The sequence below is a fragment of the Lemur catta genome, chromosome 14 (genome assembly GCF_020740605.2).
Source record: "Lemur catta isolate mLemCat1 chromosome 14, mLemCat1.pri, whole genome shotgun sequence".
Taxonomy (NCBI): domain Eukaryota; kingdom Metazoa; phylum Chordata; class Mammalia; order Primates; family Lemuridae; genus Lemur; species Lemur catta.
This window is the reverse complement of record NC_059141.1, coordinates 23,847,295-23,969,190: the sequence shown is the minus strand read 5'-3', so window position 1 is coordinate 23,969,190 and position 121,896 is coordinate 23,847,295. Positions and strand designations below refer to the sequence as shown.

Sequence of the window (121,896 nt, the reverse complement as noted above, 5' to 3'; positions counted from 1 at the left end):
GACATCTCAGGGGAGAGCACTATATTAAAGAAGTTGCCCAATACTGACTTTATAGTAAGTCCTGTTAAATTCCTGAGAAAAGTACAGGGAGAGCCTATTATGTTATTCTGTGCTCCAGTTCCACTTCGTGGAACCATCATATTTTCCCAAGCCATATTCAATTGTTCTATTATCTGATTTTTAGAATGAATAGGGATTCAAAAGTTAATTTAAAAATCATTTAATACACAAAGTGAAAAACTATCTAGAATATAAAAGCATTTCACATTTTGTAAAACAAGTAATACCTTCTAAATTACAAATGATAGAAATCCACAGTCCTTTATCTGAAACCCTCGGTGCCAGATGTTTCAGACTTACAAAATTTTCAGATTTTAGAAAGGTAATTCAGTGCATATACCATACTACATTAACCCTCAGCAGACTCTGTGGCAGCATCCCTCCCCCCAATCATCAAACATCAATATTTCTGCAACAAAATAAATGAATATTCACACCAAATGGGATAAACAGATTTCAATGTCAGTTCAGATTAGATTTGCAAGCAAATGAGTTTTGTCACTAAGCTTATGAAAACCTTGTTTTCAGAGCTTTTTGGATTTTGGAATTACAATTACAGATAAGGGAGTGCACACCTTTATAAATTTGTATGACAAGACATGAAAGAATAAACAGTTGACCCATTTTTACAAATGAAGAAACATACACACTTTCAAATACATTATAAATTAACAGGCATCTTCTCTTTGATATTATTAAATGTACATCTTAAATACATATACACATAGCACACCTAACGTGGTTTATGAATGTGCAGTAAAATTAAAAATGAGATTAAGCCAACTCCTTATGATGCCAGGAAGAGAACTTTTTGAGTGCAACACAAGGAGGTAGGGTTTATTCTTCAAGAAATACAACTTTACTTGTGAGCAGTCTCTTCCACAGAAACACAAGTAGACAACTTTCAGTTAAAATACATATTAATTGAGGTTTTCTTCTCAACAATACCATAATTGGCCTTATGCCACAAAGTTAAAACTTTAGAAGGTATTTTTTGTTCTAAATAAGTGATGTTTTCCCAAGTTCGAAAACAAATGAGTAACAATGATGATGCTCCAAAGTAGTTGTGGTATTAAAACAAAAATTTAAACAAGTCCATTGACTTTTTATAAAATCCTGTCTGTTCAGAGGCTAAAATTACTCAAAATCAAAGTATTATGCTTGTAAAATCACGTTTTTATGATCATAGTAGAAATGTAGTTTCTGATCACAGCCACTTCTTCCACTGACCGATGTCTGAAGAATGGTTTTGGGGGAAAAAACGAATTCCAACATGTGCAGCAACAACTTCCATCAATTTGGGGACAGCAAACAAGTGGCAAGTCATTCTATTCTGTTAACCAACTCCAATCAAGACTCTAAAACCAGGCATGAAAAAGTTACAATTAGATGTTGACTTTAAGTGATACGTATACAGGTGTTCATTTTTGCAAGTTTCCTGCATGTATGGACATTTTATAATCAAAAGTTGAAAAATCAAAAATGTAACCATTACAATTAGAGAGTTCAGTTCACCTTATTTTCTGGTAATTTCAAAAAAATATTTCAAAGAGTTTTCATAAATATTTGAAGCAAATTCTTCTTCTTCTTTTTTTAAGAGACAGAGGTCTTGCTATGTTGCCCAGGCTAGCGTGTGGTGACTATTCACACTTAAAATTGAGCCTTAAAATCCTGGGCTCAAGCAATCCTACTGCCTCAGCCTCCCAAGTAGCTGGGATTACAGGTGTGCGCAACAGTGCCCAGCTACTATTATTCTTATTGAAAGAGGAAATATATAGAATTGACATTGAGACTAAATGCAGTAAAAGTTAATTCACTAAACATTTTATTGATTTCTCCAAGTTTTAACAAATCAATAGTTTATGGTAACCAAATCTTAATATAAGCACTTTATTATTATAACTATATTAATAATTTGTTTTATACGCAGCAGGTACTATATAAGAATTAAAGTATTAAAAGTCCCTTCTTATTGGAGAAAATTGATTGCTGAAGCAAAAAGGTACAGACCATTCAATTTCAGTGGTCATATTGTGAAGAAAGCTTCTACTTATTTAATTTGACAAAAAATGTTGTTATTGAAGATTACTGATGACATAATCCTAGTATACCCCTGAGTAACAGAAGATAGGGATTTGAGGTTGAGAATATTCCTCAAATGCTCTTTCCTCTGAATTCTATTCCCTATCTGTATCCCAGATGCCAGATAAGGCTAGCATGGAAAGTTAAATCCTTTGCACCCAACATATCTAAAACACATACCCATATCCACACAAAACTCACCATCATACTACTGCCCTGGTCCTCATTTGCTTCACGAATAATAGTGCTTAAATGGCCAAGACAGTTCAAATTTTCTTCTATCATTTGTGCTAAAGTCTCCCTGTGAGATGAAAGAACAAAGCCTTCTCAAATTCAGCAAAGAGGCATATGAATTTCCTTTACTTCTGTTCTTCTAGGTCAGGATGATCACTGCCCTTCCTGCAACCCAGCACACCAATGCAGCTAATTCCTATAGTCTTCAGTTTCCTCATTCCTCCCCCCAGAGGCAGAGTCCTATTTAGTCCACACTGCTGCCTCTGCCTAACTCTAATGATAAGTCCACTGTAACTCCAATCTGATTTTCCTCTGAAATATAAGTGGCACTTAGGCACAACTTTTTCCCCTCTGAAAGTGCTAACTGGGGGAAAAAATATCCTTGTGGCATAGACAGGATGAAAGACCTATTTTTGTTTCTGGAAAATTTCCCTTTCCTTACAAGTAGTAAAAACACCAGCATGCTTACTTCACAGACACAAATGCAAGGGAAGAAGATAGAAAAGTAATCTGTTTTGCAGAGATCAGGGAAGGTGAAAAAAAAACTCACTGGAAACTACAGGTGATAGCAATGAAAAGGAAAACAAGCAAGCTGATTCCTGAGGGCAACAGAAGAAAACAGTGTGATGAGGGAGCTGCCCAGAACCAAGAAGTATCCCTGGAAGTTTATATTTGAAGGAGATCCTGATTCTAGTTTCTACCTTCATCCTTTCCTCTTCCACCTGGCCTCTATCTTCACCCTTGACCAACCCCCTGTCTCCTACTAGAGCCAGTTCTAGGCCATGGATGTTAGCCAATATTAGCTTAGAACTAAATTCTGCTTCAGCTCATATCCAACAAATGGAAAAATTGAGGCCAACAGCCCCCAATCCTTTTAGTTAAGTACCACAGGTACACTGTAATTAAAATCAATTTTCCTTTATAATGTATTCCTATTAGAGAAGATATTTAAAATACCTGTCAGACATACTTTTGCAAACAACTACAACCTCAAATTGGAAACTACTTGTATAGAGGTGACATTTGCAACCATTAGCATCTCCTAACAAGACTAAATGCTTTTAATAAGAATAAAAAGGTAAGTAATGTGTTAAATTTTATTTCCTTCAACTCTCATTAATGGAATGTTTCCTAAAGTCTATATAATTAATTATAGCTTGTGCTATAGTTGCAGATGTATTGCATTGGGCCACATCTATAATGACCCCCAGATATACCTTGGAACTTGCTTTCTTTAAAAAAATAAAATACCTGATATCAGCTTGCCTTCCTGCCATGTGCTTTTTTCTCTCATAAAAGTAGAGTACAGAATGTGCAACTGCATGATCTCCTGAGCAGTGATGTGACATGGCTGCACTTCTGCAAAACTAATTATGGGCAGAGCTTCCAGGAAATGCTGGTGCTGTAGAGGTCTCCATGAGTTGTGAGAAAAGTGACAATACACAAGCTAGCAAAGAGCCACTGGCTCTGGAGATGGCACATCTTATGCTGAGAAAATAACAGAAATGGATAGTCATTCAGCTTTTAGCAGAAGAGTAGGAATTAATAAAAGATAATATAGGGCTTCAAACTTGAGTTTTTTATTTGCAAAACTGATTTAAGGCATTGAAAAAAGTCTGATTTTAGAAATACTAAGTTATAAAATAGAATAGATCTCAACAATTTATTTGAAGGGTAATCAAGGATCCCAAAGTGATAAATGCAAAAAGATAGCATAATTTCTCACAGAGATAAAACAAGTGATAAGCCAATAACAGAAAAAGGACTTAGAACTTGGATTGAGCCAATAATAATAGCAACATTTGCTGAACATTTACTTCCCAAGTACTTTGCATGCATTGTCTAATCAAATTTTCACAGCAGTTCTATTAGACATTCTCATTTTATAGGTAAGGAAATATGTAGATTAAAAAAGTCAAGTAAGTTGCCCAAGATTATTACAAAGGGACAGTCAAGACTCAACCCTTCTTTGAAGGCACTGAAGACTGCCTTAACCACTATTGCCTCACTCCCATCACTGCTCTGAAAACACAACTATCTATTGTTACAAAGTGAACCCACCCATCTTGAGGAGTTACCACGCATGACAGAGAATGTTCACGTTCTGCTGAAGCTGGGGGCAGCCATGCTGATGCTTGGGGGTTTACTGCACCTTCTAGACTGGATCCTACAAGGGACCGGGCAGAACTCTGTGTCTGAAGGAAAAAAAAAATTAAATGATTATAAGCAAGTACCTCTGGTGATTCATACAATTTCTTACCATATTCCTAAGACTTACGTTTCCATCACAGAGTATTTCTGTACAAAATTATTCCCACCGTTCACACCACTAGTAACTATCCTGTCGTAGCCCCTTTCATCATTGACTAAAACCAAATGTATCTACCTTTGTAATACCACTTTAGTTAGAGGGAAAAAAAAAACTCAGTTGAACATCAGGAACTGGAAAGGAGAGATCATCAAAGTCCTGCATCTCAATTGCTAGTCTGACTTCAAGGTAGGCACATGGGCATCAACCCAACATGAAATACATGTCTTCAAAAGGGCCCAGCTCATGCTGATAAATATCCCTTTCACAGGGAATAATAGCAACATAATGTTAAATAATTCAGTAATAATTACTTACACAAGCAATTTTAAGGAGATGCCATATTTCTTTCTGCCTCTTTCCCTGCATAAACATGACAGTATTGTCAGCTTCTTTGATGTTACTGAGGGCCACTTCCACCTTGGGGAGTAGATCAATAATCTTCTGCTTACAGCCCAACAACTTGCTGGAGAGATTAAATCAGTGTCAGATACTTACACATCCCCCAAGACTACACCATACTCCCAAACCCAGCTGGAGAAATGAACTACGATCAGCATCAGATGTAATGACGAATCTCCAAAGCACTGCCTACAAACAGGTCATATAAATGCATACAGCTGTGGCCAAACTACCCAAGGGACTGCCAGAACTCTTCCTGGGTCTAGTATATATACCAAAGAGGGGTATTATACTTTGAAAGGAACGTGATAAAAGTATGCTGGGTTTTTGGTAGGAAATAAAGCAATTTTTCTACCTCAGATGACCAAACAGCTCCTTGAGAACACGATCCTGACTCTGTACAGTATGCACAATGATCTTCACCATCTCTGTGCTGTCACTGTAGGAGTGATCTATAAAAGACAGTAATCAGTGGGTATAACCTCTTCTGTGTGAACATATCTGCCTCCAAACAAAAAATTCCTCAAAATCTGAAACTAGTTTTAATTAGTAAACATCTCCATCTAAATTAAAAATTGGACTAAGACATTTAAAGATCACTCATCAACAAATTCCAATAACATATCAAAAAACAAAATTATGTGTACCTGTGTGTGTATAACATTAATACAGATTTATCACTGTGTCTTCAGAGACCTTAGTTTCTGTGCTTGAGAAGGGTAGTCTTGGCTATCTTTAACCCACACTAACCCAAGCCCCAGACAAATATGCAGTCTCTGGCCAAGAGACCAATTTTTCTTGGATGGTTAACTACTTATTTAGAAAGAGTGGGACAATTCATCTAACTTTCACTGCCCAAAGGAGGCCCTTGCTATATAACTAGGTTGCTTAGAATTTCATGTTTATAGCCTACAAAAATTTTGAAAAAAGCTGACTTAAATCAAATCTGATACACTAATAAAGGGAACTTAGACACCCTGAAAATTCAGTTTGAGGGTAGTATGACATCTGAAAGCCAACTGACAGATGACAGATGTCCTCAAATAGGATGGTTGTTGGTCAGTGAGTGAGTTTTACAGTTCAATTGATGAGATGCTACCTTAATTAAAACAAAAATTACTGTCATTTTATATTTCAGAAAATGGAAAACTTATATTTCAGAAAACTTCAGAAAGTTGCTCATTGCATCATGTTGGTGTTTTCTCTGGACAATAATTAAGTCTGAATGCAATAATAATATTAGTAGTATTTGCTACTACCTGGTTATAGTTTTTTCATTTGACCCTCACAGCAGTTCTTTGAGATAGCTACTTTTGTTACCCCATTTTACCAAAAAGGAAACTATGAGAGGAGTGTCAAAGGAGGTTTAAAAAGTGTGTCCTCTGTTATCACTCCAAAGACCTCCTCCATAGCCCAACTTTATTCCCCCACACATTTGTCTCTCCCTCACCAACAACTAGACATGAGACTCCAAAAAGGCTCCTTTCCAAATAGCATTCCTTCCCACTGACCAAGCCAACCATCATACTTCATTATATAGCAGAAACACTTTATGAGTACTTCCCACTTCATCACACAAAATATATATTTTTAGAGACAAGGTCTTACTCTGTCACTGGGGATGGAGTGTAGTAGTGCCACAGTAGCTCACTGTAGCCTTGAATTTCTAGGCTTAAGGGATTCTCCTGCCTCAGCCTCCTGAATAGCTATGGCTACAGGCACGCGACACCACACTACGCTAATTTTTTTGAAACTTTTTTTAGAGACAGGGTCCCCCTGTGTTTCCCAGGCTGGTCTCAAACCCCTGGGCTCAAGCAATCCTGCCTCAGCCTCCCCAAAGTGTTGGAATTACAGGCATGAGCACCAGCCAATCACACACAATATTAAAAAGACATGTACTCAAGGGTTGAGATTTAAATAAAATTATATTTTTACTGCTTTATCAAGGACATTCTTAAATGAAACTGGCATTTTTAAAAAACTGAATGTATGGTGGTAATGACTACAAGCATAGTTTGGTGCTAGTGCCTTGATTCATACTAAGGTGCAGGCCATTTTACCCACCAGTGCTTTTGCACCATCAGTACAAATGTCAACATGGTAAAAAAAAAAAAGCAAATGACATCTTAGTATTATGAAAATGGCTTTGACCTCATAGACTCTCTGAAAAAGTTTCCATTATACTAACGGTTCCATGAGCCACACTTTGAGAGCTGTTGGTCTGGACTTCTCTATTTCCTCCTGTCCCATTCCCTTCTCACCCCATTACAATCTGGTTTCTGTTCCCAAAAGGCCATTATATTTTACAAAGTCATCAATGATATCCAAACTAAGTCCAATGAATATTTACATTGTTTACCATCTTCATTATCTACACCTCTGCAGCATTTCACCTTACAGATCACTTTTGCCTTGAAACTCATAATTTAAAAAAAATTTTTTTTAGAGATGGGGTCTTGGTATATTGCCCAGGCTAAACTCCTGGTCTCAAGCAATCCTTCCACCTTGGCTTCCCAAAGCGATAGGATTACTGGCATGAGTCACTGTGCCTCGCCTGTTTGCAAATTTTAAGGTGTAAAATGTATCTCTCTCTCTCTTTTTTTTTTTTTTATAATTTAACTATATTGCATATTAGGGCACAGACTTTACTTTTTATGTCTTCTGTAACCCTCAAAACAAATTTTTAATTAAATGATAATATCTTGCAGGTAAATAATACTTCATAGTTTTCAAAGTATTTTCACAAACATCCTCTTAACATTGCCACAACATATTCACTGAGTAGAAAAGCTAGGTTTCAACTCCATTTTGCAGAAGAGAGAAATAAGAAACAAGGCTATTTGCCTGAGGTAACTTGGTCAGTAAAGTACTCACAGGCCTTCCCGCTAACCACTCCATATCTGAAACCCATTGCACCAAATTCTTTCCAACCTGTCTAATATGAAGCAGCACTCTCCCTCTTCCTCTTCTCTGAATTCCTTTTTCTTTCTTCCATTCCTTCTTTCCATTTCCCTTTAAAAATTTTTTCTACCTCACTTTCCCTGTCACTTTCCTCTTCTAATCCCTTAAATTCCAACAAACTTAAAGCTACCGTACAATAAATGTCTCAATGGCAATATGAAAACTGTAATTTATTCTGCAGCTTTTTAAAAATTTTAAATTTAAAATCCCTTAAATTTGTTACACTAGTGATAGTTTCCTAAAATGCCTTCCAGTACTGTGATAGAAGTGTCTTACCTGAAGGTCTGTGCTTTAACTGTTTATATAGATCAATGGCACGCTGTTCCCTACAAAAGAGAAAACATGCTTCTATATCTGAAGGTAATTTAATGACTTCAGTAATCTATAACTTGAAATGAATGATACAGATTATTTGAATAATGATCCCATTTTAAAGCAAGTAAATATTGCCAATGAATATTTTACAGAGCATTTTATTAATAAGCAAGAACTATACAGGTTCTTAAAATGCAAAGTTTACTGCACTTCCTATCTGCTCTGAACTACCACAAGTACAACACCCTTGCACCAGGAAACACTTAAACAGGTAAAAATTATGGCCTGTGATTAGAGAAAAAACTGAAGTTTCTAATCCAAACACTTAGGAAGTTAACCTCATTTAGGGTACTTAAGAGCCAATACCTTGGACCAGAAGTATGGTAAGTAGGGAAATAGTTGTAACCTAGATATACATGGAAAATTCTTCTTAACATACATGTGAAAAAGATACCTTTATTAAAAACCAAAAAAGATCAACACAAAGAGTTATTTCCAACATTTCCTGTGACTAAGAAAAAGCTTCCATTTTAAATATAATGCCAATATATCTGGGGAAAGGAAAACGATAGAAAGAACCACACAGAGCTTTAATCTGCCAGATATAAGCGGAAGAATAATCTGCTACAAAACACTAGAGACATGAAGATCGACAACACAAGTACAGCCTTACAGAGATTCCATCAGATCTCCCTGACGTCTTCCATAGGGGCTCTTCTGTAGCTCCATGATTTCGGTGTGCAAGGACATAATCTGATCCTCCAAGTATCCAATGACACCAACCTAAAATATGATGACAACCAAAGGAGACAATAGGCTTGCCACAATACAATAGGAAACAAAACTCAGATCTTAAGGATAAAGAATGACTTGCTGCTGCAGTAGGAGAACTAAATAATATGAAACACTGATTTTGTTAAAGCCTTTTTACTCTTCAGATTCTGACACAGTTTTTCACCTAAGAACATACCTATTCCTATGCTTTTCTCTTTTCTGTCCTAACAACAGTAAACTACTAGCACTTGCTTTTTTCTCTGGAAAAGTAAAAAAGGTACCAATGTCATTAACAAGACAGAAAAAATGGCCACCAAAACCATTGGTATTACTTGCACCTCAGCTCTATGATTTTCATTGCCTTATTCTGGACTGCCTTGAATAAGTACACCAAAAGATAATCTGCCACCTAGAGAATGAGCTATACCTAGGAAGACCATACAATTTATTGTCCAAACCAGCATAATTTTGAGAGGAAATGGAGTACTATTGATAATTATGGTAAGATATCAGATATAAACTGGGACTATCCCAAGTAAACCAGGATGTGTAGTCATCTTATCTAAACTAATCATAAAAATAATAGCAATAACTGCCATTTATTATTGATTCCCATTTAATTTTCATAACCCTACTAAAAAAGGTACTGTCCCCATAATATGATATGGAAACTGAAACTCAGTGAGGCTAAGTAATTTGTCCAAAGCCCTTGTTTTTTATCACTATGATACCTCCCTCTACTTATACAAAACATCTACTAGAATTTTGTCTGAAATTCAGGAATGACATGAAAAATACTCTTTACATACCAAAATCAAAGATACTTTCTAAGGAAGACATCAAGAATTAATAAGCATACAGAATGAGGCCAGTGATTTTACCTCAGTATAGTGGATAGCCTTTTCTTCCATTTCTTTCCATGCTTTTAGCATTTTTTCTGAAGCTAAAAAAAAAGTCTAAATTGGTTATCTCAGAAATACCCATAGCTTTAATGACTGACTCATGTATCTCCTTGCTATATCAACATCAAAGATGTGTTATAGGTTGAATTGTGTCCTCCATAAAAATATGTTGAAGTCCAGACCCCCAATACATCAAAATATGACCTTATTTGGAAATAGGATCATTATAATCAGCTAAATTAATACTTATACCAGAGTAGGGTGAGCCCTTAATCCACTATAACTAGTATGATTAGTGTCCTTAGAAAAAGAGAAGAGACATAGGATACAGACACACAAGGGGAGCAAGCTATGTGACAATGGAGACAGATTAAAGTGCTACAGCTATAAGCCAAGGAACACCAAGGATTGCTGGCAAACCACAAGAAGCTAGGAAGCAGCAAGGACAGATTCTTCCTCACAGGTGTCAGAGGGAACGTGGCCCTGCAACACCCTAATTTTGGACTTTCAGCCTCCAGAACTGTGACTCAATAAATTTCTGCTGTTTTAAGCCACCTAGTTTATGGTATTTTGTTATGGAAGCCCTAAGAAACTACTATAGATGGTTTTCTCTTTAAAAAAAATTTAAGTGATACATAGGTATGGTTTTTTTTAAAAAATCAAACATTATAAAAGGATATAAAAAGAAAAGACTTCTCTTCCTTCTCTCTACCCTTCATCTCAAGGAATCTTACTAAGATTATCTGTTACATGGATACATACCTTACTCCTTCACAAGTGAGACCATTTATATACTCTTCTTTATTTTTTTCCACAACTTAAAACATTGCTGCCACTTATAGACCCAGGTGATCTTTTAACATCAGCACATATACATTTACCTCATTCTTTTTCAACAGTTGTATAGTATGCCTTTGACAAATGAAAGATTTTTTTCTCAACTGGACACTACTGATCATTTATTCTGATATACACATACCTTGCTCAGAACAAATGTACAAACAGTATTTGTTTCCTATAAAGGATTTGTTTCATAAAAGAAAAAAGAAATGCTGGTGGTGACCTCTTTAGTTTATTCAAAAAAAAAATTTTTTTTTTTGAGAGAGAGTCCCACTCCATTGCCTGGGCTAGAGTGCATTGGGATCAGCCTAACTCACAGCAACCTCAAACTCCTAGGCTCAAGTCATCCTCCTGCCTCAGCCTCCTGAGTAGCTGGGACTACAGGCATGCACCACCATGCCTGGCTAATTTTTTCTATTTTTAGTTGTCTGGCTAATTTCTTTCTATTTTAGTAGAGATGGGGTCTTTGCTCTTGCTCAGGCTGGTCTCGAACTCCTGAGCTCAAATGATCCTCCCGCCTCACCCTCCCAAAGTGCTAGGATTACAAGTTTATTCAAATTTTAATTCTACTTTTTTACATTTCCTTAGTACCTCTGAAGGAGATAAGCTTGGAGTCAAATATTGAAAATATGGAGACTGTGTACAATAAAAAAATAATAGGACTTCCCAGTAGGTGGTTTGGCAAAAATCATAACCTTGTAATTATCTGCATTATTATTTATAGGAAGATAAGCAGTTGAAGACTCATTTGGGCTGCTATAACAAAATACCATAGACTGGGTGGTATATAAACAACAGAAATTTATTTCTTGAACTTCTGGCCTCAAGTGATCCTCCAGCCTTGGCCTCCCAACGTGCCAGGATTGCTGGTACAAGCCACCATGCCCAAGAAATTTATTTCTTAGAGTTCTGGACGCTGGGAAGTCCAAAATCAAGGTTCCGGTAGATTCAATGTCTGGTGAGGACCTTTTCTGGTTCATAGATGGCTGTCTTCTCACTGTGTCCTCACATGCAGAAGGGTTGAGGGCTCTCACTCAGGCCTCTTTTATAAGGGCACTAATCTCAAACATGGAGGCTCCCCCCTCATGACTTAATCACCTCCCAAAGGCCCCCATCTCTTAATATCATCACCTTGGGGGTCAGGATTTCAACGTATGAATTTTGGGGGCACAGAAACATTCAGTCCATAGCACTGGCTAAGAAGTCACCCCAGTACAGATTTTGTAAAGAATGAGGTTTGAAATTCACAGATTCTTAAGTCACTTCTGTATTTTTCTGGAGCTGAATAATTTTAGTCCAACTGTGAAACTAAGTTGCTCAACTAAGGGATTAAAAAACACAGTGAACATTGAAAACAAACATGGTTTCTGATAATTTAGGTTGTCTCTTGTTCTAATGTGAAGGTAAGTGAAACAATTCACTATGAGTTGAGAAGGCAAAATAGCAGATGGCTTCAAGAGACTAGACACTTTTTAAAGATACATTACCCAGACACTTACATATACCATAAGTCATCTGCTCACTATATCTCTCCAAGTCAAGCTGAATGCTTTTCTGAAAAAACTGCAGTTTAGCTTTCAGTTGCTGTGATGCTGAGATCAAAGTGTTCTTCATTTTTGTCAAGTTAGCATTATATCTAAGAAGACTTAACCTAAACCATAGCAAAAAATAAAGATATTATCAGCATTTAGAAACACCAGAAAGTAATTTAAAAATATAAATTGCCATAAGCCCAAAGCTTCTTATACTAGTATTCAAGAACTACTACATCTTAAGCCATTACAATTGGATGGTTTCAGATCATTAGTAAGAATTCTACAAGTCTAATCAGAATGTTACATTTCAAATTAGCCCAATATGTTAGCATTGCACGAAACATTGATTAGTGAAAACTGGCAAGAGTAATTCTTGAGCATATCATGCACATTACATTGTGCTTATAAACAACGGAATCTGCTTACATTGCTGCTCTTTGTCCCTGAAAGAGCCTGCTATAGTCTTCTTTTAGCCCAGACACATAGTGCACTGCTTCAGCCCATACTTTACGTAGCTGTATAATTGGAAGCTGTATTTTGCTGTCCTGTACTATATGCAAGAACATGAGAAAAAGGGGAGGGTAGTTACTTTTGAGGATTTTAGAGTATATTTATCATTCCCTGTGATTTCCTGTCCACACAAATAGTATTCCCATAGATGCTAGAAACTATGCCTGAAAGAACCACTTGTTACCATTTAATTCAGTTCAATATATATTCAGTGAGCACCTGCAATACATAAACCCTGCTCTAGATACAAAGGGAAAAAAAATGAATGACATAATCACTACCCTCACAGAAGTTGAGACTGTTCCTATATCTGTCTTTTTTACTTGTTTCTCTCCAACCTGGAATAAGTTTTCGTTCTGCTAATCCAAATTCTTTATTTCTTTCAAGTTCTAAATCAAGTCCCATCTCCTCCACAATTCACCATGGTCTTTCCTGCCTCTGAATAATAAACTTCATCTCCTGAACCATTGACCCAGCTTCAAAAAAACATACAGGGTAAATGGCAGTTTAATGTAAGATATGCTTTCTTCAATGACAGACTTTAAAAAATTATCTATTTATGATTATCTCTTACCTGTTCTTTGGTAAAAGGAATTCTGCTTTTCTAAAACTAAGGCAGGTATGTGTTAAGTTCAATGAAATGCCATTTTAACATAGGAAATTCTCCAACATTGAAAGAACTTCATCTTGTACTTTAAGGTGGCAAGTATATTCTTTGCTATTCTTTTCTCATGAAAAGCTTCAGAGAAAGGTTAGGCAAAATTTGCTGCACTAGTAGCAAATTGAGAAAACGCATTATCTGAAGCAGACTTTTTGAAAAATAAAGTTATATATCTAGAAAAATCTTTGCCTTCCTTAATAATTATTAGTAGCCCCAATTAACCTTTCTTTTATTCTTTTTTTTTTAAGAGTTGGGGTCTTGCAATGTTGCTCAGGCTGGACTTCAACTCCTGGGCTCAAGTGACCCTCCTGCCTCAGCCTCCCAAGTAGCTAGGACTACAAGGGTGTGCCAACTTTTCTTCTATTCTTATATACCCACACTTTCTCCTGGCTTTCTACAATGACCAAAAACAAAACTAAAAAAAAAAAAAAAGTATCAAACTTTTTTTTTTTTGAGTCTGAGGGAGGGGAACCTGGCTGCTTTCCCTCATCCCCCAAAATCATATACTTTAAAAAGTAAAGTCTGAAAGGGCCTAAAAGAAATGATACCTCAATAGCAACAAGCACACCTAGTGCTCAGATCTTGATTTCTAATACTATTTTCCAATAGAAGGAACCATGGTTCCTTGGAGAAATGGCTGATTCTAGGACTCAGGCAGGAAATACACAAGATGAAGCTAGAGCATATCTTGTAGTGCCAGAATGTAAGGAAGTGCTAAAAAACAAAACAAAACAAAACAAAATAAAACAACTCATTGATGGGGGCATGTAAAACGGGTATAGGAGCCAACTAAAGAGCTGCTAATGGCCAAAGCTGGAACAATTTGCATAACAAAATAAACTAGTATTGGATTATAATACAAAGTATAAAATAAATCTCATGAGTTCATACTGACATAAACAAACAAATTAATAAATGAGAAGAGACAAATCTCCATGCAGAGGAATTACAAATAAATTATGTGGATACTCTATCCTAAAGGAGGGGAACATAACTGCCCACTCCTTAAGTATGGGTTATGCATGATGACTTCTTTCCAAAGAGTACAGTATGGAACAGGTAGAAAAGAGTAAACTTAACAGTTGAGAAACCTAACAAACACTACTTCAGCCAGGTGATCAAGGTTTAACACCAACCATCATAATTCATAATGTATCCTTTATATGTGATGAAAATATCACTTTACTGCTGTGATCTTTCCCCCAAAACCCATAATCTCAATTGCGAAAAAAAAAAAAGACAAATTTCAACAGAGGGGCATCCTACAAAATTCTTGACCAGTACTCCTGAAAACTGTCAGAGTCATCAAAAACAAGGAAAGTCTGATAAACTGTCACAGCAGAGCTAAATGTAATGTGGTATCCTGGATGGGATCTTATAACAGAAAAAAGACATTAGGTAAAATCAGAGGAAATATGAATGAAGTATGGACGTCAGTTAATAATAATAATATATTGGTTCATTAATCATAACAAATGTACCATACTAATGTAAGATGTTAACAACAGAGATAACTATATATATGAGGGACAAGGGATTATATGAGAACTCTGTACTATCTGCTCAATTTTTCTGTAAATCTAAAACTATTCTAAAAAAAGTAAAAAAATTAGTAAAAAAAATTTAATAAAGGTCTGAGGATAGGAAGATTGACTGGCAAGAGACATGATGGAGCTTTCTGAGGTGAAGGAAATGTTCTATATTGTGATTATGGTATGGACTGCACAAGTATATACATTTGTCAAAAATCAAACTATATGATCTGTGCATTTCACTATATGTAAACTATGACTCAATTCAAAGAAAAATTCAAGAGAAAACTAATAAAAAGGTAAGAGAGGACAGATTACATATATTTTAGTCCTTATACTCAATTTTATTCTTGATTTTACAATTTTGTGCTTTATTTTAGTTTGGGTAGAAATAAATTGATCAAACACTTCTTCAAAAGAAAATAATTTTCACAGGAAAAATTAAACATAAAGCAGTATTCATAGGATTTATAGGATAAAATGAAATAAATATTTGAACATGTTTAAATAATAAAGGGACAATTAAGAAGGAGGTTTAATTAACAGTGAAGTTTCATTGTCCTCTGAGAGGCCTATCCTCAGAAAAGTAAATCCTGTCTTAGATGAGGGGCCTGGTGATGATTTAAAATCTACCTTTTCACCTTCCAAACTACATAAATCCATTTTTCACCACATAGAAACTTCAAGTATGAAAGATACAGAACAGAAACACCAAAAGACCATTTCTACTAATCATATTGAGAGTCAAAATTATATTATTTTAGGCTTAACACATTGACTGTCACACTAGAAAAAAAACTTTTTTCCTTGAGGCCACGGTGTTTTATTACAAAAATAGAATAAAAACTTCTAAAACACAATGATCCTTTCTAATTTAATGAAAAATTTGTTATTTTTTATGGTTTTCTGTGAGTTATATGCAACTTGAAAAACAGTTCACACAGCTCCCAAGGTAAGGAGATATATCAGTTAAATATGCTTCACGAGGCCCTGGGCTCAAAACTTGCATGAATTAAATACAACTCATATGGCAGTTAATATGTTAAAACTTAGCCCCTAAATGGACTGTACTTACCAATATAATTTACACAATCAGATAAACTTCTGGAAGCAAATGGCCCTTCATATACAGTCTTACTTTTATCAAACAAATAAACCATATAGCTATCACAGCCTCTCTGAAAAAGAAACAAATAATTACAATTCTGCTCAAAGATACTTGAAAATCCTAGGCTCTCTACTTGTGCACCAGATTTCCTACTTTGAAATGCAAATGAACAAAGTCACTGTATATTAGCACACATCCTACAGATACAGAATCTATACTTTCGTTAAAGAAAAAAATCCAAACTTTAATAAGGGTGAAAGTGAAAAACAATCACTAAAACCAAAAAGGCATATATATGTATATATACATACACACACACATGTATATATATACACACACAGTGAAAATACTATTTAGTAATCAAAAGGAATTATTTATACATGCTACAACATGGATGAACCTCAAAAATATAATGTCTAAATGAAAGAGGTCAGACACAAGACACTAGACATTGTATAATTCCATTTATATGAAATGTTCAGAAAAGGCAGATCTATGGAGATAGAAAATAGATTCATGGTTGCCTTGGGTGGGCAGAATGGAGATTAACAGTTAATGAACATAAGGGATCTTACTGAGATGGAAATGTTTTTCAACCGATTTAGGGTGATAGCTGCACAATTTGGTAAGTTTACTTAAAAAAAATTACTGAATTATACACTTGAAATGGGTGAATTACATGATATTTTAAAAATATGCCTTAAAAAAGCCATAAAAAGAAAAATCTGGAAAAAAGTCATGACCACAATCATATTTTACCACCCATTTATGGGACCTGTGAGACTGGGGGTCTAATTTCAAAGTACTAGGCTTCAAATACAAGAAGGAATAGAAAGTGGGAGCAGAGAACTGGCACCAAAGAAACAGTCTTACAAAGTTCACAACAATAAGTGTTTCACTTCTATCTTGTTCACCTAGCAAGCAATGGTAAAAATCAGGAGTAGGACAAAACTAAAAAATTATTATAAGATGTGCACAATTCCTCCACAGAAACAGATTTCTTATACTCTAGGTATATTAGAATTCTCTTACAACTCCATCTAGAACACACTGAGAAGCTGGTTTCCGAGGATCCAGAGAAATTCCTGTTTCTGAAAGCAGCTCTTGAGAAACAGTACTTATCCCAGTTTCACGCTCAATACGAGACTGCAGTGAATGAAGACTTTCATCAGGTGGTAACAAAAAAGAAATTATCTTTGCAGAAGTCATATTTAGGATATGTACTATCTGTATAAATAAGAAAAAAGATAAATTTATTAATCACTTACTATATAAAAGATTCAGCACAAGATACTAAAAGAGGATTATTAGCAAAAGGCATTATTTCTACACTAAATAAGGTTCACTCATTCTCCAAAGTGAGACCTCCTGATATAATTATAAAATGACATTCTGAAAATGGAAGAACAGTTTTACTTTTCTACCACAAGAGATGTTAGTTCCAACAAAATTTCAAAGTTCTAGAGATGCACAAAATCGAGAAATAAAAATCCCAATTTAAAAAAATAACACTTTCTATTTTGCAAAACATTAACATACACCTACAAGGAAACATTCCCATTTATGAAGTGCCTAATAGATGCCAACCACAGAGTTAAGTGTTTTCACATAGCATCCTCATTAATTAGATCTTCTAATGTCCATTTTAACAGAGGGAGAAACCAGAGTTCTGTTTGTGTTTGAGACAGTCTTGCTCTGTCACCTGGGCTAGAGTGCCGTGGCGTCAGCCTACCTCAAAGCAACCTCTAACTCCTGGGCTCAAGTGATCCTCCTGCCTCACCGTCTCGAGCAGCTGGGACTACAGGCGCACACCACCACAACCGGCTAATATTTTTCTATTTTTAGTAGAGATGGGGTCTCGCTCTTGCTCAGGCTGGTCTCAAACTCCTGATCTCAGGTGATCCTCCCACCTTGGCCTCCCAGAGTGCTGGGATGACAGGTGTGAGCCACCGCTCCTGGCTCAGAGCTCTAAGTTAAATAATGTGTTAGGGATCACACAGCTGGTAACTGGTAGAGGTTGGATCTGAACTCCTCTCTACTTCATGTTGCCTCAAGAAATAATCATCTGATAGAGAGCTATGTCTCTCTTTAAACAGGAAAGAGCATTGTTGTTCCCATTAAAGCCACCAAATCCCAGAGCAGTGACCTGCCTAAGGGGCCCAAAGTTAGATAAGAACAGTCTTTTTACTCTCACCTAAAGTCTCAGTAAAAGTAGCCTTATATAGACCACGTGAATGTGAGGCTGTGTCAGGTGGAGCTCTACCCAGGTTAACCAAAGAGAGAGCCACAGTCACAAAGTTGGAGGTCAATCTTTTGAACATAATGTGATTTTAAATTCTCTTCCTTCCACTGTCCTTAGATATGCCATACAAATTAATGCCTACATTTCTCCATGCCTTACATTAGCTAGTATATGCAAATGATTAAAATTATCTCTGGTCTAAATCCTTACTACGAAGGTAAAGCATTAATCCAGGCCATTATTATTTCTTTTCCCCCCCCTTAAAATATAAATTTTAACAAAAACTATAGATGACAGTATAAACTTCCCTCCTAACCCTGTGGCCTTGCCTAGTTTCAACCTTTATTTACATACAGCCAATCTTGTTTCATCTATAGCCCCCCTCATATCCCCTCCCCTGAAGTATTTCTTTTTGGTCTTTTAAACATTTTATTTTGTGACAATTTAATTTTTTTTACATACAAAAATTGTGTATATTTAAGGTATACAACTTGATGTTTTGATATACATTATGAAATAATCACATTTCAGCTAATTACTACATCTATCACCTCTTCATAGTTATCATTTTGTGTACCTCTTGACCAACATCACTATATTCTCGACCCTTCTTCCCCAGCCCCTGGCAACCACTATCCTATTGTCTGCTTCTATAAGTTTGACTATTTTAGATTCCACATATAAATAAGATCATGCAGTATTTCTCTGTCTTGCTTATTTCATTTAGCATAATGTCCTGCCAGGATAAACTTCCAGGTTTATCCTGGCAGGACATTATGCTGGCAAGATTTCCTTCTTTTCTTTTTAAGGCAGAATAATATCTCATTGTATATATATATACCACACTTCCCCAACCATTCATCTGTCAAAGGACATTTAGGTTGTTTCCATATCTTGGCTATTATGATTAACACTGCAGTGAACATGGGACTACAGATACCTCTTGGCAATCCTATTTTCAATTCTTTTGGATATATACCCATAAGTGGGATTGTTAGATCATACGACAGCCCTATTTTTAATTTTTTGAGAAACCTCCATACTGTTTCCCATAATGGCTGTACTAATTTACATTCCCACTAAAAGTGTACAAGGGATCCCTTTTCTCCACATCCTCACCAACATTTATCTTTTATCTTTTTATGACAGCTGTCCTAACAGGTATAAGGTGATATCTCACTGTGGTTTTGATTTTCATTTCCCTGACGATTAGAGTTGTTGAGCACATTTTTATGTCTGTCGACCATCCAAATTTCTTCTTTTGAGAAGTGTCTATTTAGATCCATTTTTAATTGAATTATTTATGTTTTTGGTATTGAGTTGTATGAGTTCCTTATAAATTTTGGATATTAACCTCTTACTGAACATACGGTTTAGAATATGTTTTCCCATTCCATAGGTTGCATTTTCATTTTGTTTACTTCCTTTGCTGTGCAGAAGCTTTTTCGTTTGAAGGGCCACTATTATTTCTACTTAAAAATCCTGACATAGTTGCTCAAATAAGTGGTGTTACAGAAATACCAAACTGCTTTTATAACCCAAAACTGATCTTTTTAATGTAAATTCCAAGTGTTTTAAAAAGATTACCAATATTTCTCTTAGCATACTATTAACAGACTATCCTTTAATATATAATAATCTTTTATATTTAAAAGGGAGTGGGAGGGAAATCTTCAAAATTGACATGGATTTACAAGTATTCTACCTGAGATTTTCCATGCCTTCCTAGTCTAGGCAGATTTCACACTGTGACAGCTGCCACTAATAGCAATAGCAGAAACTTAGGATGTAAATCCTACACTGGACATTTACTTTTACACCAGGTGTATGTCAAGGTAGAAGTCATCATGGAATCCCACTACCAAAGCTCCAAACCAGAAGGGAGCAAAAGAAAGGAGGAGGGCCGGGTACAGTGGTTCATGCTTATAATCCCAGCACTTTGGGAGGCTGAGGTGGGAGGATTGCTTGAGCCCAGAAGTTTGAGACCAGCCTGGGCAATATGACAAGACTCCATCACTACAAAAAATAAGAAATATTAGCCAGGTGTGGTGGTGCAAGCCTATAGTCCTAGCTAATCGGGAGGCTGAGGCGGGAGGATTGCTTGAGCCCAGGACTTCAAGGCTGCAGTGAGCTATGATTGCTCCCCTGTACTCCAGCTTGAATGACAAAGCAAGACTCTGTCTCTAGAAAGAAGAAGAAAGGAGGAAAGGAAATACAACCTAAATTTATCTTTTTGTTTACTCAAATAGAGTACCTACTATGGTACACGCTAGCGTGTTGTGGTGGTGGTAGTGGGTAAGCAAACTGAGTAACTTATGATCCTTGCCCTCCATATGATTATAGTCAAATAAAAGGTATTAAGATACAGTAAGAGAACTAAAATACAAGGCAGAATGTGATAGGTATTATAATCATCATAAAGGACTGCAGATGAGAGTTGTTTTTGGGTGTACAGCATCATAGAACTATCTATACCTCTCATTCATATCAATGACTAATTTACTGAGAACCTGACACATGCCGTGCTCTGTACAGAATGCTGGGGTAGGGATGGGGTGGGATGGGTGATTGTTAATAAAAGTAGTAAAACAATCCCAGCCTTGGCGAAGATGACAATCTATGTGGAGAGGCATGAGTAGAAGATGATAAATAATTAGAAAACAAAGTATTAGTAAATATGATTAAGTGACAAAACTATATGGCAGATACCATTTTTAAAAAAGCTTTTAAAGATATGCCAGTGTAGATGAGGAGATGCAGAGATGGAGAACATACTGGGCAGAAAGATAGCATCTGTCAAAGCACAGAAATGGATAATGGGGTTGAGGCATAACGAACAGTGACAAGCATAACAAGTGAGGTAAAGGTTAAAAGCAGCAGGTACAAAGCAACACTTGGTTGGGGAAAGCCCAAAAAAGCCAAGTATATCAGTTTACACTTGATTTGGTAGGCAAAAAGGAACTATGTTAGTTTCTTGGACAGAATCAAAAAGCATTTTCAGAAGATGAGAAAGGCAGTTCATGTTGCATGGACAATAGTGTGGGGGTAAGTATAAAGGCATGAAAGCCAAGTAGGAACTTTCCTCACCAAACCAAATCCAGTATGATTAGACATAAATGAATGAGGTGACAATGGCAACAACATGGGAAGAGAAAAATAAAAAAGATGCTTCAAAGGAGTACTAAAGACCACATAGAAGCAAACTGAGAAAGCTTGCTAAAGAAATAAAAAAGCATCAGCTCTAAGAATATCATTTTCTTTTTTAAATAAACATCAAGAAATGATTATTAAAATATATTTATACTCATTTTCCAAATAAACTTGTTAACTTCAATGCAGGTCTTATGAAGCAAACCCCATTAAAACTAACCTTCAAATTCAGAATGTGATCCATTAATATAAAACATCTTGGCTGCTTCGAAGTAAGATCAACAGGTCCTCCTCTCTGCTGAGGGTCCCAATTCAGCATCAATTGTAGCCAGTTTTCCATGGGTTCTACTATTAAACTAGAAAATGTACAAGAATAGGGTGAAAATCATTATGTCCCAATTTTCCTTTAGTATTGTTAAAAAGATTTTTTTATAGGTTGTCCATTTCCTTTTCCATCACTTGTCTGTACCCTTTTATATCTTTCAAATAATTCATGAAATGACAAGGGACAAACTTTTTTCCATAAAAACAACATAAACCCCACCTATATAAGTTAGTAACTCCAACAGATTGAGTCCAATTCCATTCTCCAAGGAACGCATTTACTTCATTATCCCAGGAGTCTTCTTAGCACCTAAGCCAATTAGTCAAGTGGCCGTACTTCTCGTTTTCATTAGACCTGTGCTATCCAATATGGTAGTCACTATATCGGATAGCCACAAGTAGCTATTTACATTTACCATTTATTTAAAATTCACTTCCTCAGTCATGCTTGCCACTTTTCAAGTGCTCAATAGACTCACGTGGCCAACAGAGATACAGAACATTTCCATCATCACAGAAAGTTCTGGATAATGCTACTTGAAACAGACAACTACCCTACTACCTAACTACCTACCCTACCCAACTACCCAAGTACCCTGAAGAAACTGAGGCAAACTTCCTCAACTAAAATACACTTACCTACAAAGGCTATTTGGCTGAGGTAAATGGCTACTAAACCGAACTTCTCCTGTCATCTCTTCACATGCAAATATACACTTTGGATCCTTCTTCTTAATCTTCTCATGGCTATAAAAATAAAAACTACCATAGTTGACAACCTGATTCTCACAAATACTCTAAGATTTCTTGCCATTTGGTTTTACTCAATTGTGGCTTAAAAGACAGTTAGACCACTACAGAAAGAAAAAGGCAGACAACTGAAAAAATTTCCATTCCTTATTAAGTTCCCATTCATTTCTTACCAGGTAAATGGCTGCAGATGATGCAAGAAAGGCCTGTATCCCACAATACATTCAAACACCATGGTCCCAAAGCTCCAATAATCAACAGTGGCTGTGTAAGGCTTATTCTCAAAGAGCTCTGGGGCCTTAAAAAGAGAAAATGCTTTAAACGTCAATACTATATCGGAAAGGCTACTTTATTTCTGAACTAGTACATGCATGACCTTCAGAAATAAGAATGAGAATCTTGTACACTTAAACTCAAGGAAAAAATACAGGTCTCACCAGATACTGCAGTGTCCCCACAAAAGATGTACACAGGCTTCCTTGATCAACATCTTTGGCATATCCCAAATCAATTATTTTATGTGTTATCTACAAAATAATAATAATAAGAGTAAGTATTAAATGGTCAAGAAATTCGAAATGGAAAGGCAACAATGTCCTTATAAAGCTGTAGAGAGGTTGGTGGTGAAAAGCTTGGGCTCTGAAACAACACAAACATGTTTCAAGCCTAACCTCCACCACTTAACTAGGCATGTGCTCTTAAGTTACTTAATAGAATTACTAACAGTCCCTACTTCACAGAATTTTTATTAAGATTCAATGAAGCAGTGAAAGTAAAGAACTTAACACAGTGCTTGATACCTGGTAAAATTTAAATACAGATTGGCTATTAATTTTTATTTTAGTATATTCAGAATAAGCTTGATTCATTAAACTGGAAAGCAAAGGTAAGGTTGACTTCCAAACTTAAAGCATCATACCACCTTAGAGTGGATTAAATGTGAGTAAATCCCTATCTAACTTCAAGAATGTCCCAAAGTTTTTGGATACCAAAAAAAAAAAAAAGTAGAAATAATTGGTACTAAGCATACACGAAAGGCTCCTAAGAGAAGAAGCATCACCAAGGTTCCATCCAACTGATGAACCACCATCTTTACTAACTAAAGAGAACACAATCAATGCAAGTTTCAGACTCTTGGCTTTAAGTCTTTATTGGAATGGAACTTGGAAGCTAGAAACAAAAAAATTCCTCAAATTACTGATGAAAATGAACATTTTAAGAGTCAATTCACAATTTCTGGTTCTTCTCAAGATGACTCATTTAGGAATTAGAGAAACCAAGGTTTTAAATTTTAACTAAACGTAGAACTTAGAATTTTGGAGAAGGAGAATGAGTTTTAAAAAATACATACTTTTTTTTTTTCTTAAAGTAGACCCAGGATCCATGTGTATATATTTTGGATGTGCTTCATAAAATAGTAAAGGTTAACAAATTATTTACTCACTGTCTGTATCTCTGATACTGTGTTGAAAAAACAGACATGAACAAGATAGGTACAGTTTCTCTACAAGGGAGCCACTGTTTAGCAGAGGAGACAAAAAAACTAAACATAAAACTACAGTTCAGTGTGGTGAGGATTAAAACAGAACAAGCCTAAAGTGTTATGGGTACACAGCAAAGACACCAAAGCTCCATGACTAATTGTATCAGGGAGACTATATTCAATAGGCATGAAATATTTCTCTAGGTTTCACTTACCTTTCCACTAACATCCTGAAGAACTATATTTTCAGGTTTTAGATCTCGATGTATAATTTTGTTTTCATGCAAGTATCGAATCCCAGACCCTAAATAAAGTTTAAAGTGTATTTTGAAGTAACAGAAAACACTGACTTAAAAAACAAATTCACCTCACATTTCATACAGATCTGCTCTGACACTTAAATTTATATGGATAATCATAACTACATAACTAATATTACAGTAGTTCAGATTTGCTTCACAGAAAATGTAATAATATTAAACAAATACTACAGAATTATAATATATACTCAACTTATTAAAATAAACATTAAAAAGAAATGGAACAAATCATTGAAAAGATCCCCATAACTTTTATAGCCTTTTTCTCCCACCTAAATCACCCTCTTCAATTGGACTTTGGCCCCCATGACCTAAGGAAAGAAACAAAACCAAAATATATAAGGAAACAAATTCTTGGGTTTTGCGCTTCTTCCAAAGGCTTAGATATTTGTTATTTTAGGAATTTTTCATGAGTAATTCTGATTAAACAGAGATTTTTCACCCTAAGAATTGACTTGATGACCTATCCCCCAAAGAGATGCAATTCCACTGCAAACAAAATTACTACATCAATTGGAGGGGTGACAGTGAAATTGAGTAAGGTCATTTCACACCATCTTTTGGTCAGTAATTGGGGTATCTATTAGACAGAGAAGGACTCCTCGTCAAAAATAAAAAATAAATAAAATATCCTAGTTTTAATTTAGCATCAACAGTAATAGTTAGATTTTTAAGAGAATTTCTTATAGATATTAAAAATCTATATGCTTTGTATAGTATATCAACAATTCCCAAGAAATATACAAAATCTTTTATGGACCAAAGGGGCATTAAATTACAATGGTATATTAATATTCATTACATACCTATATCACTTAGTAAAGAAAGTATCTGGCTTTCTTTAAGTCCACAACAATTTTCTGGTTTGTTGAGTAGCTAAAGAAAAAAAAAAGAAATCTAAAAATGTGTACTGCAAATTGCTGGGCTGCAACTGTGACACATATCAGCCACTATACTCTGAGAGAATATTCAAAAGAGAAAATAAGTCATGATAAAGAAAGTGTAAGGGAAAAAATTACCAAATTCATACTAAGGGCATGTAAATTTCATGATAAGGCTCATAAAAGTAACCATGGCAAAAGTATTTGAAATGGGAAAAGGTTGACAAATCTCAGACATATATTAATATAAAAACAGCCATATGAACACATTTAAAATGAGATAGGAAAAAAAGATAGCAATAGAGAAAACAACTTGTCATAAGCACCTTAAACTCCCTCCCCTCCCAGTAGCTGGGACTACAGGCACACACCAGCACACCCATCTAATTTTTTCTATTTTTAGTAGAAACGAGGTCTCACTCTTGCTCAGCCTGGTTTTGAACTCCTGAGCTCAAGTGATCCTCCTGCCTCGGCCTCCCAGATGCTAGGATTACAGGTGTGAGCTACTGGGCCCAGCGTAGCACCTTAAACTTTGATACCTGGATCTAATACCATCAATATAGTCCCATCCTGCAAACAATAACAACAAAACTGCATCTTCTAAATCAGGGGCCAACAAACATTTTCTGTAAAGGACTAGATAATAAATATAATACTTTAGGCTTTGTAAGCCATATGGGCTCTGTCAAAACTACTCAATTCTGTAACTGTAAGAAAGCAGCCACAGACAATGTGTAAAGAAAAGAGCATGGCTATGTTCCAATAAAACTTTATTTACAAAACAGGCAGCAGGCCATAGTTTTCTGATCCTTATTCTAGATTATCACATTCAATGTGATTCAAACACTGCTAAAGTTTGTGATTTACTATCTCTCATCTCAAAACATCCGCACTACCTTCCGGAGATCTCCTCCAGAACAATATTCCATTGCTAGAAGAGGCACATCATTAATCAAAAAATTCAATTCCTCAGGAACATCACAGGCCTTCACAACATTTGCATGGTTCAACCTAACAAGAAGGGGAAAACATAATCAAAAAATTTTTTCCAATGAAAAGGGACTGGATTTGAAATGTTAATTGGGGGGAGGGAATAAAGATTGGCATTATTTATAATATTCTAATTTCTGATTTATATAATTAAAAATTAGTATTTTTAAAAAGAAAATATACATAAAAATACCATCACTATTACTACTATTTTTATGTGCCAAGCAGTAAACACTTTACATATATCAACTCAATTACTTGTCATAATAATCCTGTTATAGGTAGATTTATTAATACTTTCATCACACAAGAGAAAATTGAAGCACAAATTGGTTAGGTGACATAAGATCACACAGAGATCCTGGCTGAGCCTGACAGGACAAAAATTTTTAAAAATTTAAAAAAAAACAAAGATCACACAGCAAGCAGGTAGTCAAGGAGGGATTGAAATCTCACAGTCTGGCTCCAAAGCCTATATCATACTGTCTCTTCCATTATTACTTACAGTGTCACCCAGAGATGAACATTATTAAAATCTGGGCATATTTCCTTCTAGTTTTTAATCTGTGCACAAATAAATTTTCTAGTACATACTGAATCACACTATATATTGCTTTCTAACAGTTTTTTTAAAACTTAATAATATATCATATCCCAGTCATCATCATGATGGCTGTGGCTCCCAAAACTGGAATAGATTCTCATGTCTTAGGGACCTAAAGAAACAGAATCTCCATGTGTAGGGCCTGTGAATTTATAGTGTTAAGCTTTTCTGGTGATTCTGCCATAGAGCCAGGTTTGAGAATCATTAAAGTGAATTGAGCACAGACATTGGAGTCAAAAAGTGCTCATTTCAATCCAGACTCTAACTACCAGATGTGTGATTCTATGAGCTTCAACTTCCTCATCTACAAAATACAGATGATACCTAAGTATAAGATTGTTGTAATAACTAGAAGAATGATCTATAAAGCACTTAGCACACTACCTATGGAAGTTTTGAAATATGTCTATTTCTCTCCTCAGGGGCCTAATTCTCCTCCCCTTGAATGCAGGCTGTGACTCATTTGTGACAAATATAATGTGGTAGAAGGATGGTGTGTGATGTCTGAGCAAAGATCATAAAAGCTTTGTGAGCCTTCATCTTGCGCACGCGTGCTCGCACGCTTGCTCTCTCTCTCTCTCTCAGATCACTCACTCTGGGGTAAGTTAGCTGCCATGTCATGAAGACATGCAAGCTTCCTATGGAGAGGCCCACATGGTGAGGAACATAAGCCTCTGGCCAATGGCCATTAAGTGACCTGGAAGTGGGTACTCCAGCCCCAGTCAAGCCTTTGGATTACAGCAGCTCCAGTGAACATAAACATCTTGAGATGTCTCAGGGGAGACCCTGAGCTAGAACCACCCAGCTAAGCCACTCCCAAATTCCTAAGCCATAGAAACTATGAGATACTAAATTTTTGTTGTTTTAGGGGCTAAATTTTGGGGTAAATTTTTACAAAGCAATAGATACGCTAACAAAAGTAAGGGCCAAAGACACAAGAATAGTCATTGTTATTTAACTAGAAAGAATAATAGATGAACACTGCCCGAGATCCAGAAGACACAGATTCTGTCTTCAGAGAGTCAAGTCTGATAATACCTAGCTGACCTTTTTTTTTAACTGAAATGAAATACTTTTTACATTTGGATTGTGGTAAAATGCACGTAACAAAATTTACCATCTTAATCATTTTTAAGTGTACAGTGCAGTGACATCAAATAATTTTACATTGTTTTGCTACCATCACTTGCACTCATGCACAAAACTTTAATTTTACAAAACTGAAACTCTGTAATTATTAAAAATAACTTTCTATTCCTCTTTCCCCTCACCCCTGGCAAACACCATTCTACTTTCTTTTGCTATGAATTTGACTACTCTAAGTACCATATATAGATGGAATAATGCAGTATTTGTCTTTTTGTGACTGGCTTATTTCATTTAGCACAACGTCCACAAGGTTCATCTATGTTGTGGCATGTGTCAGAATTTCCTTCCTTTTTAAGGCTGCGTAATAGTCCATTGTATGTATATACTACATTTTGTTTAAACATTTCTCTGTCGGTGAATACTGGGTTGCTTCCACCTTTTGGCTATTGAGAATAATGCTGTTATGAACATGGTGAATCGCTTCAGAAAAAAAATCTCTTCAAGTCCCTGCTTTCAATTAGTTTGGGTATATACCCAGAAGTGGAATTGTTGGATCATATGCTAATTCTATTTTTAAATTTTTTTAGAAAGTACCATACTGTTTTCCATAACTGGTGTGCAATTTTAGATTCCCGCCAACAATGCACAAGCAACTTAGCTGACTTTATTTTAAAAAAACATCCCTGGGGGTAAATTTTTTTTTTGGTGGGACAAAGTCTTGCTCTGTTTCCAAGGCATGCAGTGGCATCATCATAGCTCAGTGCAGCCTTGAACTCCAGGGCTCCAGCAATTCTCCTGTCTCAGCCTCCCATGAGCTGGGACTATAGATGTGTGCCACCATGCCCAGCTAATGTTTCTTATTTTTAGTAGAGGTGGGGTCTTGCTGGTCTTGAACTCTGGGCCTCAAGCAATCCTCCCGACTCAGCCTTCCAAATTACTGGGATTACAGGCGTGAGTTACCATGCCCAGCCTGACTTTTTAAACTAAACTTTCTTAATCATAATATGATGTTATTACCTGAAATAGGAGATATATATATAAAATGAGAAAGAGAGAAATAAGTTCCCAAAAAGATCTTGAGAAGAGTGGATTCCTAATCTCTCTCCCTGTGATGACATCTGGTGGGGGCTACAGAACTGGGGAAATTTAAGTCATCAAGTACACTTACTTCTTCATGATCTGGATTTCATGGCACCACCGTTCTCTGTTTTTGGTATTTAGCTCTACACGACAAGACTTAATTGCTATTTTGAGATCAAGTTCCTGCCAAAATAGAGAATCAACAGAAAAAAAAATAAATTAGGTTCTTGTGTAGATTTATTTGCAATCAAAGAAATGTCAACCTAGGAAAACAAAACTCTTTTTAGTTTTACTAATTAAACATATTTATCTCCAACTCCCTTGAGCTAACACTTTTGTTAGATAAATCATGAGAGTATTACACCAATATTTTAAAACTGACCTTCAAACACACAACAGCACACACGGGAACAGTGACTCAGACTGATCTTGTAGCAGGTCTTTTCAGAAAACTGGCTCATATATAACAATAGGAAAAAAAAAAAAAAAGATCCTGTCTCCCCAACAAACCCCTTTCAGAGCTTACTTGAGACAACTAACATGGACTCCAGCTTCTAGCATAACTAGAATGAAGAGGATAATCCTGATTCCCTGGCCTCAAAACAGCAAGAAGTAGTTTTAATATGACTAAGCCTAAAGCTAAAACTCCAAAATTAGATCCTAAGCTTTGCATTTTTAAAAAAAAATCTTTTTAAAATTATCTCTTACTTCATAGTAAACTCTGTTTATCACAGAAAAGAGCTCTGGCTCATCATCTTTATATTTCAAATAACATGAAAAAAAAAATCCTAACAGTGATTGTACTTGTTTCCATATCTATAAAATGAACCTAACAGCTCTTGCCTATGACTAGTAATTTTGCCAATTCTGACTAAAATTAAACCCCTCCTGATGCACATTACAGGAAACAGCCAGAACCCATCATATTCTGGCAACACTAATAATGCAGCCCAGGAAAAGTAGTCAGGGCCAAATAGGCTACACTATGTTTCTGATATCATGAGGAAAGTTCAAAAGAACTTCCAAAATACATAATCTCTGACACAAACCAGAGGTGTGGTAAAGGGTGTGTATGAATAAAGAGAGTCTTGCCCAGAAGCTGGGAAGGAAAAAAAATTATAGGTGAGGAAGCAAGACATAGCTTGGGTGAGATAGTGTGAACTGGGGAGTAGGAGGGAGAAAGAGGCTAGAGATAACATAGCACATGCACAGAGAGAGAATAAAGAAACTAGGACTACAAGCTAGCCTAACCACAGTTCTCACTCCCTTCAACCATTCTTTTGTTATGAGCAGGTACCTAGTTGTAGCTATGTCCCATGTAAGCTTTTACTGCCATGGAGATAATCTGGCACAACCATGAACAATATTAAACCCCAAATTCTCATAGGAATGAGGCAGGAAGTTATCTATTTCAAAGATCCCAGCCTGTAAGATCCTTCAACTCCTCAGTATATATTTCATCTACTCCATGAAATACTACCTTTTCACAAAGAACATTCTGTGAGAAGTTTATAGATGTCTAGCAGAAATAAAGTTCATTGTTAAAAAAACTGGAATATTCTAGAGATGGATAGTGGTGATGGTTGTACAACAATGTGACTGTACTTAATGTCACAGAACTTAAAAATGGTTAAAATGGTAAATTCTATGTTATGTATAATTTTACCACAATAAAAAAATTAGAAAATACTAAGTTTCTTTACTTTTCAGAGCTTTTAATATGCTAATTTGGATTATGAATCTCCTAATAAAGAACCCAATGTGAGATTAGTTTTTCCAAACACACTTTGAGAAGTGCTACTCTATCCCCTGGGAAAAGTTCTTTGGTTGTTCTACCATGCTTCCAAATCACTTTGGAAATAGCTTCATTATATAGGTTACTACATTATACTTTGTTTCTATGTCTCTCTCTCTCTCTCTCTCTCTCTCTCTCTCTCTCACTAGACTTGAAATCTCCTTCAGGGCAGAGAATACCCTTGTCAATTGTTGCTCTTGTTGATTTTGGCATCATCAGCACCCAGAGCACAGTAATTAGCTAAATAAACCATCTCATATCCTCTCCTCTTCTTCATTGTGTTTTGAGAGATGTAGATGAAATATTGAGACATAGCTTCCACCAAAACATGAGGATCTTTTTTTTTTTTTGAGACAGAGTCTCACTCTGTTGCCCAGGCTAGAGTGCCGTGGCATCAGCCTAGCTCACAGCAACCTCAAACTCCTAGGCTCAAGCCATCCTCCTGCCTCAGCCTCCCAAGTAGCTGGGACTACAGGCATGCGCCACCATGCTGGCTAATTTTTCTATGTATATTTTTAGCTGTCCATATAGTTTCTTTCTATTTTTAGTAGAGACAGGGTATCTCTCTTGCTCAGGCTGGTCTCGAACTCCTGAGCTCAAACAATCCGCCCGCCTCAGCCTCCCAGAGTGCTAGGATTACAGACGTGAGCCACCATGCCCGGCCAGAAAACATGAGGATCTTGAAAGCTGTAAATGCAAACCCAAAGTCAGGCTTGGAAAAGGAATGATGCTGTTTCCAAGTCTTATTATAGAGCAGGGGTCCCCAACCTATGGTGAGTTGTACAATTATTTCATTATACATTACAATGTAATAATAATGAAAATAAAGGGCACAATAAATGTAATGCATTTGAATCATCTGGAAACCATCCCCCTGTCCCAGGCCGTGGAAAAACTGTCTTCCATGAAAATGGCCCCTGGTGCCAAAAAGGTTGGGAATTGCTATTACATAGTATTCCTTCTCTCCTCACTACAGGCCCAGTTGTCAAATGTCCCAGTTTTGGGGAAGGGCACTCTGATCAACTGGAAAGTTCCTGAAAGATTTCTAAGATGGTAGAGGGGCCCAAATCTCTTCTATTTAAAAAGTAATTAATTCCATAGAGACAGAAAGTAGAATGGTGCTGCCAGGAGCTGGGGGAGGAGGAAATGGGGAGTGACTGTTTAGTGAGTACAGAGTTTCAGTTTGGGAAGATGAAGAAGTTCTGGAGATGATGGTGGCGATGGTTGCACATTAGTGTAAATGTACTTAATGCTACTGAACTGTACACTTAGAAAATGGTTAAAACTGTAAATTTTATGTTATGTATACTTTATCACAATAAAACAAAAAGTGATGAATTCATCCATCCTCAGCCAGGGACCAAGAGAAGTCACAAAAGCAAGCCAGCATGCATTGTTTTTTCCTTATGACCAGGCCAATGTGCAGGCTTACATAACACAGGCAATATTCTGCTGCAAGGACTTGGCTCTCTCATTTTTTTTTTCTTTGCATGTACTATGTCCCCTCTTATGGTGAGAATTATTAAATTTACTACTTGTCTGGCTATCAGCTTCACCTTCCATTCTCTCCCTCTCTCCAAGATTTTCTCCTATGCTCTATTTAGAAACCTGCTTCACAAAATGTCCTCAGTTCTATCAGTTTCATTTGTCATTCTAATTGCCCCACAAACATGCCTATTCTCCAAGGTTTACTCCTGTCTCCCCTCTCTTCCACCACAAATTATGGGCTGTCTCCCCACACCATGGTCCTTAAGATAGGAAATTATGATTTTTCCTCTTGAATTCCACTTGTCTATTCACCAGCCAAGTACAGGCATTTTAGTAATGTCTTAACTGCTCATATTGTCCATGTTTTCCCAAATTTATCCTTTACAAATTTATCCTTACTTAGCTTTACATACATCATCTTATTTAACTTTCAAACAGATCCATGATGTATGTATATTATTATACCTATTTTATGGGTAACAACACAAAGGCTATGGGATTATTAGTCCAGGATCTATTCACCTAACATGTCCTTCAGGAAAGCACTGTCCCCAAATGGCCATGCATAAGGTTGTGTGGATGTGCATCTTTCTGGGGAAAGGAAGGGTTCATAGCTGTTACTGGCATCTCAAAAGACACATGACCCAAACATGATCATTAACTGCTGCTATAATGGTTAAACAATTTCAGTTAAATCAAAGTAAAATTCCTGAGTGATGTTGGCTGACTTCCACCCACTAGAGCCCCCCACCTCACTTTTTCCCCTCTTTGAAGCCATGATCTGTACCAGCCTACCCTCATTCTGTTCTCTACCTGGAATGCATCCCCAACTCCGAAGCCTTCCTATGCTTCCCAAGGCATAATTCTAGACCCACCATGAAACCTTCCTTGTCTACTCCAGTCCCCCCTGATATCACACAGTCTCCAAGCACACACACATTCCAAAGACAGCCCCCCGCTTCAGTCCTATTTTCTCGCCCATTCGTGCTCACACAGACACACTGACGTGCATCAGCCTCACACACTCTGACACTCTACATTCACAAAGAGATACAGACGCACTGTCACACTCACTACACACCTGGGCACATCTTGACATTCATACCAGAGTTCCCCCAAATAGCTGTATCTCCCCACACTGCCCCAGGACCTCAGATACAATCTCGGACTCAGTCACCAGGCTCACAGGCACAGTATCTCAGTCTTTCTCTCTCTCTCTCTCACACACACACACACGCACACACAAGCTCACTGTCCCACACAAATACTGCTCAAAGCCTCAGCGACAGTCTCTCACACACTGACAGCCCTGTGTCCACAGACGCCCTGACAAACCCACCGCCGCTCCCTCTCGCACCCCGCCTCACCCGATGCTGGTACAGACAGACGTTCCCGAAGCCGCCGGTACCCAGCCGCTCCCGCATCTCCCAGGGCCCGCCCGCGCCCGGCCGCAGCCCCGGGGGCCGCTCCATGGGGCGGGAGGGCAAGCGGCCTCAAGCCCCGCCGTTGTTCCAAGGCCGGTTCCGGGCCGCCGAGGCTCTCACGCCTCCCTTCTCGCGAGATGTGTGCGTCACTTCCGGTAGCTGCTGCAAGAGAAGCCCCGCCTCAAGTGCCCTCAGGGTGCAGCAGGGCCCAACCGGCGAAAGGGTGGGGAGTCTCATTCAGGCATTCGGGCCCGTTCTCTAAGTCCCCCAGGCACTTTCCTGGCTGAGATGACCCACGTATTTTCCTAGTCTTGAAAAGATCTCTCCAAACCCCGCATTCCCATCAAATCACTCTCCATACCAGTCTCTCCCGTCTTCTTTTCTAAACTTCACGTTGTCTACACTTAACCTTCAGATCCCTCCAGTCTATCCAATTTCTCTATCTGCTGAGCCCACATTTCCAAAGACCACCAATGATTTAATACTGCGGAATCTCGAAAGAATCCTGTGCTAACAGGCCCGCTGATGAATTAGCCTTCATAATTCACTATATCTTCCTATACATCCGTTCTAGGATCTCCTCTGTAATGCCAAACGACTCAAGGATGTGATGCTATTCCGGATTAAAGAATGTTCCTCGGGTCTTAGGGAGCTTTTCCCTAAATGCCTCACGGAGCTTGCTATCAGGCAGTCCTCCAGTTAGGAGTTTGCCAGCGCTGTAGTTCTTCATTGTGGCAATTATTTCTTATGCGTGCTGTAGGGCCGCAAAGGCAAGCTTTGGGAATGCTGTTGGTGCAACAAGTGCTTCTGGAGTTGCCTTAAGCATAGGGGAACGAGCTCCCAGTTTTCCATTAGAGTGGGTCATACGCTTCGCAGAACCTGGGAATCTCAATTTCTCCAGGCGTAGGAGTAAGTGTGGAATCAAATCCTTGAAGAAGTATGTCAGTGCAACCAGAATGAATGTTGAGTGCTGCATGATACAGACCAAGTTGTAGGTCATCAGTAACAGGTGGTCTGGGAGGTTCTGGTTTCCCTGTGTGTGATTTCCATGGAGCTGGAGTATCTTGAGACTTGGAGATGATGGCAAATAGTGCTTTTAAGGACACATTGCCAAGAACTGGGCAGACTGCACAGAAGATTGTGGTGCAGATTATCATAACAGTAAGAAGACCCCTCATTTGCTGTGTGTACAGCATAGCTAGTGCTAATGTGTGTCCAATCTCCACAGGTGAGGCTGCAATCTTGCAATTCCCACTCAAAAGAACTAGGGAGGGATGCTGAGGACCCAAGGATACTGATGATTGGGCTGACCCTGAAGTGGCCATTTTTGTGGAAACCAGGTTGGTTTTCTTAGTTCACTCTTTAAATATCCTCATTCTCTGGATGATGCATAGTTTTGTTTAAATCCTAGGCCAATTTGCCCCAGCCCCACAATCTTCGATTTTGCTAGTCTGTTTTTTCCTGTGTAAAATGGAGGTAATAATACCTATAGATTTTGTGAAGATTAAGTAAAACAGTGTCTGGGCCATAAGTGCCCAACATAAAAGGAGCAATTATTTTTCTTTTGGTTTCCAAGATACAACATTCCCCTGTGATCTCTCTCTCTGCTCCTTCTCCATGTACTTGTTGGATCACTATTTCCACACACTCCTTAAATATTGATATTTCTCAGTTGGTCATCTTCAACGCAGGACTATACACTCCTATTTTCATCCATTCTTATAATTTCACCTATGGGCCATGATGATCCCCAAAGCCCTATCACCAACCCAGATCTCCATGAGTTCAGAATTATCCAACAGAAAACTAGATACAAATTGGTTATCTCAAGCATCTAAAACAACATATCCAAAGCAGAACTTACCTTCTGTTCTTAAATCTAGCCCTTCTCTTCCCAATTATACTGTATACTTCCCGGTTATACTCTGGGACAAGAGGGACCACATTAGGACATGGCTATACTCCTAGAGCCTAGAAAAATGCCTGGCACATAGGAGTTAAATATCTGAAGGACTGAATGGGCTCTTATTTATGAATAAAATGAGGAATATAAGAGGAAAACAGCAAAGGCCTGGATCCACCTGGCATTGCCCAGAGAGAAAACTACCCTGTGTGATTCTGGGATAACAGCTGAGCCTAAAGCTCTAGCCCCTCCTACTACACAAACTACCTCATTTCAGTTTCACAGGCAACATGAACACAAGACATTTCTCAACCATGGAAAAGCATTTAGATTTTATTTGATAGTTTAGAGATTTTTGAAAATGATGATAAAAATACAAGCTGTGCTTGAGCTGGATGACAGACATGCTTTTAACATAGGATTTTCATCCTAGAATGACACTTCCCCCCAAAAAATTCAATCCTAGGCCTCTTGTTGCAGGCAGGTTCCATGGGAATGCTCGAAAAAGAGGCAGGGAAACAGTCCCCATAGGAGACTGTAGGTTCTTTAAAAATAGACTTCCAGTGCTTCCTGTGAAATTCAAAAAGTGTCCATCCCTTTGCTTAGTCATCCAGAGTGAAGTCAAAGGGCTCAAAGTCTTTTCGGAAGCGGCGAGCCAGGGTCTCCTCATCTTCCTTACTCATCTGACATTGCCTCCAGTCAGACCTGTCAGGAATATTAAGGATGGCTTCACTGGCCAGGACCTCCCTGCAGAAAGAGCACAAAAGTCGTCAAAAAACGACAGTAACAGGCCCAAACTCCCTCCTCCCTATAGTCCTCTACAGCCAGAGAGCTCTCCTCCGCATCACCCAAAGAAGGTATGCAAATGTCTCTAGCTTTGCTCTCCTGCCCTGAGTGTCATCTCTGCCCTCCTATCTTTCAAAATTGTACCCATTTTAAATGACCAGCTCAGGTCCTACCTCTTCCCTGACCCTTCAAACCCCATTTACTTCTCCCTCTCTTGAACAACTTGGAACTACATTATTTGTACTTAGAGAAGCAACCTGGCATAGTAGAAAGAGGGCAGGCCCTGGTGTGAGAAAGATCAGAGGCTGGATTCCATTCCCAGCTTTGCCACTTGCTGTCTATGACCTGGACTGATTACTTCATCTCTGAGTCTTGATTTCCTCAGCCATGAAATGGAAATAATAGCACCCACCTTACAGGGCTTTTGTAAGGCACAGAGATAATACAATCAAAGCACCATACTGGCTGTGATTACATCCTGCCTTACTATAGTTTTGTCATCCCAACAAGACCAGGAGTTTGCTGAGGGGGCATGCATGGTACAGAGTCAGGCCCCCAGTGTCATACCCACTCTGATTTAAAATTCCTCTGCCTCTCCTTCTCAGGGAGTAAGATCTTCATAGGCACAGCAGCACAAGCTCAATGTCAACAAAACAACTTATCTTGGCTCTCATGACTAAAGGATAGCAACATACAGACACACACACAAGCTGCCTTCTAATTGCCACTGCTTTATATTTTTACTTATTTTGATATATTAGACATAATTTCATTGCACATTTATATGGTTCATTTTCCACTTCAAAGCTAGAGTAAATAGAAAAGTTAGAAACAAATCACATGAGTTCTCTAAAAGTCAAAGAACCTAAATTCAGGTTCTAGCTCCCCGGGCAAACTTTGAGCCTCCTTCTTCATATGTAAAATGAAGATATACCCACTTTTCTTGTACAGCTGGTACTTTATTAACTATAAAATGCTATCAATATTATCACTATAAATTAGTATTTTGAAAAATAGTATTGAAAATACAACTATCACGAGCATAAAACCATTCAGAAAACTCCCTTTTGTGTGCTTTATATGCCTGTGTGTACCTGCAGTTATGTGCCTGTGTCATCAGTGTCCATCTCTGTATCTGTTGCTGAGGCAACAACAAAAAGATCACATCAGATGTCTGAAGCTCATAACACACTTGTTCCCATTTAAAAATTATCTTTTTGAAAACGTAGACAACTACTTTTACTGGACTTATCCAATGGAGCAACCTCTTGGAGGCTTTCCAAATTAGTCCACAAAGGGGTCAAGGCTCACTCAAAGCCCAGTTCTAACTAGGGGGGAAAAAAACCCAGCAGCAAATCACAGACACCAGCATCAGACACTGTTCCACACATTTTCTACTCCCCTCCATACTGTCTCTTCCTGTCAGCAACTCCTATCGTGAATCTTTGCCCAACTTATACTATTCCCTGTATAGTTTTGCAGTCATGTTCTGCCCGATATGAGAAGCAGAAATGAAGCCTCCTCCAGACCTTTAGAAGACTGCAGAATAATGAAGTTTGGGGTTCAACAGGCCTGGGCTTGAACCTACCACTGTGTGACCATGGACAAGTTACCTAACTCCTCTAGAGCCCACTATCCAATATAGTAGCCACTAGCCAGGTGTGGCTATTTAATTTTAAATTAAATAAAATTAAGCAAAATTAAAAATTCAGTTCCTCAGTCACATTAGCCACATTTCAAGTGCTCAATAGCTGCATGTGGCTAGTGATTACTGTATTGGACAGTACAGATTACTGAGCATTTCCACTGCTGTGAAAAGTTCTACCAGGCAGCATGCTAGAGCCTCATTCTCCACATTGGTAAATTGAGAAGACGGAACCTATCTTGCAGAGTTGTGAAGATTAAATAAGGCAATATATGTAAAGTTCTTGACAACGTGCCTGGCACAGAGCATATGCTCAATTAATGGCAGCACTTTACTTCCTCTAGCTGGAATGCCCTCACCCCAATCTCTGCTCTCTAAATCTGTCTCTCAGGTTTAACTTTAAGGTCATGGGTCCCTTGGGGCAAGGACTGTTTACTATTTGGGTTTTTATCAATTGTCTATGCAGCCTACCACTTTGTTCATAGTAGGTCTAGTGAAAGTACATTGAAAAGAAGAAAAACATACAAACCTTCCAAACTGCAAAGGAAAATTCTTTTTAATTCTGTGGAAGAGCTTCTCTCCTGTTTCAAGTTCAACATAAAAATATGCTGCTCCTGGCTGTGCAATCTAAAGTAAACAGAGTTGTATGAGGACATACAATAATGCTTTATAAATCTAAAATCCTAGCTCATCTCCTGGCAAAGAATTTAGTCTAGATGCACAAGAAAAAGGATGTGTGAGTAACTATAGATCCCAACCCACTTAGTGGAACTAGAGTTTAAACAGCCAAACTAAAAGATATTACCAGTATCTTCCTAGTGGCATCCATCCTTCTAAATTTCTAATTTCTTGCTCTTCCCAAGAAAATACTAAGACTTTACAGTAATGCCATCTTCATCTCCAGTCTAATCAATACCCAGTGCTCTAGTTCCAAATTGTCCACTGCCTATTTAACATTTTGGGAATGCCTTGATAGTTCCTCAGATTCAACATGTCAAAAACCAGATTTTTACTCCTCCCTGAACATCACCATCCCCTCTGATTTTACCTGTTTGATGTCAGAGTGCTCTGGGATTTCTAACAGCTCTATCTGTTGCTCCTGTGCCTGGGTAATGAAGGCATCTTTAATGTCATCGGTAGCACAGCAGCTGAGTGGCACAGGAATGACCTAGGGGGAGTGGGGGGAAAAGGAGAAGTACTTTGTGCAGCTCCCAGAGAGGCTGTATCTGCACAATCTCTGAGAAGCAGCAAATCCATCACAGGGGTGGAGAGACACCCCTCAGCACAGACTCTCCTCAGGCCAGACAAGCCTGTGTCAGCCTGTCTGTAAGGACTTAAACTTATGAGATAGCCTGCCACATGTGGGAGCCAATCTCTGAGGCAGAAAAGACTTAAGAGAGATCTCTTTGTCATCAAGCCTTTGCCAGCTCCGATATAATATATGTGGCAGAGTTAGGCCCATTTGAAAACTTAACAAATGTGCCAGAAAGAAAACCACCACAATTACCAATTATTTATAAACAATCTTAATTTTTTCAGCCATTAGCCCCATGCAGGCTATTTCCTACCTCTAAGCCTTTACTCATGTTGGGCCTTTATAAACAAAATACTCCCTTCCAAACTCCTATCCCCCAGGCCCACATCTTCCTTAGAACCCACTCATTTTCTAAACAAGGCACTTACTGTCTGTGCTATTCACTTGTACTGACCACACACTTCCCTGTGAAATCTCTGGGATTATCACCAGACACTCTTTAACCTTTTAAATAAACATTATTTAAATATTAATATGAAAACCCATATTAAATATTTTAAATATTAAAATTAAATATTAAAGTTAAACATAATTTAAATATTTATTTTTCAACATTAAAATCCCATAGTACCCTTCCAAGTTCCTGCTCACAGACTACCTACCTGTAGCTGGAGGTGATGGCTCTTATAATTTCTCTCAAATAGGACACACCGTTTCCCTCGACTCTTAAAGAACCGTCTCAGTGTAGCCTTATACTTTTCCACCTCTTCCACCACCTCTGCTGAAAGCTCCACCACTGACTGGTAGTGTCCAATGGGCAGGATGAGGATGTGGTCGTCACATAAGCCTCCTTTGGCCAGAGCAAGGTAGCACTGAAGAAGCAGCACAGAGAATCGAGACATTAGTACCACATCTATGATTCTCCAGGGCGAAAAGCCTAGACAAGGAGTAAGCCTGAGAATGTAGGAAAAGGTACTCAAGAGGCTATCTCTGACTTTTAAAAATCTGATTTTTGAGGTTCTCAGTATCTGCTGAAGAATAAGATTAGGTGTCACATATTTCCATGCAAGGAGCAAATAAATTGGGAGAGGCACACAGCAGGCTTTTGGTTTCAAACATGCCAAAGGTGAAGAAGATCAGAACAACAGACAGTTGGGTTTTCCCTCCTAGGCTCCAAACTTGAAAAGTTTTTCAGTTATTATTGCCTTCAACCACAGAAAGATACCGCTTCTGATTTCAAAGTGACCACTTTCTGCTTCCCCAATAATATCCACTCCCACCCCCGACCCCAAATACACTCCTTGGGCTAACAAAAAAGACAGAGATGACATGATTAGCACCTAATGTTTCTACAGCCTTAAGCTGCTGACTAAACTCTATAAAATGAAAGCAAACATACAACCTAATGAGATAGAAGAAAAGAGAAATCTCAAACTCAGATACATCCAAAGAGGCAGAAAACTACTGTTTCCAACAATGGATGTCGGCCTTTAATAAGCAACTAAAAATATTTCTGTAAAAATCAAAACATGCAGGACTGTTCTACCATGCAGATACTCTTTGAAGGGAAGATACTGTGAGTGAGCACAGAAGGGCCCAATGAGTATCAATGTAAGCAAATATAGCTGCTTTAGAAAAATACAATCCAGGCTGGGCACGGTGGCTCATGCCTGTAATCCTAGCACTCTGGGAGGCCGAGGCAGGTGGATCGTTTGAGCTCAGGAGTTTGAGACCAGCCTGAGCAAGAGTGAGACCCCATTTCTACTAAAAAAAGGGAAAAAAACAATGCAAAATATACTCTTAGTGTGGTAGGATCAAGGTTAAGGCTGAAGGAAGGAGTCATTCATTTTTCATCTACAATGGGAAAGTCCAATAGAATGGCAGGATAAGCATTAGAGACAAACTAAAGTATGATCATCCTTGATTTATTTGGCAGAGAGGCTTGAGCACATCGACAAAGTTAATTTTCCAGATGACTAACATTCATCAAAACCTCATAGGTGCCAAAATATTTTTTAGATTTTTATAATAACCATTTTTTATTTTACTTGTTTTAAAAGGTCAGTCTAGAAGCCTGAGTCTTCTAGCCTTTTCTTTATGTCAGAGTGTCACTGCCCTAAACATCATATTGTGATGTGCATTCTTTGGCTATTGAAGTCTATTGAAGTCTAGACTAAATAGCTACCCCCACTTCCAATGCAATGCTTAAAGTTTTTGTGAATAGTTTCACACTTACACAATCTCCTCCCTCTCTTTCAAACTCTCACTCTTTCATCTGTTCTCTATACTTGAAACCTAACAACATATAAACAGGACCTGAATGAATTTTTCTCCCGTTAGTAAAATGCATGGATCTTGCAACCGTTATTTTAGACTCTTAGTAGTCCTTCCCCCTTTATACCAATCTGTGGCTATGGGCCATAAATGTAGTTCTAGGTACATCCATTGAGGAAGGCACAGCAAAGTCAGAAAAAGTCAGGGAAAAAATGTAATAAAAGGTGATTTTAAAAAATGGTGGCAGAGAGGGGATCCCAAACTCTTCCCCAGATACCCAAAGGCCATTACAGGTTCCCAAGAGGTTTCTACCAGACAAAGGATAGTGTAGGCTCTAGGCCAAAAATGCTCATGTGGCCTTCTACTTGGGGTGTTGGGCTGGGCCACAAACAAGACTCTTTTTCCCTCCAGCTTCAGGAATAGCTGAGAAGAAAGCAGGTTTCCTTGATCATCCCCCACGCCCATACCCTGAGTTAGATACCATGGAAATAGAAAGGTGAATGGAAAGAAAAGGTCATTACTTGCTGAGGCCTAGAGCAGCACCGCTGCGTCACCCACTCCAAATCTCTTTTCTTCTGCATGGGAGCTTGTACGTATTGAGGCTTCTCAAACAGAAGGCAGTCCAAAGCCTGCCTTACTATACAAATGGTGTAGGAAAGAAAAATGACATCAACTAATCCAAAGAGCAAAACAGGTCCAAAGAGATAATCCAAAAAGGGTATTCCTTTCTAAGTTTGCTCTTCTTTCACTGAAGAGTTCATCCACAGGCTCTGTGGCTCAATTGTGTCACAGGCCTTGGTCCCATTAGTGCTCCCCAACATAGGAATATGCCAAAACATGAAATTAAAACATAAAAAATAAATGTAAAAGACTGGGACTCTTCAGTTTGAAACAACACATGCAGAAGTGTAACTCCTCAAAGCGACTTAGAGTGTAAGATGAAATTGAGACTCTAGTCAGTCTGTAGGAGGCCATGAAAAATGGTCCTTAGGCCAGGCACAGTGGCTCACACCTGTAATCCCAACACTTTGAGAGGCTGAGGCAGGAGTTCAAGACCAGCTTGGGCAACATAGTGAGACCTCATCTCTACAAAAAAATTAGCTGGGTGTGGTGGTGCACACCCATAGTCATAGCTATTCTTGAGACTGAGGTGAGAGGCTTGCTTGAACCCAGGAATTTGAGGCTGTAGTGAGCTATAATCACACCACTGTACTGCAGTCAGGATGACAGAGTGAGACCTTATCTCAAAAAAAAGGTGTGTGTGTGTGGGGGGGGGGCTCAGACTGTTAGGATCAGTTCAGGAAAAGGTCACTTCAGAAACCAAAATTAGAACAAATCAGTGAAAAATGGATGAAAACATCTATCTAAGAAGCACTACATGCAAAGAAATTGTCTTTGTGTTGTGTTGCTGTAAAAGAATACCACAGACTGGGTAATTTATAATGAACTGAAATTCATTTGGCTCATGGTTCTGGAGTCTGGGGAAGTTCAAGAGCATGGCACTGGCATCTGGTGGTGGCCTTTGTGCTGTATCATCCCATGGCGAAGGCCAAGAGGGGGCCAAAGCAAGAGAGCAAGAGGGGGCCAAACTTGCTTTTATTACCAAGCCACTCTTGAGATAACCAACCCACTCCCGTGATGATAACATTAATCCATTCATGAGGGCAGAGTCCTCATGACATCATCACCTCTTATTAGGCCCCACCTCCCAACACTGTTGCATTGGGGATTAAGTTTCCAACACATGAATTTTGGGGGACACAGTGAAACTATAGCAAAACCGGTTTATAAATATTTCCCTCAGAAGCTTTGGGGAACATCTAATTCTAGCCATGGGTGATTAGAGTGCTGAAAATTAAGTTTTCTTCATTCTAAATGAATGAAAAAGAAGGATAATGGTCTATAGGGAACCCAGAGAAATGAGGGTCAAAGAATGGTACTCTTTAATGTCAAATGGAGCACTGCCCAATCAAAAGTATGTAGGGAAATGTGAAATAGAATGACTTTCCTGTAAGACATATAGTCATCAGGGCTTTCCACAGTCTGAGTAACATCATACTCAATCAAGACCATCCAGTTCTCACAGTCTGACTCAGTGCTTCCCAAGCAACCTTATAATCATCACCTTGGGTTCTCAGACACTCACACCAGGAATGTGGATACAGGTATTCCTGTCATTAGGAAGTTACATCCTCTGCTACTGGGCAAAACTGAGAACTTACCACTTTAGCCTTTGACATGACTAGTAGTGTGAATCAATTCTCAGCATTATATAATTCTAAATAAAAATTAATAAGCTCAAGTTTCTGAATCTGAAGCTATAAAAAGAATATCAACATTTTTAGCCCAATATGGGTACATAGCAACATAAGACTTCCTTTTTAGGATGAAGAAAATCCCTGTTTTAAATAGTAATTATCAAAAGCGACTCATCATTCTCAAGTAGCATGGACTCAAAACACAGAGAGTTCAAGAATTATAAAAAAGCATCACCCCAGGAGAACCATACCTATTTGTGAGAAAGGGAGAAAAAGAGGGAGCTGTCTTGTCAAATAGCAATAGCAATAGCAATAGCAATAGCCTGGCTATTGCTATAATTAAAAAGATAGACAATAACAAATGTTGATGAGGTTGTGGAAAAGCAGAAACCCTCATACGTTGCTGGTGGGAATACAAGATGGTACAGCCATTCTGGAAAATAGTTTGGCAGTTTCCTAAAAAGTTAAACATAAATTTACCACATGACCTAGCAATTCCACTCCTAGGAGTCTATCCAAAAGAAATGAAAACATATGTCCATACAAAGACTTGCATGCAATTCATAGCAGCATTATTTCTAATAGCCATAAAGTGCAAACAACCAAAATATACATCAACTATGAATGGATATAGACAAAATGTGGTATATCCATACAATGGAACACTATATGGTAACAAAAAAGAATGAAATGCTGATACATGTCACAACATGGATGAACCTCAAGAATACTGTGCTAAGTAAAAGAAGCCAGACACAAAAGACCACATATTGTAAGACTCTATTTATAAGAAATGTCCAGAAAAGGCAAACCTACGGAGACATTAAGTAGACTAATTGCTGCCTGGGGCTGAGGGTGGAAACAAGGGATTAACTGTAAATGGGCATAAGGGATCTTACTGGAGTGATAGACATGTTCTAAAACTATTATGTGATGGTTGTACAACTCAGTAAGCTTGCTAAAAGTCATTGAATCATATACTTAAAATTGGTAAATGTTATATGCAAATTATTCCTCAATAAAGTTAATAAAAAACAAATAGGCATCTCTTTCTCTGTAAAAAGTCCATAGAAGTAACTCACATGTGTGCCAATGTTGACCACCAAATGCTTTTCCACTTCAGGGCTGGCAAGGCAAAACCAGCAGGGTCCTGGAGGCTGTGCTTCATGTAGAAGAAAGCCAAGTGTTACTACGGTCCAAGCACTACAGCATATAATCACCCTGCAGAACTCAGCCTTATCTGATCTTTATATCCTATAGAGGCTGGTACAGCAATGCCACAATGGGTTGGGCCTGCTGTGCTCCTAACTATGACCCCCATCACCATTTTCAGTGAAATTAACCTCCATTAGAAAAGTTCTGGGCCGGGCGTGGTGGCTCACGCCTGTAATCCTAGCACTCTGGGAGGCCGAGGGTGGATCGCTTGAGGTCCGGAGTTCGAGACTAGCCTCAGCAAGAGTGAGACCTCATCTCTACTAAAAAAAAAAAAATAGAAAGAAATTATCTGGCCAACTAAAAAATATATATAGAAAAAATTAGCCGGGTATGGTGGCACATGCCTGTAGTCCCAGCTACTCGGGAGGCTGAGGCAGTAGGATCGCTTAAGCCCAGGAGTTTGAGGTTGCTGTGAGCTAGGCTGGCACCACGGCACTCACTCTGGCCCGGGCAACACAGTGAGACTCTGTCTCAAAAAAAAAAAAAAAAAGAAAAGTTCTGAATTTGTAACAAGTAGGTGACCCCCAAGTGGATAATCACAAATTGACTAAAGTAGCACATAACTGGCAATACACTATAATAAAAGAACGCTGAACTGGATGTTAGGAGCCCAAATTCTAGTCCCAGCTATGCCATTAGCTAGCCACATGACCCTTGAAAGTAGTTTACCTTCCCAAGGTCAGCTTCTTCTTTGAAAGAAGGGGGTGGAGAAAGAGAACCTCAATGAAATAGCCTTAAAGACCTTCCTCTCAGTTCAATTATTCTACTATTTTATGAACCTACATTGGTTTTGTGTGCTGTTTACCTCAGCACGCTTTACGGACACAAAGGAAACGAGCTTTTTCTTTCCATAGTTCTTACAGCAAGTGCCTCAGACAGTCTTAAAGTCAGGCTATCTTTATATTATTTTATTTTTACTTACTATGGGTCCTAATGACCAAGATCATTCTCCCCTACCCGAAGAGATTCTCTTAGCAATGCTGCTTTCCAAACAAAACTCAAAATAACAGTTATTGCTCACACAGGAGACCTCTAGGACCAAGGTACTTACGAGGTTTGCGATGCTGCTTTGGGTGCGGAGAAGACTTGCTATGTCTGCCTGTGGATGGACGCTTCCTTCCTTGTTTTTCATTTAAATCAAAGAAAAACTGACAGGCTGATTCTTCCTGGAATGGCCAAAGGCAGAAAGGTAAATTTTATTCAACTAACCTTTAGACAAGTAGCCAACCATTCACATACAAGGGAACACTCCTGCCATGTCATTTCTGTCTTTCCTCTCAGCCCTTTCTGTCTATTCTAGGGATGCAAAATATCTTCCCAGCCCTGATGCCTAGACTCTCAGTCATACAAATCAACACTCACCCAAGCTACCACCAAATTCATCTCTTTGGAAAAACAAGTTAAAAAGTAAGTTATAGAGCAATTTTTGTCTAAAACAGAAGAAGATAAACTCACCCAAATTCCTTTTCCTTTCTTTCTCAATAGAGACATAGTGTAGTCCCACAATTTCACATGTTAAACCAGTCTAATTCAGCTTTAATTAAAGAGATGAGAAGGCTGCTCATAAACAAAGAAAAGTCTGACAAAGCAGACCATGCATAATAGTAAGGGAACTTGGCCAGGCGTGGTGGCTCACGCCTGTAATCCTAGCACTCTGGGAGGCTGAGGCAGGAGCAAGGTCAGGAGTTCGAGATCAGCCTGAGCAAGAGCAAGATCTGCCTGAGCAAGAGTGAGACCCCGTCTCTACTAAAAATAGAAATTAGCTGGAAAACTAAAAAAATATACAGAAAAAATTAGCTGGGCATGGTGGTGCATACTTGTACTCCCAGCTACTTGGGAGACTGAGGCAGGAGGATTGCTTAAGCCCAGGAGTTTGCGGTTGCTGTGAGCTGGGCTGATGCCATGGCACTCTAACCCAGGCAACAGAGCAAGACTCTGTCTCCAAAAAAAAAAATAGTAAGGAACTTGACATTCTTTGCTTTAGTGTGGAAAAAAAATAATTTCAGAAAGGTCTGCTATTAAGAAAATTTCTTCAGAGTGATTCTTATTTACCTACTAGCAATTATTACAAAATCACAAATTACATTGCTATCAAGCAGCTAGATCCTTGCTTGAAGAGCTAATAGATAATCAACTTTGGAAAAGGAAAGATTTAACATATGAAACTGTAACCCTAGTATCTGCATATTTGAAACTGTTAAGTGCCAACTACAATAAAAAACACTGAACTTAGTTAAAATCTACTAAGACTTTCTAAACACCACCATGATTTCCCAAGGAAAAAAAGATTTAGATTCTAAGGATTAAACTTGTCTTTTGTACTAAATTAACCAGGAAAAACACACCTATAATGGGCAATCCTGCCCAGAAAATACTACCCCTCAGTCAGAACATACCTCAAGGGCAGAAGTTTGCTTTCCTATGGATGCTTCCTGCCCAGATTTTCTGTAAGGGTTTTCAGTGACATCTGGAGGCTGTTTTACCAGTTCTGCTGCATCCATTAGTTTCATGGGAACAATACTGAAGGCATAAAGATACTTTAGGAAAAAGAACATAACAACATTAGGGGAAATACTGTTTAACCAAGTGTAATCAACCTATTTTACTGTGAAGATTTCACAGAAGGCAACTAAGCCAGGGTAGGGAACCTGCGGCCTTGGGGTCACATGTGGCCTTGTGGATTGCTGAGTGTGGCCTTTTTGACTGAATCCAAATTTTACAGAACAAATTATTTTAATAAAGGAATTTGTTCTGTGAAGTTTGGATTTGTGTCAGGGGCCACACTTGGGGATCTAGAGGGCCACAAGTGGCCTTGAGGCCACAGTGTCAATTCAGTGGTCTATGCAGGGGCTAACAAAGGGCTGATGAAGTAATGAGCAACCAGTCAAAGCCCCAGCCCTTACACAAATCAGGGGTTCTCACTCAGATAAGGAAATAGTACCAATCGTCACGGGGCCCAAGTAGGACTTTCTGTGTAACCCTTGAAGACAAAGTACTTCTGTCTTTGAGTCCTTTATCTTTGTGTACTTTGTCAACAAAATCATGGCATTGCTATACTTTTTTCCTAATGAAAAACACAACTGGATAACTTTGGGTTTCCCTCTCTGATATTATACAAATTCTGCTATACATGCCAAAAAATTTTCTTAAAGACTAGTAGCAAAGAAGTGAATATTCATATAAATACCTAGAATCTTGGACTAATGGTACAGAAATTGAAAACTTTAGATAAGATATGAACAGATGGCTAACCTGCATATCCTCAGGGAAATACAATTAAGTAACAATGATATATCACTCTCCATCTATGAGAATGGTAAGAACTTTAATAAACATTCGATGCTACCCAATGGGAATGTGGAAAGGAAAAAAACCACACACTGCTGATAAACTGGAACAAAATTCTGAGATGAATTTAATAATGCCTGCCACATTTTAAAATGTGCACACCCTTTGACTGAAGTATGAGTTCCTTATGGCTGAGGCTAATCTGTCCCTGAGAGCAAAGTGATAGAATAAAAATACTCTCAAAGTACTATTCAGTTTGAAAGGGCAATAAAAAAAAATTATAAATCTAAACTTGCTAAGAAAGAGTTGGGCTTAAAAGCTTAAATTATGGAAAAAAAAAGAATATGCACTTGCCTTTCTTTTGCGTGCACATTGTCTATGGTTTGTTATAGTGGAATAATCTTCAGATTATTTATCTGCCTATTTCCCCCCTTGACTGACTCTTCTGATTTTAGCTGTCTCAATCCACAATAGGCTAGCCGTAGGAAATCAGAAATGCTCTCAGGGAAGCAGGAAAAACAACCTACTTTTCTGGTATATTCTCTTTCACCACTTGCACTGTTACCCAATACAAAGATAGATTCCAGGCGTCACTAATATTTCTCCCAGCCAAGGTGGGCTTAGATAAATCCCTGGGAGAATTTTATCATTTCTGCTAAATGAAGTTGCTAATAGAAGCAAGTGAGAGTATTGTCTGAGGGGAAACACAAATTCCTGCAGAGCCAAACACATGGATGTGGGAGGAAAGGAACACTGTTCATTTGATGTTTTGGCTTTATTTCACTGGGCCTATTTTCCCAAACCCTTCTCTAAAATCTCCTGCAAAGGACCCAAGGAAACCTAAGCTTTCATTACCGTATCTTTACAAAGAAGTCACTAAACCTACTGGGACCTTGCAGTTGGGGAGAAGAGAAGACCTGAATGTTAAACTGGGCAAAGGAAACACTTAACAAGCAGGCAATGAACATTACTGCCAAATACTCAAATTTTTACCTTTTTCTTTTCTGGATTTCCAACATTTGCCAGAGCTATGAACCGAGTGGCGTGCTGTGCATTTTCCTGTAGGACAATGTGGTTTCTATAACATATTTGAGAGATAACAAGTTACCAACACCTTTACTTTTGATTTGCAATTATGAAATATGTAGACTCCACGAGGCATGAAAAGAGCAGGGGTCCTGAGTCCACCACCACAAGTCACATGATTGCAGGTAAGTTACCTATCCATCTAGTAAGGTAACAAACCCCTAACTCACAGGACTGTTGTTAGGAAGAGATGAGATCATGTCTCTGAAAAGCACCAAAATGCCAACTTTTGGTTTTAAAAGAATTGTAAAATTGGCAAAATGTTGAAATTGCTGAAGCTAGGTGATGGGTACATGAGGGTCATTTTATTATTCTCTTTTGCTTAACAAAAAGCTAAAATAATGAAAACTAAAAAGAAATATATTCTAAGTGGAAAAAACATGCCTCTAATAGTAATATTTCATTTTTATAGGAAAAATATAAAAATACATGAGTCTATATCATAGAAAAGATATGGAAACTATATATACCAAGCAACTTTGAGTGTTTGTGTTTTAAAACCATTCTACACTGAGCAACTATTATTTGAAATTAAAAGTTTTGATATTATATATACTTTATTTTTAATGAGTTGACCATTAATAAATACAGATGCCAATCCTTAAAGTCCTTTATTTTTCTCATGCTACAGAAATTTCCTGAATCTGTCACAACATATTTTATTTTTTAAAAATCTAGTATAGCTGGGTGTGGTGGTGCATGCCTGTAGTCCTAGCTGTCAGGAAGATGAAGCAGTAGGATCACTTGAGCCCAGGAGTTCTAGGCTATAATGTGCTATGCTGATCGGGTGTCTGCAATAAGTTTGACATCAACATGGTGACCTCCTGGGAGCAGGGGACCACCAGTTGCCTAAGGAGAGGTAAACCAGCCTAGGTCGGAAACAAGCAGGTCAAAACTCCTGTGCTGATCAGTAGTGGGATCACACCTGTGAATAGCCATTGCACTCTAGCCTGGGCAACACAGCAGGACCCGTCTCAAAAAAACAAAATCTAAAAAATCTAGTACAAGACCATTTTATATAAATACGTATTTTATATTCACATGATTCTTTAAAGAGAACAGGCACATTCATACTTGGCAAATAGGGGACTGATGTCAGTATTAGGTGAAAGTCATGCTGGTTCATATGATAATTTTAAAAAAACGATTGAAACAAGTTTTCTCACAGTAGAAACTTTAACAACATATGAAGACATTAAGAAAAAAACCAGCCGAATATCTTGCAGAAGTGTCTTTCTTTAATGCAAGTAGTGACTAATACAGTGGCCTCGAGAACTATTAACACTGTACTATTATGCTACCCAGGTGTGAGAGGCAAAATAATCCCCCCACCCACGTCCATGACATAATCCCCTAATCTATGAATATGTTATCTTACACAGCAAAGAGAGAATTAAAGTGGCAGATAGAATTAATCAGCTACTCAGTTGCTAACTGGCTGACCTTAAGAGAGGGAGATGATCCTAAATTACCTGGGTAGACCCAACATAATCACAAGAGTCCATAAAAATGGGAGAGGGAATGCAAGAGAGTCAGAGGGAAAAGTGAATCAGAAGGTCAGAGTTGTAAGAAGGGTTCAAGCCAGTTGCTGGCTTTAAGATGGAGCAAGGGCACGTGAGCCAAGGAATGTAGCTGGCCTCTAGAAGCTAAAGTTTGTGGTAATTTGTTACAGCAGCAATAGAAAATTAATACTGCAGAGAAACCCCAAGTACAGATAAAAACGTTGTGAAGACATTTGCCTCATTTATTTTAAAATAAAAATGACTGAATTCACCCATTTTACATGTAAAATTCAATAGTTTTTAATATATTCACAGACTGTGGTGCAACCACCACCACAGTCTAATTTTAGAACATTTTCATCACCCCAAAGAGAAACCTTATACCTAGTACAGTCACTCCCTACTTCGCTCCAACTAGCCCTAGGCTATCAATAACCTACTTTCTATCTCTATACACTTGCCTATTCTGGACATTTCATATAAATGGAATCATATAATATGTGGTCTTTTGTGTCTGGCTTCTTTCACTCAGCATGTTTTCAAGGTTCAGTCATGTTGTTGCACATGTCAATACTTTATTCCTTTTTCTTGCCAAGTAACATTACATCATATGGATATACCATTTTTCATTTATCTATTCAACAAGTTGATAGGTTATTTCCACTTTTAAGGTATTATGAATAATGCTGTTATGATTATTTGTGTATAAATTTTTGTGTGAACTTATGTTTTTATTTCTCTTGGAACAAGAGTGGAATTGCTGGGTCATATGGTAACTCTGATGTTTAACCTTTTCAGAGACTGCCAAATAGTCTTCCAAAGTGGCTGCACCATTTTACATTCCCACCAGTAATGTATGAGGGTTCCAATTCCTCCATATCCTTGCCAACACTTGTTATTACATATTTGTCTTCTTGATTATAACCATCGTAGTGGGTGTGAAGTGGTATCTCATTGTGATTTTGATTTGCATGACCCTAATAGCTAATAATATGAGCATCTTTTCATGTGCCTATTGGTCATTTGTACATGTTCTATGAAGAACTGTATATTCAGATCCTTAAAAGTTGTACAGGTTTTGAGTGGCTTGCTCCCATAACCTCTGTTTTTAGAGAATAAGAGATTTTTCTGGAATGCATACATGGAGATTTAACAGAAAAACTTGTATTACCTATGATTATATATCAGGCTGTGGGATTATGGGGGGAGGCCAATTATTTTCTTCTTTTTGCTCACTTACATTTTTTGAGCTGGCAACGAGCACATATATTACTTTTGTTTAAAAAAAAAAAAAGAAAAAGTTATCCTTTTAGGGTAAACTAGGGATAAAGGGATTATCCATATCCTTTATCCCTTTATCAGTTAAGATAGTTCAGAGTTAACTTGATTATACTGAGAACTGTGTTATTAAGACATACAGTACTAGTTTGACCTGATCAAAGCAGGACCTAATAGGACCTAATGTGCTACAAAGAGCTATAATGGTTAAACAGTATGGTTATCTCAGACCCTCAAACCTTTAAGGAAACTTATAGTCCAATCCCTTGTATTTCAAATTAGGGAATAAACTCAGAAAAATTGAATGACTTGAGAGTCACTTGTTTCATTGCCTGTGTAACCAAATATTAATAGAACCAAGATATTATATGGATAAAAATGCACAAGGGAAGTTTACATGGAAGATCCAAAGTAAATTCTTCAAAAACCCAAAAAGAATGAAATGCTACTCACCGATATGGAAGCCTCTCATAATAGGTCTTTTCCAAAGCAGCAAAATGATATCTTGGTTTCAAGCTTGCGACAAGAGTGGAGATCAAAGCAGAGCCACATTTTTTGGTATCCACTTCTCCCTAATAAACAGAAACTCAGTTATCCATACAGACCCAAGAGTGATCAAGAAACACAAAGAAATAACAACACACTTTGAAATGTCTTTGAAATTTATATGTGGACATAAATGTGGGCAGAAAGATTTGCACAGCGAATTTCACACTTATGGCAATTACAGGTTAATCAAACAAATAAGGGAATTGGCCTATTATGAATGCAGAAATAGGTACAATTGTTGGTAACCAGCGGTTAAAAAAGGTAAGGTAACTCCTCCACATCAACACCCAAAATATGGATTATTAAAACCTTTTTTGGAAAATAAGCACTATCTCTGGAGCCCACAAACTGTGGTTCTAGTTTGCTTTGTAATGCAACTATAGTTCTGACAATGCAGATAGTCACAGTCAATGCAGAAAATAAAAAATAAAGTCTAGCCTTCAGGGCCCCTAGAACCTATAGAATATTTGGTATGGAATATTCAAGGACCTCATCACATAAGCAAGTATTCCTTTATTTTGCTTCAGTCAAGGAAGTGGCAGTTTGTGGAAGGACACAACCAAAACCTTGTTACAAAGTTTTAAAGTAACATACAGTTTGTCAAAAGTCAGGCTTACTCTCAGAACATCCTTAGCTTCCATTAACAACCAATTATGTGATCTCTCATCCATAACATCATTTATAAACTCTATTCTGAAAAAGTATTAGCTCGAAATAAAAAAAAATTACCAAAGTTTATGTTCCACTAAGTAAAGCAGCAACTTCCTTTTGTCTTATGCTTGCCTCCTTCAGGTTCTGCTGAAGGGTAGGGAATTAGCCTTGAGGTTAGTTGCAGTATTTTAGGGACTGGTAAACTACACTTTTCTCCCCCATAAATATCTTGTAGGATTATTTATAAACTTTGATCATAATTCTTTTTCACCTCCCTGCAAAATGAAGGGGCCTCATTTTCTCCCCCTTTCTCACAGAGCATCACATGTGTCCTTCTCCCTTCCATCACCACTTCAGCAGCCCTTCTCTGAGCTTCCCTAGCTTTGCTATATGCTTGTGCTGCAACCAGCACTACACCGCTTGATTTCTAGGTGAAGAATAACCATGGGTTTGTGAAAGGGGAAGACAATGTTGACCCTTTCCTATCAGCAACCTCCCTGACAATCCCTGGTATCTTCTTGCCCTTTTTTGGTCAAAGACACACGGTGCTGAAGTGGGCAGGGCATGGTCTACAGTGCCCTCTTGTGGATCATCACTGATAATTCTGAATCCATTCTCATAGATTTGTCCCCAAATGCATTCTTACATTTCCCTTCACTAATGCTCAGCTCATGCTTTCTGCCCTCACACACAACCTTTTCAAGATCTTCCTTAGCCTTATTTCCACCAAGTAATATTTCACTCCCCATGATAACTGTCACTTCTGGTGCACATTTTCTTCAAGATTACTTATAAAAATACTAAAATCAAATGCAATGGTGAGCTCCAATGCATTCTAACATTAAAGCGTTCCCATTAGAGAAATACCTAGTTTTCAATACCTTGTTTCCCATCTTTAGCCTCTATCCCATAATGATTCAATTTTAAAAATAGTCTGATAGCCAATAAGTAATAATCTCGAATGGAAAAGGGAAAATACAACTGCAGAGTTGCCACTAGCTGTCAATCTTTTCACTGGAAATTAGTGAATCCTCAAAACATATCAAAAGGAGGCTTGAGAGAGGACACTAGAAGCAGAGAACATAATTTAAAAAACCATTCACTTATAACTAAGATTTCAACAATCTCATCTGTGAATCACACTTCTGTAAGATCAACTTTTGCTTTGGTCAGTTGATACAGCGTTTAGAGTCCTAAAAAAATTCATAAAAGATTTCTAGTGAAACATACCAAGAGCTAAAAGACTCAAGATAAAGAGCAAAACAAAAAAACAAAAAACCCAACTTAAGCCAGTGCAATTTGCTTTTAGATATTCCAGCTGAACAAGCACTACTCACAGAATTCCCAAAGTTCCCCACATACTTGGGCCATGGGGATGTGAGCAAAATATCAACACCCTTAAAGTGAGAGGTTGAACACAGCATTGTTCTCAGGGAAGACACATCCTGGAGACGAAAACTGTAACCTGGGACTGGCTCATTTAAGGATTCTGTCCCACTGAGGTATACAATCTGCAGCCCTGAGCTTCCAGTGAAGATACCTTTACGACCTGGGTTCAAAGAAAAATAAACAAGTTTTAGTCAAAACTACAGAACAAAATGTCATCAATATGGTGATGAGTCACCCATGCCATGACTCTCCTACAACCCTGCCATTCTGCATGCCTGGAGGACTGTAAACTCTCCTGTACTGCTTATTCCAGGTGCCTGACAAATATTACTGAAAAAAGTTGGGAAGCAAAAGATTAAGAAAAAGGCTTTCTATAGAAGACTCTACATAGACTAAAAGAAATCCAGACACCTGTACACAGGAAGAGGCAATAAGAAGAAAAAATAACTGCAGTTCTGAGGAAACTACAGTTTAGAAAAGATGTACTCTTCAGGTAGGCAGCAACTTCTAAGAGAAGGAAAACATTTGGAAAGAGCAACTGCTTGGGAAAAATTAGAGACTCTACTCTCTCCCGGAGTTATTCCTGGCTTGTGACCTTGATTCCATTCTCTCCTGTTGCCTTTAAGTTCTTGCCCCAACTATTTCACCTCCCTTTCATCTACTGAGTCTCCTCTTCTCAACTGGCTTTTTCTGTTCAGAAAAAAACATGGCCAGTCATTCCCATCCAAAATGAACACATATACTAAGAAACTTCCTCTTCTTTAGTTTCAAATTTCTAAAGAGTAGTCCATGCTCTCTAAATGCATTACCTCTTATTAGTTCCTTAAGCCACTGCAATCTAGTTTACTTCTCCCACCTCTCTTAAAGGTCACTGATCACCCTATAATTGCCAGTGGTATCCTCTCCTGAAACTATTCTCTCTTCATTTAGATTCTACGAACTCGACAATATTTTTACCTTTACAAACAGTCCTCTAAGCACTTGTGCCTCTCTTTGCCCAACCCCTAAATGAAGATATACCCATCCCAACGTATGATCATCTACCTGCTTCCCTTCTCATTATATTTCTTCCTTAACAATTTGATTCTCTTGTCAGCTTTATTTTTCATCATTATGGGACCGAACTCCCCAAAGCCTATAATCTTCAATATTGATGCTCTAGAAAGACTATCACTTCCAATTACATGTTGGGTGTTCTATAAGCACTTCAAGCTCACTAACACATGTTCTCTCTCAAGTTCATTGGCTGGTTCTACTGGATCCAAAAAATCTATTTCACAAAAATAACTCAAGTACTTTGGCTGCTCTTTCCACTCCTAGCACAAAATTCATATAGTAAAATGGCTGCCAAATATCTATAGTAGTACTCAATCTAAATCTAAAAACTATACCAAGAATTGCCATAAGTCAGGCCCATGTTTAAGATCTACAACAACAGAATTTCAAAGTGTATACCTCACAACTGTGGTTAAAAACAACAAACAAGTAAAAATCCTTTCCTTAATTTTTTGCTTACAGGAGCCCCGTATGATTGTAGCAAGATGAGATTGCTAACATGAGGGCCACAGCCAGGTATAAAGACTAAAGGCCAAGATGGACTATGGTGGGGAGGGAGAAGGAGGGTATTTACAGAAAGGGAATGTAGAAGCTTTCTAGGGAAATGAGACCAACAAACAGGAAATGTAAAATGCAATGTAGTCATTTTAGAAAAAAATGAGTTGAATGGTCCAAGAGTCAGCAGAATGACAGCAGGTGGGGGGAAAACAGAAGCAAAATTTGACAGTGCTTTTGAAAACAGTCAAACATTGAAAGAACCACTAAAAGCAGCACAGTGGGTTGTGGAGGGAACAACTTTAAACTGGAATTGAAGAGTGGACTTGGAACCAGAAAAAGGACAAAGAGAGTAAAAAACCCAAAGGATCAGCACTAAAAATTTGAGTTGCCAAAACCTTAGAGTGAAAGCTAGAGTGATAACTAGTTGGGAGCCTAACTAGTAAGTAAGCTGTATAAATCTATCAAGGTTATATGGGAAGGCCACATATATGGAATTTCCTTCATATGAACATAATGCATATCTTAAGTACTCCATACACTGTAGACAGAAGAGTTTATCCCTCTAATTGGCTAAAAAAGTATGTGTTGGGTTGTGGGAACACAAGGAGATTGGGAAGAGGTGAGGGAGACAATAAAGGAAAAACGCCATTGTCCTAAGGGCATAGACACAGACTTTGGGAAAGAACCATCCAACTCTCATTCTCCCAGGTAGTAATGGCAGCAAATCCCAGCCCAAAGTTTCTTGGTAGAGTAATTCCCGAGAAGACTATATTATCTTCATTACAAACACAAAAAATATCAACTTACCCAGATAAGTAATGTTTTCAGCTAACTCACATCCATCAGCATCTTGGAAATATTTAACTGTTTCCTGGTTATTGGCACCAAGCACGTATGTCTGAATAGGAGCTAGTGAGGGAAACAGACATGACACCATACAGTTACCAGATGTGCCTTAGAACTTGAGAAGTGCTTCCCCACAGAAAAAATGCTCATAGCAAAAGTAAAGAGTCCATGCACTCACATTCCCCCCAGAGCAATCCTAAACGTGGAACCTGCTCACCACGAAGGACATACTGCATCCAACCTTGTGGCTCAACTAGCAAGTGGTGTCACTAGGCCGATGAAGTATAATTTTAAAGGGGATGGTCCACGTAAAATGAGGAAAACACAGACCTTAAAAAGCTTAATAAAATACCCTAAAACTGGAAAAATGAAAGGATATGTGGTTGTATTTATTCAGTTCCTGCTAACCTAGAAGAGCATTATTTTTCTGGAACTAAACTAAGCCAAATTCAGAATGCGAACACGTAGATTATGTACAGACATTCTTTCCAGCTTAATGCAGAGCTCAAAAGGGAAATTCTTAAAGAACCAATATGTGAAAAACAACTCAGCAAGAACTGCAGCCCTTGAAATTTTATCAGGAATCATGTTAAATAAAAATAATTTCTATACCTTTCTTGATGCCAGTCTTATACTCCTCCCATTCAGCATCTGAAGTGGAGCCAAAGAAATTTCCAACACATAACAGCAGCTAAAATGAGTTTTTAAAACAGATATATGAGATTTTTTAACATCAAACAGCACACACTTGATAGCAACATTCAACTAATTATCCTACTTAACAGTCTCAAACCGAATTTTTCCTCTTTTTTTCCCTCTGCAATTATAGGAACAGATTTTTATTCTTAATCAATTTGCGGATTTCAATACACAAATTCTTTAGCAGCAATTACAATAGTTACTGATTCTATGAATTATTAAATTTTGGGTCACTAGCTGTCAAATTCAAGTTGGAGATGGGCAAGAGGGAGTCAGGGAACTGAACTTTCAAAAGAAGTCAGAGTTTGAATGTTCCTCAAGTATTCCTAGATCCACCCTGCCACCCCATGGCTCTCTCCACCATCCTCTTTCCTTGGAGTATACACTGGTAGAGAAACAGACCTTTAAAGAATCCCTTTGTGGGGCCAGGCACGGTGGCTCACATCTATAACCCTAGCACTCCGGGAGGTGGGAGGATCGTTTGAGCTCAGGAGTTCAAGACCAGCCTGAGCAACAGCGAGACTCTGTCTCTACTACAAACAGAAAGAAATTAGCTGGACAACTAAAAATACATAGAAAAAATTAGCTGGGCATGGTGGCACGTGCCTGTAGTCCCAACTGCTCAGGAGGCTGAGGCAGAAGGATTACTTGAGCCCAGGAGTTTGAGGTTGCTGTGAGCTAGGCTGACGCCATGGCACTCTAGCCCAGGCAAGAGAGTCAGACTGTCTCAAAAAAAAAAGAATCCCTCTGGGAGGCCAGGCACGGTGGCTCATGCCTGTAATCCCAGCACTCTGGGAGGCCGAGGTGGGAGGATCTCTTGAGCTAAGGAGTTCAAGACCAGCCTGAGCAAGAGAGAGATTCCATCTCTACTAAAGAGAAAAAAAAAGAATCCCTCTGTGAAATACAAATCTTAAAGTATTAAATACCCTGAGAGATAGAGGGCATATTTTATTTTTACTCAATCTTTAACCCAATGAACAAATTATCCTTATACCTAGAATACTCTTCCGTACTCTAAGAGTTGACAGTGTATTTGGCACCTGTACCTAACATTTATATAGGGCTCTTCAGTTTGTGAAGCATTTGCACATGTTATCTGACTTAATCCATATCAAAATAGATCTGTGCTTCCCAAACTCATGGGCCAGAATCACCCAGTGAAGTTTTGCTAGCCTGTTTTCAGTTTTTTATTCAGTAATAAAGTAAAAGATTCAAATTCAAAAAGTATAAAAAGGTCTATAGTAAATAGGTCTCTCTTCCTCTCCCTTCCCCCAAGACTCCATACCTGAGCTCTTACGCTCACAAAAGGAACTCAATCTAACAAAAATTGGAGAGTATGTGTTCAATCAAGAAATTAATAAAGAAGCTCAAACTTTATTTTAGCATGTTTGACTATAATGATAAAATTAAGTTCAGAAAAAGAAACATCTTACATCAAAGTTTCCACTTTTCTTCTGAATTGCTTGAACTCTATTGAATAAAACATCAAATTTTCCTTCAACATCTCCACAAGCTAAGCTGCAAACAAGAGATAAACGTTATGGCAATTGAGGAAACACAAATGGGCCTGCCAGCTTTGGGATATACTAGCCTTTCGGATTAAGCAGATTCATGATCCAGCCTCTCTGTAGTTACCTTGCAAGGTTCAGTGCCTGTAAGCCACTGGGCAGCTCCACCTGAAGGTCTCACCAACACCTCCAACTTGCCATATCTAAAATTTAACTTATCATTTCCTCCACAATTGAGCTAGCTTCTCCTCATTCCTAAGTTTTGTGGATGTGTCTATCACCAACTTGGTCACCAAGAGTCAAAAATCTCCCATCCAGTCACAAAGTTCTGTCAATCTCTTCTTCCAAACATCTTTCAAATTCATTCTGTCCTTTACTTTCCACTGCGACTATCTTAGTACAGAGTGTCAGTCATTCATTCAATAAACATGTACTGGACACATATAAAATGCTAAGTACAATATGCCAAGTATATTATGTTAAGAACATGTTAGACATACAACGAGGAGGAAGACTCAGTTCAAGCCTCAAAGAGTTTACAATCAGGGAAGATACTCTAATCATTATAAATTTACAAGAAAAGGACTATAATAGGAGGTAGGCGTAAAGTGTTATGGGGCAGGAGGGAGAATATGGCAAGAGCTGAGGTTGGTAAGGTGGACTGGCTAAGTCGTGAAATGACTTGGTGACTTGACTTGTTCTATGGTCTCATTTCTGAGTTTTTCTAATTCTGGCTTACATGGTTTTTCCGCTGCTCGTACAATTTATTTTCTTTTTCCTTTCTTTCTTCTATTTTCCTTCCTTTTCTTCCTTCCTTCCTTTCTTTCTCTCTCTCCTCCTCTCTTTTTTCCTTTCAACAGGGTCTCTTTTGCCCAGGCTGGAGTGCAGTGACTCACTCATAGCATCATAGCTCACTGCAGCCTCAAACTCCTGGGCTCAAATGATCCTCCTGCCTCAGCCTCCCGAGTAGCTGGGACTATGGGCACAAGCCACCATACCTGGCTAATTTTTTTTATTTTTTGTAGAGACAGGGTCTTACTATGTTGCTCAGGCTGGTCTTGAACTCCCAGGCTCAAGCAATCCTCCTGCTTCAGGTTCTCAAAGTGCTGGGATTACAGGCATGAGCCACCACACCTGGCCTCATATCATTTTTCTTAATGTCTTTTAACTCATCTTGAAATACTACAGTTTTATTGTTTTGTCAGTATGTCTTTCTGGTGTGCTTTTATTATCCACATCGCTGAACATCTTCAAGCAGGGCAGACATAATCTTGTCTGCTTTAAAAAGATCATTTTAATAACAGTGAAAGATGGTCTGGAGGAATAGGTAACGATAAACAAAAATATCAACAAGGACAATGACTAAGGAAGATGGGAAGGAGAGAAACAGATGAGAAACTTAGAATCTGAACACAAACTGGAGTGGGGAATTAGGATGGGAAATGAGGGAGAAGTAGGAATGGAGGATAACTGCAAGGCTGAGCAACAGAGTATTGTGACGTGGCAGAAGAATCAGAGAGAAATACAAGGAATCTGGTATTAGATACAAAGTAGTGAATACACTTACTTTCCCTTAATGCCCTCTCTTCTTCCTATCAATCTTACATAAAGCCATCAGTTTAATGTTTTTCCCTCAAAACACTAAGAGGTTCCCCAGCGCCTACAGAACCACAACTTCCCATAGGCCCCGACCTGTATTTCCATTGCTTTCTCCAAGTTTCCCTAACTAAAACCTTCCCTATTGTCAGTTTTTGTTTTTTTTTTTTTTTGAGACAGAGTCTCGCTGTGTTGCCCGGGCTAGAGTGAGTGCCGTGGCATCAGCCTAGCTCACAGCAACCTCGGACTCCTGGGCTAAGTGATCCTACTGCCTCAGCCTCCCCTGTAGCTGGGACTACAGGCATGCGCCACCATGCCTGGGTAATTTTTTCTATATATATATTTTAGTTGGCCAGATAATTTCTTTCTATTATTTTAGTAGAGACGGGGTCTCGCTCTTGCTCAAGCTGGTCTCAAACTCCTGACCTTGAGCGATCCACCCGCCTCAGCCTCCCAGAGTGCTAGGATTACAGACGTGAGCCACCGTGCCCGGCCTCCCTATTGTCAGTTTGATCAACTTTCTGCTTCTGCCATTCCCTGGGGTGGTTAGTTACCTTTCCTAATAGTCCTATCCTACCCATCCTGAGTCTAAGTTTTTCCCATCTTTCAAGGCCTAGCACATCTCTGAAGCTTTTCTGACCAGCTCAGAAAGTCACTCCTTTCTCAAAGCCTTAGAAACCCCTAATAGAGCATTTCAGATCAAGCTCTATCATAAACTTAATAGCATTTTAATTTATCTTTTGAGCATCACCTCTGCTAGGAAGGCTTCCGGTCCCTATCAGTTACCAATTTTTAGTGCTCCCACAGGATTCTGCACTTCTTCTATCACAGCAGTTGTTACATAGAATTATAATTGTTTCTGGGATAACTACTGTCCAGTTTATATACTATATGGTACCTGATCTCCTCATCTGGCCCCTTTTCCAGTGTTCCCTATCTCACTTTAGAAAGATAGGAATCTATGATCCACTGGGTGCTGTGGCTCATGCCTGTAATCCTAGCAAGGCAGCCAAGGCAGGAGGATCGCTTGAGGCCAGGAGTTTGAGATCAGCCCGGGCAACACAGTGAAACCTTGTTTCTTTAAAAAAAAAAAAAAAAAAAAGACTGGTGTGGTGGTGCACATCTGTAGTCCTTCCTAGCTACTTGGGAAGCTGAGAAGGAAAGACCACTTGAGCCCAGGAGTTCAACGCTTCAGTGAGCTATGATTGTATCACTACACTCCACACTCCAGCCAGGGTGACAGAATTGGAAGGAAGGAAAGGAAGGAAAAAGGAAAGGAAAGGAAAGGGAAAGGGAAAGGGAAAGGGAAAGGGAAAGGGAAAGGGAAAGGAAAAGGAAAGGAAAGGAAAGGAAAGGAAAGGAAAGGAAAGGAAAGGAAAGGAAGGAAGAAAGAAGGAAAGAAAGGAAAAGAAAAGAAAGAAAGGAAGGAAGAAAGAAGGAAAGAAAGGAAAAGAAAAGAAAGAAAGGAAGGAAGGAAGGAAGGGAGGGAGGGAGGAGGAAAGAAGGGAGAAGGGATGGGGAGAGGAGGGGAGAGGGGGGGAGGTAAGGGGAGGAGGGGGGGGAAGGGAGGAAGGGAGGGAGGGAGGAAGGAAGAAAAAGAAATCTATGATTCAACAGTGTTAACTCCTCACTCACAACCAAACCATCACCAAGCCATCACCAAGTTGATTTCACTTCCTTAATAAACCTTGAATCCCTGAACTTTTCCTCTCCCATCACTCTACCTAATCCAGGCTGTCCTATACTTTAGCTCTAATTTGTTCTCAACATTGCAGCCAGAATCACTTTCCAAAATGAAAATTTGATTATGCAAGGCATTCTTAAACAATTCTATGACTTTTTTAGGTTAAAGAAAAAAATACAGTCATGCACCACATAAAGACATTTCAGTCAACAAGGGACCAGATATAAAATGGTGGTCCCATAAGATCATAATAGAGCTAAAAATTCCTATGGCCTAGTGAGTCAGTCATTGTAACATTGTAACAATCATAGCACAATACATTACTCATGTTTGTGGTGATGCTGATGTAAACAAACTTACCACGCTACCAGTCATATAAAAGTATATAGCACATACAACTATGTGCAGTACCTAATATTTGATAATAATAAATGACCATGTTACTAGTTCATTTATTATACTACACTTTTTATCATTATTTGAGCATATACTCCTATTTATTTAAAAAAAAAAGTTAACTAACTGTAAAACAGCCTCAGGAAGGGCCTTCAGAAGTTATACCAGAAGAAAGCATTGTTCTCATAGGAGATGACAGCTCCATGCACGTTATTGCCCTTGAAAACCTTCCCATGGGAGAAGATCATTGATATTGATGATCCTGATCCTGTGTAGGCCAAGGCTCATGAGTGTATTTCTGTCTTAGTTTGTAACAAAAAAGTTTAAAAGGTTAAAAAAAATTAATAGAAAAAAAGCTTACAGAATAAGGATATGAAGAAAGAAAATATTTTTGTACAGCTGTACAAAGTGTTTGTGTTATAATCTAAATGTTATTGCAAAAGAGTTAAAAGTTAAAAAAATTTAAAAGTATATAAAGTGAAAAAGTTACAGTAAGCTAAGGTTAATTTATTACTGAAGAAGAAGGATGAATTAAGGCCTTCTGCAACAATTTGGATGGAACTGGAGACCATTATCCTAAGTGAAGTATCTAAAGAATGGAAAAACAAACAACACATGTACTCGCTATTAAATTGGAACTAACCTATGAGCACACATGTTCACAGAGGGAAGTAAAACTCAGGGGGAGGGAGAAGGAGGGTATGGGTGAAAACCTACCTAACTGGTACAATGAACACTATCTGGGTGTTTTTGTACACTTATAACCCTGACTCAAACATAACAAAAGTGATCCATGTAACCAAAAGCATTTGTACTCCCATAATATTTTGAAATAATATAAAAAGAAAAAAAATTACTGAAGAAAATTTTTTTTTATAAATTTAGTGTAGCCCAAGTGTACAGTGTTTATAAAGCCTACAGCAGTGTACAGTAACATCTTAGCCATTCACATTCACTCATCATTCACTGACTCACGAAGAACAACTTTCAATCCTGCAAGCTCCATTCATAGTAAGTGTTTTATGAAGGTACACTATTTTTATCTTTCATACTGCATTTTTTCTGTACCTTTTCCATGTTTAGGTATATTTAGATACACAAATACTTACCATTGTGTTATAACTGCCTAAAGTACTCCGTACAGTAACATACTGCATAGGTTTGTAGTCTAGGAGTAACAGATATACCACAGAGCCTAGGTGTTTAGTAGGCTACACCATCTAGCTTTGTGAGTACATTCTATGATGTTCACACAATGACGAAATCCCCTAACAACACATTTCTCAGAATGTATCCCCGTCATTAAACAACACATTACCGTATTACCTGGTACAACAAACACTATCTGTATTACCTGTATCAGGGCTCAATCTTCACTTTCTCAGGAAGCTTTCCTGATTCCTACCATTAAGCCAAGTATTCCTATTTTATACCCTCCCGGACCTGCAAACCTTTTCTTCCCAACATTCATCACTATTGTAATTTTACATTTATCTAGACTTTTTGATTAATTCACGTTCCTCTAGACTATAAGCTCCATTAAGGCAAGAACTCCATCTGTTGCAAAGCCTAGCACAATGCCTGGCACACTTCAGTACTTTAATAAATACTTGTTGAATGAATAAAGTCCTCTCTTCATCATCCCACCGACCTCTCTCCTCCCCCAAAAATGTGCTCCAGGGAAGGGGCCCTATGGATAAATCCTGTCCACCACTGCCCAGGGCCCACCAATGGGCCCGATGTCTAGAAGCACTTGGTTAATAAATAGAAGGGGTGAGGAGAGAAATGAAAGGGAGATGATGTGTCAGAGACCAGGCCGGCCTAAGATGGAGGAGGCCTAATTCCGGGAGCTTCCGCCCCTCCCAGCGAGTCTTGCAAGTGGAGACCTCCTCCGAGGCGAAAACGGTTCGGAAAAGCGGCCGGCTCCAGCCAGACACAGACGTGACCCAACCTCCCCAGGAGCCTCCCGCCTTTTCATGTCTTGGGAGAGATCCCGCCCGTCTCTACGCCTTTACACGGACGCGAGCGCGCCCCCTCCCCCCGCCAACACACACACACAGGCTTCCGATTCAGAATCACTCACACGCGCAGTGGCTTCTGTGCCATTCGTCCGAGCAGTCGGGGTTGGGACCACCACCTAAAATTGGGAATCGGGTCGCGCGCTTCCGGGAAAAAGGAGACCGCGCTACAATAATACGTCAGCGCACTCCAGCCAATGAAGATTCACTTATCTACGGAGAGCGCCGAGGGACAGAAACCTTTCTCTCTGGTGGTTGCGCCTCAAGGAAGAATGAAGAAGGGAGGAGAGGGGCGAAGGGAGGAAGGGGAAATGACCAAAAGGATTCCAAGTATAATTTTTGAAATTGCAGAGCAATAGCAGTTAGTGAGCCACTAGAAAGTACCCCACACAATGTCAGGCCCTAACCTAACCTAACCTAACCATACCGAGCTAATGGACAAGGTACACTCCCTCCATCCACGTTTTTTGTCAGTTTTTAAACTATCAAAAAGTTAAAAGAATAATGGTCATCACCTCTATTCAACAAGTGTCAGCATGTTGCCAAATTTGCTTGTGCTCTCTCTCTTTCTCTCAAGGTGCCCAAGCACTTTCATTCTCACTGAATCACTTGAAAGTGCAGACATCAGTAATACCTCAGCATGCATCTTCTATTACGAATGCCCGCCTACATAACTATAATACTGTTGACACACATAAGAAAATTAACATTAATTCAATAATATCACCTAATATACATTCATAATTAAAGTTCTCCATTTGTCTCCCCAAATTGATTTCATACCTGGGATTTGTTTTCATTCAAAATCTAATCAAGTTTCACATTTGCTCTTCATTCCATCTCTAGTCTCTTTCAACCTACGAAAGCCCCCCTACCTTTTTGGTTTTGTTTTTCATAACATTGACCTTTTGGAAGTGTTCAGGCCAAAAAGTAGGAGACAACAGTGTATGAGGAAATGGAAACAAAGGAGAGAGTTTCTGACAACTGGGGAGAAGGGAAGACTCATCAAGGGCATTCGAGTAACTCAAAATTAACTAAAACATAAAATAAGTTAAAGGAAGAACTACAAAGTTCTGGTTTTCCCCACAAGTTCTGCAATGCCTTTTTTGGGAACTATCAAGTTCCTTGCCTCATAAATATTGATGCCCCTGCTTTCTGGCACACTAAGCATACATTTTTTTCTACTATTTGGGTAATACAGCATTGCCCAGGAGTGGCACTCAAGACTTAAGCCTTGAAAAAGAGTAAAAGTTTGCCAAAGACGGGCGGGTAATAATTCCAAGAAGAGGAAACAATAGTAAGATAGGAAAACTCATCTATGGTGAAAAGCCTGAAGACTCCACCAAAAACTGTCAGAACTGATAAACAATTCAGTAAAGTTGCAGGACACAAAACCAACAAACAAAAATCGGTAGCATTTAAATACACCAATACTGAAGAATCTGAAAAAGAAATCAAGAAAGCAATTCCATTTACAATAGCTACAAAGAATATAAAATACCTAGGAATCAATTCAACCAAAGAATAAACTATCTATACAAGGAAAACTATGAAATGCTAATGAAAGCAATAGAAGAGGACACAAAAAATGGAAAGATAGTCCATTCTCTTGGAATAGAAAAATATTGTTAACACGACAGACAATGCTATCAAAAGCAATTTACAGATTCAATGCAATCTCTACCATAATACCAATGACAGACTTCTCAGAAATAGTAAAAACAATCCTAAAATGTATATAGAACCACAAAAGACCCTGAATAACCAAAGCAACTCTGAGCAAAAAGAACAAAGCTGAAGGGGTCACACTACCTGACTTCAGAAAATACTACAAAGCTATAGTAACCAAATCAGCATGGTACTGGCATAAAAACAGACACATACAATCTGTTATGGAATTAGAGTTAAAAAAAACCAGACACATAGACCAATGGAACTGAATAGAGCACTCAGATATAAAACCATGCATTTACAGCCAATGCATTTTGACAAAAGTGCTGAAAACATACAATGGGGAAAGGATGTTCTTTTCAATAAATGGTGCTGGGAAAATTGGATAACCAAATGCAGAAGAATGAAACTAGACCTCTAACTCTCACCATATACAAAAATCAAATCAAAATGGATTAAAGACTTAAATCTAAGACATGAAACTATGAAACTACTAGAAGAAAACATTGGGGAAATACTCCAGGATGTTGGCCTTTACAAAGATTTTCTATATATTACTCCAAAAGCACAGTCAACAAAAGCAAAAATACAGTACTGGAATTACCTCAAATTAAAAAGCTCTTGCACAGCAAAGGAAACAACCAACAAAGTGATGAGATAACTCATGGAATGGGAGAAAATATTTGCAAACTATCCATCTCCAAGGAATTAATAACCAGAAAATATAAGAAGCTCAAACAACTCAATAGCAAAAAAACAAATAATCTAATTTTAAAATGGGTAATGGCTGAGCTCAGTGGCTCACACCTGTAATTCCAGCATTTGGGGAGGGTAACGCAGGAGGATCACCTGAGGCCAGGAGTTTGAGGCCAGCCTGGGCAACATGAGACACTCTCTCTACAAAAAATAAAAATTAGCTGGCACACACCTGTAGTACCAGCTGCTTGGAAGGCTGAGGCAGGAGGATTGCTTGAGTCCAGGTGTTCAAGGCTGCAGTGAGCTATGATTGAGACACTCCACTCCTGCCTGGGTGATAGAGCAAGATCTTGTCTTAAAAAAAAAAAAAAAAAAGTTGTTTAATGGACAATAGACCTGAATAGACATTTCTTCTCAAAAGAAGACACACAAACGGCCAACAGGTATGTGAAAAATGCTCAACATTACTAATCATCAGGGAAATGCAAATCAAAACCACAAGAGATATCATTTCACTCCAGTTAAAATTGCTTTTATCAAATAGACAGGGAATATCAGATGGTGGAGAAAGGGGAACACTTGTACACAGCAGGTAGGAATGTAAATTAGTACAGCCATTATGGAAAACTGTATGGAGGTTCCTCAAAAAACTAAAAATAGTACTACCATATGATCCAGCAATTCCATTACTGGGCATATATCCAAAAGAAAGGAAATCGATATATGGAAGAAATATATGCACTCTCATGTTTATTGTAGCACTATTCACAATAGCCAAAATATGGAATCAAGCTACATGGATGGATAAAGAAAATGTGGTATATATATATACAATGGAATGTTAACTAGCCACAAAAAAGAATGGAATCTTGTCATTTGCAGCAACAGGGATAGAACTGTAAGTCATTATTTTAAGTGAAATAAGCCAAGCATAGAAAGACAAATATTACATATTCTCACTCACATGTGGGAGCTAAAAAAGTGGGTCTCATGAAAATAGAGTAGATTGGTGGTTACCAGAGGTCAGGAAAGATTGGGGGAGGGGAGAGTGGATGAAGAGGTTGATTAGTGAGAACAACATACAGTCAGATAGAATAAGACCTGGTGTTCAGTAGAACAGTAGGGTGACTAAGTTAACCTTAATTATTGCACATTTCAAAATAGAAGAGAATAATTCAAATGTTCCTAGCATAAAGAAGAGATAAATATTTAAGATGATGGATATCCTGATAACCCTGATTTGATCTTTATACATTATACAAATGTATCAAATTATCATGTGCCCCCAAAATATGTACATCTATTATGTATCAATAATACATTATTGATACATGTATTATCAAATTTGTATTATATTTCCAACTTTCCTATAAATCTAAATCCATTCTAAAATAAAAAGTTTATGAAAAGAAAATTCATGCATGGGAATTTAAGGTAGCTGAAGATAGCTAAACACAGTGTAAGTGTAGGAATAACAGGAAATGAAATTGGAAAAAAAATTTTAAATAGGGGTCTTGTGTACATGCTAAAAATTCCAGCTTTTTCAAAGAGGCCATGAGAAGTCACTAAAGTATTCTAAGTAGGAGTATTATGGCTAGTTTACATTTTAGAAGGATTGTTCGGGCAGCAGTATAAAGGGTGGCTTGGAGGGACAGTTAAGATGAGAAGAAACCACAGTAATAATCCAGAGGACCAGAAGATAAATGATGGTAGTCTGGAACAGAGATGGTGGGAAAAGACAGAAACAGAAACAAGAAATTCTTTTTGGAGACGTAATTGAGGACGTCAGGCACCTTCCTAGCTGCTAATGCCCTATTCTGGATAAGGCTGCCTGTCTTTCAACCTAGACTGGTCAGTCAGTATCTCCCAATTTCTGGTATCTTTAGGTAGAGAGGAAAATGATCAGGTCTGCAGGAGCTCCCCTATCCTATAGACACAAGTAGGAAAACATTTTATAAAATGCTTTATTTTATGAGTGGCAGCCCCTGCCTCCCCACTCCACACATACACAAATCTTGTCTTTGTCTTTGTCACATTTCCAAAAGGGAGAACATGTCAAGATGTCATCCATCCCCAGACATCTGACTCACATAGAAAAGAGACAAGAGGCACCCATCCCATACAACAAGCTATCAAAACACTCCTTTTACTATTTCTGCTCAGTCTAGAAGACTTGGCCTGGAATTATTTTAAGATTTTCTGTTATTTGCAATGTTACAAAAAAGTAAATTACTGTCATTCACAAGGTGATGAGGTGCAAAGAACAAGTCTGTTTTGTTTTCCTTTTTTAATTTAGAATCTTGTTAACAATACATTAGCATCGTTAATTTAAAAAAACATTTACACAGTAACTCAAAAACCAGCCACTGAAGAAAATAATGCAGTAATTAACCACTACCAGAGAAAATAGGCCCTCTCATTTGAGTCTACTGGGAAGCCCAGGTATGCTGAACTTTGAGAGCATCTCTGTCCTGAATGGACGATGAAGCAGTCAAGTAAAAGGTAAGGAGTTACAAGTGTGAATTTCCCAGGGATACTGCCCCAAAGGAGGTTCAGGAGTAGCCACAGTCTTCCAGTTTACTCCAACATTGGGATGTTCCTGGGATGACCAGCATAGTTTCCTTTTGAGGAGTTTGGACAATTCATCAGTCTCAGGATTCAGGTCTTATAAAACATTCTTCCACATTAAAAAAGACTTCATCCTATAGAAACAAGTTTTTCATCGTTTCTCCAGCTTCTTGTACTTGGCTTCTGTGGGGGAAGGGAGGGGAACATCTTTTAAAACTGGCTCTTACAAAGACACTTTTTAGTTAGCATTTCCGGGAAAATTCAACAGTACCTATTATATTGTTAAAAATCAATTGGTTTCAATCTCATCATCTGCCCAAATATACAGATCATTGATCTGTACAGCTCAGAATAAGGAGTCAAACACACACACCCAGAATGGAGAACCCAATGCAAATTCGTTAAGTTCTAACCCTGTCAACAGCACCTGCTTAACACATGGACTGCCACACTAGAAAAAAAAATTTTTTCCTGGGGCCACAGTGTTTTATTAAAACAAAACAATACTAATTTGTTATTTTTTATTGTTTTGTGTGCGTGTGAGTTATATGTAACGCAATCCACGTTTTTAGAATTAAACAGTCAATTGTAACAGTAAGAACATCAACAAGTAAGATTTTCAAAAATCAACTGCAGGGTTTTGCTTCAGGAGGCCCCGGGGTCAAAACTAGCCTGAGTTAAATACAACTCACATGGCGGTCAATGTGTTAAACAGCTCCACCAGGATTAAGCAGATCTACTGACACTTGACCTATGGGGAGGCCTACTAAGCACAGAAAATGGTCACTCCAGGCACTGTCCCAGGCATCTTTTGGAACCAGACTGGAGCCCTCAGGAAGTATAAATGTATGTTTCCCCTTTTATGTTCTTATCATTACCTCTCGCTCCAGGAAAGCAATTTTGAAAGATACAGAGATTTAAACGGCCATCAAATAAGCCTCTTACTGTGACAGATTCCCTTTTTCTATTAAAAATCTCAAAAGCACCTGGTACAATGCCTTCTACACGTAAGGTTCACAATAACCATTTACTAAATGCAACTGTAGACAACGAAAGTGATTGTTAATCACCACCCTTGTCAAATCTCAGCCTGCTATAAATCACTCTCTTGAAGTAGTCAACAATTATTAATGAAGAAAATAATCTGTAAATGTTATCTAGGATAAAAACAAATTCGTTACTTTTAACCCATGGATATAAGTGCCAGAGCCGGTTAGTAAGCCATCAACACTAACAGTACTGGTTTCCTCCTAAAAGGAAAAGTAATCCTTCAAGAAAACCCTTCATTGACTATTCTGTTTTTTAAAACATATTTATCTACCTTATTAAAGATGCTTCTGCCTGCTGACCCACGGGTAAGAGCCTGAGCTTTATAATTAAACAGACCTGATTTGGAATATCTTCCATGTGCTAGCTTTGTGTCCTTAAGCAAGTTGCTTAATCCCTTAAACCAGTTGCCTCCTCTATAGAATTGTGATAAAAATCATAATACATGTAAACACTTAAGAACAATACCTGACATACCATTAGGTACTCAGGAAATGTTATTTTTTATTAATAATAATGATAAATTACTCACTAGGTTTTTGTGAAGATTAATCGATCATTGTAGGCATACCATAAATGTTAACTATTATGTTAGGTAAGGACATACCAGCAAGAGGTGCTCTTTATTGAATCAAAACAGAAATAAAAATGGTTACCCAGTTTTTTTGAATATGCATCCAACTTGTAAGCTGCCTGCTCAAGAGCTGCTACCTGCTCTTCAATGACATTGATCTGATCCAGATAAGGCTGCAGTCCAGCATCTTTAAAAACAAAGACAAACTACATGTTTATGTGGTATTGACAAAGAATACAGAAAAAAAGTGGACACGTAAGAATGCTAGTGTCTCTCCAGCTATGCCTAAGACAGACTAGGTGGGGTGACATGATTCTGATCACTAGTAGGGCAGATGCTTTCAGTAGCTAGTTGATCAGGCATGACTGTGACCTAGTCACCTATTAATAGCTCTCTCCTCTATTAATTTTTCTTTCTTTGTAATTTCTTGCTCCTCAAGTAATCTTTCCATTACTGATTCAGTTTCTTGGGTACTACCATACCAAGAAAGAGTCCCTAGAGACAAGGAACACAAATATAAGTCAGTGGAAAAATGTATTTGACCACTCTAAACTAGCATCTTTTATTATAGATTTTCTGGTTTTCCGTTTACAGAGTAGTCCTTTGTGGATTTCATTGTTAAATCAATTCACTAGAATCTGACCACCCCCCTCCTCTGCCCCCTCTCTATCCAAGAATAAACTGATAAAATCAAGATTTCGAAGCAGAAATAACCATACCACCAAGGCATGCTAATTCTCAGAATGGAAGAAATTTACCATAATTTTATAGTTCATTTTTAGAAAATGAGCTCCCTTAAGACAGGGATGCCAGGTTCCCTCACCTGCTCCATAGCCTCATGCACAAAAGAACATTAAATACAAACATGTTTAATTATAAAAATTATTACTTACACTTCTGGTTTAAGTCCTTTAAGTTTCTACTAATGTTTATAGCAATATCTTTCATTTCAAGATACTTCAAGCTGGTTAGTTTATTCATATTTTCCAGGAGCTTATAGTCTTCACTGGTGGCTTTAAAATAAACAGAAGATGCCATTAAGATTTGTCTTAGATCATTGGAATATGGAATTATAAGCCACATGGTAGTTCAAGGCAAGACCTAGGGAATGTCAAAGGAGTGGGCCACTTTTGATCTATGACATTTATATTTAGCTTGTGTGCTCTGAATGTCTAAGCAACAATCAGCAAACTATTTAAACAAGATCCAGAAGATTCAGGGTCATGGTTACAAAGGGAAATGATAAACTCATGTGCTAAGAAAAAGGAGGCAAGATAGTCTTGGTACTTCCATAGCATCAAAACGTAATCTGGGGGATTGTGTCATAATATATATACTATCAACTAAGACCTCACCACTTCCTAGTAACTCATTTATTACTGTGTATGATTCTATTTCTAATATATTGCATTTTATGCAGTGACTTTTCCAAACCATTTGTCTGCTTCTCATATCTTCAATTCTCTTCCCTATCCCCACTCAAAGCAAATAGCCTCTACTCCAATTTTCAACCTCTCTGCCTTACTTCTAAACTTCTCCATACATTAATATCTTCCCAAGAGGCAAAAGTGTTCCTATTCCTGCCAAGACAACCCCTCCTTTTGTGTTCTTGATCCCAAACCCTTCTACCCTTCAGAGCCTCTCTTCAATCATCTCCTTTCATTTGCATTTCCAAACTCTCCCACCATCCTGGTTCCTTCCTCTCTCTACAGCAATACATTCAGGTTTCCTCCAGCTCAAAAGCACTCCCTTTATTCTGCTACACTTACATCATTTGCTCAGTAAAGCAAAGGGCCTTCACTGCTAAATACTCTGAAATAGTAGCTGCCACTCACTACTTCCTCTCCCTCACAATTCACTCATGTAAACCCTTGTAGTCTAGTCTTTGCCCCAACCATCCAGAGAAATTACAAGCTCCAAGGTCATCAATGCCCTGCTAACCACCAAATCCATGGAATTTGCTCAGTTCTTATCCTCCTAAACCTCTCCATTTTCTCTGACACTACCGATCTCCCTCTCGTTGTGAAAAGCTCATTTCCCTTAGCTGCAATGGAATTGTACTGAACTGATTTTCTAATCTCTAACTGCTTTTCTTAGGTTTCTACGCCAGATCCTTTCTCATCCAGACCCTTTAGGTATCAGTTCTCAGCTTTATCTCAGCTGTGACACATAACTGATGTTTACATGGTTGGCACATTGTCATGGGTTATGCTAGCTTCCTTTTAAACTCAAAAACGCATTCGTGCAAGTAAGAATAACAATCATAGGGAAATAATGATCACCTTAAAATTAATTTTATAATAAATGTTAATAATTTGGAAACCTCGGTACTTTAAACATGGTTATTAAAACAAATTAATTGCATTCCCCGAGATTTTAGCTTAGGCTCTCTTACCTACTTCTAAGCTCCTCCTTGGCAGTCTCATCCTCCATAGCCTCCAATCACACCACTATGCAAGTGACTCCTAAATCTGTTTCTCCTGCTTTGACCAGTCTCTGAGCTCTGGACTCACATGTGCAAGTCACCTGAGTGTCCTAGTAACATCAACAAGCAGCCAGCCCAAAACCGAAAACATTTTCACACCACACATGGTTCCTCTTTCCAGCTGCCCTATTTTGGTTGATGGCACCACCCAGGCTTCAAACCTCAGATACAAAAAAAAGGCCATCAACTGATGAGTGGATAAAGAAAATGTGGTTTGTGTATATATACCTCTTTCCCTCCCATTCATGACCTCCCCAAACTTAGGACAGGCCTGTCTCAGGGCATGTGGGGTGAGGGAGCTGCAGACTGATGAAGCTCAAGCACCCCAGAGCTCCTGGGTCAACCACAGCTCCAGGGAGTGGTGCTCAGCAATATCCAAATCAACCCAGACCCCGCCTCACCCGTCAGTTCCCCAGTCAGGTAAGTGGCCATTTTGGAGAACATGTCCCGGCAAAGTTCAGTGATGTCAGCTTCAGCAGGCTCCTTTGCTTCCTCAGCTGTCTCCACCGCGGCATCGTCTGGGCCAAAGGAGAAAGAGTAAACGTCCTGCCCTACACCCGGTCCTAATCCAGCCAAAGCAGCCTGTTCCTACATCCCGCTACCTGTTCTCACTCGATCAAGTCAGCTCCATTCTCCATCTGCCATAATTTCAAGTCCCTCACTTCGTCCTTGCCGACCTGACCCGCCAGCTCTGCCTGCCCCTCGCTCAAACCCGGTCCCCTGACCAAACCCTCGCAGTCGCTCTGCCAGGACAAACACTCGCGCGCGCAAAGACAGGTGCACCCCTCCGACCTGCCGGCTCCTGCCAGGTGAGCCAGCCACACACTCAGCGCTGCCATCCCGCGTCCCCACCCCGAGCCCCAGGCCCCACGCCGGTCCCCATCCATTCCGGGTACCTCGAGCAGGCTCCTCCCGTCGGGTCGCCGGCACACCCTCAGCCGCAGCCGCCATGCCCGGCCCTGCGCCGCTTCCGGTTCTTGGGAGTTTGCGCATGCGCACCGGGCGTGCCCCGCCTGCCCCACCGGCTGTGGCAACGCTGCGGTCGTGCGCCTCTTGCACAAGTCATGGCTCAGGTAACGACTTGTCGCAAAAGGTAAGCCAAAATTGAAGCCAGGCTATTGTGAATCGACCCCTTGTCAAGAGTCGCGAGGACTGGAACTGAGGGCGCGCTCATTCCTGCGGTCACACCCTGGCGGGGTCACTTGTACCACCACCACCCGTATAGGCTTAGTTGAGCCCAGAGTGGCCTGCTAACCAAAGTCACTGGAGACAGGTTGCACCCTCCCCCAGACTCTCTACACCCTGGCTGGTGTTAGTCACCAAAAGATTGCTCAGAGAATCCAAGCTTTTGCAGGTAGTCTCATGCAGACTTTGGGAAACCTTCAGGCGATGCTAAATATTCTCCCTCCCATTGTCCTGGATTAACACCAACTGGTTGGCCTTTATTTCTTAAACTGCAGGCAGGCATCCACTTCTCTTCAGTAGATACAGCCTTTCTTGAAGAAAGGTCAGATTCTAACTTTTTAGGGCCGAGGATCCACTCTGGTTATCTTAATTGCATTTAGCTATTTCACAAGTCTCCTAGGTGTACAGAGTACTTAATGGGATGGGAGAACAGGGTGAGTGAAAGGAATGGATGAGAAAAAGCGACTGGGGAGCAATGGTGCAAAATAAGGAAGGGATAAAAGTCACAGGAGAAGGGAGAGGAGATGCAGGCTCCTGGACACCTGAAATCTTGGTGTAGGAATTTCTTATCTTATCCCTGTTTATCCACCATCTGCACCCTCTCACCCCTCCCATGCCAGCATACCCTACACACACACACACACACACACACACACACACACACACACACACACACACACCAGCTAGCTACCCCCCATTCTCTCCATCCTGAGGACTGGGTCTCCCTGTTTCACCTGTTTCCATTCTTCCTTATGGTACAATCATGGTACCCATCATTTCGAACCATTCTATGAGCCAGAGGGTCTTATTTCAGGACTGCTGGGGCAGCCCAGCTCCTTTATATTGTCACTGCCCCCACTCTATACCTCCCAGAGAGTGTGAACCTACTCCGGCCGAAACACATGGATGGCCGACAGTTTCAACCTATCTTTTTCCCTCTATAATCCCAGAAGCAAATGCAAAGTCCTGGTTTTCCTGGGAAGTTTTATTGATAGTCACCATGAAACCCCACATGGTCCTAGGGAAGAATAGAGTTAGAAACCACCACATATTAGCTCAAAGATTTCTGAATCCTGAGTTCATTTCCTTGTGTGATTCTCTTCAGACACCAATTTTATCTCCTGGTTTACAGCCCCCTCAGTTCCCAGGTTCAGTGGAATGCCAGCAGGCAGCCTCCTCCAGAAAAGCCTTCTTAGGCTTTGCTCTGGGAGGGTGTCACTCTACTCCTCTGCAACTTTGGAATGTCACCATGTGAGAGTCTCCTCCTCCAAGGCTTCCCCTTCCCTTTTACAGGGAACCTCTACAGAGGAAGGCAAGAAACCCATAGACACCAGCAGCAGATCCCTAGGTGCACGAAGGATAAAAATAAGATTCACTAGCAAGTAGAAAGACATCTAGCCACTACCTGCTCTTTTGGCTTCTACCTTTTTCACAAATTGTGGCCATCCAGGTGCTTAGGGAGAGTCATTACCCTCCCTTCTTTGTCTTGTTATTGACCCTTTTTATCACCACAGCAGAGCAAAATACCCTTTTACAGGGAGTCAGAAGCCCAGTGGGAAGTGTTATTTCACAGAGTTATGTGGCTTCACACAGAAACACTGAGTCACAAGCCTAAGCATGATGCCCTCTACACATGGAAATGTTGGCTCAAAAGGCCAGATGCAGGTGGGAAGCTCTGTAATAGCCATGGTGCCAGCTGCTCTTCTAGAAGTGGAGGGCGTGTGGAGAGGGGGCCTCTGGGGAGGCAGAGGGAGAGGAGCCTGCTGTCTGATGCTTTAGGCCTCCTCCCCCACCACTGTCATGCCCACCCTGGACTCCCCAGGGGGCTGGAGTCACAGCTGGGGCTGGCTGCAGGTGCTGCCAAATGGCTTGTTCCTCCTATTGGGAGAAAAAGGGACAGGTCATTTGAAGGAAGATTATGTGTCCCACTTTCCTTTTCTGTGGATCTGATTCCAGAGAACCCAGACTGCTATAGACTGAATGTGTCCTTCCCAAATTGATATGTTGAAACCTAACTCCCAAGGTGATGGCATTAGGAGGTGGGACCTTTGGTAGCTGATTAGGTCATGAGTGTGGAGCCCTCATGAAAGGGGTTAGTGTCCTTATAAAAGAGAACTCCCTTTCCCCTTCAACCATGTGAGGACACAGCAAGAAGACAGCTGTCTATGAACCAGGAACTGAGCCCTCACTAGACACTGAATCTTCTGACACTTTGATCTTATATTTCCCAGCTTCCCAAACCATGAGAAATAAACTTTTGTTGTTTATAAGCCACCTACTCTATGATAGTTTTTTTACTGCAGCCCAAGCAGACTGACACAGACCATCTCCTAGAGGCCAAAGCAGCCCTTAGGCCAGGGCAGCCAACTTCAAAGCCTTATCTCCACACCCCACCTCCACTGATACACTGACCACTGGAAACATGCTTCCCCAGCATGCTGAGAACATATGTCTCTCAAAAATGTTCTTCCCCCACCCACTAAATGGAAAAGACGGTAGAGTTCAGCTGTGGGGAGCTAAGAAGACCCAGGTGAAGGGCCACTCACCATGCCTGGGGAGGGAATAAGCCACCCCTTCCTCTCCAGCATGTTTAGCTTTGAGCCCACAGCATCAACCCGGGACACAAGTCCTTCCAGGACAGTCTCCAGCTGCAGAACTCTCCTTGTGAGCCTGTGAAGGATTTGAGAGAGACCAGTGGAGCAAAAATATGTGCCTGGGGACCAGGTATCTACAGAGGCAGGGGTAACCGAACAGCATGTATCTGGACTGGAACAAGGAAGATAAGACCCAGCCTTGTAGGGAGAATAAAAGGGGATCAGAGGTTCTCCCTGGACTAGGACGGTGAATTGGAGAGTTGTGGTAAAAAGCTCAAGATAGGATATTACAAACATAGCCAGCCCTGGGGCCCTGACTGTACATACATGTAGAATTCTTCTCCTGAAATCCAGCCTCCTGCTCTGGCAGCCTCTGGGCCCAACTCGCCTGGTAGGCTACTCGCAATGGACCGGCCCATGTTCTCAATTTCAGCAGTGAGGGCCACCTGATCAGGAAGTCAGAGGTTAGAGGGGAAAAGATGACCCTGGGAAGCCATCAGCTCCTGTTTTAGCATCTGCTCTAATGGGCTCTCAGGACTGAGCCTTGGATTCCAGTTCTTGCTATTCCCCTTCCCTCCCAGACTCTGGAGACAATAGGTGGACCAATGGTGGTGGTGGTGGACCAGCCTCTGAAGAGGGAGTCACCTCCCAAAGAAAGAAAACATAAGCTCCTTGAAGCCTTGATTGGTGAGGTGTTCACTAGAGGCCAACTCATTTCAGGAGAGGAGGGACGGTACCAGAATTCTTGGCACTTTCTTTCTGGGCTACCGTCACTCCACTCTTGACTTTTTTGGGTCTATCCTGGCTAGGTATGGAGCAGGCAGAGTAGGGGCAGTGAGGAATAGAGGTTGAAAATCCCAAGGAGAAGGCACATGCTCAGAGGGAATTATCAGGGATTCTTGGGCAAATAGTCTCTTCCCCCAAGACTGTGTTTTAGAGCAATGACTCTCAACCTTGGCTATGCATTGGAATCACCTGGGGAGCTTTAAAAAATACTGATGTCTGGGTCCCACCCCCAGAAATTCTGATTTAATTGGTCTAGGGTATGTGGCCTGAATATGAGGATTTTTAAAGGCTCCCCAGGATATGCCAACGTGCAGCAGTTTGAGAACTACCATTCTAGAGCATTCTTTCCTCCCCATCTATGGGAAGATTTTCAGTCCGGGTTTGTGTCCTGGGTGTCTTGGGGGAAGGAGACCGTGAGCAGTTTCCTTACACTCTCTCCACCAATCAGCCTAGCTCACCCTCTCCTCCTCGAGGTCCTGTCGCATTTGTTCCTGTTCCTTCTTATCCAGGATGCGATTCCCATCTCGGTCAAACCTGGTGAAGGCAGCTGTGAGCTCAGTGATTTCATGTTCTGTGTGTCCCAGTCTGAAGAGAACAGGACGATGAAATGACTTCTGCCCTGTTGTGGCTGTGACCCTCTCAATTATGGACTCCCCACTCTTTTGCTAGACTTTGGCAAGATTCTTGCTTTCCAGGAAAGAAATATTTCCAAAGTCTAGCAATTTTACCCCCAAGAAATCATGTGAATCTATTTCTTCTTCCTCTCCTGACTCCTGCTGTGTGTTTCAGGGCCTTGTGAACTCCTACAGGGATTATTGCAAAATCTCTGTGCCCCTAAATAACCTGACACCCCCCAGCTTTCCCTTTACCCCCCTCCTGAAATACATCCTCCATGATGCAACTAGTATAATTAACCTTTCTAATATGCAGGTCTAAATATGCCCCTTTCCTGCTTAAAATCCCTTCTGGACACCCTATTGTTTGGATAGAGTGCTGGTGTGTTCAAGGCCTTTCCCAGTGTAGCCCTTACCCATTTCTCTGGTCTCATCTCCTGCTATGATGCACCTTTTGTTTGATATCTTAGCAATGCTCAACTCCTTACTACTTCTGTATAAGTTGCTTGGTTTCAGGCCTTTGTATATGCTTTTGCCTCTTCTTGGAAGGGCTTTCCTCTGCTCTCTGCTGATAAGCTATTCATTCTCCAAAACCCTATTCAGACATCACCTCTTCCAGGAAGCCCTCCTTTGAGCTCAGAGATAGAATTGATCACTCTCTTTATTCCATGACCTCTCTTGTAGTCACTTCTATTGTTGAATTTATTCTGTGATTCAGTTTTTTTGCTTACATGTCTATGAGCTCCTGGAGAACAAAGACTTTATCTCATTACGTTGTCCCTTACTCAATCCCTGGCCTCCAGCTGGTGCTCACAATATATGTGTTCCACGTTTATTAATATGTTTGACTGGGGATTGGGGAGGAAGTGGATAAAGGAATTTTTCCCACAGTGTTTGTGGGAAATCAATGAAGGAAGATCAGAGTTTTTTGAGAGTGGAAGATCAGAGTTTTTTGAGAGTGGGGGTTATATGAAATGATTAGGGACTTATATTATTACAGTAGTCCTAAGAGTGGATCAACAAGGTCCGGAATGTTATAGACCATGGTCAGAGATCTTTAAACCAAGGGCACAATTCTTAAGATCAGAATCAGAGACCTAGAGGCAAAGGTCAGAAGCCTGCAAGTCAAGATCAGAGGCCTATAGACCCCTGTAGTTGAGGGTCACGGACTTATAGACCAATATCAGAGAAGGCTGGCTCTCTGGCTGCTCACTCCCTCAAGGTGTTGGTGAAATCCTCAAACTGGATCTCCTGCTCCCCACCCTGCAGGACCTTCTGTACATCTGAAACCTGCTCCTTCCTCAGACGCAGCCGTAGTAGGGTCTTCTTGTATCCCTGAAAGGGAAAGGGATAGGCACCATTTCCCACAGGCTTCTCATCACCCCTGGACCCCCCCCCCACCCACAGGATGCCATACTTCCAGGGAAAAGTCAAAGGCACACGGGGCACAGGCCCCTATACCAGTCAGAAACAGATCAGGACACAGAGCCTAGGACCCGGACCCTGATGCAAATGTACGGCTCAAAGAGACTGGGTGGTCACCTGTTTTAGGAGGTCAGAAATTTGCAGCTCATCCTTCTGTCCAGCCAACTCCTCCTTGACCTCTGAGTATGTGTCATTGATGATGGCCAGGAACATGTTCTGGAGGATAAGGCAGGGACCTGGGTCCTCACCTCCAGACCCACTGAAAGCATTGAGCCCACTGACCCCATTTTTGTCCCAGACATATGTTCCTAAAAGATCCGATGCTCTTAACCCCAGCTCTGCAGCCCACCAATCCCCACCTCTCAGGGTCCTCAGAGCCCAGCCTTTCAGCACAATTCTGTTAGGGATGAATCATGCTCCCTCATCACCCTGGTATCGCGAGTCTCAGTGGGTGCAGCAACCTTTCTGACCACAGCGATACCCCCACAGATGCCACAGACCTCCTCCATATTAAGGCCTGCCAATCACTGAAACCAGAAATTTTTCAAGGTAAGGGTACAATTGTGCTCTCTTTACCATCGACCTCCAATCCATGTTTGTATCCCTATCCTTTGATCAAATAAAGAAACATGCTGGTCTTGTTAATAAAAATCAAATCCAGATCTTTCACAGTTTGCAGAGAGAACTACCAAGTAGTGGCAGTAGCAATCAGCAAGAGGTCTCCCGAGGAAGGGGAGTCTTGGAGAACAGGCACAGCAGCTTCCAGATGTAGCTTCTTCTCATGAGGCACTTTACTCTCTCTTTCCATCCTTAGGGGATGTGGGTTTGATTTTACTGAGGGTGTCTGCAGGTTCCGTTATACTCTGCAAACCTGCAAACTGACTGTGCTGGTCAGCTCTCAGAACATCCAAAAGTCCACCCCCCCATACACACACACACTCTCCACCCTTGATTTGAGAAACTCATCATAATCCTGAGTGGGGGACATATGGGGACCAAAACTCCACCCTTCAGGCTATGTCCCCACCTCTCAGAGAGACCCTCACCAGGAGCACGAAGAAGACGAAGAAGACATAGGTGACAAAGTAGGCAGGGCCCAGGATGCGATTGGCATCGTCGATAGCATTGTAGTCAAAATCTCCAAGGATTATCCGGAACTGAGTGAAACTGAGAGACCAGGTTTAAGCTTCACCCAGAGCCTAACCAAACCCTGACCCCAATCCACACCCTCATCCCACTTCCCTAACTACAGACAGACCCCTCATTGCACATCAGCCCAATCTGATAGAGACAGAGCAGGGTGCATAGATTACTTGAGCACACACCATGGCTTCTGGAGCCTCTCACACAAATGCTTTAAGCACAAACACACCCACACACATCTACCTGTCTTCCCCAAGGATACATACACCCATGGAGCTGGAGGGTGAGGGGCCAGGGAGGAGTGAAGGGGGCAGGACACACACATGCACTTGATGAAAGTGCTAAAGTTTTCCACTTGGGTCCCGAAAAGCAGGTAGCCGAGTTGGGCGTAGGCAAAGAAAACAATGAAGAACATGACTGCGAAACCCAGGATGTCCTTGGCACAGCGGGCCAGCGTGGAGGAGAGCTGGGTCATGGTTTTGTTGAAGCTGATGTACTTGAATATCTGCAAGGGCCATGTCAAGCCAAGTAGTGTAGGAGAGAAAGGGAGAAACATTGAAAAGTTAACTCCAGGGGCCTGTGGAGGCCACAGGAGTTGCCAAACCAGACAAGCAAAATGAGACACATATTAAGGAAGGGAGAAAGAGTGCTCTGGGGCAGAGCTGGGCATGGGTACCCCCAGGGTACCTTGATCCAGGCAAAGAAGAGGTTGACAGCATTCATGTTGTTGTACTGCGTCTGCCAGAAGGCGAGGAACTCAAAGTCAGCATACGTGTTTGGCTGCTGCAGGAGCTTCCCCATCAGCCGATTCACCTCCAGGGTTCGGAATATGTGGAAGCCGATGGCCATAATGGAGAGCTGTCACATAGGGGTCATGGGGGCATCAGAGGAATCAAAGGGATCTTGAGGGAAATTCAAAGTTGAGGCCCCAGGGAAGATCCAGGGTAGGTAAGACAGGTGGGGAAAAAACATCCTTCCCTGTGAGTTGTTCACTATCTCAGGTCCAAATAGAACTGGAAAGGATGATTGGGAGCCCAGCAGAAGGCTTTGGGGCCAGTGGTAAACATGTAGGTTGTGAAGGGCCACAGGGAACTGGAACCAAGAAATTTATTTCCTCTACTCCCACCACTTCCCAGCCTTGGTCAGGAAACCAGTGTGTCCTGTTAGTAGGGAGGAATGAAGACGAAGGGGCAGGATATTTGAATAAAGAAGAGAAAAAGCAGGGGGTTCAAGGGAACAGGTCATAAAGGCAAAAAACATGAGAGGAACAGGATAGTAAGTACATAAACAAGTGAGGAGGTTAGGAGATGTGAGAGACAGTGTTTTCCAAGGGCGGGGCCAGGGGAACATCAGCCTCTTGCTTAGAGAGTTATTACAGTTATTTGACCAAAAGTCAGAAGGAGGACTTAGGACACCTGTAAAGGTGGATCCTAGGCTGGGTACCTACAGAGTCCTAGCACTTTGGGAGGCCAAGTTCAGAGGATCGCTTGAGTTCAAGAGTTCGAGATCAGCCTGAGAAAGAGCGAGACGGGTCTCTACTAAAAATAGAAAAATTAGTTGGGCATCACGGTGTGCACCTGTAGTCCCAGCTACTTGGGAGGCTGAGGCAGGAGTATTGCTTGAGCCCAGGAGTTTGAGGTTGCTGAGAGCTAGGCTGACACCACTGCCCTCTGGCCAAGGCAACAGAGCGAGACTCTGTCTCAAAAAAAAAAAAAAAAAGGTGGATCCCCCTCCCTGGTCCTCCCAGTATGTCCCAAGTCCAAGATATCCATCCCTCACCAAGATGACCACCAGGTCTAGTATGTTCCAGATGCTGCTGAGGTAGTGAAGCCGGTGGATGTGGAGCTCCAGGATCTCCTCCACCACATAGTAGAAGATGAAGATGCAGAAGACGATCTCGCAGCCGATGATAAAGAAGTCCCAGTTGCTGACGTAGCGGATCAGCTTAACTGTGCGGATTTGCCAGGATGGGATGGCGCCTCCTGTAGCTGGAAACTCCACCACCAGTCTGTGGGGGCAGGGGCACATCTAGGGGGACCTGGTCTAGGACAGGTCCTCCCACCTCCTCTCCTCTCCACCCCCACCACTGGGTACAAGTTTAGGGAAGGGTCTCAAGCACAGGAAAAAGGAGCCAGGATCCATGGATGGGGGGATGCAATAGGGAAAGGGGGCTCACCTCAGAACACAGAACAGATTGATGTTGGCATTGTAGACTGAGAAGTCGATGAACACCACCCGCGTGCCCCTGTCTAGCCACAGCCCCTGCTGGAGGTCCCGGAGAGCCTCTGCACTGGCCTGTCGGGGTCCCGGAAGGTCCAGGTAGTAGCCACCTCCACTGTAGCTGGTGAGCCTGCCCCAGTGGGAGGAGCCCCCCAGCTCATCCTGCGAGTGGTATGTCCACCTGCCATAGAAAATGCCATCTGGGCCAGCCCAAAAGCTCATCTATCAAGGCAATGGCAACACTTTATAATTGTCTGGACTTTATAGTTTCACATATATTATATGTGTGTATATATATAATAGGTGATATATGTGGGCTGTCCAGAAAGTATCCAGCCATGTAACCGTTCTCGTTATATTAACAATGGCTGGATACTTTTTGGACAGCCCTCATATATTATATATAGTATATATGTGAAATATATATAACATTATATATTATATGTGTCTATGTGAAATATATATAACATTGTGTATAAAATATATATTATATAATGTATGTGTTATATAATATATGTTTGACATATATTGTTTGATGCTAACAACCATTTGAAAACGGAGGGTAAATATTATCCACATTTTGCAGAAGAGGAAACTGTGACTCAGAGGTTTCTGAGATAATCCAGCTATATAGTGACAGAACTGAAACTCAAATGTAAATCTCCTAAGTTTTGACTCTGTCACTCAAGACTATGGATGACAAAGCCAAGCCCCACTTTTGGCCCCAACCTGAGTAGTCCTCATAGGGAAGCACTTGGACTGTACAATCCAGAAAAGATCCTTCTGGCCCCGCGACTGTACAAGTTGCTGCTGAACCCCATGATTCTCTGTTCTATGCACTGCACTTCTGCCCTGGGCCCATATTTCCTCCCCTTCTTTCCTGTCCTGTTCACCCTTTTCCCTTTCTTCCCTAATCCCTCATCCATCCTCAACCCCTTGCTGCTCCCTCTCTCAGTCCCGAGGGTCAGACTTTTCACCTTCACCTAGTCTCCATACCCCCAAGGACATAACCCCATGGGCAAGAAACTGCTTCCCCCCACCCGAAGGACCACCTGCAGGGGAAGGTAAGAGTGACTGTGACCTGTGTGGGGGAATGACAGAGGATATGGCTCTGTCTGCTAACCTACCTCTTCTGTTCCTGAGTGATAGAGCAAGGTCCCCAAAGAGTCACAAAGAAATGTCCCCCAAGCCCCCTAAAACACCCTCAAGGCTCCTTAAGCCTCAGTGGAGGTGGTTCCCACACCTTGGGATGGTGTCATGCTCAGAGGGCAAGTCCTGCAACGCTGGTGGGGGTTCACTCACGCTGTGCCATTGAGAGGCCCAAACGGGAGTTGCTCTTCTTTGTCTGGAGAGTAGACGTCGTAGCAGCTCAAAATGTCCTCACGGAAGTCCTCATGCACCACACAGGAGTCGTTGCGGACCCTCAGCTGCCGCAGCCGTGGAACCCCCAGCAGCAGGTTCTCATAGTAGATGAAGGAGTGGGAGCCGTGGCCCAGGCTCTGGTTGTTGTACCATTTGGTCCAGTACAAACTGTCCAGTAAGGGGCCCTGGGCAAACTGGACCACAGGCTGGGTTAAACCTTACCCAGCCTCATCCTGACCCTCTACCCAAGTAATGACCTTTGCCCTCATTCCCTAACCCCCACTCCCACCCCAACTTGTCTTCAGTCTGCTTTTTTTTGGACTTCTCAGCTAACCAAAGAACCTTGACCAGATCCTGACCTGGCGTGGCCCTACTCTTCATTTAAAATGTGTTTTGCAGTTCAGCCTTACCTCTGACTCTCAGTACTAGTCTAACTCCTGGTTTGCCTCCCTGATCAACATTCTGACCCCTCACCTACCTCCACCTGAACTGCAGCCTAACCCATTATTTCAGCCTGACCCATTGACTCAGCCTGATCCTTAACTGACCTGATCTCTGGGCACATGAGCTGACTCACTTCCAACCTCCCTGGCTCACGGTCCAAACTTTCTCAGGCCATTGAGAAGGGAAGCAGAGGGGTAGAGGAGGTCTCATACTCACATCCCAGAAGTCTGCCATGTTGCTGATGGCCTGGAAGGAGACTCCAGTGTCTGACGGGGTATGTAAGAAGAGCTCAGACATCACTTTGGTGTAGTAATAAGCACTGGAGCTTGTCATTCCATAGGTCACTAAAAAACAACCCAAGAGGCTGTGTCCTTCTTGCTGTTCCCATCACCATTTCCCAGAGGAGATGGGAAAGCCCATGGTCCTGGGCCCAGAGGTGCTACATAGATGACAGCCCTACCCGGGGTTGGCTGGGAGGCTGATGGTGGCATTGAGGAAACCAGGAAATGCATTATGGAAAGGTTGTAGCTGCAAGGTCTCCTCCACTCCTCCAACTCACCTAAGAAAGACTGAACTCTACTCAGTAATTGTCTCATGATATTGTTATGAAATTACATTGTGATTATGAAATTTTACTTTTCTCTTCCTGAACCAGCTTAACTCCTATTTCTTGCTCCCTAGAGCCAAGATATTTCTGCCTTCTGCATTAGGTAATGTTTGCTTTTATTTGTTCTGCATTTATGCCTTTTGGAAAGTGCCTCCAAATTCTAGAGTACTTCCTTCAGAGTTCAAGGCCCTGGCCAAACACCTTACAAGGGAGATATGGTCTCCTGGCCCCTGGAGTCAATGACTCTATAGCCATGAGAGCAGTAGGTAGGCATGGCACTGCTGGCCCAGGTGTGACTAGTGCATCCTGATGGGCACAGTTGTCTCCTGAGGAGGGACTCAGAGCGTTCCCAGATCCAAATGGACCTGACCTTCACCCTGAAGAACCGAATCTCCCTCAATCACCCTAATATACACACCTAGTTCCAAGTGCATAAAGTAGGGCTTTATGCAAGGGGAGCTCTAAGTTTTCTGGTTAAAAGGCAGGATTTGAAAAGCATAAGGCATTTATTTTATAGATTGTCCCTCAATTTAGGTTAATCTGATGTTTCCTCATTTTAAAATTCATCTTATGCATTTTGGGGAGAAATACCAGAGAAGTGATGCGGTGTCCTTCTCAGTGCATATCAGGAGGTACATATTGTCTCTTTGTTCCATTGTACTGGTGATGTCAACTTGGAGCCTTTATTTAGGTGGTGTCTGCCAGATTTCTTCAATGTAAACCTATTATTTTTCTCTTTGTGATTAATATGTATTTTGTGGGGAGATACTTTGAAACTATGTAAATATCCTATTACTCATTAACCTACATCTAATAGTTTTAGCATCCATTAATGACTTTTGCCTGATTTAATAATCTGGCAACTAAGGTAGCTGTCAAATGGTGATTTTTTTCATAATTCCTTCTACATATATTAGTTAGCATTCTCTTCAGGAAGAGCTTTCTCTTCTTTCTGGTTTATTTATTCATTTATGTATATCAGTTTGAACTCATGGATTCGTGTTTATTTTTCCTATGTGTTATAATTTGTTATTATTTATTTTGTTACTCAAATTCTTTGGCCAGGTAATGAAAGGCAAAGAAAACTAAAGAATTGTTTAAAGATCAAAAGAGACTAAAGAAATATGACAACTAAATATAACCTGTGATCCTGGAATGTAGTTTTTTTCTTTTGTGATAAAGGCTGTTAGTGGAATGATTGATGGAATTAGAATAAGGTCTGTTCTGGGTGAAATGTATAGTGTATCAGAATTCTTTGTGTTTTTCTTGCAAATTTCTGTAAGTCTGTAGTTACATCAAACATTTTGAAAGTAGGATCTATCAGCCTCTTGTGAGCAATTTCCTTTAAGAATTTTCCAGATCTTGGGCCATGTTTTCTCCCACCACCTCATCTGCAATGACTTGGGGTGGACTGGGGCTATGGTCTTGGAGGAAAGGAGGGCCAATAAACGATCCCAGATTAGGCACTAACGTTATACCTTTCCAGGGTGAGAAAGTCAGCAGAGAAAGAAACATTATTACTTTAACATTTCCCCATTCTACTCTATTTAAGTCCAAGATATGGCTTTACTTCTCTCCAACCCAAATCTGTGATTACCTGTCCGTAGTATCTGGAAAAGGACTCAGACTCAACTTTTATGGATCTGGAAAATGAGCTCCCACTAGAAATCAAACTTCTGTCTGCTGAGAGCCCACCACGCAGTTATTCTATTATAGAAATGGTGGTCAGTGAGCTGAACTTTTCCTACTGACATAGGCTGACTAAATTGTTTCACCTTCCGAATGGCCACTAGATGGCACTCATTGCTATAGCTTTTTCTCTACTTTGATTCTAAGTTACTGCGGGGAGTTAACACTGCTCTGACCTGCTTGTCAACCGTTTATGGAGGCATAACATCTCTGATTATTAGGCAGTAAAGACTACATCTTCCGAGAAAAATTGGTTCACCTGGTCAAATGCCTGTTGACACGCAGAAATTCAGTATTTATTCTTGTGAGTAACTTTTTAATTGAAGTGCATACATATAGAAAAGACCAAGAAGCAAACTCAAGAACTTTCTAAACTAGTTTTAGTACCTATTCAATACTTTCTCTCCATCCAAAAACCCTTTCTTCCATCTTAATTCTTATTTCTATAAATTTAGTACTTAATCTCATGAGATGAGGGGTACTTTCCCACCATTTTATGAAACCCAAATTGAGTATTTCTAACACCCCCAATTTTGATACTTACTAGCCCATATTATCAATCTATCGACCTGAATTATTTTAAAGATATATTTTATATTCATTAAACAAACATTATTCAAATTCTACCATGTGCAAAATACCTTGCTAGATGTCATGGATGGTTCCCATCCTTAAAAAGTTCTACTGGAGAAGACATGTCCCAGAATGAACTTGGTATAGTAGAATGAGCATGAGTTTGGAGCCAGACAGATCTAGGTTCAAATCCCAGCTCTGCCACTTACAGTATAGACTTGAGCTCTGAGTCTCAGCTTTCTCATCCGTAAAATGGGGAATATAATACCTTTTAGGCTACCCAACAAGTAGTCCCAGTAGCCATATTGTGTGCTCCTCAGGGACAAGGACATTTAGCATAGTGCCTGGTATTTAATAGGTTCTCAATAAGTGTTTGTTGGCTGTACAGTGGAAAAATAAAAAGTAAGTATAATATAGGGTAGAATGAAATAAGTGCCATTTTCAAACTGAGTAAAGCGTTTTGACTCTGTATTTGACCCGTAACAGCAATGTCATTGAAATAGTTAAGGAAAACTTCTATTTAGTAGATGTTGGAAAGAGGCTGGAATATTCCTTACTCCAAAGAAAACGATCAATTCACACAAGCCTTAGGTAAGAGAAATGAAGCCAGTTCTTGGCTGGGCTAACAAACAAGCACAGTTGGCCAGTAACCCCAACACCGTGTGAGGATAGAAATGTTGCTGGCACAACTCAATCTCCCTAATAAGTCATCCATCCAGAACATCAGGTAGGCCTCAGGCATGGTGGTTGCAGCAATCTGAATCCAAAAGCACGGGAGGGGAAACCCCAAGGTTGCTAGATGGAGTGATAATTCCAGCTCCCCTGTCTTTCTCCCCTTTCCTTAACGCACTGATAACTTTTGCATGCAACAAAATCACCTGGAAGGCTTGTTAAAACAGATTCTGGGCCAGCTGCAGTGGCTCACGCCTGTAATCCTAGCATTCTGGGAGGCCAAGGCAGGAGGATTGCTTGAGCTCAGGAGTTCGAGAGCAGCCTGAGCAAGAGTGACCCCCCTCCCCCCCCCCCCCGCCATCTGTACAAAAAATAGAAAAATTAGCCAGATGTGGTGGCACATGCCTATAGTCCCAGCTACTCAGGAGGCTAAGGCAGGCCCAGGAGTTTGAGGTTCCAGTGAGCTATGATGATACCACTGCACTCTACCTGGGGGGGACAGAGTGAGACTCTGTCTCCAAAAATAAATAAATAAACAGACAAATAGATAAATAAAACACAGATTCCTATAGGTTTGAGTGGGGCTCAATGATTTGCTTTTTTTTTTTTTTTCTTTTTGAGACAGGGTCTCACTCTGTCACCTGGGCTAGAATGCAATGCTGTGATCATAGCTCACTGCAACCTCAAATTCCTGGACTACGGGCATGCATCACCATGCCTGGCTCATTTTTTTTTTTTTTAACTTTTGTAGAGATGGGGGTCTCACTCTTGTTCAGGCTGGTCTGGAACTCCTGGCCTCAAGCAATCCTACTGCCTCAGCCTCCCAAAGTGGTAGGATTACAGGTGTGAGCCAACGTGCCCTGGCCAACAATTTGCATTTCTAATAAGTTCTTAAGTGATGCTACTGGTCCTAGGACCGCAGTTTGAGAATCACTGTCTTGATCTATTGCACTCAGTCAATCAATCCCACTTCAATAGAGATGTCAAGAAGACAGTGTGTTTCTCAGTATCTATTTCAGTGATTCTCAAGATTGGGAGTGGACAAGTGGGAAAAAACCTCCCATGGGGCTGTCAGAATCTCCCTGGGATTGAGAGAGATTTTATAAACTACACAGTGTTCTTAGAACACCCCCTCATCGCCGCAGGGGAAAATGCCCTGGTGCCCTCATGAACCCTTGGTAGTCATGCAAGGGGCTCACATCCCTCAGGTGCATTGTGGTGGGAAAAGATTGAAAACAACTTGTTGATCTTTCCTGGTGTCTCCCTTCCCTCCCTCTCCCCACTAGTTTCCATTTTATTCAAGTAATAAGGATCAATCATAGTTTGACTTTATCATAAAGAACCAGCTTGTCTAATTGGAACACCTGGTTCAAAGATTTCTAAATCTTCCAGGGACTCAACATAATGCATTTCACCATCATTCCTCCTCCATATCAGGAGAAAGACATGACCATAATATTTCCCTATTGCCTCATAACACCTATGTGTCTTGTGCTAAATGCTTGACATGCTTGTTTCATTTAATCCCACAACAACCCTGTGTGGTGTGTACTGATGTTATCCCCATTTTCCGGTTGGAGACTGTAAGTAACCTGTCCAAGGTAAACAACTAATGGAGCCAGGATTCAAATGCAGATCTCTGTGCCTCCATAGTAGACTGTTTCTGTACTGCTCCAAGGACAGAACTATATCCAAGAGACAGACGTTAAAGGGGGAGACATTCAAGCTACATAAAAGGCAGTGCTTTCTAACTACCATTACTTCCAATTATGGAGTGGGCCAATTCACAAACATCCTTTTCACCATTAGGAATGTCAGCAAAGGACTGATTGGTGAGGATCACATGGAGGGGTCCTCTCTGCTGGATGGGGCTGGCCTTCCTGGTTCCTTCCTTTAAGATCCAGTGAAGGGGTAGAATTGCTCTTTGTGTTTCAAAAGGTGATGCTAAACCAGAGAATGGAAGGAGTCAGAATTTGACTCAGTATGTCCAATGCCAGTACGTCAGCACAACACTATCATTTTGAGGCAGTGAAGGCCTCATCCCAGAAAATTTCCAGAGATAGGACAATGATGATATATGAATTCTCTGAAGGGGATTCAGAGAGTAAGTTATGGTTTCACATAAAATTCAGAGTATCTGATTTTTTCCCTTGGACAGAAATTAAATTCTCCCTCACACACTGTATTATGCCTCTTAATCTTGGCCTCAGAGTAAATTCACCAGTTGCTCAATAATAATAACCACCATTATTGACACTTATTATTCATTTGGTTTTCTGTACATTGTATCCCACGATCCTGAAAAAAACCAATAAAGTAGAAAATACCATCTCCACTGCAGATAACTGAGGTCCAGAATGTTATTAAATAACTTGTCCAAAGATCATATAACAAGCAAGTAGAACGTGATTCAAACTCGTCTGTCTTACTGAAAAAGCCACGAATTTAATTACTATCCTACACTACATTAATATATCACTCCACCACCCTAAATCCTTCTGATTAGGGACTCTGACTCTCCTCCCAAAATTCAATCCAAACAGTTAGGATTATGCAAGTTTACAAGGGGTCCTTTTAAGCAAATGCTATTTAAAGAGTTTAATATCTGAGTCAGAAGGTGAATTGTGAAAGCACTTGGCAAACTCAAAAGATAATCATCTTAAAAGAAGCTTTATTCTGGTATAAAATGGATAATAGTATATAAATCTGTATCAGGAACCATACTCTGATATAGATAAACCCCAAAGAAGTAAAAAGTCACATGTACAAAAATATCAGCTGGGTTATTTATAATATCAAAACATTGCGTAATACTTTAATGTAAAATAAACAAATAAAATTCACCAAACATAAAAAAAATTGCAGACAACTTAAATATCCTACGGAGAGACAATGATTAAGTAAATTATGGTATCATTGAGCCACTTAATGGAGTATGATACAGCCATTGATTGAAATGGTAACAAAATGTAAAATTGTACCCATGCTATCATTACAATGAAATATTTTTTAAAATGCTAAGTGTAAAAACTTGAAGGAAAAACTGACTTTTTGAAAAATTAGTGGTATAATAGGTGGTTTTTATTTCTCTTCATTTCCATGAAGTTTAATTAATGCTATAATAATAATAATAGAATATAAAATAATAAAATCATTTAAAAAATCTTTCCACATGTATGTTTCCAAGTTACAGGCTGAAATTTCCAGGTGCTGGATGCTGTACTGAACTTTGCTATTGCTTCACTAAGATCCATTGTCTTCTCTCTTGGCTAATACCACGATTTTATTTGAGGTATCATACCTCTCTTAATCATCTCACATATGTTGCCAGAAATTAAATCCAACCCTTGCCCTAGGATTTGGACAGGAAGCTTAGACCAAAGCAAATCTGTATAGACCCCTCCCTTGGTACCATTACAGGTTCAGGGATGAGCCTGTAACCCATTTCAGGCCAAGGAGCCAAGAAGAGAGATTTCTGGAACCTTTTGGGATCTTCTCTCTCATACTAGATATGAATGCGAAAACCCCAGAAGAGGCAAACTTAGGATGAAACTGATTGTGCAGCTGGCAGAACTGAGTAACAGAAACAGGTCTTTCACGATGTCGTTAAGCCACTAAATTGATCAGTTCTGAACCCTGCCCTCTTTTGCCCTTTCATTACCTAGACAATGAATCCCACTATGGTATAAGGCAGTTTTCCTTGGGTTTTACCTCATTGTAACACAATCCTTACTTATATGGAAACCATGACATTTCTCAAAAAGGTTGCATTATTTCTGAGAAAAACAGAGCTAGAAAAGAGGGCAGTGGATGACTTTAGCAGATCTGTGCCAAAATCTACATTAGTTATTATAAAATACATTTTTACCTTATATTAAAGGGGGCTTGCTGAGCAAGTCGACTGATGATGCTATTCTTTTTTTTTTTTTTTTTGAGACAGAGTCTCACTCTGTTGCCCGGGCTAGAGTGATTGCTGTGGCGTTAGCCTAGCTCACAGCAACCTCAAACTCCTGGGCTCAAGCAATCCTCCTGCCTCAGCCTCCCGAGTAGCTGGGACTACAGGCATGTACCACCATGCCCAGCTAATTTTTTATATATATATATACACACATATATATATGTGTGTATATATATATATATATGTTTTTAGCTATCCGTATAATTTCTTTTCTATTTTTAGTAGAGACGGGGTCTCGCTCTTGCTCAGGCTGGCCTCGAACTCCTGAGCTCAAACAATCCACCCGCCTCGGCCTCCCAGAGTGCTAGGATTACAGGCGTGAGCCACCGCGCCCGGCCCTGATGATGCTATTCTAAAAACATGACTACAATTAATTCCTCAAGGCTGTCCAAGCTTGATTTCTGGGTAAAGCCAGATCTCTGAAATACACACACACACACACACACACACACACACACACACACACACTCACTCTCTCTCTCTCTCTCTCTCTCATATATATGTATATATACATATATATACACATTCATACAAACATATACATTGTATATGTATACACACACATATATATTTCCCACTCCTAAAATTGCCCTTATAAAATGAGTATTTAATATGGATTTTAAGGGAGGCAGATATAGGAGCCAGTCAAATGAAAAGTAGCTCCAATTTTTAACATTGCTTTTATTTGTTATGATATTCCATGCTCCTTATATAAAATCCGAAAAGGCCAGTTGTTCCCAGAGTTAGCATCTCCTTATTAACTGGTGTGCTTTTTTCTTACTCAACAATGAGAATTATGAAAACTATTTGTGTTTTCTTCATTGCTTTGGCTGCCAGAAACCTCAGGCTTTGTTCTTATTGGTAGTACTCTTATTTATCTTAAGTTTTCTGGTGTAAGTTATTTTCCTCTCCTACCTTTTCCCACTTCTTTTGCCAAGTCTTTTTATTATAGTTCTAATGGGCTATATTTTATTGTATCTGTGCTTTTTAATGGAAGCTGGCTCAGATCCCTTTTAGATGTAGGTGGGGCATAAATATATTATTATTAAAGAAGTATGACTAATAATTATTATTAATCATCATCATCATGAGCTTGGGTAATAACCTGATTTTATCCATTCCTATGTTTATAATAGAGACTGAATATTTTTGTCCTCTCTTTTGAACTGCTGGGAGGCCTCTCCAGTTCAGAGCAATAATAAGAAGTCAGCAGTGCTGACTACAGTCGGAAGCTTTGTGCATCTCCTTTCCCAGGTGATTGCCATATAGATCATCATAGGCTACTGAGCTCCTTCCTGCTCCTAATTACTATTTAATGGAATGTAGCTGTCCTTTTCCAACAACACTCTCCTGAGGCAGGAATGGAATCCCTTTCTTCAACTAATTGACAACTAGTTGACCTCGGAGCCATGGGGTGCTTCTGCCAGCAATTGTATAGTTCCTTTATATGTCTACACTATTCCTGTGTTAGAAACCATGCCTTCAAATTTTTGACACTCAAAAGCCAACTACTCCTTCCGAAGCTGGATAGCTCTAAAGACATGCACTGAGGATGCTTCTGTAGAAATCTGGGGGTCTCTTTCACCCCCAGTCCTGATAGCCATTGTGTGGATAGAGCCTCCACTGTTCCATCGATCCTCCGACTGTTAGAGAGTTAGAAGTTTTCGGGCTTTACTGATTCTCTAAATTTATCCTGCAGCTCCTCTGATGGCCTTTTCTTGAGACCCTTGTCACCTGGCTTGCAAGAAGTTCTCTGAAACATCTCTCTCTATTTCTTGGCACACTGGATCCACCTTGGCTTTGGTCATATAAATAATTTGGGGTTGGGGGAAGTCTGTGGTTATCTCTAGTGGGTGATTCTACTTTCTTGTGAAATAAAATATGACATCATGAAACTAGCCTTTATTTCACCTCCTCAACAGCCTCTGGTAGCAGTTTCACAATAGCTTAGCTAAGCACTTTAATATCCACTCCTGCTAAAAAAGAACCAGCTCTCATCAATATTCCTGATGATTTATCTCAGGGAGATTATTTCAATTAATGTCTTAAAAATCAATTAATGCCTTGATTTCTCCAGGTTTCATTAACTGTTGCTACTCCCAAAGCCAAACAATGGGCAAGATTTCTTTTCACCTTATCTGGCACAAGCTGCTAGTTATTCCCCAATACCTTTCCTCCCTTTCTTACATAATAAAATAATTTTATCTGGGGCACACTTCTGTCCAACTGAATACCACATTGCCCACCTACCTTGCAGCTAGGTATGGTGACAATTTGATTAAGTTCTGGCCAGTGAAATGTCAGTGGAGTGAAATGCTTCCACTTGCAAATTCTAGCTCATGTCCTTAAAGGATGGAACATGTCTTTGCTTTCTACTTTCCTACTTCCTGCTAGCTGGAGTGTGGAAGGACGAACAGCAGCTGCAGCATGGGACAGAAGCCATGTGTGGAGGATGACAGAGCAGAAAGGTAGAGGGAGCCTGGGCCCCACGTGGTTGTGAAGCCCCATATTCATCCATGGCTTCTTATACCTCAGACTGTTATGTGAGAGAAAAATGGACCTCTATCTTATTTAAGCAACTGTTATTTTGGTCTTGTCATTGTAGCTAAATCAATATCCCAACGTGTTCATATGAATATATCCATGTCAGATAAATACTTTGCAAAAGGAGCCTTTCTAAGAAAATAAACATTAAAAATGTTTTTTTTGCCTATATAGGGAAAAAATATGGAGCTGAAGTCAACAAACTGATAGCACAGAATTCCTGTCCTAATAAAAGTCAAGTCTAATCACAGATCTCTTGGTTGAAAGCATTTACTGGGTATACAGAACCATGTTCCTTTTCTCAGTAGAAAGCCCTTCCTTTAAAAAGTCTGTTGTTGTTATTGTCGTTGTTCTCCTCCTTTTTCTTCTTCCTTCTCCTCCTCCTCTTCCTCCTCCTCCTCCTCCTCCTCCTTCTCTTCCTACTTTAGCAATCCACCTCTCAACATCTTGTCTGCTGCTGTCCCACCCATACATTCTGATTTATGCTATTGGGTCATTCCAAGTTGGACTCCAAGTACCTCATGTGTCCTAAGATGGACAGTAGGCAGAAGAAAGCTGGAACATGGAAATGAGGGAAGGGTCCTCAGAGTATGCACTGAAGGATTGTAGAAAACCAGGGCACATCCTTTCACATCAGTGTGTCTACAGAGACTACAACTGAGAGAACTAGAACACTCACAACTTCAGTAACAGCCTATGAGCATTATAAGCCTTTTAGGGCTTAAGTTCGGAAGATTCAAGATCTAGAGAACCTATGATTATACATGGCCAGGTTCTTCTTAGGAAATCAGATTCAGGGCCAAAAAGTTTTGAGTTGCTGTTGAAGGGAATTCAATCAGGCCGAAGGTCTGGAAAATGGAAAATGAATCCAAGATCTTGTTAGTGATCTCCCTAAAGTTTCTGCTATGCCTGAGATCTCAGCACAACAGGAAGAACAGACCTAGAGATACTTGTCCATGCTGAATTAATATAACAGATGATCTCAGGGGATAGAATACTGAAATCAGATACCTAGAAGACTGGAGATAGGACTAGGGAACAGGGCACAAGGATATACTTGTGATTAGCTGCTAGAACTTTCCTGTTCTATTCAATTCTGAATACAGACGCAAGAGAGAGCAAAAAAAAATTGATTCTTACACATTTGATACAGCCTTTAGCTGGTGGCTTGTAAATTATTATGTGGTTCAGAACTGCTTGAAGAGGTTTTTTAAGACAGCAGTCAAACCAGGAGGTAAAAGGTCCTGAGGAAAATGGATAGTCTTTCTCTTCAGAATCATCCCAGAAAAATATTGACCCCTAATAGCATTAATTTTGAAGGATTTTGAAAGCTCAAGACATAACATGAACTTCAGTCAATGGCATGAGAGAAATATAAGACTTTTGTAGCTATGGTCTCCAAGCAGGAGGGCACACTGGGGGGTCAGAAGACACCAACTGTAGTAAGACCTGAGACTCATCTTAATATCTTAATATGGAATTTCTCTGGCTGATGAGTCAGTGATGATTCTATACATGTTCCCATAGAACATGACAGAGGAAGAGTTGTGCTTGCTCTTACTGACTTTTCTTTCTTTCTTTTTCTTTTTTTTTCTTTTGTCAGGATCTTTCTCTGTCACCCAGACTGGAGTGAAGTGGCGTGATCATAGCTCACAGCAGCCTAGAACTCCTGGGCGTAAGCTATGTCCTCCTGCCTCAGCCACCTGAGTAGCTGGGACTACAGGCATGTGCCACCATGCCCGGCTAATTTTTAAATTTTTCATAGAGAGGAGGTCTCCTTATGTTGCCCAGATTAGTACTGTGTTTACTCAAAGATCTCAGAGACCGGTCATCTTGGAAAAACTAAAGCCACAGAAAGTAGTGTAGTGCTGAGATGCAAAGACTTTTTGCTGCTTAAATCCAGCTGAATAAAAAATGTATTTAATGCTAGAAAATGAGAATGCATTAGAACAGGAGCCCCTGATGGTAAAGGATGCCAAGGCTGGAATCCTTGAAAATGTGGACCCAGAAGCAATGGAAAACCAGGCAGGAAAAACCTAGTGACCACATATATAGGGAGTCGGCCCAGTTGGGATGCCACCATTGCATGCACTGTCTTAACAATGATAAGGGAGAGGTAACTAAGCAATAGAGTCGGTAGTGTGTGATTTCACTATATAGAAGCCCTGGACTTTACTTGTAATTGTGCAGTCCAAACTACAGGCACCAATAAGACATTGTAAAGATTACAGGACAATCAACACCATGACTTAAACCATATACTCACCCAATGCCCAGAATTGATTCTCTCTGGAGTACTGGGTCTATTAAGGGTAGCCTCATGATTGACTGGTTCATGAAGTATTGCAAAAGAAAGGCCATCCAAGAAGACTGTATGAAGACGGTTCTGGTCACCCCAGGTAAATGCATCGCCTCCTTTACTGCAGGGCTTTCTCACTCAGTACACAACAGGAGCCTCTCAAACAGTTCCATATCGAGGGAAAGCATAGTTAAGTAATTAATAATTGCTTGATTTTTAAACAATTTAACAGAAACTACACCATTACCACTTTGAAGGGCATGAACTTTCTGAAACATCTTATCAAACTTTTCCTGGGGTTCAAAAACCAAAAGAGGAAAAATCCTTGGGGTTTCTAGTAGGGAGAGCCCTTAAAAAAAAAGCCTCAAGAAGCCATAGTCTTGTGTCAGGAACAGGAGAACAGGGAAAGGCTGTGAGACCGGGGACTAGGGGGGGAAAAAGAGGAGTCAAAAATTGTGGGCAGAGGTAGGTAAGAAGAAAGCAAAATGGACCAGTGCCTGGGGAGAGAGCAGAGAGCGAGGGAAGCAGGTGTCTGAAGAGCCAGTCCAGTTCTCAGGGGTATCTGGCAGGAAGCACTTTTCCTGACTTGGGTCATTGCTGAGTTTATTTGCCACAAAGTGCATCAAGAAATCCTCCTGCACTGACTTTATTACCGTCAGCCATTAGCACCTCGGGAGAGCCTCCTGCCCTATTTTTATCACCATCAGTGGACATTTCATCACGTAGACAGCATTGCTGTGGCCTTCACACATCCTCCTAGTGTAAGCCAACCACAGCTTCTTACCTAAAATTCATATATTTTATATGTGTCTAGAAAATGGCTGAAATGATGTATACCAAACTATTAACAGTGCTTACAGGGAGGGGCTTTAACATTCTCTACATTATTGGACTTCTATAATAAAAAACAAGGACTACGCATTAGGTAAAAATTTAATAACAATATTCCCCGTTTAATTTTTTTGTGGAGGAAAGGGGCAGAATTATGTTGCAATGGAATGAAGAGAAATACTGTTTTATGCCTTCTTCCTCTTACTTGGCCTTTGAGACTCTGACTATGGCAAAGCTCTTGTATACTCATAGCCTGAGGCCTTAGTTGGCCCAGTGCTACCTCCACCACGCCTGCCTCCTCCAGGCTGAGAGCCAACACTTAAAACAAACAAGCAAGCAAGCAAATGGCAATGACTTTGTGCCTCCCTGGCCATGACTTAAAAAACAGTTAAAAACATTTGTAATGCTGTTAAACAAGCAAACAAGCAAGCAAATGGCAATGACTTTGGCCTGCCGTAGACCTGAATGAGTACCTGCTTCTGGCATCCACAAGATTTCCCAGATCTCCCTGCACTACTTTATCCCTCACGCCTTGCCAAGGTCCCAGCTCAAACTCAGTCTCCGAGCCAGTGGTTCTCAAACGTTTTGTTCTCAGAACCTCTTTGTAACTCTTAAACATTTTGAGGACTCCAAAAAGTTTTTGTTTATTTGGGTTATATCTATCAATCATGACCTTATTAGAAATGAAAACTCAGGGGAAATTTAAATATTTATTAATTCATTCATTTAAAAATGATAACAAGCCCAACACATGTAAACACAAATAACATATTTTTTTTAAAAAGCTATATTTTTTCAGACAAAACACTTTTATAATGAAAAAAGTGCATTGTTTTACATGTCTGCAAATTTCCTTAATGTCTGGCTTAATAGAAAACAGCTGGATTCTCATATCTGCTTCCGCCTTTAATCTGTTGCAATATGTTGTTTTGGTTGAAGTGTATGGAAAATATGACCTTATATAAATATGCTTTTGGGTAAGAGAGGACCTCACAAACCTTCTGAAAGGGTCTCAGGAAGTCCCAGTGGTCTTCAGAGCACACTTTTGAGAACTGCTGCCCTATGCCTTGTCTCTGTAACTAGAACCTCTCCCCTGTCCTGAGGATCTGCTTGAACTTACAGCCCCAGCCTTTCCGCTGCCACCACCCAATAACAGGGAGATTATTATCAATATCATTATAATCCCTTACCTGTGTACCTTATTTCATAGTTTTCAAATAGCTTTCCCTTATACTGACTCCCAACTGCTTGTCAGCCATGTCTGATGATTCTTCCGCCTTACCCATGAAACATGAAGTTCAGAGTTTATGTGACTTGTTCAGGGTCATTTGGCTGGCAAGACACAGAGCTAGTACCCAGGTTTGTGCCTTGCTCTTTCTCTGGCCACTTATACCAACAGTGCCCTAGCCTGATCTCATCTGTAATAATCCAGAGTTTTGAGATGTATTTCAATACTTTCCTAATTTATACCTTGATATGGAACGGCAACTGATATTTATCGAAAGCCTACTATATTCCAGGCACTGCACTAAGTGCCTTATTTGTTTTCTACCAGCCTCACAAAGGCAGACATTATCCTCACTTGAGAAGGAAATCAAGGCTCAGAGAGATTTAAGTATCTTGACCTATCTTGCCAAAGATAAATGGCTCATAACTGGTAGGACCATAGTTTGGATCAGGTCACCTTACTCCAGGCCCCATGTTCTTTCCATTATGTGACTGTGCCTTCACTAAAATCATGGCTCTATGTGACCAATTATCTTCTGACATCATTACAGCCACATAGGGGCCTCACCCACACTCAATTCCTGAACCTCCAATATATTTCGGTTCCTTTCCTTGTTGATTCCAGAAATGCTCAGTCAAGAAAGATATCTTCCTGATCTCCAGGCTCACTTCAACCTCTCCTGTTAATGCAATTCCTCCAATCTATTAACAGAACCTTGAAATCTACTAGAAGAAAGTAGAGTGGAGATAAACCAGTGCTGGATAAAGAACATCCAATTGACATTAATTGATGTGTAGACACAAATCACCAAAGGCTGAGGGTCTCTGCCCTCCTCCCCAGCTCCATGGTGACCAGACCCAGTCTTGTCCTGGCTTAGAGCCTCTCCTAAACAGGGCCAGTCCCAGGTGCACCTGTGAGATAACAATAATGTCTCCTAAAACAAACAGTCATTGTTTCTACACAAAGACCTTCAATGTTTCCTCCAGCAACAAAAGACTACAGCCATCCCTCCAAGAAGACAAAGGGGCTGGAAGCCCTTTCATAAATATGATGGTGGTGTGGGGCCAGCAGGCAGCGAGAGGCAGGACTCCAGCACTTTCTCTGCTGAGGAATAGCTAGGACAGGACTGACTCTACCCGTCAGGAACAGTTCTGAATGACTGGTCATTCCTGAACTATTTATATGACAATAACAACATTTTCCTAATCTGTAGAAAATAAATAATAATATCTATGCCTTACAGGATTGCTGTCAGGATCAAACGATATAATAGGCGTGAAAGCCCTTTGTAAGGTTTAAAGGGCTGCACAATTGATATTATTATTATGAGAAGATGGATGGGTCACCCACATTGCCTACATAAAAAAGATAACTCTGTTTTAGCCAGATGAGATTCCAAATAGCCTTGGTTTCTAGGCCCCCCCCCCAAGTTTCTAGAATAAAGCATAAAGGAGAGGAAATGTGGTCAATATGGCAAATGGTGATAGTTTATTAGGGCCCATCCCAGGCCACCTGCTGTACAGGTGATGCCTAATTTTGTTTGCTATTCTTTCCATTCCCAGGACCCCAGATCCTGGAAATGAGATCGCTGGTTCCCCACCAAGGGTCTAATTGTCCAAGTTCCCCGCCCCCTGTCCCTGCCCTGGTCCCTCCTAAAGCATAGCTTATGCAATTTATACAAAATTAAATATACATTATAAACTAAAACATGAGAAAACTGTCCATCCTTACTGCTAATCAAAGGCAAGTAAATGAAGATAAGTTGTACCATTTATACCTATTTAATAAGAAAAATTATAAATGAAAATATACAATTTTGATGAGGTTTTGACAGAATTGGTGTGATCTTACAGCACTGGTGGCATAATAAATTTGTATAAATTCCTTCCAGAGGCAGAATGACAACACATAGTGAGCAGGAGATATTTCTATCGTGTGGCCTAGTAATCTCTCTCCTTGGACATTCTCAAGGAAATAATACAAGAAAAACAGAAAAAAAGCAGCAGGCATAGATATTAATATATTTACCCATAACTGGTAAATATTATAATAACAAGAGGAATATTTTAGTTAATTGCGGTGTGACAGTAGTCATGAAAATGAAAATATAAAAGCTACTTAGAAACATAAGGAAATGTTTCTGATCCAAATGTAAGTGAAAGTGTACAATATAACACAACTAGGTAAAAATATATATGTATGGGTAAGGACTGGTAATATGAAAAAATGAAAATCTCTTTGGTGTAGTGGTAGTGAATTTCAAAATGTTCTTTAATGCTTTTATATCATCTTTTAAATACAGCAATAAAAAGAAAAAGAAGTAGTCCACTAGTAGAATTTCCCAAGACCCTGCTTCTATTAGGGTAGGGCAAGGCGTTGTCTTTGCTAAGATGTTGACGGGTGTTAATAAATTAATGTGCAACATATTTGCATGCAGAGAGGCTGTAGAAGACTCTAGCCATTGAAAGCCACAGAATTCAGCCAAACAGTTGTGGAGATGGATTCTTTCTTTTTCCACGTGTTTGCTGTGTGGCCTTGGGCAAGCTATGTGACTTATCTAAACCTTTCCTGATTTTTAAAATGGGAGTGATACTGGAGCCAATTTCATAGAGCTATTAGGAGTAGTCAGTGAGATAAAGTACACAGCATAGTGCTAGGCACACTGAAAAATTATTCAATAAAGGTTTGTTGTTTGTGCTGTTAATAATGATGATCATACTGGTGGTGGCGAGAAACTGAGGCCTTCTGGAGAAAGTGCTTTAACTTAAAGGTCTAACATTACTTAAGGATGCTGTTCAAGTGATACTATCCCTGTATGTGGAGCCAACTACAAATTTTGAAAGGTATTTTTATTATATTTATTTATTTGTTTTTAATTTTATTTTTAATTGACAGATAATGATCGCATATATTTATGGGGTACAATATGATGTTTTGTTACATGTATATATTGTGGAATGATCAAATCAGGCTAATTATGAGCATATTCCCTCAAATGTTTATCATTTCTTATTTATTTATTTATTTATTTATTTATTTATTTATTTATTTTATTTTTTTTTTTTGAGACAGAGTCTCACTTTGTTGCCCGGGCTAGAGTGAGTGCCGTGGCGTCAGCCTAGCTCACAGCAACCTCAGACTCCTGGGCTTAAGCGATCCTACTGCCTCAGCCTCCCGAGTAGCTGGGACTACAGGCATGAGCCACCATGCCCGGCTAATTTTTTTGTATATATATTTTTAGTTGGCCAGATAATTTCTTTCTATTTTTAGTAGAGACGGGGTCTCACTCTTGCTCAGGCTGGTCTCGAACTCCTGACCTCGAGCGATCCACCCGCCTCGGCCTCCCAGAGCTAGGATTACAGGCGTGAGCCACCGCGCCCGGCCTTATTTTTTAACTAAATTAATTAATTTATTTTGTAGAGACGGGGGTCTCACTATATTGCCTACGCCGGTCTCAAACTCCTAGGCTCAAGTGATCTTCCTGCCTTGGCCTCCCAAAGTGCTAGGATTACAGACATGAGCCACCATACCCTGCCTTTTTATAATTTATTTATGGTAAGAACATTAAAAATCCTCTCTTTTGGCTATTTTGAAAGATATAATGCATCATTATTAACTATAGTCATGAAAAGTATTTTTAATACACATTAAAAATAAACTTTTGCAAGGGTTAAGTTGGACTGAAATGAATATTTTTTAAAAAAAGAAAAATAAACTTTATTTTTTTAGAGCAGTTGTAGTTTCCCAGCAAAATTGAGTGAAAGATAGAGAGATTTCCCATATATCGCCAGCCCCTACATAGGCACAGCCTTCCCTACTATCAAAATCTCCCACCAGAGTGGTACATTCGTTACACAATGAACCTTCATTGACACATCATTACCACCCAAAGTACATAGTTTACATCAGGGTTCACTCTTGCTGCTGTATAGCTGTGGGTTTTGACAAATGTATAATGCAATGTCTCCACTGTTAACAGTATCATACAGAGTTGTTTTACTGCCCTAAAAATCTTCTGTGCTTTGCCTATTCATTCTTCCCTCTCCCCAACCCTGGGAAACCACTGGCAAGGTCTACTGTCTTCATAGTTTTGCCTTTTCCAGAATGGCATATAGTTGGAATCATACAGTATGCAGCCTTCTCAGATTGGCTTCTTTCTTTTTCTTTTTTCTTTTTTTTTTTGAGACAGAGCCTTTCTGTGTCACCCCAGGTAGAGTGCAGTGGCATCAGCCTAGCTCACAGCAACCTCAAACTCCTGGGCTCAAGCAATCCTCCTGCCTCAGCCTCCCAAGTAGCTGGGACTACAGGTGTGCACCACGACGCCGGCTAATTTTTCTATTTTTAGTAGAGACAGGGTCTCACTCTTGGTCAGGCTGGTCTCGAACTCTGAGCTCAAGCGATCCTCCTGCCCCAGCCTCCCAGAGTGCTAGGATTACAAGCGCCCAGCTGAGGATCCACCTTTATAGGGGTCTCAAGTCTCCTGAGTTAGGCAATCCTCCCACTTCGTTGGCTTCTTCTTTGGATGGTATTTTTTACAACCAATCTAGATGACCAAGTGAGTGTTTTGAAATTCCACTAGATAATACAATTACTACCAGTAATTGTGTAAGATTCTTTATACATGTTATCTCTGTAAGATAAATAATATTATTCTTTTTCTACCAACAAGGAAGTGTTCAAGGTCACAAAGTCAATAAGTGGTAGAGCACATATTTGAATCCAGTTTTTCTGACTCCAGTGTTTTCAAGTTTCCATCATGCCACAGTATTTATCTAATACTAAACATGGATCCTGGAACATTTGAGCCCAGTCACATGAACGGACAGGAGAAACCACACTGGTAAAGGTGCGTAGCCAACTGCATGTCTCTCCAGTTCTTAGGAAACAGCATCCTGAGAGAACAACACAACAGCCACCCTGCTTTATGCCGGATTCTGGGCTTAGCACTTGTCTTCCTCATCCTTAGGCAGGAGAGCTCAGTCAACATACTGATTAGTGTTTCTTAACCTTTTCTTGCATTATCCATCCCCCCCAGGAGCTTCTGTAGACATTTTCTTCTAATCAGTCCCCAATCCAATTAAGTTATAATACCAGAGATAGACTCTATATTTGTTTATGTACTTGGCTTTTTGGAGGGCCAAAAGCCATCGTAATATCTAAGATGGGTTTTTTTCCTTTGCCTTCCCAGAAACTACTTTTACCCCCTTGGGGGCTACATCACCCCCACCGAGAATGCATCATCTAGTTGCAGATGGCCAGAGCTCAGGGAGGCTAACAGGCAGCTGAGATATGAGGGAGGTGAGGCCAGGACCTTGGAGAGCACCAGAGTGGCCCTGCTGAGACCTGTCCAAGGCTCCATGTTGCCTGAAGAGATGTCTGAAAGAAGGAGAAGGCATGGAAAGGATGGGGGCTAGGAAACTAGTATTGGTATTATTTTACTAAAGGTTGTAGGAAACATCAGAATATGAAGGCCTCCAAATTCTATTTCATAAAAAGTTCTTGTGGGGGCTGGCACTTTGTGGGTGTGGACTTCAATTCTCAAGGTCAAAGGTAGTTAAATGGCATATCTTCAGGTAGTTTAATGATTTCAAGATCTTTACTAAGAGCCCATCTCCATAGAAGTTAGAGTTTTCAGAGGTTTAAAGGTGTCATATTAATCCTCCCTTTCTCCCCCTTCAATGCTGGTTAGGTTCATGATGCTGTACTATAGTTTTACAGTGCCTGCTGTGAGTTGAAGATAAAGACATTGTTTACCATGTGGCAGACAGATACTGTGCTACACCGTTTTAGTTAACCTTCACAACTATCTTATCAGGTGGGTATGATCATTACCCAAGGCTAAGAGAGATTAGCAAACTTGCTCAGGATCACACAGCTGATCACTGGAAATGCCAGGCCTTGAACACAGACAGTCTGACTTCAGAGCCCTAGTGCGTACCCAGCATGCTATACTACCACTGGATTGACTCAGTGGCCCTGATAAGTTTTTGGGTGGCTTTAAAAAAAACCCATTAATATGCTTAGCACAGGACTATCATCTTCTCCATCAGCTTTCCCAGAGATACCACACTGACCCAAGGTCAGGCTTTTATCCTCTCCCCACTAGAACTCAAAATTTATCATGTCACTCCTTTGCTTATAACCCTTCAGTGGCTCCCCTTGTAGCCTTCAGGGTAAAATCCAAATTCCTTATCATGCCTTATAAGGTCCTTCATGATATACCCCTGCTTATATGGCCAGCCTCATCATCTTCTACCATTTTGCTTCTCAGACTCTCTGTTCCAGTTGCATTGACTGATGTACTTTCACTAGACTGTGCCCTCTGTCCTCCCTGGGTCTTGGCACATGCTGTCCCCTCTTCCCAGAAACTTCCTTTCTCTTCACCTCCCTTTCAAGGAGCTAAATACTCCTCATCTCTCAGGTTTCATCTCAGATATCACTTCTTCTGCATGTCCTCATAGAACCCCCAAATATGGATGCAACAGAAGTAATAGCATCACAGTACTCGGTGCTGGTCAAATTGCCTATAGTATATTTTGTCCAGTACTGAACATCATATAGATCAGAGACAGGCAACCAGTATGGTGAGCATTCTGAAATAGATTTTAATATATACTAGTACTGAGTTAATAACTTCATGGATGTTATCTCACATAATCCTATTGGATTGGGCAGGAACAGATGAGGAAACTGAAACCCAAAGAAGTTAAACAAATTGCTCAAGTTCCCTCAGAAGGTAAATGGTAGAGCATAGTTTTTGAACCCAAATCTGTGCAAATTCAGAGCCTTCAATCTCTGTATAATATTACCTCTGGAAACCATATTGTAATGGCTAGTTCAGTGATAAAATAGAAATTATTTAATCTGGAGAACAGATGACCAAGAAGCAGCTACCCTCATTCAAGGGTTGAAAAGTATAATTGCAGTAAGATATTTAGCTCAACGGAAGAAAGAAAGTTAGCCCTGGAGGGGAAAGGCCCAAGTATCAGCTGCCTATGTGTCCCTCAGCCCAGTGGCTGCCACAGAGTAGGGGGCTCCATAAATGGAAGGAAATAGAACTGCTCAACAGTAGAATGAGTTGCCCCATGAAACAGTGACAGTCCCCACAATGGGGTTGGTTGGCCACCTGACAGAGCACCAAGGGAGGGATCACAGAAAAGGGGTCTGTGTTCTGCATCCTTGAACTAGATGACCTGGAAAGCCCCTGGCCACTCAAGAATTCTGCAATTGTTGGACTGAGTCTATGACTCAGACTTGGCAAGTCACAGCCCACCTGGCATTCATCAGTGCTTTGAGATCTCAGAAAGTAGAGAACACAAGTGGATGGGACTCCTGGGCTTCCAGAACCCAAGCTTTTACCCCTTCCAGCCCCATACTGAGGAGTCTGAAATGGTCCATTGTAACTCTGGGGAGCTAGAAACCTCCCAATCCTATTCCCAAGGCTAATCTGGAAATAGAGACATTTAAGTCATGTATATAGAAAGGTTCTGCCTGTGGGTTTCAGCTGCTGTCACAGGACCTGAAAAAGGAGATGAATACTCCTTGCTAGCAGATGGTCAAGACAAAAAAATCAATATGTCAACAAATGAATTTTTGACAGTCATTTGCTGAAAGGAATCTAATGGGCCCCACAAAATGTACACTGGGTTGGCCATTGTTCCTCGCACACACTGTCTCCTCTCACTCCATGCTGAGTGACCACTGGCAAACACTCAGGACTGCCCACTCTGTCCGGCACAGAGTGAGTTCCAACACAGAACAGCCAGAGGCAAGCACTTTCTGCTCAGCTCTCCTAGAGGGCTCACACAAATGGGTGTGGCCCAAAGGAAGATAAAACTTTCCCTCAAAGCTTATGTTATCAGACTCTCTGATTCCACTTTTGAAAGATTCATGCACCCTAAAAAGAATAGAGCCTTCTGGAGTATATGAGGCCACTTATAACAAAGGCATCTTAGTTGTATGGTCCAACCTACAGCTTTAATCCACACACAACTACACATACAACTCTATTAAATTAGGCAAACTTCACTTGTGATACTTTTCAAAGAAGTAATAAACTAAATACAAAATTTTTATCCTCATTTATAGACTAATAGAGTCTGTTTAGTTCCAACTTTATTATTATCTACAGTTCTTTGACTCTATCTTCCCATGGTGTTCCCTTCTGTCTTCTCACTTGCTTCTTGCAACTTAGAGACAAAAGCTTTCCCGTTTCTGTCTATACCTAGAGCTTCAGATAAGCTTCCTTCAGTGGCCCCTGGCATGGCGTGGTGGCCTCTCACTTGACACTCGTCACCACATTTCTAACTCTCTTATCAGGGATCTGAGCTCTAAGGCCTCCTGAATCTTCTTCTTGCTGCCTCTAAAGAAATATGGATCAGATATAGTATGACAGCTAACTATGTGAAACCCACCAAACTATTTTTTCCAAACAGGAGGGAGCGGCCTTCCACTCTTTACAGAGGGGTTAAAACTTCCACCTGCTGATAGGAAACAATGGCTGCTGAGTCAATGGCAGTAACTTACACTTAAAAACTGGGTTTCCCTTGTAATTCTTGACAAAACAACTTTTATTAACTGCTTCTCAACGATCTACCTTCCTCTACTGACAAGTCCTTTTTAAACAAAATGCCTTATGCTGAAAAGGCAATAAATTGGATTTGCGTGTTGATATCCAGAGCTCCCAGAACACAGAGGCACAGATGCTGCCTGCAGAAATCCATGTACAGACACCACACACACAGGTGCTTATCGCAGACAGGGGTACACAAAGACAGATGCTACTCACGTAGACAGATGTCCGCCAGGAACACGACATATACCAAAAGCTCCCGCAGGGTGGTCTTGACATAAAGTTCCCGGTTCTCAGCTGTGTTCTCAGTCAGGGCTGTTCCCCAAAGTCCTAAGGGGCATTGGAGAGATGCCCAGGATCCCTAAGAGCAGTGTTCCTGGCGGTTATCCCCACCCATCTGTCGCTGGCTTTACCCCTGTGTCCACCCCAGCCCTTCCTTACCCATCACCTTGTCCCTTGGCTGAATCTGGCTACACCCATGCCTGCCCTCCCAGATCCAGCTCCCTGGGGCAGACAGGGTGAAGGCACTGGGTAGCAAAGAACAAAGGCATGAAAAGGAGGAACTTGTTCTGGGGAGGAGTGCAGTCCAGGGTATCATCATATCCATGTCTTCCCTCAAACTAGCTTCCAGACACCCCTCTGGGTCCCCAAGTGATGACCATGCCAGGCCCCCCTTCTGGTAGACCTCTAGATGGGTCTCTGTGTTCTGGGGCATGCAGCTCTGACACAGGCAATTCACAAACCCCAAAGAGACACTGAGATGTCACCTCTTGTTCAGATCACATTTCCCCCCTAGAAGCTTTTGGTGACCCCTTCTCCTGACTCCAGTATCCCAGGAGAACCCTCCCTTCACCTGGTACCTCTGATGCCGCGACGGATGTGGAAGCAGCAGCTGGACACCAGCGTCCTGTGTGCCTTCTCCTGGGCTTCATCTTCAGGCTTCTTGGGTTGGGGCTGGGGGGGCACTTCACTGGAGACAGTGCAGATCCTCAATGTCCTGTGCGGGGAGGGGGGCCCACTGTAGGCGGGGTTGTCCCAGGCTCCCCTCCCCAGCTTTTGCAGCTCCTGCCCCTCAGAACTCTCCACAGCATTCATGGGGAATGAGACAGGGGGCCTGGCACCCCAGGTGCCCACTCTCAGCTGGAGAAAGATGGAGCAAAGGCACAGCCCAGCCTGGCCCGCAGTGGGCAGGGGAAAGGGAGCCTGAGAGCAGCTGCTCCAACACAGCCTCTGCCTCCTGCCTTTTGTAGGGGGAAATCTGTGCCTGGTGGGGGAGGGAGCAGATGAAGATGGGGTGGGGAGTGACCATCAATCCTGCCAGGGGCTCTCACTGTCCTGTTTGCTGCAAGTCCCAGGGGACAAGAAGAAAGGGGATGTGAGGGAACTGGGAGTTAGGGGTTTGAAGAGGGGAGAGAGGGGAATATGAGGAAGATGTGGAGCCTAGGGGCGGCAGGAGGGATGGGTGAACGAGGAGAGCTCTGGGGATGAAGGTGCCAGTGGAGGGATGGGCCAGAAGTCAGACAGACAAGATGATGAAAGAGCAGTGGGAGGAGCTGAGAAAAGAGGGAGCCTAGGAGCCTCTATTGTGGGTCTGAGCTAATTTCCACTAAAAGCTCCTGAAAGGGCCGACATGGATCAGGGTGGGGCCCAAGGCCAGGCTGAGAGACTGAACCTGGAGGCCTCCCTACCCAACCCAAAGTGCCTGAGGCTCCTTTAATGTCTCACCTTGAGCTGTCCCCAGTGGAGTGGAGAAGGCAGCTCCCCTCCCTCACTCCACTCTCATGGCTGGAGGGAAAGGACAGTGTCAGGAGGAATCCCCATCCCAGATACCCGAGGGACAGGGTCTCTGACCCTGAGGAGGAGAGAGAAGGACTACAGAGTTCTATATTGTCCTTTTTCTGAGGTTTGCCCTCCCATGGTATATAGTGGAGGCACAGCAAGAGAAGGGTATTCCTTAAGGATGTGGGGCTCAGTTTAGGAAAAAGGCTAAGTCCTGATTGGGAAGCGGGATCAGAGAGCAAAAGGCGATGTAACTTGGGACTCCTTAAAGGAGTGGATATCTGGACCCAGCTGACTTGGCAACCTTTCCCTATGGCTGCTAGGCCTAGAATTGTAAGCTGGAGCACAGCATGGAAACATGAGTGATTTCAGGATTGATCTGCTTTCTTTCCAACCTCAGGTCTCTGAAGTAAAACCCTGGTATGGCCTCAAGCACATCCCTGCCTACGCCCTGCTCCAGCCTCTGAGCTTCTGCCCTGGCTCACCGACAGATATGCACTGTGCCCCAGAATGGGGCTGGTCCCACAAGTGCTGGTGGTCACCCTGCAGTTTCTCATCCCTGAAGGCTGAAGATGGGGCTGCCCTCTCTCAACTCCTGATTCTCCACCTAGGGCTACTCTCCTGCTGTGCTGGCCTTAAGCCCATCTTCACATATAGTAAAACATTAACCTTTAATGAGACACCAGTCTCCAGACAACACAGGGCTGGACTTTGATAAATAAGTGTATTCTGACTCCTAAGACAGACTTGAGTAAGTAGCTGTTGTACCCTGATTGTGCTGCATGAATCTCCTGCCCCAGGCCCAGATGCTATTAAGAGAAAGAACTCTCTGCTTGGATGGAGCTGAGGAACTGTCAGTGAGCCTTCCTACAGAGAGAAGTGCCTATCTCTCCATTTACCAGCCAGCGAGACACATTCCAATGTGCCTGTTTTCTTTGGGAAGAGAAAGGATGAGATACATCTATGGCCAATTTATTTTCAACAAAGGTGCCAAGAACATACATGAGGAAAGGACAATCTCTTCAATAAATGGTGCTGGGAAAACTGCATATCCACATACAGAAGAATGAAAATGGACTCTTATCTCACCCTTTATACAAGAATCAACCTGAAATGGATTAAAGACTTAAACATCAGACCTCACACTAAAAATCTACTAGAAGAAAACTTGGGGGAAAAGCTCCATGACATTGGTCTGGGCAGTGACTTCTTAGATATGACCCCAAAAGTACAGGCAACAAAAACAAAAATAGACAATGGCATTGCATCAGACTAAAAAGCTTCTGCACAGCAAAGAAAACAATTAATAGAGTGAAGAGACAACCCACCGATTGGGAGAAAATATTTACAAATCATACATTGGATAAGGGGCTAATATCCAAAATATATGAGGAACTCAAACTACTCAATAATAAGAAAACAAATAACCGTATTTTAAAAATGGGCAAAGGACTTGATAGACATTTCTCAAAAGAAGACATACAAATGGCCAAGGAATATATGAAAAAAATGGTCAACGTCTCCAATCATAACAGAAATGCAAATTAAAACCACAATGAAATATCACCTTTCACCTGTTGGATTGGTTATTATCAAAAACATGAAAGATAACCAGTGTTGGTGAGGCTGTGGAGAAAAGGGAGCCCTTATATACTGTTGGTGGCATTATAAATTAGTACAGCTATTTTGGAAAACAGTATGGAGGCTTCTCAAAAAACTAAAAAATAGAATCACCATATAGTCCAGCAATCCCACTACTGGGTATGTACCCAAAGGAGTTGAAATCAGCATATTGAAGACACGTCTGTGCTACCATGTTTATTGCACCATTATTCACAATAGCAAAGATATGGAAACAGCCTAAGTTGTCCATCAACAGATATATGGATTAAAAAATGTGAATATTAAGTGAAATAAGCCAGGCACAGTAAGACAGATGCTCACTTATATGTGGAACTTTTAAAAGTTAAAGTCATAGAAGTAGAGAGTAGAATGGTGGTTATCAGACGAGGGGGACCTGGGGGGAGTGGATTATGGAAAGGGGAGAGAGAGGTTGGTCAACTGGTACAAACTTACAGCTAGATAGGAGGAATACATTCTGGTGCTCAATTGCACAGGACAGTGACTATAGTTAAAATAATGTATTACATATTTCAAAATAGCTAAAAGAGGATTTTAAATTTTCTCAGCACAAAGAAATGATAAATATTTGAGGTGAGGAATATGCTAATGAGCCCAATTTGGTCATTCCACAGTGTATCCATGTACCAAAACATCACCATAAATATATAACTATTATTTGTCAATTAAAAATAGGCCGGGCGGTAGCTCACGCCTGTAATCCTAGCACTCTGGGAGGCCGAGACAGGTGGATCGCTCGAGGTCAGGAGTTCGAGACCAGCCTGAGCAAGAGTGAGACCCCCATCTCTACTAAAAATAGAAAGAAATTATCTGGCCAACTAAAAAAAATATATATAGAAAAAATTAGCCGGGCATGGTGGCGCATGCCTGTAGTCCCAGTTACTCGGGAGGCTGAGGCAGCAGGATCGCTTAAGCCCAGGAGTTTGAGGTTGCTGTGAGCTAGGCTGACGCCACGGCACTCACTCTAGCCCAGGCAACAGAGTGAGACTCTGTCTCAAAAAAAATAAAAAATAAATAAATAAAATAAAATAAAACTTTTTAAAATGTAGCAAATGGAGGCATGAATAATGTTAGATAACATATTTTAATGGTATAGACATTAAAAATTAGGAGGTTTAGAGGAAACGGCAGGGTCCCCAGAGGAAATGGAACTGAAGCTAGATCTTGACGGATGGGTGAGGTTTGAGGAGGAAGACCCCCACCTGGTTTGGATGGCAAAGTACTTCAAGGCAGAGGAAAAATAGATGGGGTTTTGGGGACCTGAAGATTTCTTTGGTGCTCACAGGGCTGTAGGAGGCTGGCCGTTAGTGCAGTTGGGAGAAAACAGTGGAGGGGGAAGGCCTGAGGTTGTATCATGAGGGTGAGCCCCGTTGCAGTTAAGGATTGCAGTACATGTGAGTCCCTGGAGGGAACATGGAAACTACCAGTTGTTCAGACAGTGGTTAAAGAACAAAAGGAGGCTTTCTTTTCATTTGGGGCACTCATCTCAGATAATTTTTCATCAATAAAGAAATGAGTAGTTGATTCTTTCACTCTTCCTTTGCCAAAAGGTGATTTAATCCATGTTTAAGAGAAACATTCTTTTGAAATTTTTACTTACAGTTAAAAGTTTTCTCAAAAAAACCCCAAAAAAACAGTTTCTCAGTGGGTTGGAAATTTAAGGTAGTCCCAGATTTCTTTTAGATTTTTCTTCCGTCTTATAGTTTATACAAATATTGCTTCACCCTAGATATGAGTTATGGGTAGGAGGGATTTTTATTTTTTTTACCATAGAACACAGAATTCCAGAAAAACCTCATTTCTATTGACGAATGGCTACTGGCATACAGAAATCTGGTGTGTGGTTGAGGACAAGGGATACAGCTAACGGGAAAACTTTGAGAGGGAAGCTGTAATCCCCCTTCAAATTCACTAGAGGTTCTGATGTATGAGTAAAGATAAAAGAATTACCTGTGTGTGGGTTGGCTGAATAGCTAGGGAGTGTAGGTGCCTGTGTGTGGGGTGGGGGCCTGACAGCCACACATAGATAATTGAAGGTATAAGCCCAGAGAAGGAGTGGGATTGTGAAGGTGCTCTTTAGGGGATTAGCTAAGGGTAATGAATGAACTGAAGGAAAAAAAAAGAAATGTTTCATCAAGAAGACTTTCATAATGGGTAAGATTCAAGCGGCCATAAAATAATCTCCCATGAGAGGTGTTGAAATTCCCATCCCTTGAGTCATGTGGAAGAGGCCTATAAAGTTTTGGAAGTGTACAACGCTGCCCTGGTGGGGGAATGGATTTGGTAGCCAAGATCCTTTGTCCTGATGTTTTGCAGCTCAATTTCTAAGATGAATCAACTGATAATAAATTTGGAGACTCCCCAGAAGAAAAGAAAAAACAAAGAGAAAGGATGAGGAACTATGCCAGTATCAACTATCTTGTGTTAAATAAGCTGATTGGGAAGGAAAAGGGGAGCTGCTGCCTCTCACCCATGAGCCTTTTGAACAATTGCAAAAGGCCCATTGACTTGCAAAACTGGACCTCAGGACAGGGGTGATGAACAGGAAGCTAATAGTCTGGTCCAGAGAAGCAGGAGATGGTTTCTGATTCCCTTTGGGTCATTTTGAATTCTGGAGGAGGCTTGTGATCAGCAGGAATTTGAACAGAGGTTCATTATGTGACAAGTGTTACATCTCTGAGAGCTCAAGGCCATGACTGGATGGCTTACTCATGATCCCCTACCTGGGCAGAACGCTATTGCTTTTCCCTGCTCAGTGTCAAGCACTTGCTATGCGTGTTGCTCAACTCATATGGCCCCAGCAGCACAGGTTATGCAACACAGCTTGAGAAATTTTCTCCAAAATCCAGGCTCTGCATGTCTGTGATGCTTAAACTTACTCAAGAAGTTGCAAATGTGGTAATCAAGTGGAATCTCCTAATGACTTTCTGTCTAGTACTTCTCCATGGCTTTAAGCTTCTACCGGCCACTTGACTTTTCCTGTTAAAAGGGACAACCAGTGTCAGGGGAGTCCTGTGGCTCAGGCTGCCTCTTCACCAGTTCAGCAAAACCTCACAGCCTTGAATTTAAATGTGAATTAAACTCCTAGGTTTAGCTGTTGGCTCAGCAACATACTAGTGGTATTGTTCTCAACCAGTTGCTTTTGGGACTTAGTTTACCAATCTGCAAAATCTTGATAACAATGACTGCCTTGCTGACCTTAAGGACTGTTTTAGGATTTAAAAAAGTAGAATATAAAAAAAAAAAAGAAAAAAAAAGTAAAAAAGTAGAATATAGAAGTCTTTACAAACTGTGCATTCTAAAGGACAAAACAAATTTAATTATCTTACCGTACCATCCATTCTTGTGTACTCCACTCATGCACAGCAATCAACCTCATGGTTAAGGCAGATATCTTTAGCCAGGACTTCGGTGACATTGCCCCTGAGGGACATGGGTCCCAGAACTCTCTGTATCCACACTGTTCCATGACCACCAGCTGACACCAGTAGAATGGAATGATGCTATTTGGGCTGGAAAGAATGATGAAATAATCTTTGAATGAGAGCACCTCGTAGAGGAGTTTTATAACCACATGACAAGCCTTGTGGCCCACCAAAACCATAGCACTTCTTCATCAGGGTGCCTCTTAGCCCAGGTGGTGAATTGGTCCCATGGCTTCACTGGGATACGGTTTTTGGTAACATGCTATCCCAGTGCAGACACTGGAAGGAAGATTCTCTCATTTCTGCCACCAGAGCACTCCCTTCTCCCACCATGCCCACCCCAACCAGCTTCTTCAGTGCTACCCAGATCTACCAGACCTTGATGAAGAGCCCAGAGGCATCAAAGTCTATAGGAAGGGAACTGGTGGCCCATCTCCTTGTAAGCTCTCCAGAAGGAGCCCCTGGGGTAAGTCACCTTCCATATTCCAGACAAAGGAACCCTGGGGTGATTTACATTCCAGGGTCCACAAGGAGAGGACCACTTCAAACCACTTTCTGTATTCCACATGTTGATTCTTAACCTTTTTTACCTCAATAAACACAAAGTGTAAGTATAAACATAAAGTATAACTAACCATGGCTCATTATGACAATGATTCTTAATGGAAGACATTGGAAATCACTTATCTGTTAGAAAGAACCCTGGGCATAAGACCGTAAGCTTCATCAATATACCACTAGTCATCTTTGTGGAAAAAATTATAAAATTTGAGTAGCCCAAGTTTACATCAACAAACATGGTGGACCAAGCAAGCAGACCTGCGTAGACTAAGTCCAAGGAAGTCTACCCCAACCTATTTTCATGCAACAGACACCACAGCACTGTACCAGGGGCCTCCACAAGGCCCTGCTGTTGAATACTTCAGAATGGACAAGCCAGATCCATGGGAAGGTTCAGGTATATGAAGTCCTGATGCAAATGACTGCAGCCCAGGAGGCCAAGAAAATAACATTTTGTTCAATTTCATCTGGGACCTCACAGAAAGGCTGGAGGTGATCCACCTCATCATCAAAATGACCCACTTTATCCTTTCACTCCCTTCCTATCACCTCCCCTATTTCACAAGTCCTCCTGGAAGACATTTGCCATCTTCCATGTCTCCAATAAGGTCTTTTTTGAATGAAATCCCTAGCTTTCATCCCATTTCTAGAGGTCTCTCCTAGATATCTATGTCCTTTTGTCCATGCCTTATACAGAAGATTAGGCAGATGGAGGGAACCAATCAAACCCAGGTGGTGGGAGACAGATGATACCATCAACAAACACAAGGAAGTTCAGTTCCCTGAGGCCAGGGTCATGCCCCACTGCTACGTGTAGTCTGAATACCATCGTGTGCTCACATGCTCGGAAGCAATCCATCAGCACTATCACTTCAGAGAAGAGGCCCAGCTGTGTCGGGCAGGGTTCTGTAGCTGATATCAGTCAAGCCACCTGCTGCAGGGTAGGGGTGGAAGAGTGAGCTCCATGTGACTTTGAGACAGCTGGCTAGACAGAAAAAGAGGGACCCACTGTAAGGGGAGAGGAGGATCAAGAAAGGCCAGAGAGACAGGGAATGTGTGACAGAGGGGCTTGGGGAAGAAGACCCAGGAGAACCCAGTTCTTACTCTCAACACCACTCACCTAATTTCACACGAGGCGCAGCTGACCAAATGCCCTAAGCCTGTGAAGAGCAGACATTGGAGAACCAGGATGATTCTCCAGCATCATTTTATAGTCTCAGGGCAGTGTCCTCCTTGTCTCTGAGGGTCCTTTTACAGGAGACATATATTCTCCATCCAGAGTCCTCACTCCTGTCATTCATTCATTCCACAAATATTTACTGAGTGCCAAATATGGAGTGGGCACCGTGCTTAGCTCTATGGATGAAGCAGTAAATGAGACCGTCATGGCCCCTGCCTCATGGATCTTATATTTTGGTGGAGAAGACAGGAATTAAACAAATAAATAATTTATGATTTATAATCACACAAACTACTACAAGGGAGAAATACAGGGTGCTCCTAGGATATACAGAAGGAGACTGGATTATCTAAGGCTAATGAGAAATAGAATGATGATTTCTACTTAAAAAGCTGAAAAAAGGAAGCCTACATATGCAACAATAGAAAAAAAAATTAAATAAATTATGATATATTCACACGATGAGCTATTGTGCAGAAATTAACATTTTTGAATAATAATGCCATGAGAAAATGCTCATCACATGTTACGGGAAAAATTCTGGCATGCACACCTATAATGTAACAGATTCTGAATTTTATGTGTCTATTACACCTACATAGTTGCATGGAAAAAAATGAACTAAAATTAGCAATGGATATCTCTGGATGATGTGATCACAGGCCTTTTTATTTTGTTCATTTTTTTTCACATTGATTGGGAGTACTTTTACATTTGTTTTTGAAAAGCCAGAAGTCAGTAGTTAGGAGATTTGTGATTTATTTCCATCTCAGACTCAGAGAAACTCTTGGCTGCTTGGTTTCACCACCCTACCTCTCTGCTTCAGCAGGAAATCATTACAGTTAATTTCTTCACTTCCTTGCATCAAGTTACTGCATTAATTGCCACTTCCTTGGAGATTACAAGTTGGGGAAGAATATGGGCGAAATGTATGACAAGTATGAAAATGGCTACAATGAGAAGTACAACATCTAGCAGTGATTCCGAAAAAGGAGCATGATTGAGTTAGGAAGTGGGAAGGTCAAGAAGGGAATTTTGAAGGGGATGACACTGAGACAGACTTGGAAGGATGGGTAATATTTTAAGAGACAGAAATAAAGTATAGCTACCACTCATTAACCACACAGAGGCCAGACAATTTACAGTGAATTATCTTAGTTAATTCTCACACAGTCTTTTGGGGTATGTTTTTATTATCTTCATTTTACAAATGAAGAAACTGAATTATCAGAGAGATAACTAACAGTGGAATTGGGCTTCTGAATCAGGTCGGTGGCTGCAAAGACAATGGCGTCCCCTGTGTCATCCATGCAGGGAAAACAGCAAAGGCAGGCAGAGGTAGGAGCATTGAGTGCTTTTTAAAATATAATTTAATTTTATTTTTGAGACAGAGTCTCACGCTGTCACCTGGGCTAGTGCGTCAGCCTAGCTCACAGCAACCTCCAACTCGTGGGCTCAAGCGCTCCTCCCACCTCAGTCTCCTGAGTAGCTGGGACTACAGGTGTGTGCCACCACGCCTGGCTAATTTTTTCTATTTTTAGTAGAGACAGGGTCTGGCTCTTGCTCAGGTTGGTCTCAAACTCCTAAGCTCAAGCAATCCTTCCGCCTTGGCTCCCAGAGTGCTAGGATTACAGGTGTGAGCCACTGCACCCCACCCATGAGTGCTTTTTGGAAGAACAGTTCCATTTTGACTGGAGAATAGAAAGTAAACCTGGAAAAGAGGGTTGAGAACAAATATGCAAAGCCTCCACTGCTAGACATTTAATTCGTTAGACAATAGAAAGACAAAGATATTTTCTGAACAGAGTAATGAAATCAAAGCTAGACTTCATGAGAAATAGTCTAACAATAAGATGGGTCGGTTTGTGGGGAAATTGGAAGCAAGGATATCAGTTGTAAGGTTTCTGTGCTAGTTCAGGGACAGATAATGAAAGCCTGATTTATGGTGGTAAAATAAGAATACAAAGGAATGGAAAGATAAGTGAGACATCTTATAGGTAAAACCTGATAGGATTAGCATGTAATTGGATGTACAGGGTGCAAGGGATAGAGAAATCAAAGGTGGCTCTAGGCTGGCAGTGATGGCTTTGCCTGTAATCCCAGCACTCTGGGAGGCCAAGGCAGGAGGATCACTTGAGCTCAGCAGTTCGAGATCAGCCTGAGCAAGAGTGAGACCCCCGTCTCTACCAAAAAAAATTAATTAAAAAAAAAAAAGGTGGCTTTAAGGTCTCAAACCTGGACAACTGGATGAATAGTGACCCGATTAATGGAGTACAGGGAAGAGTGAAAAGGAGCAAGTTTTCAGCAGGAGGGTGATGAATTCAGCTTTAGGTGTATTTGTGCCTAATGTGTTAATGAGACACTCAGATGATGAAACCTGAGAGGTTGTGGGACAATTTGGGCTAGAGTTTGAGCGAGCAATACATACTGGGAGAGTGAAGTGGAGATCATGCAGCAAGAGGTGACTGGTGGAGCCACAGGAACAGAGGAGATTGCTAAAGAACTGAAAGAAGAGAGAAAAGAGCTTATACTGTCAGGGGAAGGAAGAGGAGCTGGGAAGGAAGAGAAAGAGTCATGAGAGATAGGAGGAGCACCAAGGATTCTCGAGACACAACAGTCAGATGAACAGAGTTGTGGTCAACAGTATGAAATGCTGCTCAAAGTTCAGGAAGGGTTCTGATAAATGAAAAGCCTTTGGATATTTAGACTAGAGTATCTCAGGCAACTTGGAAGGTGAGAAGGATGCCTCTAGATTTGGGGGAGTGGTTAAAGGGTGGGTGGTGAGGCAATAAAAAAGTGGCTTCATTTAACTGCACAAAATATTAAATATTTTGGGGGTACCTACCGTGTGGCCTTCGTGTTTATCTGTTTGGGGATGTCCCAAGGAATTGAATCAACCATCCTCATCCTCATGGACTAAAAGCCTCAGTTTATTCCAACTGTTCTTATGGTGCTGATTTAAAAAAAACAGCTTTTTTGAGATGTAATTCACATACTGTACAATTCACTCACTTAAAAATATACAATTCAATGGTTTTATTATATTCACAGATGCGTGCATCTGTGGTGCTGAATTAAAGGAGAAAGGTTTGGGCATTCAGTTTGGAAATCAGGATTTTTATAATTTGTGCTACAAATGAGGGAGGGAAAGGCCTCCAAACCACCAGAACAAATTCTCACTCCTACCCTCCCCAGCAGACTCACAGAACACAATGGGAGGCCACAAAGGTGCTTTGCCTATAGTGGCCACCAGGTGGCAGCAGGACCCTTGCCCGTCTCTATCCATAGGAAGAGACAGCTCTTTTTTGAATGTAAAAGAGCAAAAAAAGGCTGTGCACTCAGGGGTCCCAATCGAGAGGCTATTTTGTTCCCCAGTTCCTCATATAACTTACTTTTTTCCTCTGGGTAACTCTGAAGGTTCATGCCTGGCCCTGCTAATAGGTCCTAACACACAGGGATTTATCCTTCTGGATGCCTAGTAGCTTTTGTGTGAATCTGGGTCCTCTGAGAAGCAGACATCAAGGCTGGATAACCGTGCAAGGGCTTTAGTGGGGTCATATCTGTGAGAGGAAATAAGGAGGGAGCTGAGTGAGGCTGGAAGAGCTGTCAGACCATGATGCAAGTCCCACCCTGAGTAAGGATGGGACGATGGGGTAGATGGCTGCGATGTGGTCTAAGAAAGGTTTGGTAAGACCTTCAGGGAGCCAAAAGAGGCCATCAGGGGAGTTCTGTGTCTCCCAGGACTGGGCTTGCCTTACTGTCCCTGCTAAGCTCAGTTGCTGGCTAGATTGCTCCTGGGCAGGGAGAGGCCCGGGGAAGTGTGACCCCAGGTGAACACTCGGGGTGTGTGAGGCCCACTCGCATGGCCTCCATTCCTTCCTTTGGAGAAGGGACAGCCTCAGCCCTCAGGAGTCTCTGCCAAGCGCCATGTCTGCTAGCCCTTGGGGATCAGGAAGAAGAGATGTTGGCATTTGTCTGGGGAAAGCAGAGGTTTGGTTAAGTGAATGTCAGAGGGAAAGAATGCTGGGGATCTGGCATGTTCTGGGGACTGATGGGGTCCATCACCTGCTGTGGGCCCTCTGAGTGCCGCTGAGGCTGTGGGAACCAAGGTGGGGCTGAGGGACCTGCTGTGTACATGCTCTGGACTTGGCTCCTCTCCCTCCCTGGCTGGTCCTCAGCTGAAAGGCAGGCTCGGGAGGGATGAGAGGAATGCAGCTGGCTCTCTGGGCTGCTGTGTGAAAGGAGGACATGGGGAAACCAAGGATTCTGCAAGAGCATGTCTGGGCTAGATCACATTAA

The 121,896-nt window shown here is 40.6% G+C and overlaps 4 protein-coding genes and 1 non-coding gene across 8 annotated transcripts; all 5 read right to left on the bottom strand.

Annotated features, from left to right (window-relative positions):
• Nucleotides 1-204: 204 nt before the first annotated feature.
• CHUK (component of inhibitor of nuclear factor kappa B kinase complex) lies at nt 205-33,968 on the bottom strand. Of its 3 annotated transcripts, none has more exons than XM_045568636.1 (21): nt 33,788-33,968; nt 29,226-29,320; nt 26,271-26,385; nt 25,300-25,369; nt 24,389-24,477; nt 23,128-23,217; nt 22,864-22,988; nt 22,580-22,687; nt 21,837-21,972; nt 17,257-17,451; nt 16,192-16,294; nt 12,840-12,963; nt 12,378-12,529; nt 10,018-10,079; nt 9,036-9,145; nt 8,324-8,373; nt 5,442-5,538; nt 5,003-5,150; nt 4,438-4,571; nt 2,344-2,443; nt 205-1,418 (listed from the first exon to the last, which is right to left on the bottom strand). In XM_045568636.1, the coding sequence occupies exons 1-21, from the start codon at nt 33,890-33,892 to the stop codon at nt 1,389-1,391; spliced, it is 2,238 nt and encodes a 745-aa protein (XP_045424592.1). In that variant the 5' UTR covers nt 33,893-33,968; the 3' UTR covers nt 205-1,388. The 3 variants fall into 3 exon arrangements, with proteins under 3 accessions (XP_045424592.1, XP_045424593.1, XP_045424594.1); XM_045568637.1 differs by having other exon boundaries at nt 4,455-4,571; nt 33,788-33,948; XM_045568638.1 differs by lacking the exon at nt 22,580-22,687 and having other exon boundaries at nt 33,788-33,948.
• Nucleotides 33,969-36,051: 2,083 nt separating this feature from the next.
• CWF19L1 (CWF19 like cell cycle control factor 1) lies at nt 36,052-65,397 on the bottom strand. The gene is made up of 14 exons (XM_045568639.1): nt 65,290-65,397; nt 59,456-59,540; nt 57,936-58,014; nt 57,285-57,386; nt 54,872-55,083; nt 52,788-52,906; nt 49,462-49,546; nt 47,577-47,717; nt 46,232-46,346; nt 45,048-45,127; nt 40,096-40,305; nt 39,227-39,346; nt 38,708-38,805; nt 36,052-36,494 (listed from the first exon to the last, which is right to left on the bottom strand). Exons 1-14 carry the CDS (start codon nt 65,310-65,312, stop codon nt 36,350-36,352), a joined length of 1,614 nt encoding a protein of 537 aa, XP_045424595.1. The 5' UTR covers nt 65,313-65,397; the 3' UTR covers nt 36,052-36,349.
• LOC123650510 lies at nt 39,536-39,683 on the bottom strand. The gene has a single exon (XR_006739378.1). It is a non-coding gene; the product is annotated as a small nucleolar RNA SNORA12 (small nucleolar RNA).
• A 4,373-nt stretch (nt 65,398-69,770) lies between the features above and the next one.
• BLOC1S2 (biogenesis of lysosomal organelles complex 1 subunit 2) lies at nt 69,771-75,387 on the bottom strand. Of its 2 annotated transcripts, none has more exons than XM_045568633.1 (5): nt 75,162-75,387; nt 74,667-74,783; nt 72,674-72,793; nt 71,863-71,967; nt 69,771-70,342 (listed from the first exon to the last, which is right to left on the bottom strand). In XM_045568633.1, the coding sequence occupies exons 1-5, from the start codon at nt 75,256-75,258 to the stop codon at nt 70,311-70,313; spliced, it is 471 nt and encodes a 156-aa protein (XP_045424589.1). In that variant the 5' UTR covers nt 75,259-75,387; the 3' UTR covers nt 69,771-70,310. The 2 variants fall into 2 exon arrangements, with proteins under 2 accessions (XP_045424589.1, XP_045424590.1); XM_045568634.1 differs by lacking the exon at nt 75,162-75,387 and adding an exon at nt 75,058-75,125.
• Nucleotides 75,388-76,414: 1,027 nt separating this feature from the next.
• PKD2L1 (polycystin 2 like 1, transient receptor potential cation channel) lies at nt 76,415-110,106 on the bottom strand. The gene is given in 17 exon segments (XM_045568635.1): nt 76,415-76,715; nt 76,717-76,750; nt 77,244-77,328; nt 77,997-78,120; nt 78,372-78,490; nt 79,289-79,415; nt 80,658-80,779; nt 80,987-81,085; nt 81,916-82,036; nt 82,336-82,517; nt 82,700-82,870; nt 83,792-84,020; nt 84,189-84,413; nt 85,535-85,788; nt 86,255-86,382; nt 109,228-109,341; nt 109,872-110,106. Coding segments are annotated over 17 exon segments (2,442 nt in total). The 3' UTR covers nt 76,415-76,642.
• Between the last annotated feature and the right edge of the window lie 11,790 nt (nt 110,107-121,896).

What these genes read in the sequence shown, in the direction of transcription:
- BLOC1S2 (XM_045568633.1), bottom strand. Translation starts at nt 75,258, where the DNA reads ATGCGCAAACTCCCAAGAACCGGAAGCGGCGCAGGGCCGGGCATGGCG. An exon ending in ACGGGAGGAGCCTGCTCGAG is followed by an intron (nt 74,784 to 75,161) that starts GTACCCGGAATG and finishes CCTTTGGCCCAG; the next exon opens with ACGATGCCGCGGTGGAGACA. An exon ending in TGCATATTCAAAAAAACTGG is followed by an intron (nt 70,343 to 71,862) that starts GTAACCATTTTT and finishes CTTCCCCCACAG; the next exon opens with AAGCCAAGTACAAGAAGCTG.
- CHUK (XM_045568636.1), bottom strand. Translation starts at nt 33,892, where the DNA reads ATGGAGCGGCCCCCGGGGCTGCGGCCGGGCGCGGGCGGGCCCTGGGAG. An exon ending in TCTGTCTGTACCAGCATCGG is followed by an intron (nt 29,321 to 33,787) that starts GTGAGGCGGGGT and finishes CTATTTTGGCAG; the next exon opens with GAACTTGATCTCAAAATAGC. An exon ending in CAGCCAAATAGCCTTTGTAG is followed by an intron (nt 21,973 to 22,579) that starts GTAAGTGTATTT and finishes TACATTTTCTAG; the next exon opens with TTTAATAGTAGAACCCATGG.
- CWF19L1 (XM_045568639.1), bottom strand. Translation starts at nt 65,312, where the DNA reads ATGGCACAGAAGCCACTGCGCGT. An exon ending in GAAATCCAGAAAAGAAAAAG is followed by an intron (nt 47,718 to 49,461) that starts GTAAAAATTTGA and finishes TTTTTCCTAAAG; the next exon opens with TATCTTTATGCCTTCAGTAT. An exon ending in AGCACTCTGACATCAAACAG is followed by an intron (nt 38,806 to 39,226) that starts GTAAAATCAGAG and finishes TGTTTACTTTAG; the next exon opens with ATTGCACAGCCAGGAGCAGC.